Raw genomic sequence first — 130025 nt, 5'->3', positions numbered from 1 at the left:
GCAAAAATGAAAATTGGTCTCAGCTGTTCCACTCCCCATGGTAAACGTATATTTATGTAATGCATTCCTTCTCATATCTTGATAACGCTATGGGCCCACAGTGCATGAAGTCATTCCACTGAGAACTGCAGTGAGGTTATCTCTGAGCCTGTGTAAGCGCGAGGAATCAACCTTTACTCTCAGCTCCCGTATGGACTCATTTATACTTTTATGATTTTAAAGCTGCATAAGGGAGAGGAGGAACATCCCTGACTGGATGCCTTGCACCAATGTCTAGTCCAATTCAGGGTCCAGAAAACTGTCGCGCGGCTATTGCCAGTGCTTGCTTCCACCGTCAGTGCCACGGGCTGGGAAGTGGAGGTTTGTGACAGCCCTAAATTAGGCAGTGAGAGAGAGCAATTCCTCTTCAAGAGAGCAATTTTTAGGAAGCAACTTCGGGTGGCTTTCCAGCTGCTCTGCACTGGGGCAAAACTTCTCTTGGGAGGGAAATTTTGGTCTAAGATCTGCTTGTGCAGGCAGTTTGGAGAGGAAAAACAAACCTGGCGTTGAGACTGGAAATAATTCACTGATGACTACGAGACCGGCTCATCCTGGAGGCCTGGGAAGGTGACAAAGGAGCCCCAAATCTCGAGCAGGGACAAGCCCCTATAGTCATATTCTGTCCTGGTCCCACTGACCGGCTCTAATCGCTGTGCAGGACTGGATGAAAACCAGTGCAATGAAAGGGCTGGGTTTGCAGGTATAGCATGAAATGTCTTGTCGGAGAATAGTTTATATGGATCTGTGTGATGTATAGACCGCTTCAATCCATGCTTCTCCTATCACCAACAGTTAATTATAATTGTTAACTGCAGGTTGGGTAACAGTGTCCTGCACAACTGCACTAATTGTAAATGATGGCATTTCACTGGAGGCAATGTCACTGTTTGCAGGAACACCGTGAAGCTCCAGTCGTCGATGTAAGTGAATATCCCGTGGTGCTCTGTAATGAGAGCGCAGTGGGTGGAAGCGGGAGGGCTGCAACAGCTCGTGTGCCCTTAATTCAGAGTCCTCTGCCTCCCCGGGGCACTAGTGCTGCGTCTTGGAAGCTGTAAGAGGGTGAAGGAATAGAATCTAAAACTGCCATAAACTTTGTCTCTGAGTTAAGCAAGACTAAGGTTGCTTTGGTGAGAATGAAATAAAAGCATCAGCTCCCCTTCTCCTCTCCCTCCAGCTGCTGGGAACGAGGTATGCTCTGCACGCCGCTGTGTTTAGCTGCACACACGCATTTCTCACCTACTCTGACAAACGTTAACTTGCTGCCCTCCGAGGGATTTTGGATCGGTGTTTGGGAATGCCATGGAAACTCATGTTTGGGAGAAGGAAAGTCCCCTGTTGTTTTCTCTTCAAGTTGTAGGCAGCAAAGCTCATCCAGTCTGTTCTCTTGGATATGGCTGGTAAAAAGGAGCACACGGGGAAAAAATATATCTTCTGTCACCAACGTATGTGGGGCCAGGGAGGTGAAGATGTGCTAATTGTTTGTGGGAGCAAAGAAATTTTCCCCATTAGTCGATTGCTCAGAAAGGTGTTAAGACACTGGTGAAACTTGTATGACTTTCGCCTTCAGAAAATTAGATGACGAGTGGTAGACAAGTGATGATTTTATTAAAGCTGTCCTTTTTGGAGGTTTAAACTAAATGCAGTTAGTGCTCTATACAACAGTTTCTCTGACTGTAATTTTTGTGGCTTGGCTTTACTGGAAGCGTGTTGTGTGAGCGCTGAGCAGCCGGCGCTCCCCTCCCCAGCCCTACAGTCAGCTGCAAGCTCTCGGTACCTCGAGGGACTAGCAGGTACGGAAAGAAGCACAGCAAACATAGGATGTCTGATGCCACCATGCTTATTGTTAGCTCCCTTCAGGGTATATCATCTGTCTCTAAGCTATTCCAATTCCTATTTCAGCCCATGAGTTGCTGGCAGCTGCTCTGCTCTGTCATTAGAGCATCTAACTCGAGCACGGGAGCGACGGTGCTAAATGCTGCTGGAGATGGTGAATGGCTTGTGCGAAGCTGAGTGGCACTTTGTCCAGCAAGGGATGTTTTGTGGTGAAAGAATCATATGTGCAAAGGTACAGCAACAGCTTTTGCTTCTAATTAGAGCTGCATATGGAACTAATGGAGCTCTTGGGACTATGGAAACAAAGCTGCAATATAGGTTTTTAAATCTGTGTGCTGTGGTAATAAAGCCATTAGTATTTGAGGCTAGTATTGACTGGTAACTGTCCCTCTCTGATCCCTTCTTGGTTAATGAAAATAGCTGTTGGATAAAAATGCAAAGATACTGAGTTGTGAAAATATGTGTTTGCACCGCTAATCACTTGAAAAATCAATCTCCAGGACTTCATTTGTTAGGAGCAGCTGATTAGCTGCTCTCTATGCTTTTTCCCTTTTAATAAAACCCCTGAGTCGAACAACAGAAGGACTATAATTAAGGAGCACGTTTTTTCCTTTCCCTGTGACATTCTGGCAAATGTTAGCCAGTGGGTAGCCTGGCGTAAACAGGACAGAAATGCCTTTGCACTGTTTGTGTAAGGCCAGGCTTCACCTGTGCAGGAGGAGACGGGGGCTTTGCTCCTCTCTGCACTAGCATTGACAAACACGGAGTCTGATTGCGGTTGTGCTGGATTCGGCAGCGCTCTGTCCCTTGCTCAGCTGTCCTGGGGGATGCTCTTCCTTTGGCAGTTAGCAAAACATACCTTGAAGGAGACAACGGAAGCCACAGCAGACCCAGACTCTGGGTTTCCCTGTGCATCTTTCCCAATGGCCCCAAGTTAGATGGTGATGAAGATGACCCAAAGATCTTTTGACCCAGCAAAAGATAACTCAAAGGTTAATATTCTGTGCTCCTGTATTTTGCCCTGGAGAGTCTTGGCTTGGATGGGAAAGAATAATTCTGAAGGCTAGGGAAATGGATGCATTAAAATGATAAACATTCATGCTTCTCTTAAATGACTTCCCCGTTCAAAGGTATGTAACACAATTTGACTAGCAAGGCCATAGGTAAAAAGGGGGCTCTGTGAACAAAGTTGAGGGCTTTGGTTTTTTTCTGACTGATGCCTTCTGCTTTCTAAATGGCCACGTACCAGGCATCTGGCATTGGTAAGGTTTTGAGTATGAAAAATTAATTATAGAATCATAGAATCATAGAATCATACAGGTTGGAAAAGACCTCTAAGATCATCGTGTCCAACCGTCAACCCAACACCACCATGCCCACTACACCATGTCCCTAAGCGCCTCATCTACGTCTTTTAAATACTTCCAGGGATGGGGACTCCACCACTTCCCTGGGCAGCCTGTTCCAAGGCCTGACCACTCTTTCAGTAAAGAAATTTTTCCTGATGTCCAATCTAAACCTCCCTTGGCGCAACTTGAGGCCATTTCCTCTTGTCCTATCGCTGTTACTTGGCAGAAGAGACCAACCCCCACCTCGCTACAACCTCCTTTCAGGTAGTTGTAGAGCGCGATGAGGTCTCCCCTCAGCCTCCTCTTCTCCAGGCTGAACACCCCCAGTTCCCTCAGCCGCTCCTCATAAGGCTTGTGCTTAGATACAATCTAAGCATAATACTGCCTTGATTTTCTCCAATGCAAAAAATAGTTTGTACCCATAAAACTCTGGCAGGAAATATGCCAACAAAATAACCACTCCTCTTAAACTTTGTGTTGATTTGGTTCTTTTTCAAAAGAGTGAACAGTTCTCCCAGCTAAAGGTTTGTGCAGGTAGTTGCTGTGTTATCTAACTTGCCCAGCCCAGCCTGCACTTCAGGTGCGACCAATACAACCTGCTGCCTTGGCCAAACAGCAATGGCTAATAATGACAGATTGCGCGATAATAGTTTTATGATGTGGACAAATAATTATTAGGGACTGAAGCAATTCCATCAAGCCCTGTGACTTACGACTGAGTTGAAACTTTAACCCTGGTCTCCAGAGATAAAAAGACAAAATGTCAATACAATAAAAGAGTGAGATGGGGAAAGAATTTTGGTTATTTTTCTTCCTTCTTTTCAAAACTGACAAAGAAAAAAATCTGATTGTTTCATAAATTCAGGCTCTGCATATTTACATGGAGGCCACCAGGAGAAAAATATGTGGAAACTGCAGATTTACTAGCAGAATGGCAAGCATGACAGTGGAACTCGACAGACAGCTCAGGCAGTTCATGCACGAAGCTCAGCAGGTTTGGATTCTCTTAGGGTTTTGTCTAAATGCAGCTGTATAGATTAATTGACAATACAGTGTCTGAATGCTTTCACTGTATTTTATAGTAGTGTCAGTGTAAGGTGTGGTAAATTGGCAAGCTGAGAGGTCTGGGTTGCTTGGGAAGCGGAGTCGAGACAGTGCTCGTGCAGGCAGCGTTGCAGGTGCTCCCAGTAACGTGCGGGAAGGGATTGCTGGTCCTCCAGGCTGCCCGAACAAGCACGTGCTGCTGCTCCCTGGGAATCAACGCAGAGTAAGTAGACCTGGGCAGGGATTCAGAGCTGCATTTGTCCTGACCTTTCATTACACTTAAAATGAGGCAGTTGTCCTGCAAATGTTTTTTCTTTGCGGCAGCCAACAACTTCACATTTTGGAGGTATTTGAAGATAGTTTCCTGGGAAAAGTTGTCTATCGCATTGGAAGTACACTGATTTCCCTAAGAAGGTTCAAGACTTAGTTTTCAACAAGGGTATTGCTGTACCCGTATCTTCTGACAGTTTTGGGAGTAACGTATTTTGGGTTTTTTTACTTTTTTTCTCCAGAGGATCTGAAGACGTTCAACCAGACACGGAAGTAGACCGTGTAATGAAGCATGACAAACCGCTTTCGTCTGGCCATGCGCTCTATAATATCAGATCAGTCGGCCATCTGGCTTGGGAAACGGGCTTCATCTCAATCACCGAAGTGTACGTATCCCTTCGGGAACTGCAGTGAGCTGCTGAGCGCTCCGACCCTTCCCCTTCTGGTGCAGAACATCTCTGAGGAGTGCCCCGCTTCATTCGTGTGTCCTTCACAGCAGCTTGCTGACAAGTCCCGACACAAGACAGACAGCAATCAATAGCATATTTTTAAATGTTACTGAGATGGAATTTCAGGGAGCCTTCATGTTAATGTCATTTGGCACTTGCGTGGAGTAAACAGCAGACAAGGAAAAGCGGCCTTGAACTTGGCTCCAGGAGAACGCGAGGAACGCAAGCCCCGCATGTGTTTGAGTGTCCCCGTCCCCTGCGGGAGGACGCGTCAGGGTCAGTGCATCAGCTGGGGTGTTGCTGTGCCTGGGACTGCTTCCTTTTGTACGTTTGAGAAGTCCTTGTTTCTGGAGTGTCTCAGGTGTGCTGTGGAAATCATAATACTGCCAAAATCTCCAGGGAGGAAAAGGATGAGTCTGGTATTTGGTAGCCCAGTACTCAGGGATTGTGCTGGTAAAAAGCCCATGGCTTGCTTAATGGTGCTCAAGGAGTTGCAAAGCAGTTGCATCGTGTAGGTGTTCTTGCTAAACACTGTGGGAAACGTCATCTTTGCTCTTTCCCAGGAAGTAAAGGAGTGGTAGAGAGAAGGGAGAGGGAAACCGAAAATCCAGGTAGAGCAAGCTGAGCACTGGAGGCTCTTTGTCCTGGTCTAGTTAGAAATGGGTGATGAGCTTTGAGACAGGAGTAATCCATTTCCTCTAGGTATTTTGGAAACTCAGCCTGGGTAAAACCTTCCTCTCCCTGTAACGGTCCCAGGTAACGACACATTTCCTACCTTTGATCCTACACGCCAGCGTGGTTCATGCATGGCGTACTCAGTGCGCTGAAGTGAGTGCTACGCAAGCCAGGTTCCTGTCTTTGCTGCGGCTGTGGGGATTAAGATGTTGGCCGCTGTGCGAAGGGGATATCCTTTGTACCTCTGTCACCCCCTCTGAACACTGAGGCCTTTCAAGGCTTTTTGACTAGGACTGCTAAGTGTTCTTTTTGCAGGAGGATGGCTGCTGAGATGTTAAAACGAGTTAGTAGATTAATCTAAGTGCTGAAGAGTAGAGTAAAAAGGTTGGGTTTTATATCAGCCCTAATACTTTGCTGTGAAAGGAGTCCTTAGAGGTCTATTAATTAGAAATCCAGCAATTTATGTAGAAATTAATGTTTTTAGGTAAACTGTTATTTTATTTTTAGAGTTACCTAAAGCTGGCACTGGGATGTGGGCAACTTTGGATGTGAAAGAGTCGTCAGTACCTGGTTTTCCACCAGCCTTTGACTGGAGCTGTGCCCGGAGGGTGGTGGGCGCAGGAGCGGCCAGTCCTCGGGAGGTCTGTTCCTGCTGCAGAAGTGGCACCTTACGCTGATGGTGGATGTCAGGTAAATGGTGGAATGAGGCTTTCAAGAAGTGAAAGACTCATTTAATTGCCTAGAGTACAGGTTTGCTTTCTTTCCAGCTGGATAAGTAATGTCAGAGTCAAAGTACATTCAAATCCAGGCACGTGGGTTTGCGAGAAGAGCAGGAGAGAAAGCAACGTGGGTAAAAGTAGGTCTAAGGAATCGGTAAGGAAGGGCAAAGTGTGTGAACCTGTGTTGTGAAGGGACTAACAGGCATCATCTGAAGGCTGCATGGCACAGTGCTGGTTCGACTACCAGCAGAAAAGGTCTATGGTGTGGTCAGCAGACGTCTTGGCAGGATCAAAGCCTTATTTTTAAACCTGTCCATTCCAATTCCAGCGTTTGAAGCTAGAAATAGCACAGGCGTAGCAGGAGCACCATATGGTGAGCACGGTCCTCTCCAAGACGGGCTGGAAATGGGGGCCAGGCTGTGTGCTCTGTTCAGGCGATCTCATTTCAATGCTGAGCGTTCGGTTTGCCACCGCACCAAGGCTGCAGCTTTTAGAGTAAACACGGTGCTAATCTGATCGTGCTAAAGGTGGCATGCGAGTAATACCTGCCTCGGGGACCGGTTCGACTGCTCTAAAGGTAAAACAAATAAAGTCAGTATAAAAGGTTGACACATATTCCTGAGGATCAAATTTGACAAGCAAATTTGACATATTTAATATAAGATGTAGATGGCAGTAATTTGCAGGATCTCTGGATTCTGGCCATCCAAGGCAGTTCTGCTGGTCTCTTTTTCTGTATCTGTACCACGTACTGAAACATGAGCTTCCAAACCCATCACAATTCCACAGATGAAGTGGGCAGGAAACTCATTTCTATTGATTTCAGCCCTGGTTGGGTCTGTTGGGTGAAAAAAAGGAAAAAAAAATTACTTTTTGCCTTGCACATCTGCCCAGACGTACCAGGCTCCTGCCTGCTTCATCAGCGGCTCCACATCACGTCTGCTCACCATTGCCTCCCCGACAGCCGCCTTCGCTCTGGCGGCCGAGTGGCCTCCAGATTTTGATTTTTTTTCCTCAGAAAATTCAGCTTCTGGTTTGCCAGCAACATGAACCGGGACAGAGAAAAAAAGAAATCCTCCTGGGTGGGGATATACTGACCCGGAGCCGGCACCGAGCTTCCCATCGAGATCACGGTGGCTGAGCGACGTGCCATGGCAGGGACGCAGGCACCCGCTCACGGCTCCTCCCTGCGCAGCTCTCCCAGGAGCAGTTTTCTGTTGAAGTTTTAATTAGGTAGATTTATGATTATGCTTCAGAAAAAGCATTATATCTTACTGAGCATGGGGGGTTAGACTAGACGATCTCGAGAGGTCTCTTCCCATCCTCAACGATTCTGTCATTCTGTATGTTCTTAAAGCCGCCTTAATTATTGAACAAGCTGCTGATTTTTTTTTGAGCTTTTCCAAGAATACAAGAAGCAGCTATTATTTCTTAGCAGCAGATGTACTGTAACTCTAGATTATATTCATTTGACTGTTCATAATTTTTCTTTGTTCATAATTTGTTTTTGTTCATAACTTGCTGTTGCTGTTCTCAAATGCTTTTTGTACAGCTGCTGCAGATCTCCTCCATGCAAAAACATATTGAAAGTATTTCTTTTAACACTAACCCCATACAGCCTTTTAACTCAAGTTGAGTACTCCTAGAATCTTGGTGCACGGAATATTTTCTTTTTGGAAAGAGGCAAGGACTCAAAGCTGCATAAGCAAAACCTAATAAACTCTGTAAATTGATTAGTCAGCAAAGTAAATGATTCTAACAAAAAAAAAAGTTACTTTTCCTTTGAAATATTTGATTTGTCCTATATTTCAATGCATAAGGACTGCAGGTTTAACGGGATGCTCGGGCTCATGCAATTGTTGGGGTTTTCTTGCATAATGCCCTCAGGATCTCTGTGCCTGGTCTGTTTGCATGATGGGGGTGGGAAAGAAACAACCTTTTTGTTATCGTTCGTCAAAGGCTTCCAGTGCACTTTTTTTTTTCTTTTTTCTTTTTTTTTTTTTTTTTAATGTAGTGTCCAGGGTTTCCTGGAACATCAAGCAGTAATTATCTCCCTCTGTTTGATGACCTTTCAGTCAACTCAGATTTTGCTTTTGGACTCAATACTAATTCTGTGGCCAATTTTTAAGGGAGTCTCAACTTCATCTTTCATTAGAAGCCAGCAATCTTGCATTCCCTGTCAGTCACAGGACTTCAGTTACTTTAACTGACGATTAAATGCAGTATGTCCATGGTTTTGTATGCACGCCTAAACACAGGCAAACGTTTTGGCTGGTTTTAGTTAATAAAAAGCACTTCAAGATATGGTTATACCCTCATGTGCCTTCGGTTTTGGGTTTTCTGCCCGACAAGTGTGGGATCTGACGCTGGCTGGCAGGAGTTTGGCAGTGCTCAACGGCCGTGGATGCTCCTGGAGAACGTGCTCTTGGGATCACGTTCACGGTCACTAACCCGGCTGGTGGCATTCAAAACCGCTGGAGTGTGACATTTTCCACAGATCCGCCCTGCTCCGGCCCGAGCGCCGCGACCCGGCGCTTCCCTCCGACCAAGAGCTGGAGACAGACGGCGCCTGCGGGAGCCGGTGTCAGGAGGAAGCGCAGGCTGTGTTTTAGACAGGCATTTGGTGTTGGTTGAAATGAGTGATACAAGTCCCAGGGAGGAGACCTTTAAGTCTGATTTCTAACCAGGAGTGCACGGTGCGTTTGGTGTAAGTGAGAACTTAACCTGCGCACGCGGTCGGTCGGGTCTGTGAATAAAAAGCTGGAAGCAATAAGACACTTAAAGCCATCTGAAAATGTGTGCTGGATGGGATATCATGCCGTGCTGAGAGCCTTGCTAGGCTGACTGACAAAGCTATTCTTTCAAACAGTGGAGTACTAGACCTGGATACCTTAAAGGAGACTATTTACTGACTGATTATTCTCCCGAAGGTTTATCCTGTGGGTGCGGTGAGGTCCCTCTGACCTTTACTTTGGAGCTCCTCAAAAGAGAATAAACTTGCAGCCGCCCAGAGAGGACGCCAAGCGCCCGTCCTGCGCGAAGCCACGGGCTGGCCGCATTCCCAGAGCAGCCCACGGTCTTGGGCTCTTTCGTGCTCTTTGCTGTAAGACTTAGGTCTGGCACGAGGAGGCTTGGGTCCCTTGCTAACACCGCAGCACCTGACGGCCGTGCATCGCTGCCAGAGAGCCCGTATTTCTTGCCTCTCCAGGCACGGCTGCAGTGTGTGTGTGGATTTCCCTCCTGTGTGAGTTAGATATGAAATGGTCCCTGTGCATTTTTATCTTTATAAAAATGTCCTACGAAGATACGATGCTCAAATAGAGTTTTTTCTCTGAAAGCCCAGATAGTTGCCACAGTGTACTGAGTTAAACACATATATGTATGTTCATGCTGTTACAGTCTACTCTGAGGCTTGTAAACTGTATCTCCATTTTCTTGCAGAATCTTCCCGAGTCTCTTCCAGGGTCTGAGCTCCTGTGAGCGTTCAGCTTGGCTCTGTTCTACTCCATTAAGCTCAGCTCCTTCCCTGCCCCTTCAGAGTCAAGCCCCTTCCCCAAAATCCGGGCTGTTTGGCATTCATTTCTGCAGCCGAAGAGAGCTCCTTTAGCAGTGGAATCCATGCACGAGGCAATGGGAACGGGTAAGGACTGCGAGGCAATAGTTGCTGTTAAGTTCCTGCAAAGTTACTTAAAAGGGGAGAGGATGGCAGCTAGAAAATTTTGTTGAGAAAAATTCCAGAAGAATGGGACAGTTGGCTCTGGAGAGACGAAAGAGGGTACGAGGACTGTTCTGGGGTCTCCTTTCTTGTTTCAACCTGCACAAAACTTCTTGAATTTTATTCTTGCCTAGATTTACTTCTCATGTGTAAGAAAACAGTGGTTGCATTCAGTTGACAAACAAACAAAACACCCCCCCGCCCAAACCCCAGCAACCTAATGTGGATTAAACGGCTTCCATCGGCCAGCTGCTTGAGGAGCTGTGGGGATATGGTCAGACTACAGCCCTGGGCTGGTTTTCAGAAGTGGCACTGATGGCAAATCCTGAGATGGCTCCCAGGTAGAAATTAAAGCATGGAATCATCTGACACAGCTATACCATCCAAATGATTTTAGTCCCCAAAGTAGTCATTTTGTTGCTGTTAATAGACAAATGCGTTGGCCTGTATAGAGGACGAGAGAGAGAGATTTGAATGTGCTGGGGAAATGCTGGGGTCTGTGGAGGTGGAGGCTGTGCAGCAGTCGCTGCAGAGGTGTGTGCCTGGGAAACCCGTGCCTCTCCGAGCCACCTCCGGCACTGCGGTTCTGGCTTCGTGGAAGTAAGCACTGCAGAAGTCCCCATCCTAAAAAGGGAGCTGGCGAGGGGGTATAAGTGGTTCTCTTTAGAGGGACCCCAAACTTCGAGAGCTTATTCTAACTCTAGTAGCCGTTCTTGGTTGGAAGAACTAATTCATGTAGTTGTTACAGCCCTATCATCTACATGAATTAACAAGTTTTCCTCACTGGGTATGAGGGTGAAATGAATTCTGCACAGAGAATAGCTCCACACAGGTGCCAGTTCCATCACATTATGTAAATAGCCTGTGACTAATAGAGAAGCCTATGAAATGAAATAAAAGACATCAGTCAGTGCATTTGCATGGAAACCAAGCTATATGCCAAAGGAACCTTGTTTAAAAATGAGTGATAGCAGACAAGATAATTCTAAGGTTGCCATTGTGGAAGATTTTAAAGTGTCTTATTAGCATAGCATGGAAAGGACAGTGTTGTTTTGTATTTATGGAGTCTATGAGGTTTCACTAAGTATATCTGCAGTCCATCTGAGCCTTTCTTGTGGTTACTCAAAGCTTTGCTATAGATTTGCTCTCCTCTCAGAGTACTAGTCAAAACCATGAAGAAGAAAAACAAATATTTATATGATGAAGCAAACTTCATGTATACCTAATAGCTTGGTTTATCACCCGCCTACTGTGATGGGCCTGGGGAAAGTGGGGAGCTGAGATAAAAAAAAGAAAACGTGAGTCTGTGAATCTGAAGAATGATTTTTCTCCTGAAAGCCAAATCCTGTTTTATTTCCATTAAATAACACCCAGAACTGCAAGTAAGAAGATGGCTATATTGTGTTGGCCACTCTGCGCCCCTGCCCACACAATCTGTGCGTGGGGAACAGGAGGAGGAAGGTGGGAAAGGAGGTGCAGCTTAGAGGACTTGCCATAGCTAGACCATGGCAGCTTGTGACTCCCAAGATCATGTTTTGGCTAAAAGACCTCTCTGATCGGGGCGATGTTTTGTCGTCGTCTTTTTACTTTGTTTTTACTCTGCCCCATAGGCCATTTCAACCTGCAAAAAGTGTCATAAATGTTTTAAAATGCCATTCATGCCTACGTGAATGCAAATGTTTTGATGCATTTACAACATTATGGGGACGTAGTGTGGCAACTTGTGTGCGGGGTTTTTTTTGTTTGTTTGTTTAACTTCAAAGGATCCCCAATGCTGGGGCAAAACTTCTGTGTCCTCCCTCTGAAACTCTGATGCCCTTCCTGGGCGATGGGCAGCCGGTGCTCCTGCTGGTCTGAGGCTGTGCATCTTCCGAGCAGGCGGTGCAGCACGGAGCACACGCTGCTGCCTGCCTAACCTTGCAGTGGGGTGGCAATTTGCATTTCTGTCTTCTAGCCAGCCACCGTTCTTCCAAAGACAGGAGTGTAATAACCTGTGAGACATTTATTCTTCCAAATTTGGTTAAGATTGGCCAATGACTCAAATGTTATCGGGGTGAAAAGGACAGAAGCATAATGGTATAAACTTTGTTTCTATAGGCTAAAATCAAGATGTGCTTCAAGACGCATGGAGCAGACTTTGCTAATAAGAACCATGGCATGAAATAGCATATTGTAATTGCCTTATATAGCCCCATTTCTATAAGTATGTAGTTACCTGCCTTGCCATAATTTCTATTTCTTTCTAGAATCTGGGTAAGATTCAGACACTTCTTAGATGCAAAATTTATCTCCCTGAAAGTCAGCTCTAGTGATTTTCAGAACCTTACCTCTTGCAGTACAGTTTAGTGCAATGTTAATTTACAGTTATGTCAGGGTGAAATATTCTTGCCTTGCAGCTGATGCAGCTGTGATGTAACTTTAAAAACTATAATGCAAGAAATAGAAGCTGGGTATCATTTGCCACTTGTTGGCAGGGCTGATCAGGGTTGGGTAAAATAAAGGCATCTCGTCTTCATGGCTGGAATCTGTCCCAGTAATATGTGTCATTGTTAAATCCCAGGAGTTTTTATCATGTGTGATAAAATATTGATAATGCAGGCAAACGTGGTATAAACATTTTGGCTTAAGCAAGAAAAATCAAAAGTATCTTTCTCCTACTTAGATATTGATGAATTAAAACACAGTGGTAGAAGCTATTCTGGAAACGAATACGTACCAACTGGGCTGCAATGCAGCACTCAGAAGAGCTCTTTCAGTATTTCTGCTACAGACAAAATTTCCTGAGCTGCTGAAGGGAAACTTCCACTCTGACGAATTGCACAGATTATTCAATGTATCTGCAAAATGTCTAAGAAAACAGTATTCCAAACACATTGATTATATTTGAGTACAAATCATAAATTACAATAGCAAAAAGTTGCTCTGAGGCATAAATTCACTTGAAACCTCCCTGCTTTATGATTCTGTCCTTCTCCACCAAAAAGTATGTCAGCACCATGAGCCCTGAGAAGGTCCTCTAGCTGGTTTTAAGTCCTTCTCTCTTCTGGAAACAGTAAATACCTAATTTTTCACTGATCTCTGTTTATCTAATAAGTGAACATGTGAAATGCTAAACCAGTTTCCAGAACTGTTTGTATGAGAACTGTCCTACCAAGATTATAGGCAGTAAAATTTACCAGCTGGGCAACGTAGCAGTTTTATACAGGGTAATATTTATTTGTCAGTAGACAGGAGGAATCAAAGTATTTAAATAACACACAGCAATGGCACTGCTTTTGTCCACATACACAATTACAGTCAATAATCAATTGAGCTCTCTGTTCAACGGAATCATTTTCACAATGAATGCCATTTTCCAAGTATCTAACTCTAGTTATATGTGCTTACAGTTAAACAATCAACCATAAAATACAAATGCATGTAAGGATATATTAATTTACAAGGATGTTTATAAATATATTGGTCTGGTCTACATGACCGAACCACTTGAACAAAGATCTGACGCAGGTTTTTTAAAAAACATCACTGTTAAGACTTTGTTTGTACATTTGGATAGCATTCTGGAGTTCAGGTTCCCCCTCTAGCTTTCCGTAATTAATTCCATGCTTCTGCTCCCCCGAGGAAGCTCACAATCCTCCATCTGGTTGCATCAAGTAACAACAGTCTGGTGAGCAACGCTGTTATAATTTTGTCTACTTGCCATACCAGTAAAATAAGGGAAAATAAAGTTATCAGCATTACCTAACGCAGGGCAACATTTGTCAGTTTAATATTATGACTTGAGCAATCTTTAAATATTGCATATTGCACAGTTACATACATCTCCATCACACACCACGCTGGAGTCCATAATGCTTACATGTTAAACATAACTAACTTCTCTTTGTCTCTTCCTATTCCTATCAAAGTCAATCCACTCCTGTTGACCTGTCTGAAATGAGACATCGGGGGGCATATAAGGCAGTGGATGCCATGAGAGAACATGCAGCGTGAAGGGCGACGTCTTCAAGACAGCGATGATGCTCTGTTCGGTTAGCAATGATTTTTAAAAGTGCAGCACTAAGAAAAGAGATACTTGATAACTGAATGCTCAGAACAGAAATGGAGCATCAGCACTTGACTCAAGTGAAAGTGTAAGGCAGAAATGACAAGAAGGCATCAAGGCAGAAGTATTATTATTCACGTTTGATTCTGACGCAGTCTCACTGCTCAGGGAGCTTCCACCTGGTAATGAAGAACCCTCTTATGCCAAGATTCAGACTGGAAAAATTGATTGCTGAGCTCTGATCAGCATGTCAGGAGTAGACAATCGACGGTACAAAAAAGCAACAGCAACCTTTTTTTTTTTTTTGGCTGTTTAATGCACAGAAACGAACTGCCCAAGCACTTGTGGGGAGAGACAGTAAAGGGAGACCATCCATCAGCATCCCTGGCCTTCTCGTAAGGTCACCAGGGTTTCTGCTGCCCACTGACCACATCATTTAGACTAGCGTTCATTTCCTGGCTGTATTTAAACCGCTTGGGGCCTGATACTAAAACCACCTCTGCTGTAAAACTAAGCACATGGGCATGCCTATGGGATGGGAATACTGGTATGGGAGCCACTTAGGCCAAGTTCACACATGGGAAGCTCAGCTGGGCCTGATTCAAACACTAAATACTGTCTGAGACGTTTGCCATGACGAGAACTGAGCGTAAGCTGAACTATTGTGTCTAATGTTAATAAATTAGAGTACATTGTGAATGCCATGTGCTTGTAAATTGCTTTAAGCGTGGGCTCTGAAGCTGTAAACAGTGTGCTTAAATATGAGGAAGGCGGTGATAGAGATTTGTGTCCCAAACTCGGAGAAATCCAGCCTCTAGCAGGTATGCCACCATAATTTGTAAAAATGCTCTGTTCAGTGGATGATCTTCAGGATTAGATGGCTTTCTGTATGGGTGCTGGAATCTCCAAGAAAAGCGAAATTCCTGGATCAGATTTGCTCTCAGTTAAGCAAGTGAAATGGAGATAATTAATCTCTTTATTAACCTGCAGTCTCACCGGTGGAACAGAGAACCAACTCCATCGCCTCCCCTTGACCAGAGCATCTCTCTGACGACGCACGGAACGTCAGCAGTATCGTTGACTGTAAGTTACGGCTGTCTGCTTGGTTAAACGCCTGTTGCGCTGGACAAGCAGGTGATGCGTGTCAGCAATAAAGGGAGCCCAGTAACTGAGGGTGGGAATTAATGGAAATAATGAATACTAAGATACTGTCAGCTGTCCAGTCATTAACCTTTACTAGGATTTAGCTGTCTCCTGTTTTTCCTTCTGGATGCACAAGGCAGGTGTTTAAGTTGTGGTTATTTATGCACTCCACTTTACACGCATTATATTTGATCTAATTAGAAAAAAAATACTACGTTATACCAAACTAATCCATACCTGTCATTCAAATGCTTGATTTCCAAGTCCCTAATGTCACTAATTCTGCCACCCTTGCTCTTGTGAGCAGTGCTGCCCTTATCGCTTCAATGGGGTCGGGCCCCAGCAGATGTCAGTGGGTCTTCGTGCTCAGTGTGAATGGGGAAGCACTAAGCAATGCAGCAAGAGCTTGTGAGGCTCTTCTCGCAGAGCTCTGATGAGCAGAGTAATGCAGGCAGTTTGCACTAATGCTGTGGCAAGAGAAGAGAGCTATGACCTGACGGAATCCTTCAAGAACCGTATGATTACAGAAGACGATGGTCCCTATCCAAGAGAATTTTATAGCCTTCATGTGAGTTTCATCATAGCTGAATCAAGGAGCTGATTGTGAGCTGAATGTTAATTCTTTGTGCGTAAGTGGGGCACCAGTAAATTGCTAAAATTAGAGAGTAAATTACAAGGAATTTTATGTACAAGTGTTAAAACAAGGCTAGTTTTTGGAACTCAAAAAAAAGGGGGGGCTTTAACAATACAGGTAGTTAATGATATTTAACTTGAACAGAAGAAGTCAAGTTTACTTCTAAGGTGGTGAGTTGTTGGACTAAAGTGTTCTAAGCATCATATTTAAACAGCCCGATTTTAACTGATTATTTATGTTGACATTGTAGTATGGATGAAGAATGTGTTTGGTTATTTTTTATGACCAAATCGGATAATGCTTTTTAATGTGTTTTAGTTTGAGGGAAGTTGTGTTCAGTATTACGCCTTTGGGCTTCTATGCACTGCATTACAGAAGAAACTATTTTCAAACATAGTCCAACAGAAATTACTGCGTTTGCCTCAAGTGTGGCCTCTTGCTGGTGCAGAAATGTGGAAAAAGGTATTTCTGAAATTAAAACACAAAAGTCATTTTCTACTCAAAGAGAAACCTATAATCTGGATAAGTAGCTAAAACAAAATTTACTTTGAATTCATAGTGTGTTTGTTTGATAACGGAGATTCTAAAAGATCTGTTTTAAGGACCAGTGATGGTGGTAACAGAGAAAGCAATGATCTATACTGGTGGTTTGGAGTAGAATACAAGGCTTTTAGGAGAAATGTTAAATACATATTCCATCTTGAACAGCATCAATCTGATGGAATTTGCAGTATATCAAATGGGGCCTGTATTAGTGCTCGTAAAAAAAAAAAAAATTCAACTCTAGGCTTTTCCCTTGTTAAAATACAATTTCTAGGCTGAACTGGTACTAAACCAAAGCAAACTGCATGCAGGGGCTGAAAGGAGGGTGGTGGAGGCTTAGGATAACCCAAGGGGCCTTCCTTACGGTGTGAGCTGCCTATAAACTGTGTGCAGATTAACCAGATGTAGGGCTGGGAAATTAAAAGGCCAGAAAACAGCCTGTGAAAAGGCTGGTGAAGTTAGGAATGTTATAGTATTCATGGTTTACTTGGGTGAAGCCGGGTGTTTACTAAGGACAGCCGCATCCGTGGTTGAAATGGAAATATTTTTATTGGTGCTAAGGTAGTATGCCAGCGGCTTGGAAATTGTGGATTAAAAAGGTAAGATGTTAATACTTTATAATTCATTATTATTGCTCTTTAGGACTCTTGGAAGTGGTTTATTAGCATTAATACCATCATAAAGTACCTGTTAAGAGTATGCCTATAGGACCATAAGCCTGTTTTGCTGAACTAAATGGCAAAGACTTCCTCTAAACTCAGCAGTAACATGATCAAGACCTACAGAAAGAGGTCATCTGCAACAAAATACAAAATTTTGGAAACTGCTGTTGGTTATTTTAGATAGCCCCAGGGGGATTATTTAACTTCAGAGATCCCTTAGATGCATCAGTTTGCAGATTTGAAAGGGCAATATTTTCATAGTCCTCTTGTGATGCTGAGCATCTGCAGTGGTGAACTAATACTATCAAATCCTTCTGAAAATTCTTGTTGAGAAATCCATAAAAGATGGGATTGATACATGTTGAGATCATAGCCACAAGGTGGCATATTGTAAATGCTAGATTATGATTACAGCTCATTAGTGCCTCATAGTTCCAGTCAAAAACAACATTGAATATGTTGAGAGGCAACCAGCAAGCTGCAAAAGTCACAACAATTGATATCAGCATCATATTAATCCTTTTGTTTTCACTCAGTCTGCTCTCATTCTCCCTCATCCTGTCTATTTTACCATGTCTCCTTCGAAGACATACAAATATCCGGAGATAGCAGATAAAAATAAAGCCCAGTGGGAAGCAGTACTGGAAAACCAGCAGACTAGTGGTAAAAATCAGTCGTTCTGTAACAGATGGCCATGCTTCGATGCAAGCAACCTTGTTCTTGTAGAAATCACTATGGAAAGATAGGTGTTTGAAGGGTTCATCAGTTAACTGGTGAAATATTAAAAAAGGAATGGATATTGTGAGGGAAAACCCCCAGATGAAAAGAATTCCCCAGTAAGCATGTGAAATATTAGGCTTCCAGCCACGTGGGTTCACAATTAACTGGTATCTCTCAATAGCAATGAGTACAAGTGAGAAGATGGAGACTGTGACAGATACGCTTTGTATGAAAGAACTTACTTTACACATAGCTTCCCCAAATATCCAGTAGTCCATTAAGGTATATGCAACTGTGACAGGAATACACATGATACAGATCAAGATATCTGATAAAGAGAGGTTGGCAATCAAAATGTTGGTAACATTTTGAGCTTCTTTCCGTCTCTTTATTATAATAATCAGGCAAAGATTTCCAAAAAGCCCCACTATTGTAACTAATGTGTAGGCTGTAATAAGCAAGAATTCTGCAAGGAAGGAAAGTTGGCATGTATCAAAGTTCAAAAACTGAGAATAGCTAATGTTTGAGATAGTTTGATTAGACAGAATCTCACTGGGATGCTGAATGGCTTTATCCATCGTGAAGCATTTGCCAACCTATGGACAAAACCTAGTATTATTTAGAATATACTTTGTATGGAGCTTTCCAAGGCAATGATTACTCTGAATCTATCTTTATAGCTGGTGTCCTTGAAGTTTGGAGCAAATCTAATATAATTAATTATAGCACTGGGAAATCCTGAAAGGAATATATATATATATGTCTATATATATATATGGATGGAGCTTGATGCTACTTTTCTGAGGTTCTGCACTGACAGTGTTACAGAACTGTAACCGATTGCGATGTATAAGAAATAGCAGTGATAGCTCTGTTTAAACTTGTATGAACATTTTCATGCAAATCCTCCTTTATCAACTGTGGATAAAATTCTTTTTCAAAATAAAATATTTTAAGATCTGTCTCAACCGAAGATTTAGAAGGTTTAAAGAATTCCAGTGAGGATAATCTGTTGCTTTTTTATTATCAGAAAAATGAAGAATTGGGTCCTGCCATCACATTGCTAGCTTAGACATCACACCTATATCTCCTCTAGAACTACAAAGCAATGTGAGCTAATACACCAAATCCTTCTGGCTTAGTCAAAATGGTGTGTCCTCGAGCTTACGTGATATTCAACACTTCTATGAATGACATCTTAAGGGAGTTTCCTGTTCTGCTTATGTATTAAAGGTAGCATGTCCTTTTTCCTCAGTCTAATCTGAGAAAAATCTCAACCAAGCAAAGATCACACCTTAGTTATACGTACAGTTATTTCCATATCGGTAGTTGCCAAAGGTTGTCTCATTTCTGTATCCACCGTTTGCTGTTGTACAAGTCTGACAAATGATACCCCCAAAATTTTCTGTGGTTAAATACAACGTGTACTCAAGAGACACAGAGCTGATTCTTCTTTCAGTTCTAACTTAAACAGCTGTCAAGCAAAAATCTGGTATTAGTACGATTCTGTTGTTATAAAACTAATATTAATGGGAAGAATTAGGTTCAGCAGAATATCCTGATGGGTTTGAATTTATCATTGAGTTAAAGTTAATCTTAAATCAAAGGCTCAGCAGCTTTCTGGCGAGAAAAAGGCTATGTTTCCAACCTGGGAAAGGAAAAAAAGAAGGATGTAAGAGTTACTTTGAAAGATGGATAAATACGTTCTTTGCATATACCTTTCAAAACTCAACTCTAACTCAACTCACCTTAATTCCTTTTTGAAGTAGAGATTATTGGAAAACTAGCTGGTAGGAGGTCATTCTTCACCCCTAGTAATAAATACCATAGTGTTGAGAGCCCTGTGGAGAAAGGAGGATGAAGAAGCAGTGGAAAGTTAAAGAGGATGCACAAAAAGAAGGGATAAGTGGATGTTTTGTTATTACTAGAAATAATTTGTTTGTGTGTAGAAGATTTGTCAACCTTTGTACAGAAATTATTGCATTATTTAGTCACGAAGGAGTAAAAAATGTTTGGTTGATTGCATGAGATGAAACACCAAATCCAGGGTTAAACTGGGAACTATGATTCTGTAACTGTTTGCCCCCAGGCGTCCAAAGAATATTCCAGCTAGAGTTATATCCTCGACTGCTTTATCCTGATACTTCCGCATGACATTAGTTTGGGTGCTTCAAATTAAGATTCTGAAAAAAACCAAAACCCAACCACCTTTGGAGGATCTGTTACAACTCTCATTCTGATTAAAATATACTTTTCAACTAGTGTAGTCATGTTGGAGTGAGAAGTGGCTGTAGATTTATGTGACTATATGTGGCCCTGATGTTCCAAATATGACTTAATTTGTGGTCAGGGGCTAACATTAAGCCTTGTAGTCTCCCTAAATAACCCAGCTGGCTCGGTTACAGCTACATTGAGGGTATGGCATAGAAACTTGCACAACTATGCTGCAAAAGCTATTGAAGTCTCGTGGCTCAGATAGACTCGGGTAGTCCCTCGCAGGTGTCCCTACTCCACTAGGTCAGGAACAAGAGCCATGTACCCTACTGTGTGTGCACCAGCTTGCAAAAACTTCTAATATGTCCAGGAAAATGGAAGGGATTCTGAAGCTAGCACACTCGGACCCTGCAGAAACCGATGACGTGGCTGGGCAGCAGCACCTTCAGGCAACGTATTTCCTGGAATGCAATGTAAACTCCTTTTCCCTGAAGGAGCACGAATTGCCTGGCTGGATTTATCACACAGAAGGGTGCATGTGCAGGAAGGACAAGAGGCCAACCAGTGGTAAACGTTGCCCTGATGAGCTTTACTGCCAGTTTAGATGTGCAAGGGTCTAAAGCCTGGCTGCTTTATCCCAAGGGTGATCCTCCTCTTTGCGCTGCCTGGGGTATTCACCTGACGCACAGATCTGAGCCCTGCCCTTTGGGAAAAGATCAGGTGCTAGCAGGGGATCTGGCTTGGAAGCAAGATACCTTCAAAGACCAGCTCTGCTCTCCCCTGCTTTTTATGTTAGCAGGAGGAGCTGTGGGAACTCAAAGGACATGAGGCTGAGCCAGGTTTGTAATATTTTATGCACTATTTGCTATGCTCGCTTATTTATCCATGGTTGCACAACACGGTTTGATAGCGAGTGCTGAATGTCCTCTCCCAAGAATTCAGCGTGGGTGAGAGGGCTTCTTTGGCACGTCCTACCATTACGGAAAAGTCCCTGTACTGACCTTCGGATCAGTTCACTCACTACATTAGCTTTAGGCACACTGATCATCTACATTGTCCTTTTTTTCAGGAAAAAGATTAATTTCTTTTCACTCTTTGGTTTGTACTGTGAGTTAAAAAGCGTAGTCTTTAGTACATGTCATTCTGCAAGGCAATTTAAACATTTCCTTGGCAATAAAGCAATTACACCTGTCTTGCTTAAATATCTGGAGTATTCATAGCATTAGAAAAATAAGTTACACTAGTACTTACTGCAGCACATTGAACGATATTGTAATACATAGTGGCATTTTTTTAAGCTAATAAATATTAGCAGAATCAGCATCCTTGAACCGCAACTACAGCTTATGTCAGAATTGGATTGAAGTGTTTAATAAGGGAACTAATTACTCCAATCCCTAATCCATGCATTTTGAAAAAGATTCTCTACCATAGTGAGAGTTTAACACTCTAAGAAATGATAATCCACTTAGCCTAGTGTTTCATTCCTCTAGATGCAGAAACATTACTGAAACATGCATAGGCAAAAGAAAGTTAAAAGCATAGTCTAAAATAAAATGACTTTTAAAAAGGCTTTCTTTCCTGAGTATTTTCTTACTTATGCTAAAGATGCATAGTCCCATCCCTTCAAAGTGACCAGTAAATGTTTTGGTTGCAAACATTGTCTGTTTATTAAGTTCCAAAGTATTGCACAGATAAGATCTGGAGGAAACTTTCCATGCAATTTTAAATATAGGATGCACAGAATACAATAATCCTTTAAAAGATATATTTTAGTAACTTTTGCCACAGTTTTATGGATTTTCTGACTTCTTACCTGATGAAAAATTCAAGTCATATCCGCACTGCCTTTAACAATTTTTCTTTTCCCTTTTTGAGTTAATTACAAAGCCAGCAAACGCATCTCCTTTGTGTATAGAAGAATCCAAAGCAAAGCCATCTGCTGCTAAAGCAATACTTAAACTCTCTTTTCTTCTCTTTCTGAAACAAACCACAGTTCCACAATTTCCAACTGTGACTGAATCCACCAGTCTGTAGAAAGGCTGCTGAGGAATGAAACAAGCTCTGGAATCCAAGAAGAGGCGAACGGCAATGAGCAGGGAGGAGAAAGGACCAGTAGTCATGGGGATGGTTTTTCCTCCACTGTGCAGCTTCCCTCCGCCTGTCAAACACCTTATCTTGCAATTTCATTTTCAATTATCTTATCTGTTCTGTAGTGCAAATGTTTTCACTGTGTTGGATTTCATACACACACATCTGCAGATGGCTTATTGCTTTTTTAACTGAGGGCGATATGAAAATACAGTAAGCTGCTTAGAAGGAGCATGCATATCCTATTAAGTGTATCATTTGCTCTATTGCAATTAAGATCATCATATTTTCATTATAAATTGCTATTTTAGCTTATACTCCAGCGATATAAAAATATTCCTGAAAAGCAAAGCATGGCACATTACACTAGCACATGTTGAAAAGGGGCTTTATTATTATTACGTTTTTTCCAGTAAAAGCCCATACCTTTTATACTCGCTCGTTTATAAAAAATAGCATTCAAATTTCCCTATTAAATATTTAAGGTGGACTTTCATGGGACAGGAAAGGAACTGGTCTTTCTTAGGACGTGCTATTTGGTACGTTGCTTTTTCAACTCTTGGATTCATACCTGGGTCCACTTAACCCCGGTATCCCAATTTCTTATGCTGAACCATTCTGTGGCTCTCCAGTACTAGAAAAAGCAGAAGCAATAGAAAATGGGCCAGAGTTAGGATGTGTTTGTGTGGGAACAGGCTCAGGAAAACTAGATGAGAATTCCTTGTTAAATTAGAGAAGTAGAAACTTGCAGACAAAACATTTGAGCGTACTGGAGTCTGTCTTACTGTGTCTGGTTTTTTGGAGAGAATGATTTTGAAAAGCAGTAGGATTTTTGGGTTGAGCAAGACTGATGGTGTACCTAGAGTGTAGATTAGAACTAATTATCTGAAAATATTGTTAGTTGTCATGCTATCGTATTTGTAGAAAATAGGGGTGGAGGGAGCCTCTGAGATCAGCCGGACAAACCTCCTCCTTCTCGCATGTTTGTATCTATTCATCATGTGTTTGTCTAACCTGTTTTTTAAACATCTGTGGTAATCCTAGATTAGGTAGTCAAGTGCCTAATTTACTGTTAAGAAGACTTACTTAACACCTCCCCCTAAAATTTCCTTCACTTTAGTTTAGCCCATTGCTTTTTATTCTAGGTGTGGCCTGTGAATTCTGAAATGTTAACCAAAATGCTACAATCGAGAAATGTGAATATACTTTTCTAAAACATTTCTAGCACTTGCTGGTTTTGATTATGTCAAAAATACCATAAAAACAAAGCTTTTCCAAAGTACTTCAGAATTTCTGCTTCTGGATGTAGTGTAACCCAGGAGGTGAATCAAGAGCTAAAAATGAAATGTGCTAGATATGCATCAGGACAAGCCATAAAAATGCATTATCTGTTTATAACGGAAATAACTCAGTAAAATTAAAAGATGATCTAATTCTATTTATAAATTTAAAACAAAGGTCAGGTTGCTTATTTACATAGGCCTCTGTTTCTAATATAACACGGTATGCAGTCCTCCATCTGTGGAAAGACTGAAGTGTTTAATGTGTGATCCCCTTGGTTTTACTGTGCTATCAATCTGCTGCCTTCCGTGGATTTAATTTTGTTGTAACCTATTGTGAATTAGACCACATCCGACATCAGAGGCTTGTGGGCGTAACTGCTCTTGGTCTGTTTATGCCTGATGTCAAAGGTATGTATACTGAGTGGAATCTATGGCTGTGTACGAAGGGATCAAGGTATATTGTTTTCAGCCAAATGCTGTAGCGTCTGTTTGCAAAACAGGTTAATGGATAGCAGAATTGTATTTACTTTATATAAATGATCATGTTATTTCTAAATTGTTCAATATTAAGTGATGGAAAAATAGCCTTTATCAGTAGACATTGATAACTACTGGAAGGCAGGACTGCAACTGTAGGGAGATGCAAACTTTATAAGTAACCTGATACCAAAAAGTTAAAATATATTGCAGATAAGACTGCAATAGGCTTGCCAATGATGTCAAGTGTAAATTTAGTAACTCTGCCTTTGTGGGATTTCAGCAGTTCAAAGATGACTCTATATTGTAGGAAATGGTAGGAGTTTTGATTTGATTTTTAAAGAGTTTTATTAGGGATTTCTGTCTCAGTTTGCAAAACAAACAAATGAACAAGAAATCGCATAACAATCAGTGTACTGATTCTGGCTATACTGAATGCCAATCATTATACTGATTATCACCTCATCACAATCCTTCCAATAAAAGCTGATCCTAAAAACTTTCCAGGTGTGATTTCAATTCATATTGAAATCAATTGGAACATCTTTTCCAAGCATCTGGTTATACAGCAGCTAGAGGCATGACCTCAGCTTGCGTAGATGTTCCCAAGCTAGTTTTAAACCAGGTAGCAATTAACCATTGCAAGCACAGAGCTCAGGGCACCCTCATCTGAACCAGCCAGCTCATAGCTGAACAGGGTCCGTGTCTGTGAAGGGAGTCTCGTCTTGATTACATGAAGGCATGCTATGGCTATGGCATACATTTCCACACCTGGTGTGGAAAACCAGGGTAAGTGATTAGGTGCCATAATAAATAGTTTTTCAAACTTTAATTTGTAATAACGTCTGTTGCGTTGGCAACACCCTGTTGGTGAAAAATTCTCTAGCATATAAGTCCTTCGAGCTCACTTTTTGCTTTGGCATTTACATGATTCCTTGCCCAGCAGGAATCTTTGCTGACGGCTGACCACTCTAAACTTTTGCTTTTGCTTAGTTTGCTTAGTTGCTGCTCCCATGTAGCTGTGCAGCGGTCCTTGTTCCTACCTGGTGCAGCCCCCTTCTTCAGAAAGAGAGATCAACACCCTAATAAGGTATCTTCAGCAAATAGGTTATAATTTGACCAAACTAGCAACATCTGAAAATCAACTAAGTATGCACTGTAAATATTTCTCCAGAGATCATGCAGATAAAGAAGGATTGATGTGTAAGTTGAAACACTGCTCCATGATTCAGAATTTTTTTCTTAATTGGAAAAAATTATCACAAAAATCACTCAGGTTCACTACCTGGAGTTTAGGTTTCTCTCCTTTGTATTGCATAGCTCTGGAGAATAGCTTTGCAATATCCTTCATGCTTCATTCTCGTCCGTACCTCTCAATTAGGTCATGCCTAGAATGAAAAGTCAATTGTTTTAAAATCTGCTTTCACTTTAAATGAGTTACTTATAATAGCATATTCATTTAAAATTATATCATGCCATGAACTTTCGGCTAGTTTCTGGACTTTATTCACTTGGCATACAACTGAGATGGAGATTGATATACTCTCTGGCTAGAAGGTTAGCATCTTTATTTTTTGGGTCAGCCAAGTTACTTTTCTTACTGAAAAAGAGATAAGATATGTGAGTAATTGTAATAGGAGTGTGACTGCATTAATTCATATTTTATAATAGCTTCCACTTTCTAACCCCTGATTCAATCCTTTGTAGCTTTCTAGAACTTCTCCAGCTGATGTTTTCCAAGAGTGATCACTGCCAAAGAATGAATTATTTCAATAGCTCACAGATTTTGGGGGAATACGATCATTTATATCTCTGGGTTTTTTCCATTCTACAGTCCTTTTATGACAACACTGTGAGCACTAAACCCTGCTGGTCTCATGCCATGACATTTTTCACCGTCCTAATTGTTAATTAAGAAATGCTTAAATAATCAAAAGGTTTTTCCTATTAATCTCAATCTGTTTCAATTTTCCTGTATGTTTCAAAGTGTAATAACAGTTTTGATATTCTGAATTAAAAACATGAATTCTAGACTGCTATTTTGTGTCTAGAAAGCCTCGCTTTTATACACCACCTCATTTTAAAATTTCTTGAATAGCATGGATGCCTTACAGCTAATTTCAGGCAGGTACATACTGAACTTCATAGCATAACTCCTCCTGCTGTTTTCAAAGAAAGCTGTCAGTCATGCAAAAGCACCACGAAAAACACCCTACAGAGGTTCTGTGGAACAAGAAATAGATGGGTCCTCGGAAGAGCTAAGGGGAAGAAAGCAAGTAGATTTTAATTTTAACTGGAAAATACATAAAGAAAGATCTGCAGATGAAAAAGATCAGAGCATGGCTGAGATTGCTGCTGGCTCCAGGTCTTCCTTTGGCAAAACTTATGATCTTGGTCTGTCTTGGACTAAGATAAAGTGAAAGATCTGCCATCTCACATCTGTCGCAGCATTGCTAGATTCTTTGATCCTTGACAAGAACTTTGACTTTTCAGACTGTATTTTGCTGTCTTTCTTTCATCCCGTCATTCCAAATTATGACCAGCTCTTATATAAACTTTTAGGAAAGAGCAGAAAGGAAATCATCAATTACGACAGAAGAGTGAAAAGATGAAAGTGGCAAAGAGAAATTGAGCTTCAGAGGGAAGAGGAGGGAGGGCAGGATTTAAGGAAAAATGGTGATGTAAGTCCAAAGAAAAGAATGCAAATTCAATTCTCTGCTGGCTTTCTGCCTCACCCTTCACAAAGGTGTGTTCCTCTCTTTAGCACACTCCCCTTACAAGGGGCTCAGGGAAGATTTTGTTCAGTAAGATGAACTTTTGATACTACTTACTGAAGAAATGGTTCCTGTGGGTTATTCTGCAGTTACTTTTTTATCTGTAGAATATCTTATTTTGCATTGAGCAAATAAAAGAGAGGGGTAGTGTTTTATTCCCCATCTGAATTTGCACAGGGTAGAAATTTTTATCCTGAAGAGTGTCATGTTCAAACTTTAGGTAGGCAAAAGACTATCTAGTTTCCTCTCAGTGCATTTTAATCAATCTTTTTCAATGAAAACCCTGTCCCAGCCAGTGTTAATTCATGATAGTCTCAAAAGTAAGATCACAGGTTTGATGTTTGTGCAGATTAAAGTAGAAACAGCAGAAGAGGGTGAAAGATAAATCTTTTGCCAAAAAAGCAAGACCTCTCTCAAGGACAGTTATAGCTTGTTTTAGAAGTTCTTCACACTTGTAGCTAAAGCAAGGGGCCAGGGTGGGGAAGTTTGAGGTGTCTTCCTATGAACTGCAAAATCAGCCCTCTGCCTGGGGTGTTGATTTGGGTAGCAGTGAGGCTTCTAAAAGTCTAATAATATCTCTTTGAAATTATTAGATCAAAAATCCTTGCCTGAATGAGTGTGGATCTCAGGGTGATCTGGGAAATTATGGCTGAATCCCCTCTATTCCCAACTGTTTCCACCTATGCGCATTTAGAAAATCAGGATGAAATCTGTCTGTAGCCAGGATGATGGCTACAGTCAGTCTTCAAGGAGCGTGATGTCAGTGCAGAACCAATTCAGCAAACAGTCTGCACGAAGGAATCCTGTAGGTTTCAAGATGCTTTCCGTCTGCTGAAAGGTAAAACCAGACCTAAATCTAAAGGATTGCACTATACTAACAAAACATACTTAAATTCATAAAAAATCCAGCTGATACGCTTAAATTGTTTTAAAAAACAAAAAAGAACCAATACCTGTTGTCTATGGAAGCCAACCACACTAATATAAACTAGATTAAAGACACTGAAACAAATTAAAAGGATATGACTTTGTGCTTATACGGGGGTTTAGATAATCAAAATATTTATAACTTATAAGAGCTACTTTTGACTTCTTAATGTCCTTCTATTGCCCCTGGTGCTCTTTTCCAAAACTTCAGTATTCCTTTTCTGTCTTAGAAGTTTGGACCCACTAAACACGTCAGTAGTATGTTTCTTTAGTGACAAAAATTGCCATAAAGACGTCCTTAATAATTTATTTGTATCAGATTTTACTAAGAATATATGGTAACACAGGAAGCCTAGTGCTGGAAAGGGACTGTTTGAATTCCTCTGGTTTTATGATCTCTTAAGCAGTGATGCCCTCCTGTGGACTCTAGGTAGTATGCTTTCTACTGGAATAACTGGAATGTTTTATGCATGAAGATCATGTGTTTTTCCTTCCTTTTAATATTCTAACACTAACTAAAATAATCCCATGAAGACATTTAACACAGTGCATTATTTGGCCGGTGCCCCTGATTTGAGAAACGCATTTTCTTTTGGTGATGATACAGGTTAGAAACTTAAACTGCTTATACAATGAATTTTTATTCTATAGGTTGTTATCAGAATTGAGACAATTTAATGCTGCGACTGCCCTGTCAGGAGGGGGAAAGTATGTATTTCTTTTTAATGGTGTTTGCCTTTTAAATACATAGGACGATGTTATGCATTTACTCATATATAGTTAAAAGCAGTTTAAAAATATGGTGGGGAAACTGCTGTAGCTGTTGGAGTGTTGTCTGTTTTAGCAGGTTCGTCCCGTCTCACACGCACAGTGTGAGACTCAGTCCTTGGTTCTGCGCTCACGCTGCTGCGGTACCTGTGTATCTCACGTCTGCAGTGGCTCGCGAGCTAGAGGGAAAGGGCGGAGTTCAGGAGCACGTACAGGCACATCGTTCATAGGAATGTGTATAACAAGCGACCTGGTGCACCGATCGGGTGACTGGATGCCTCACCAGGCATGAATCCGACAGGAACTGGAGAGGACTGATTGGAGTCTCTGTGGTGGCTCAGATGACCTGGGCGGTATGAAGGTCTGTGGGATATGCAGGAGAAACGGGTGTTTAGCTGTCTAGGAACCCCTGCGTCACCAGAGCCTGGTGCTACGTGTCAGGGCACATGTACACGTGCAGCGCGCTTGGCCCTTTCAACGTGGGGACTGAACTCCGACAACGTGATTTTGAGCGAATACGTGAACTACATGAGGTCACTTACACGGCAGTTGGGAAAGGACGGTGGACAGGACACCAGGTCAAGTGGAGTTTGGCCTTTCTGTAGTATCAGAGGAGACATTTCTATCTGCAAGAGATGGGTATATATTTTTTAAAGGTATTTTCCTTTCACTAATCAACCAGTCAGAAGGGCAAATGAAGAGGAAGCAGTTGGGCTATACTTGAGGTGTGTCAGCGACTGATTTTGCCTTCTGATTTGCTCACATCTTAAAGACCCTCATCTCCTCCTCCTGCTGAAAGAAATAGCGACTTTGTTCTTTGATCTCTTCCGTGGCCTACTTGTCTGTCTTGCTTTCAGGGAGAGAAAGTGAGCTGTAAACAAGCGTTCTGTTTTCTTTGTTATGCGTTGAGGCCATAATTAGCTCCTCTTAATTTCTCTTCCTTTTTGCTGTAAATTATTAAGGGTCTATAAAACTCTCCTGGGATATTTTCTACATGAAATAGATACTAATTTATCTTGGGAAGGGCCACACAGTTTTTACAGTAAGTGGTAGGCAAAATATATTTTTGTATTTCCTGTAATTGTGTGGAGCTTGCAAACGGCCTCTGGGAAGAAGTTTTTTTTTTTGATAGAGTAGGATATGTTTGTTTATTTTAAAACCACAAATATTTCAGTGACATTATGGGCATATTCTCTTTCCTAAAACTAGATAAAATGATTGTGTCTGTTCATGCATTGAGATAAATGAATCTAAACACGTGACATCTTTCCCTGCAAGTGGTTGTCAAACACGGACATTTAATATTCCTGTCGTATTAGTAAGTTACTCTTAACAGACTTGGCTATAACAGAAAAAAATCCAATTTAAGAAAAATCAGATTACTATATTGCAAGTATTAATCCTACTGGTTAATGATAATTAGAGCCTTTGAGAGTAAAGCATGAAATCTTGTCCTGCTGATAGAAACGAGCCCAGAATTTTACTAGCAGTGTTAATCTCTGGAGTTTACACCGTCTGAAGAGGAATCAGGATCTTTGTGCTGAAATGTTCAGCCTCTCTGGACTTCGACTGGGGCTATAGTTAACAAACCTTCCAGCGCAGTCAATGTCACGCTTGTATCTGCAAATATCCAAGGGTGCATTTCCATAGCAGTTGATCTAAATCAGGGGGATGTTGCAGTTCTGCTTCCTCCCTCCTGCCAGCACCAGCATGGGATCATGCAAAAAACTGTTTCAGAAAGCTGAGGCAGCTGAAAACTAAGCCCTTTTCCATGATAAAATTATTTTTGGCTGTCTCAGTTCTCTGAAGTGGATCACTGTGTGTTTGCACAAGCATCAGGGCTGGCACATGGAGAAGGCAGGATCACCGGGCTGGAGGGCTGGAGTGCAGCAGTCCCAGCGCAGATCACTTCAGACAACCGTGGAACTACATCCTGATACGGTGCCTAATACACAACTGTAACCACCAGGTCAGGAGGATCGGAATATTCAGCATACACCTTTACAAAAGGCTCCCAGGATTGGTATTGGAGGGAAGACTTAAACTCTTCTCCCCGAGCAAGGGACCAGTAATGTGTCTGACAGGGGATCCAGGATATGATCTTGCTGGAAACCGGGTGGTCTGATAGTCATTTTTTATTAAACCAGTCCCCAAAACCGCTGATTTCCAGTACACTAATCTGGATTTCCCGTCTGTGGCTCAGGAGGGTAAGGTGACTCGTGACTGTGAGGTTTGGTGCCAATGTTCTTGGATGGTGTGGAGAATAAAATGAAAGCCAGGAACCGGGATAAGAAACAGGTATTACATAGGGGACTTCAAGGCTTGAAGATTTTTGCAGGTCAAACACTTTCTTTGGAGGTGCAGCTCTTAAGTGTCTGACAAATACTGCCGTGCGCAGAAATAATACTCTCAGCCTGTGCTAACTGGTAGAGTTAATATGACTCTTTCATAAGGAATAGTGTCCTGAAAAATTTTGGAAAACATCTATGGAATTATCATCAGATGAGACAAGACAGACCTGTTTTTCGGCATCTAGTGCCTGAAAAAGCGAAGCAACAGAACAAGGAACAGAGCAAACAGGGAGAGGTGCCCAAACAGAAGAGGAAGTGTTATCATCTGAGCAGAGCGTACAGTATATTAGAATATACATTTACCTAACAAAGAGGAAGAGTGGGTTGAGTACTCTATATACGGATGCTTTAACACTTCATGAGTTCTTGAGGCTTGCGCTCGCTTTAATATATTCGATTATATGGTTATTTTTTCAAAGATTGTCTCAATGTCTAAACTGAAACTTTTATCTCATTGTGGAAATAATGAACAAGGGAAGATGCTACCTGAAGAGGTTGTGAAATTGCCCTCACTGAAGGTTTTAGAAACAGATTAGGCAAGCATCTGTGAGGACGACTAAGTAAGTTAACATGAGTTTCAGAAACCGTGTGGTGCAGGTGCTAACGTGCCTAGTGAAACGTGAACGGACCTTTTCACCTTCAAGGATAGAAAATTCTACCGCAAAAATCATTCTTAGCTCCTAGATAATTTCCAACATAAACCCCAGTGGGTGTAAGACAAAAAAAAAAATCCTCTTTCTGAAGAAAATAGTGCTGCAGTCTTCAAGCTGACAATGTTTAAGGTACTATTAAAGTAAAAAAAGAAAAGGAAATACATCTCACTATTAGTCATTTCACAGGGCTTGCACACCCCTGAACAGCTCTAATTATTTCTTTAAGAGAACACCTTCTTTTTAGAGCTGAAGAGAGATTTAAGGGTGAGAAGAGGAGGCAGTGACAGGGTTGGAAAGAGGACTGGAAATGGGGGAGGAACTGTAGCAGGAAAAGCCAGAAAGAAGCTGCCCGAGAGAACAGATCGGTTAGCTGGGAGCACATTGGAAAGGGGAAAAGGGACACGAATGAGGGAGGAAGAGCCGACTAACGCTAGGAGGGAGCAGGCAGGATCCGGACAAAGCGGCATGGGGAAATCCCCCGCAGAGGGGAGTCGCTGCCCGTCAGGAACATACTGTCCGCGAAGCCGGGGAAGGCGAGCGAGCCGAAGGCGGTGAGGGTGCAAGGCTGGGCCGGCGGAGGCGGAGAACGGCATACAACCAGAAGGTAAAGCAAGCCCTGCGGGCCGGGCCGGTGCCAGCGTTCTGTCAGCGGGTCAGCCCTGCTCCCGGCCCCCGCCCCGCCGGGCCGAGCCCTGAGGGGGCAGCGGCCCCGATCACACCCGCGCCCCTCGGACGGCGAACAATAGCGAGGCCCTGTGCGGAGGAAGGGGACGTGCGGGGCCGCCCGGGGCATCGCCCGGGTGGCGGTGCGGGGAGATGCCCCTCCGTGACGGGGCGGGGGGCGCGCGGCGGCCGCCTAACGGTCAGCGTTTCAAACGCTCCCGCGCGAGCTGCCCGCGGACCCTCCGCCCGCTGCCCCCGCCCGCGGGGCGGGGCCGCCGGGGAGAAAGCGCGCGGCTGGGCCGGCGCAGGCCCATTGGCTCACGTCCGCTGGCTTGACGCATTGGCGCAGGCCGGTCCGGTCCCCGTCCCGCCCCTTCTCTCGGCGCGCGCAGAAGATGCGCCGCATCACCGGCCGTTACAGCGCAACTCTATTGGCTGCCCGCCGCGTCTGTCACCGGCGGACCCCGGGCCTTTTGCCGACGCGCGGCGGAGGTCGCGCCCTCCGATTAGTCGCCGCGCTCGTCGATCGCGGCCGGAGCCCCGCCCCTAAAGGTGAGTCGCGGACGGCCGCGGCGGCGCGCTCTCATTGGCTGCGCCGGCGTGGGGGGCGTGCGCGGCGGCGGCCGGGCGGGCGGGGCTCCCAGCGTCCCCTTTGTGTGGGCACCAGTCGCCGGCCGAGCTCTGGAGAAGTAGCAGCCGCCATTTTGTGCGTGCCTGTGTTTTCCCCCACCCCCACCCCCCTTTCTGCGGGAGCGGCGGCAGCCGGGACGCCCCGTCTCTTCTGCTGGTCAGGTGAGGCGACGCGAAGGCGTTGGGCCAGGCCGAGGGAGCCATCGCCGGCGGCTGCCGCAGCCGTGAGGTCGCGCTGCTCGCAGCAAGTGAGGGGGAAGAAGCGGCAAGACGGAGCAGGGGGGGAAAAAACCTTCAGAGCTGCCCCCCAACAGGAGGAGGAGTCTCGGCGCCAGGCCCAGGCGCAGCCCCGGCACCGGCGGCAGCATGGAGAACTCGCAGCTATGCAAGCTGTTCATCGGCGGCCTGAACGTGCAGACCACGGAGGCCGGGCTGCGGGAGCACTTCGCGGCCTACGGTACCCTCACCGACTGCGTGGTCGTGCTCAACCCGCAGACCAAGCGCTCCCGCTGCTTCGGCTTCGTCACCTACTCGGCGGTGGAGGAGGCCGACGCCGCCATGGCCGCCTCCCCCCACGCCGTGGACGGGAACGCGGTGGAGCTGAAGCGGGCCGTGTCCCGGGAGGACTCGGCCAAACCGGGGGCCCACGCTAAGGTGAAGAAGCTCTTTGTGGGCGGCCTCAAAGGGGACGTAGGCGAAGGGGACCTGGTGCAGCATTTCAGCCAGTTCGGCCCGGTGGAGAAGGCCGAGATCATCGCCGACAAACAGAGCGGGAAGAAGCGCGGCTTCGGCTTCGTCTATTTCCAGAACCACGACGCCGCCGACAAGGCGGCCGTGGTCAAGTTCCACCCGATCCAGGGCCACCGCGTGGAGGTCAAGAAGGCCGTGCCCAAGGAGGACATCCAGTCGGGCGGGGGCGGCGGCGGCTCTTCCAGGCCCTCCCGGGGAGGCAGAGGAGGAGGAAGGGGTCGGGGCGGCGGCGGATCCGGCAACCGGGATCACAACGGCCTTTCCAAAGGAGGCGGCGGTTACAATAGCTACGGCGGCTACGGTGGAGGAGGCGGCGGCGGCGGCGGTTACGGCTCCTACGGCAGCGGCTCTTACGGAGGCGGCGGCGGAGGGGGAGGCGGCGACTACGGCAACGGGTACGGCGGGTTCGGCAGCTACAGCCAGCACCAGTCCTCCTACGGCCCCATGAAGAGCGGCGGAGGAGGTGGAGGAGGGGGCGGCAACTGGGGGGGCCGCAGTAACAGTGGACCGTACAGAGGAGGCTATGGTGGGGGAGGCTACGGGGGCGGCTCTTTCTGAGCGGGAGCGCCCATACCCACTGGGGGCGGCGCGGAGAGCCCTCCCTGTGATACGGGGCAGCTTCTAAATGGTTTCTCCCCTCATTCGCCGAAGGGCAGCTCCTTTTAAATGCCTCCCTGCTGTGGGAGCAGCTCCGAAATGCCCCCGGGGGATCGCCTCTGCTGCCTGTGCCACTTCTTTCTCTCTGAAGATGGACTGGGCCCCACATACACATACTTTGTGTTACAGTCATTGATGGACTCTATTTTTTTATTATTACTTGGACCTTGGTCGTTTTTATACTAGCAACGAAAAATGTCTTGGTTTAATTTGTTTTTTGGGGGTATGGGGTGGGAAGTGTCTTGCTGATCTGGAGTAAAAACTGGGGAGGGTTACGGGGGAATTTCCTTTGTTGTAAGGACTTGATACCTGGCTACTACATTTTTTTCTACAAAATCTACTCGGATCCCATGACTGAAATTAACATTTCTGTAAAGGAGGAAAAAATCGTTTTTACGTTTTTTATTTTTTAAATAAATCATTGTGTTCATTGACCTTTACATGTCTAATTTTTTTTCCTAGGATCCGTTCCGTACGGTTTTAACGCTTTTCTAGGTTTGAAGCAAGTGTTCTTCTGCTTTAAAATCTCTATGTACTTAGAGTAAATACTTTATTGCCAGTAAAGGTCCTAATTGACTTTTTTGCTACCCCCGTAGTGGATTCATTGGTTTTCAAACACTCGAAGAGAAATTTTTGAAGTAGCAATCCGTGGATGTGGTCTGTTTTTTAAGTATTCGTTCTCACGCAGTTTGTGTGCATCCACCATCTTGTACTAGGCAGTTTGACGTGCTGACATGGTTGGTCAATTTTTTCTATAGGACTTTTCCATCAACGTATGTACTGTGTAGTTTTGAAGAAATAGTTTGTGTTAAGCATGTGCTTCATTCATATAAAATGTTCAGAATTTCCGATTGCTTAGTTTCAAGTCCTCTTGGTTTGTCTGTGTATGATTCCTTCCAGGAAAGGGTCGACATTTATCCCTTCTATTAAATGCATACTTGTTTTCATAGTACCGGGTTAACAGACTTTTCACTCTGCACTATTGTCCTTCATTAAAGTTCCCCAAGAATCTCTCGCAGCACCATCTACCGACAGGATGCTGCAGGCTTCCTTACAGCAGGAGTAAAATTGGTTCGCTAACAATTGTACTAGACTTCTCAAAGTTATTTTATGCCACTAGATGACTGGTGTAGAATGCAATGACATCTGCATGTGAATAAAGATGGGCTCCGTGAGTATTGACTGGAAAAAAGGAATGGATTTGCAATACCTGCCTCAGCACGTATTCTTTTTTTTTTTTAATAATTGCAATTGCCCATATTTCAAAAAGCGATAATCTAAACTACATGGGCAAAGTGCTATGATAAATGAGCCAGCTAAGTGTACCAGTAACATAGGTGCCAGTTGTAAAGCAAAAATATCTGTGTAGTCTGCTTGATTAACAAATGTATATTTGTAGCCCTTTCACGCAATAGAATTAAAAGTTTGTTGTTTATTAAAAAGCATAATGTTTTAGGGGAAAACTGCCTTCCTGCATAGAAATATAGAATAGCAACGTTTATGGGTTTATGGATATCAAATAAAGATTTGAATTCCTTATATGCTTGAGTGAGAGTATGTATGATACGGGGCATGGATTTAAAAAGTACAAAGTTATTTTGACTTCAGGTTTCTAAGCACTTAGTCTTTCATGCTGATGCTTTATGGGACTGCATCTTAAAAGCTGATTTTTGCTTTGCTCCAGATATGCAAGATATTAGGCATATAACTGCCACTGATTCCAGTGGAACGTTAAACGTCTAGGGCTTTGTGCTTCTGGGCTGAAGGATTTCGCATGAAATTTCAAGGTATTGTCGGTCTTTGATGTCAATCTAACCTGGCGCTGATTTTAGTTGAAATAAGTCTTTTTGTTGCTATTGGAAGTAAAACTAGCATCAATGTAATTACCTATGTGAGCTTAAATAAATGGGACAACCTTTTGGTATCATCAGGGTTTAAACCAAGAGCTGAGTTTCCTTCTGGACTGTGAGAATTTATGGCTCTTACAGTGAAACTGGTTCTCTTTGGCTTAGCTTTTATAAATAGGTTCCAAGTAACTTGCTATTTGCAATTATATTGTTATTTTTTTAATCTGAAAAGCTCATTAGCCTCTGTTGTGAACCAGTGTCACTGATACGTTGTTGAAAGTGCAAGTCACTTCAGAGAAGTATTTGTAAAACACTCCAAGTACCAGCTCTTGTTGGCAGACAGCTTCAGGCGGTTGGTTTTATTTCAGTTCACTGGGCTTGAAGTTTTTTACTTTACCTTTGCACTTTAGAACCGTGTTGGACAGTCATCCTCGAACTTCACTTGAAGCACAGCTTTCCTCTTTGTAGCTCAAAAGAACTACTGAGTTCTAAGTCTTGTGTGAGTTTGGGCATACGATTTAGTCCCTCGCAATTGCCTTAACCTTATCAGGGGACAGCCTGGTTTTGAAAGAAATAGTTAAATTCACTTCTGTGATGTGGCTTGTCGTTTGACTTGGGAAGGTAAAGATTTGTGCACCAACTATAGCTTTATGGTAGTTTCACATGTTATGTGCCATGAAAGAATATGTTGATACTATAAATGGTTTTTAAAAAGGTGGCTTCATGTGTGAAATCCGACTGTTTTGCCAAGCTATAGGTTGATTTTGAGAATTGTTGTACTGAAACATGCTGTTTGATTATCTGTACGTAATAGTCCTCTTGTAGGACTAATGTCTTCTAGAATGAAAAGTAGATCCCAGAAATTGCACCTGTATTAGGGAGTATGCTACTTAATTTCTCTCTCAAAAGATTGTCATCTGTTTAACTATGTTCTGTAGTGAGTGTCTTGAGTAGGTGGGATTTGCTGTACTCTGACCTCTTGTCTCTTGGGAGCAAGAACTTCCTTGTGACAATGCAGGTAACGTATGAGAGGCTCATCTAAGTGCTTGTTTAATAAGGGGCAGTAATGCTAGGATGTACCATGGAATAGAGAAAGAGATGCAAATCTCTATTGGATAGCATGAAAGACACAGTGACTTAAAGACTCTCTTTGAATATAAACCTGTTTCTAGTACAGTTCCTAATAAACAGAAGAGATTTGTTGCTAAAGATTTGCTTATGTATTTAATGGTATTTAGTAATTTTCTGACCCCTGGGTGGATTTGGCTGCATAGAGGTGCATAGGAAGAACTAAGGTGAAATGAAGTATATAGCTGGCATGTAAATAAAGAAGTTTGTGACTGCACAGTCGCTCTAGGATGGTCATGGAGATAGAAATAAAGTAACTTTGGTTTGCTGTTCCTTAGTTTGTGGTTTAGTTCTGAAGTATATGTGTCTGAAATGATCTCAATAATTTAATGGCCTTCTGTTCAGAAATGAATGCTGGATTGTGTTGGTTTCATCTGTGAGAAATAGGAAGCAAGAGCAATTAGTCTACTTTCAGCATTTAATAATGAAAGTAAAAATAGATGAAAAAAAAGTTTTCTTAAAACACAGATGTTCTTTTTATTTTTGTAATTGCATGACCAAAAAGAAATTCCCCAAAACAAAGCTTTTCAGAGACTACAGGATCACAGTATTGCTCAGTGTGTTGTGATGTGCGCACAGTTTTTTAATAGTAATGAGTATTCATGTCTACTCTGAAGTATAATTTGGTCTTGATCCTGCTTCTTGTGTGACTTGTAAATTTTATTTGGCTAATAAAATTAGCCTGACATACACTTTTATAATACTGATGGCTACTGCATTAAAAAGAAACATGCTAAACACCTGTATACGTAATGAATTGATACTTGCACAAATCAGTGGAAGTACCTCTGACTTGTTTGTTTTAACGTTAGGTGATGAAAAGGTAGTTTAGAACAGCAGTAACAGCCAAAACAGCTTTGATCCCAGTAAATCTCTGTGGGTCACTGACTGTATTACAGCTGTGACAGACTTTGCAAAATAAAAGCTGCGCCTTGCCCTGCAGGCTTGTGTAGTGTACTTAGGTGGACAGTCTTTACCCTCCAGAATTGAGCGAGCTTTCGGGTTTGTGTTGTGCGTTGAAATAGTCGCAAGTGGTGCAGCTGCAGCACTAGCTCTTGGACTCCCGGTTCCGCTTACAGGAGCGCAGACCTGCTGGGAGGCCAACGGAGTGCGCAGCGGCGGCACTGGCAGGAGGCGTGCTGGAACTCTGTCAGATGCTTTGTGCATACATAACAATCAGTGAAGCCAAAATATTTAAGATGGTTAAAAATGTCATTGAAAGTTCGCAAATGCTTTATGGTCTTCTCCCCCCCCCAACTTAGATCCCTTCTGTAAAGCAAATTTTGCTTTCATTTAGCATTGAAAGACCTAAGTGGATAGTGTAGGTCAGAACACTGGTTTATTATCCTGCCCTGTCAGCTGATACTATTGTGGCAATATAATGGCATTCCTATTGCTGCTGAAAAGGGTCTGAGCCTGAGTGCTGCTGAGGACCCCAGCCTCCCATTCAAGTCTGAAAATAGAGCAGCTTCTTTTTTCTACGTACCTCACAACGTTCTTTCTAAAATGCAAAAGTTTGGTTTATATTGTTAATTAATCTCTAAAAAATAAAACTGAAGGGCATCCTTCTGATATGCACTCAGTAAACAAAAACATGGCGCACTGTGTGAGAACGGGATTTTGCTCCTACAGTCTGTGGGATTGGTTTTCTAATAGGAGGTAGCTTATCCAAGCCTTTTAAAAAGGATTGCTTGTCCTGTAGTAGTGTTACAGGTTAGTGTTTATCACATAATCAACGGTACCACATTTACGTGGTATATGTTGTTACGGACCTCTGCTTTCTAAGCTATTTAATAGGAAGAAGGCATTTCCAATACGTTTTTCAAACTATGCATCTATATATAATACCTTGGATTAATATTAGGTGATTGAAAGTGTAACCCCCAAAATTTCAGTCTTTTACCTTAGCCAGAGGTGTAGTTTACAAAACAATGGGTTATTTTTTGCGTAACTGATTCTGTGATCTGGTGTATGCATCCCTTCAAGATGAGTTTTCTGCTTGTTATTTTTGTATTTCTTAACTGAATAAAAGTTACATCCCGGCTTCACTTTAAAATGTATTTCACAATGCAAGCACACCATAAGGAGTTTTGAGCCAGCCTGAACAAGCACTGTTTGGTTTTGTTGATGGGCTTTTTTTAGGTCTCCTACTGAAGTATTACTACTCTATTATTTCTGGTATGTGTGTGTATACGCACTCACATACATTACCTCTACTTCCACTTACCTTTAATGAGTATTTGTTTTTACTGTAATGTAAGTACTACTGTTGACAGGTGTCAGATGTGTATTTCTTATAACAAGATGAAATTCTTTCTGCTATATATCTACCTAGGAATTTTCTATCATTTACCTGTATACTAGGACTTATAAAGGGGCTGATGGAGTTGGGTGCTTTCCTCCTTGATGCTCCTTTGACAAATCCTAGTCTTTCTGCCTTCTCTGCTCCCAGAACTCTCCTCAATTTCTGATATATACAAAGGGGAGGAAATATATAGTCACTTTTGAACAGATACCTCTTGTTCGTATGGTTCTAAGAGTGTTTTACTCATATCTATATTCCTCTTAAAAACATCTAACCCATCTGGTGGGGAAAACAGGTAGTGAGAACACTGAAAGAGCAAGTAAAGCTGTAGTTTGGTGCAGAAGAGAGACATTCTTCAGATTCTTGAATTTCCTGTAGTTCTCCTATCTACTGAATAGACCGAACAGTTAAAAAGATGGAGCACTTCAGGTCTAGGCTGTAGCAAAAAAAAAAAAAAAAAAAGGCATAAAAAATAAAATTCAAGTACTGTTCCTTGTCCTTGGTTCAGCCTTTGCCAGTAGGAGTCCTAAACTAAAAGTTACGACAGCATTTTCTTAGGTACTTTCTCAATGCAGTTGATCTTGGTGTAACTTTTTTTTGCTAAAGGCAAAGCTGTGGTATTGCGTCTTGCTATTATAGAAAGCATCAAGCTTAGAGCACTGGCTATTCTCAGATTGTCAGCCATCCAAGTAACCAAAGCTCCTTAACTTTGAAAACTAGATGTCAAGCCCAGTCAGACTAATAATGCCATCTGTCTGAGGCATCTGGATATTAACCCTCTTAGTCTGTGCATACAGTTTCATTCCTGAATGCTTTCACAAATGGAAAATATACAGATTTGGAAAGAACAGCTCTTCCTCAAAAAAAAAAAAATTGAACTACACTATGTAGAGCTATGTATAGTTCTGATACTTATTACATTCATTAAACGACTATAAATATCTCTTTTCATGTGTAATGCAGTAAGGAGTCGATGCCAATTTAGAAAGGGATTAAGTTTCTGGCTGGAAATGTGTCAAGATGCACATTTGCTCACTACCATCAAAGTACAAATCACTGATGAACATTGCAGAAAAATTCCTTAGAAGCAGAATGAGCTGACGAATCTGAAAATACTTCAGTCGTTCAAATGCTGCTTTATACCATGCAAATACCAACTAGTTTGTCTCACAGAAGCCCTGTTCTCATTGGGAATACTGTTTTGAATTGAAAGGCATGCAAAGCTACACATCCGAAAATATGCTGTTGGTCTGTAATCTGGTCAATATAAAAGATGAATATCATCTCAGTCTCTTCTGTCATTTCTGTAACTTTTGTTGCTTTTTATGGTTTTGCAATGGACTTTTTCTATTTTGTAAGAAATTTTGCTTTCCCCAAAATCCTGGAGGGAAGGAGGCATGAGTCTAGTCAGTGCAGGCACTGATTGGGAAGAAGAAAGATCAGGAGTCCAGTCCCTATTTCCAACTTGGATTAAAGCAACGCTGGATAAAATGCAGGAGAAGTGTTTGGGACTGGAGGTTCATGCTCTTTTTACTTGTTCTCTTTCTCTGTGCATCAATAGTCTTGTTTTCTTTACTGCGTACTAACACAGCTTCAGCGGAAAGCCTCCCGCTCCCAACCACACACCCTGATGAACAAATTGCCACAACACGGGCAGGGCATGGCCCTGGGGGGAGGCTGTGCTTACCTAGTTACTGTATAAAAGAACAGCACTATCAGCTGTGTTTTGAAATAGTTTACTCCTATTTCATCCTCCAGGTCCCCTCCCTCCTCGGAAGGGATGTCCTCTGGTTTCGGGCTCACTGACTGCTCCCTGGCGGGGTTGCAGAGTCCTGAAAGATTTCTGATGCTAAATTCCCAATTCTCTCTGTGTGCTTATCTAGTACCTTTTCAGGTTTTAGTAATCTTTTAAGTTTACTGGGAAACAAATTTGGCCAAAGTCCTTCACTGTGTGATTTCATTTGGGCTTGTTTAATTGTTTTCTTCCCACCACTGCTGGAATAATGATGTTCTATTTACTTGGAGCTCCTTTGAGTCCTGTCTGATTGAAAGCTCAGGACTTCTCCCCCTGAGATCACTACTGAACTGCAGGATGGTTGTAGTTGTAATTGCTAATGCCTCTTGCGTAGGATATTTAGCAAAGTGCATTCTGCAAGAGAAGTAATGCTAGCTTTCTACTGTTACTGTCATGGAGACGTATCCTCCTGAAAAAGAGAGGTCCCCGGGAGCAGAAGGCGGGTTTCAAGCCTCTGCAGTAAGTAACCTGGTGCGAATTGCCATGCCTTTTTCCCTTTAGGCCTACACATCCATTATTTTCTGCAATTTTAAATGTAGGCAAATTATTTTTTCTGTAATTATATCATTTAGATATAGAAGAAGTTGTTACTGGAGTTTTCTTTTACTCACCTGACACTGGCTAGAACCTGGGCTTCCGCTCTGTGGTATCAATGTTTCTCTTAAAGCCTCTTTGAGGATGAGCTTGGTGATGAATCAGCACCACGTGTGTTTTGGAAATGTTATGTTGGGTTTGTGTGTAGCTGGTGGCAACGGGGAGCTCTTGTTTTTTGTGCACTGAGGAGTCGGCTGAGAGGGAGTTGAGAAACATCGCCTTTGGAAGGGAGGCTGGGAAGGAAGAGCTGGGCTTGTTTTATTGCTGGTGCTGCTCTAGGCAAAAGTGTTGCAACGAGCTGGTGCCACATGCTCTCTAATGCCTTCTCAAAGCGTGTTTTCTTTTTCCCTCACAGGGTGCACTTCTGCGTGGAGAGAGAGGATGGGAAAGCTGAGCCCTGAAAAGCACACCACAAAAGTCCAGTAAGTGAACAGAAACCCGAGCTGGGCCCCTGACATACAGTTCCCACTCTGAATATGCTATGGAGATTGAGCAGAAAAAGGTGTTTGCCCAGAAAATACCAAGCAGGATAATGAAGGACAATCCGTTATCTGCCAGGAAGACATGCTGCACGAGAGCTTTTTCTGTTCAGGTAAAGTAACGTGCCTGCAGGAACAATCTTGCCGAAGTTTTCGTGCGTGGCAGCTGCGTGATTTACTCATTCGTGTTAATGTTGCAGCATGTTATGTTACGATACTAGGGTGGTGGACTGTGTTTCTTGGCTCTTGCAAAGAACAAAAAATGAAATGTTTTAAAAAACTTAAAGAAGAGAACGAGGCAATGAGTGTACAAGGAGTAATAGTAAAGAGACTTGGGTTGGGGTGGCGAGATCCTGAATGAGAATAGCTTTGTTTATGCTGGACTCTCAAGAGTTACAGTATACAAATATTAATTAAGCCATACAACATCTTTATGAAGCATATGCGTGGTTTCCCCTTATTACAGAAGGTGGTAGTGGAAGCATTAAGGGATATATTATAAAGACAAAGAATTGCATTAAAGTGATATCTTAACACTTAAGCAAAAATTTTGGGGGGAAAAAAAAATCCCACATTTTGGACCGTAGCCTAAACTTTTTCTCAAGTCCACATGTTCAGCCTGTAGCGAGAACTGTACACTTCAGTAGGTGCAGAAATGGGAGTCAAAACCAAGGACTCATGAGGCAGAGGGACTTGCTAGTGTTTAGGCATCTGAATACTGGCCTTTGCCTTTGTTCCAGTGCCCACAACAGTTGTTTTTACAGCTTTCTTCCTGAATGTTAATTTTTCCTTTTGAGCGCGCAATTCTAAACCATAAAATCTATGGGAAGATCTTCCAGCAAGTTTCTGATAAATACGTAATATGACTACAGGGCAGGAAGTCTGTGCTTCTGACATCGCTGACTGCGGGTGACATCAATTGCTTATGCTACAGGAAAGAGTAAGAGGAGGAGCAGGAAGAACATTTTCAGCTGATCTGTTACTGTGGTGTAGGGTGAGCAATAGAACAGCTTATGGCCCAGAAATCACAGCCTGGGGATGAAGATGGCCAGGGGTTATTATTCTGAAGCTGGTAACGTTATGATGAAACTATTGGAGTAAAAACACTATTTTTACAGGAATGGTGGTTTATGTTAAAGACTAAAGGAAAACATATTTCACAAACCCCAGTTTTGCTGGCCTGCGGTGGACAGGCGTGTGAAAGTGGGACATTACCAGCAGAGGGCAACGGTCCCGGAGGCTGGAGATGCTGACAGCTTCTGCAGCACCTCTGCCCAGGGAGGGGGTCCTGGTGCGGAGAGGGTGCTGGGGTGCATGCTCCAGCCCTCTCTGCTCTACAAATCACATGCTTCAGAAAACAGTGCTTCAGCGGGAGTCTCTTACCTCTTAAGCTTCAGCTGCCAAATCATCACTGATTCCAGCTCTGGGAAGGTCCTACCTAGAATGTCTCCTAGAGCTTCCTTTTGAGCCATGTGTTAACTTGGATGCCTGTGAGTTGCTGTAATAGCTAAATTTTAGCTGCTGTTTTGGTTTTGTTATGCTCTAAATTCTAGCAGCCGTTAGGCAGCAGATACCTTCAGGACTTCCCTGCCAAGGTGCCTCGCCTCGTGCTCTGGGTCCATTGGGAATCAGGGCGGTACCCGAGTGTCACCTCCAAGTGACTTCAGTTAGCCACTGAGGTACCAAGACTTCTATTTCAGTAGATACCTTTCACTGTTTTTCTTATATTAGTTTTTTTAGTGGACCTTTTCCCAGAAAATTTATGGTATAAATACACATCTATCTAAATGAATATTTACTTTATTAGAATCACAGAATCATTTTAATTGGAAGGGACTTGTGGAGGTGATCCGGTTCAAACATCCCTCAAAGCAGGACCAGCTTCAGGGTTAGATCAGGTTATTCACTCATATATATATCTATAGATATAGATATGGGTATATAAAAAAATAAGTTTGATTATAAGAGTGAGACATATATCTTTTAAAAAAACAGAATGAAAAATAACTTAGGTTGAGAAGATGCAGCCTTGGAAGCTTCTGTGAATGCAATTTTATGTATACCTTTCACAGCTCTTCAATGCAGAAGCCATAGTTTTTTAAGAAAGATGATTAATAATTTGGTGGAGGGGATTATACCACTAAAAAGGAGAGCTGCTAAAGATGGCAAATTGTTTATGATACGGATCTCTGGAACCTGTATGTTGGTATATACCTGAAAATGGGTATATACAGGGGAGTGAAGGGTTCCTGACTTGCTGCTTGCACTGTATTTCAAGTGTATGATCCTGTGATTTGTGGCTTTTGCAGTTTGCTTTGTAGAGCCAGGAAGGTTTTTTTTTTTTTACACCTTGATGCAGAGTTTGCTTTCTGCTGGGTTTTGGGGAGGGGGTTCTTTCTTGCTTCTGCTGAAGCTGTGGAGGTTGACAGGGTGTTGTCCAAGCATATTGGGGCTCTTCATAGAATTAAATTCTCGAAAGCACTCTATGTGCTTTACTTATAACCTCAGGGTTAAACCAGCTGCCAGACTTTGGGCTGGGAGAGAGTTTTAAATCAGATTGGCAGGGGTTGTTTTTATTCCCTCCCTTCCTGGCATTTTTATTGAAGAAATTCCTTGCTGTCATAGGGACACTGGCAATGCTTTGATCTCTCTTCATCTCTCCCTATGGCTTGTTAGAGTTGGGGAGTTTGGTCTTTCACTGTAGATCTGAAGATTGTTGCAGGAATCTGGAAAGGTTTTGGTGTGCCGAGGGATGGTGGTACTGGCTGGAACAGGCGTTCTGTGGACCTTTCTGCTCTGAGCTTCGGTTATATGGTTGCTAGTGATTGAAGGTAGATTAAATGTAGGACGAATTTAGGACTACTCGGGACTAGGAATTTTTGAAAGAGGCTAGAAAAATTCCACCCACAAAGTGTTATTAATTCCTTTTAACCACCTGCTCTTTCAAGATGTCAATCTTTGCACTTAAAAACAGGCAAGACATTTTTGTATTGGGGTTGTTACCCACTCACGATTATTTTGCAAGGCTGCTATAAAGATAATCTCTGACTACTGGAACATGCCTTTGTCCCATCCCAGCAATGACTATTCACGGGTTTGCTCTTGTGTGTCACTGGGATTTACCTTTCCGTGGTTGCTGTAGGCACTTGTGGAGTCCAGCGGTACACATGCCGGTGGGGCAAAGCATGTAAGAAGGTATTGCTGGTTTGGTTCAACTTAGGTGCCTAGTTCCCAGGTTGACTGAAGTGAGATACAGAATTTTTTTTTATGGTGAAAGCCAAATATTTTGTTAATTAAAAACTATGTGTTAATAAAAATACACAGGTACTTGGCAGCAATTTCAGGACCTGCTCTTGTATCTGGACTTTTTATGATTACTGAGGGACTTACTCAATGGAAACAAGTTCCAGCCCTCATTTTCTAGATAAAGTCTAGTATTTTTAGTATAGTTACCATTTCTTCGGTTTGAACTCTTGTGTCTTGCAGTTTTGCATGTTATGCATCAAGAGTGTAAGACTGAATGGACACTGGGGAGGTACTTGAGGATCTGGATGTGTTAAACCAACAGTTTAACAGGATTCTCAAAGGGAAATGCAGGAATCATTTCCTGTTGCTGGAATCCTGTGTGAGGTTTGACTTCATGGCTTTATCTGTATTTCTTCTGCGTATGGGGAGGCTGCCAAATGGTGTTTAAACAGCAGGACTCTCAACTCTCCATCCCCGTGCGACTTTGATAAAGTCCTTTAACTTCCAGGTCTGTTAAGTTTTCTTATCTGAAGAATGGGGGTGATGACTAGTTAAGATTCTCCACAAGCTTTTGAAGCCCTCATGTGGAAGGTGCAATAGCATCTGTTCAATCGTCACTGCTGATACATTTAAAAAGATGTATGAAACTTAGGTTGGTAGGGAGGAGGACATGGTTTGAGGAGAAACATGGAAGAGTGAGGTAATTTTATTTACAAAAGAGATGGAATGGCATCTTGCAAGAGAAATCTCTCGATACTTCTACTTCTCTCTTTCCTTTGTACAAGAACATTTTGTGAATGGAAGAGTAATGAAGAAAGCAAATGTTTCTGTTTTTATTATAATAAACCTCTGGGGCCTCATTGTTGCAGAATAAGATTGAGAAAATCTTTTAATAAAATGAGGAAAAAATACAGATTTAAGTAAAAGTCCCTGCATTTTATATCAATTGGAATAAAATGGCAAATGTGATTTAGTCCAGTGCTTCAGGCTAAATAGCACCTGCTGTTTAGAAGGACCGTATTGCCTACGCAGCGTGTGTTTAGCCTGCACAGAAGGACAGCAAGATTTTTATAAATTGGGGACCTGGAAGCTAGATCCTGCTTTCTGTGAAGGGCGTGGGGTGACCTAGGGGAGCTGGGACCCTCTCCCTCCTCAGCAGGTCTGAGCATCACCAGGCGTCTCCTGCCGCTGTCCTGTGCGCGGGCCTGACCTTGTGGTGGCACTGGGGATTTTCCGTCCGCTAAAACTTTTCTTTAGTCTGTAGATCGCAAGCATTAAAGCAGTTACGGGCCACTCGGCTCGTCCGCCATCTCCCCAGAGGCCAACTCTCGAGCTGTGGAGGGACGGCCCCGATACAAGGGCTGAGGCCAACAGCCGGCGGATGGATGGATGGATGTCGGGAGGCAGGAGCTGCTCCCGTCCCGCCGCCCGGCGGGCTCCCGCCGATGGTTCGGGGCGGTCCGGGGCCTGTGTCGCTCCTCGCTGCCGGCACGGGGGGGTGTACCAGCGGCGCCCGGGCCCGGAGGGCGCCCGCGGGGCCGGGCCGAGCGGCGGGGCCGCCCTCCGCAGCTGCCGTTGCCCGGAGACGATCGCAAGCCCGCCGGGGGAGGAGGCTGCGAGGAGGCGGAGGCGGCGGCGGGGGGCGGTGCGGGCTGCGGCGGCGGCAGTCGCTGCGGCGGGGCGCGCCGGGGACGCAGCGCTCCGCTCCCGCAGGAAGCGGCCCGGGGCGGGGGCGGCCGCTCGCAGCCATGCCGGGCCCGGGGCGCTGAGCCGGCCCCGCCGCCCGCCCCGGCCCCCGCCGCGCCGCACGATGGAGGAGGAGAGGTGGGTACCGCCGCCGAGCCTTTGTGTCCGCCCCGGCACCGGAGGGATGCGGGACGGGGACGGGGATGCCGCTCCCCGGGGAGCGCTCCGTGGCTGTGCGCAGGCATGCGGGACGCGGCTTGCAGAAATACCTTCTGCGATGAGCGCCTGCCGCGTTATTACTAGATGTTGCAATGTCATGGTGACAAGCTGCTTCGCCCCGTATGCCCAAACCGAGGGAAGAGAGTGGTTTTTCAGTAGGATGTTCTTATAGATGAAAACGGAGGTAAGGGAGGCTGCGCGAGTGGGTGTTTTCTGAAATGGCTCGTGGGGCGCGGGAGGTGTGGGGCAGGGAGGGTGGGCTGGTGCGCTGCAGGGTCGTTCCGTCCACAAGATGTGTCTGGCAAAACACGGGGCTTGTGTCTGCCTTGCTTGTATCTTGAACCTCCAACCGTTGACTTGGTCATTCAGTTGGAGACATACCCACTGACATTGGGTGCTTTTTTGAGTAATGAATGAAAATCTGTAATGTCTGTGGAGCCTTCAGGGTCAGTTTACCTGTCTGTGTGTGTAGAAGCTGTGCACCGCACGGGTGTTACGGCAGGCAGGAGGGGATCCTGCGCCTCCCTTGCACGGTAGCTGGGCCATATATACTTTATTTTTTTCAAGACAGTTATTTTGTGCTAAAACCTGTGTGCAGAAGTGCTTGCAGAGTCGACCTAATGTCCACTGAACACATAAAAGAGATTATTGCTGCGCAGGGACTTCAGAGATGCCAGGGAGATGGTCTGTGTTTCTGCTCTGCCTTCGTTCTTCCTCCCCTCTGTCGGGATGCCTTTCGCACACCAGAAGCTCACTTGTACTGCTTCAAACCAAACATTAAGCTGGTTTGGTGTTTTTTTTTCTTTTCTTTTTCTTTTTTTTTTTTTAAGAAAAACAGGATATGCTGAGTGCTTCCTTTTGTGCTGGTGACCTTGCAGGGGGTGGGGGAACAAAGAGGGGGCTTGACCTGCTAATCATCAGGGCTTGACAGAAGTTTTGTCTAAATATGATACATTGGAAAATTAAGCTGGGGTCAACCCCCAAATTCTGGAAATTTTCCCTATGTTGAGGGAAAACACTCGCAGCAGCCTGTGGGAGTTGCTTTCCAAGCTCCGAAGGGCAGCTTTCTGCCCTTATGTGACTCAATGGTTGCAACTGTTTGTGTATTTAATGTGCAAACCAAAACTTTCAGCCTGCCAGATCTCTCTTTAGATTACATTGTAGGGCTTCTGCTTCCCATAAGGGTGTGAATGGCCACCTCTGGATATTAATCCAGATTATTAATTAATTTCAAGTGCCTTGAAATCTTAGATTGTTATGCCCATGGAATGGGTTTTCCTTCTTTTCTTCTTTATATATTAAATGAGTCTAGTGTTTGAGGAAGTGGAAAGGAGCTGTTTTGATACCCCAGGCTGGGATCATCCTTGGCACTTATTACCTTTTTTTATGGTTACCAGCAATGGTCTCATTTTGACTGGAGGCCTTTTGTTGGGGATACAGCGGTGAAAAAGTCACCAGGAAAGTACCTGGACTGTTTTGCCTCATCCTTTTTTTCCAGACCATCTGTTTTTAGGGCATGAAGGACTGTTGTCCCCATCAGCATGTTCTCTGCCTTTGGAAGTGAGGAATGATTACCCAAATTGCTGCTTGTATTTCTTGTTTTCGGGAAGAGGAGGGCGGTCCTGAACTGGTCGCGGGCAGTAACGATGTGGGGTTTGACTCTTGGCAAGGAAAGCTGGAAATATTCACCTGCTTTCTGGTTCGAAAGGGCACGTCGTGTGGGACTGCGCCGAGGCTGCTTTGCCTGCTCTGAGCAAGTCCTGGGAGGAGGCGTTAAAAAATGACCTTGGTGGGCGAGCACCCTGGGCTGGTTCTGTTCCCGTTTTGGTACGCATTTGTACGTTTTTGCCCCACATTTCAACTCAGATCTGTGTCATGCAGATTAGGCCTCAAATTTTACACTCTCTGACTTTCATGACAGCAGAATTCCTCCTGGTTTTTAGAGGTACTGCTTTTTGCATTTTTGTAGTCGGTGAGGAACACGTTATTGGTGCTTGCATCACCTCTGACTCTGGTCCCGAGCCTGCCCGGACTCAAATGTCCTGATAACTTGCACATCCGAGTTGTTCAGTGGTATCATGTGCCCATGTCATTGCACGCGGGCAGAAGCAGCCAGGGGCAAGGGGCATTTAACCTGAAATATTCACATTTGGCAATAAAGTATTTCAGAATCCTGATTTTCTTTTACGGTGCTGATAGGGACTTTTATTTCATGGAGAAATTACATAAGGCTGTTTGATCAGGCACGGTACTCTGGTTCTGAATTTGCAAGATGTGTTTGACTTTGAATAGGGAAAAAACCCTGGAATGCTAATATTTTTTTGGTTATAGAATTAAAACTCCTGTAATCTTAACTTTATCTTTGAGGGGGGGTAGTCTCTTTGTAGTATTTGTTTGAGAAATACAATATGTGCTTTTGAAAGCAAATAGTATTGTCATATTTGAGTTATTTTGTGTTGTTTCCATTACTGTCAGCAAAGACTTTTTTTCTCAGAAATTCCTGAAGCCTGCTTTTCCCCTGAGGTCTCCTTTGATATGAATATCCTTTTGGGGATCTGTTGTATACCAATTGTGTGTTTTTTCTAAGCTAATGTCTCCATGTTGATGTAGGCACTGAAAAAATTCAACAAAATAGGAAAATAATATTGCTATTAAAAAAAAGAAATCCTTTCCATTATGCTACCTCCCATATGTTTTAATGATAATATGTTTCTCTGAAATCCTCTCAAAATCCATCTTAGTATTTGGATTCCTTCAGTCATGTTTTTCTACTATTTTTGTATATATCTAAAGACAAATTCAGAAATTGAGATTTTTTTTTTTTATAAATGTGCCATTACACTGACATCTTTTTCTTACTGTGTCTGCCTGACTCGAGGAATAAACTATTCGGCATAGTGTATTTGCGCCATGATTTTGGCCACTGATTCTAAACAGAGAATTACACCAATTAAGGTAAAATGATTTTTCATTTTGCTAAGACTAAATTAATATTTTGGTCTCCATTTATCTTAGTAGAGGCATTTAAGTTTTGAACACTAATCTGCTATGGGGCATCTGTCAAGTTTTCAGATCAGAGCTATGTCAAACCTCTCAGAAACTGAAGATTCACATTTTACGCTGGTGATTGTAACGTATCCCACAAAGAGGCTCCATAGGCTTTGAAAATTTACAGTAAGCATGTCACTTTTAAGTTAATGTAAGGATATGAAGTGCCCATGGAGGTGTTGGATTGCCCATGCTGCGGGAGGGCAGGTCGCCGAGTCCCGTTGACTCTTTGGCCAACCTTGGGGGACCGAAGCTCTGCGGGGTTATAGGACAACCCAGGAGAGCAGACCTCAGCCTGTGGTGTGCAGGGAGGAGGTGAGAGCAGCTCCCAGAGACCGCCCCCAGTGCTGCACAGCGGGATGAGGCTGGGCTGGACTGGACATGTCTGGAGTCCCATCATCTCTCCAATGTGAGAGCCTGGTGGAGAGAGATCTTCGTGGTGTCCACGTGTGGGCAAGGAGCTGAGCCTGGCGGCTCTTCTCCCAGAAACATGAGCAGAAGGTCACCCTTCTCTGCTCCGAAGGAGAGCGCATTTGAGATCTGCCCCTCCTTTAGGGTGAACTCCTGGCTCCAGTAAAGCCAGTGGTAGAATTGGTTTTGGCAGAGACGGGATTTTTGTTCCCGGGGTTTACCAGCTCTCTGCATGGCAATAATCTTGCCAGGGGACAGTTTAGCTCTAAGGAAGGCTTTTATTCTTTCACGTAATCTACAAAGACATCTGTAATTACTGCTGGTAACTAAGGCAACCCAACTTTATAGTTGATGCATGCGTGCAGCAGAGCTACGGGTTATGGGTTTTTAAAATACCTTTCTGTTGGTTGGTATGCGGCCGTGCTCAGGCAGGAGCTGTGCTGCGAGCCCGTGGGTAGCTTGAGAGCTAGGGGGTCTTGGAGAGGAGGAACACGGCGTAAACGGGGTCGTGATTAGCTTCGCTGGCTAAACTGGGGACTCTCAAATCAGGGTTCGTTTGTTCTACTTGGGGACAGCGTTGAAAGGCCACGCAGGAGGTGGCAGTGGGGTTGGCACTCTCTGAAACTAAGAGCCTCTTTGCTTATTTTAGGAGAATCCTGCTGTGTCCCTAACGAGGATGTTCATCTGGCCCAGGGAAATTAAATCATTTGTCTGTTCACTCGGTGCACGGCCTCGGATAGCCCAGGAATAGAACAAATTGCTCCTGGCAGCCGGCTTGCGAGTCCCGCTGGTGCGGTAGGACATCAGCTGCACAAATGCGAAGGTGCTGGGGGGAAAGTCTCTGTGGTCACAGGGTGCAGGGGCTCCTGCACGTCCGGGTGGCCTCAGCCAGCACCTTTGATCGGAGGACCCTGTTCCTCCTTTGCTTTGCTCCATTAATATAACAACAGTGTAATACGTGTGATAATTCTTAGTTTTGTAGGGAAAAAAACCTCAGAAAAGGGCTATGCAATGCACTGGTTTGGTCTTCTCAGGGGTAGCTTTTGCTGTGTGGCAGGTTGCTTTTGCTTGGAGCATTCTTGCATTTTTATGTTGGAAATGTGTCGGTGATCTCCGAGAGTGCGTGCATGGGGGTGTGAAATCTTTCTTCCAGATAAAATCATCCTCCGTGCATTACTGGAACACAGTTCTGTGGAAGCTGAGTCAATCTCAAAGACGAGCTAAAGGCTCTTGGCCATTAATTTTTTAAATGTGTTTTTTGTATGAGTCATTTGGAAAAACTTTAAATAGCATATCTTGATTTTTTTGAAACAAGTTTTTAAGCAGACAATCTGGAGTATTTTCTTATGGTGAGCCTTTGGCAAAATGTGAAATCCACCCCTGCTAATAAAGCTGAGGATGTCTTTTAGGATGCTTTTTAAAAAGTTACTTTTCATGCTTTTTAGGAGGAACTGATTGATCTTTTTCAAAAATTCTGAAGCAAGGTTTTTGCTTTTAAAATACACAGACAAATGGTGGAGTTGAGGCTTTATGAAGGCTTGTTGATCTGACATTTACTTTGGTGTTCAGTGAAACTTGCCGTGTCCTTTGAACTGTGTCCCTTGCCAGTGGAAAAGTTTGAAAATAATGAATCTTTGGTCTCCGGCACTGGAGTGCTGATAAATAAATCTCAGCGGTGTGCTTTTTCTCATTAAAGCCGCCTCATGATTTTTGTGTGCATCACTTGATTTTGGACCCCGTGAGGTCTGTCTTTGACGATGACCGAAGCCGCATCCCGCCCCAGGAGCGATGGGTACAGCTGTCCCTGCCGCCGCCTTTTGGTTTCACTTTCTTTTTTTTTGGATTTCTTTTTTGGTTGTTTGTTTTGTTTGCTTCCTGTATGTGTTTCAGCTTTGGAGACTGAAAGCTCAGTGGAGTCACTTGCACTTCCAGAGCCTCATTTTTCACTCCTGGGCTCTGGCGTGCCGCAAGGGCAGGTTTAGCTCTGTAAAAAGCAAGGGTTTACGCTGGGGCGTTTAAAGCTGTGGTCAAACTTCACTTGGCCTAAGGTTCCACCCAGGCTTTTGATAGGTACAACACTGAGGCTTAGCTGAATCTGGCTGTGTCCCTGGAGCAAGGAGACTCCCTCGCTGGGCGTGCAACCTGGGGAAGAGCCGAGTGCTGCCGCTGCTCCGTGCCCATGAACGCCGCTGGTGCTACGTGCGGCGCAGAATGAGTTCAGCTTTCTTTGGGGACAGAAAAGCTGGTTGTGTCGTTGCCTGGTACCCGTCCCTTGAATATCCAACATTTAACAAGAGGTACTCTTCTTCCTGATTTTTTTTTCTTTTAATCCAGCCATACTAAGCTAATTGGATGACAACTGTGACGCAGTCTGGGAAGTTGTCTCCCTCAACTGGGACGTGTGCTGAGTGATGTTGCGCTCAGCCTCGCGGCTCCACTTATGACTGAAAATATTTCGCTTGCTCAGCAAAGTGAAGGAATTGGACTTGGCTGGTTTTTGGCATTAACCTTTGTCTCGGGCACAGAGCTGGAGGCCGCTCAGTATGCAGGCGTGCATTCGTGCTGCGTGCAGCTTGGCTGCTATTCAGCGTCTTGTTTCTAGATGAAGGACAATGCAGCCCACTGAGGGCAGCTCGGGGGGCAAAGAGCTTCGTGTGGTCTTGGGAGACGTGGTGCTGGTAACAGCCACCGGTCAGGAGCAGACAACAGGGAGGGTGTGATGTTCAGCAAGGGCTTCATGCTGTCAAGGGGTTGTAAATTGTGAATATTGTGTTTTTCAACGGAAAAGTCACTGTGTGTGGGTATAGGTGTACAGAGGTATATATGTGCATGCATACACACTTAGCAGAGGCTGGCAGACAGTTCTGGGGAAGGATCCCTCCACCCTTGCCTGGCTTTGTACCCTACTTCAGACATCATCTTCTGGTCACCGGTAGAGTCAGGATGGTGGGCTGCCCAGACCATTGGTTTAACTAGATTCAGCCTTTTTTATCGTGATACAAGTCCAACTAAGAAAGGTGGCAGGGAGGAGAGGACAAACGTGAAGCTGAGGGACACCGTCCTTTGGAAGGAAAACTCTGAGAAGGTCTCCAGTCTGGTGCGTGGTGGTGATGGGGTTACCTCCGGAGATCTGCCATTCGCTGGGGGTTGGCTTTCGACTTGGACAACCTTGCTCGATTTGTCCCGTTTGCCTTTGCCTGCTGGCAGGTTTGAGGGGTGAGCTGTGGATGTAAGCAGAACAGGGACCTGGCCCTAAGCGCTGTGGTTTTCATAGGTGGAAGCCTTCAGCTCCGAGTGACTTCACACACTTTCAGATCAGGGAGGTAGAGATATTGACCCGATGTCAATTCTGTATAAAGAGCCAATGATCCCAACCAAGTAATGAGGACGCGTATGTGCCTTAGGCACCTGTTGGCCTGGTTAAACACAGCACATAACTGGGTGCCTCTGGTGTGACATTACCTATATAGCTGGTGGTTCTGGTAGGAAGGTCTGGTTTAATAATTCTTTCTGTATGTTTCAGTGGCACTAAATAGACCTATTTCTAAAATGGAAATGGGATGTGGCCTTTGTAAAGCTAATGCTTTGGAAGCTGTGCAGGGAGTTTTAATAGTCCTCTTCTACTTGCCTCTATAGAAGAAGATGCAAGTCATGTATTGTATGCTTGCTTTTTTCAGATGGGACATTGAAAACTAAACTTCTCTTTCTCTGTATGGATGTTAAAGTATCCATGGTACTCTTGTAGTTCCCAGTGCTGAAGTCTATTTCTATTCAGTGAAGCAATTATGTTCTGGCTTGAATTTCAACTTATACTGCTTTCCTGGCCTGAAGCCTGTAAAGCTGGGCTTTGTCCTCGAGTGTTTGGCACTTTTTCCTTTTCTTCCTCGCTAACGGAAATGTGGGCTGGGTTGACTTTCAACATCCATGCAGAAGTAGCTGCGTTTTGTGATGCTCTTCATATGGTGAACCTGAGCCGACTAACAAACGTGCAAGTAACTCCATGCATAATACCCTGTGCTGCAGTTTTACGATACTTTTTTTTAAAGTGTCATTGAATCAAACTTTCTACTCCTTTTTTCTCCCTGTTTTTAGCCTTAAGCAGAGTTCCCGATCCTCTGAGGCAGCTGAAGATGAAAAGGACCAGCGCACAGTGACAGTCAACCCTTCTCACATGAGAAAGGCATTCAAGGTCATGAATGAATTACGGAGGTACACTTTTGACTTAATGGGCACCCTCTCTGGTTTAGCAGAAGTGTGCTGATTGGAACAGAAAGGCTTCTGGGAGGCTTAGAAGGAAAAAAAAAAAGGTGCCATCTTTGTCACAGTTAATGGTTGTGCGTAGGGTATTAGTAAACAAGTAGGAAGAGACAGCTAAAATATAGCCCTTTTGTGGTGGGTTGCTCTTCCTGATCTCAGACCTCTCTCTCTTCCCAGCAGAAGGAAGCCAGCTATGGCTCAAAAACATTAGCTGAGCAATAGCCTTCATTTATGGATGATAATTCATTTAGTCTTTTCCATTACTTACAGCAAATTCAGCTGTAAACTATGTTCTTAACTGAGCTAATGGTCTGAAAACCAATAATAGAACATTACAGACATTAAGACACCTACGCATAATTACAGACCAAAGATTATTAATGTACTGTTCTTATTCCCTTTAACTAGGAGCATTGCTCAATCTGGGCTTAGCACTCCAAAATAAGGGGTGAAAAAAAAGCAACAACTCAGGAAGAATGTCAGCTCTCTACTTGCAAAGTTAAAAAATCCTGATATTGGTTAAAAGAGGACACCTTGGTCTCTACACAGCTGCGTGGGTACAGGGAGAATGGAGGCTGAAAAAAATATCAGTGAACACAGTCTTCAAGAACGGCTGTCATCACATCAGCAATGTGGTGGCAGTGGTTAAACCCGAGTTGTTTCTTGGTTTTTGTTATCCCATGAACCAGATAGAAGTTCAGCGAGCGCTTCTCTGACTAGTTCCTTTGAGTCCTTTACCATTCAAACAGAGACTTAGGAACCTAATTTTAAAAATAATTCCTATGGAAAGTACATGTATCGTACACATGAACGCATGTGCTCCCTTGCTGTCCTGATTGTATGATGAAAGCAGATAACACCCTTTACTCTTCCTGCACACTCAAAGCACTCAAAAGATGCTGTAATAGCCATCTCTCTTCTGTGGATTAAGTAGTTTCCAATATACATGTTCTCTGGTGTGGAGGAGGATTAGAAATGTCTCCTTCCACAGATGTCTGACAGCGATTCTCAGTTGCATAGGTACAGAAAATGATATCCTTCCCTTGAAACAATTACATGAAGTGGAGTATGGGGTGGGTTTTTTTTAATTGGCATCCCTCTAGTCCCTTTGTACTGAAAGTAAAGGATCTGAAAATAGAGGTTTGTGCAGCTGTATTCAGAAATCTATTGTGCTACTATGATTCCTTTGTTAATTCAAGCATAGTGGGAATAGCTGGAGACTGACAATGTTTCTTAGTGCCTGTAGTTAGCTAGATTTTGTGCAATACTGAAGTGATAAAACATAGAAGACTGAAAGCTGCCCTAAAGCACCTGTTTGATGTTTTCTTCTTCTGGGCACTCCTTTTTGTCAGCTCCTGCTGCTGTTCTGGAATATACAATTCTTGTGCCTATTGTATGTGCATTGAGCTTGCAATCCGTTAAGCTGTCAACACTCAGTGTTAATAGCTACCTTGAATAATAGTGCCTCCATTCAAATGCATCCAGAAATCTCATACAGGGGGTCTAGAAAAATCTTGCTAAGCCTTTAACCTATTTGCTATATGTTGCTCACGTGAAATTTTTAGCTTTCAAATGTAGATGAAATTAATTTCATGAGTGGTACTTTAGATAAGTATAGTCTAAAGAGGAATTGAACAGAGCACCTTTTACATAAGCTGAAGGAAATGAGGAAGCCTCCGTTAAGAGGCTGTTGAAGAGCTTCCCTTATTGCCATCACCCCTTAAAAAACTGGGGTGAATGTAGAGCACAGGCTACCAGTTCCTGCTTTCTTCCTCTTTTCCAACTATAACCCTCCATTTCAGAGATGTTTTGTTCATGTATTCCAATATACGGAGAAGAGGAGACATACCTAGCCCATTAGAAGCTGTGTGTGTGTTTATTTGATATGCAGTTTCCTAAAGACAAAGTGCAGCGTGGTGATAAGCATTTCTGAAGAGAAGGCAACATCTAGATTTACAGACCCTGATCCTTTTTCAGGCTTGACATTTGAAAAGAACACCCTTGTTTTGCATTGGTATGCTCAAACATCTTAAACCAACTGATTGGGAGGCTGAGCACTTCTAGCTGTCTGCATCTCCGAAGCCCTGTGCAAACATTAACTAATGAATCCTCAAAGGACATACGTGGGGCTGATAGAAAAGGTCACTAGTTAATGAAGTGACTTTTCCAAAGCTGTACAATGAGTCAGTGGGGAGCTCAGAAATTTTTTGGTTTCTGTTTGGAACCCCGTGCTTTATCCCAGTGACTCCTAATCCCAGACTAATTCACGTGGTAAACGAAGTCCTCAGGCCCATGGGTAAACTCCAGTGATTGACATCTCCTCACTGGGAGGTGGCTGGGGCAGCCTCTGTGCTGGTCAATGCCAGGAGATGTTTTGGTGGTCACGTTCTGTAGGGCCAAACATGGAAGGAAGTACAGAAATAATGTCATTTTTCCACTCTACCTTTCCCCTGTGGAAAGATGAAAGCACTGCTGGTGCTTCCTTGCATGGCGATTTCTTGTCTTACAGATCTACTAGAGCTTAGCTCCAGGTAGTGCCCAAACTCTTAAGCTCTTCTGTGCCTTCTCCAAGCACTACTTCTTTGAGAGGTGGAAGGAGCCCCTTACTCATCCGTTCTTCAGGCAGCATGTATGCCTAGTCTGGCTTCCAGATTTTTTTTTCTGGGGAAAGCAGAACCACAGGCAGAGCTGCAGCATCGGGAGGATTCAGGCTTTGCTTTGTAGGCAAACACTGATGGAGCTGGTAGCTGAAGGATTAGAGGACATTCCACTGGGATTTGGCAGAAGCTCAAGTGCCTTGTCTGTAATCGTGGGTCTTCTGCTCACTTTTTCAGGCTATACCGATGTAGCTTTTTGCTTGACCAGGAGTTCTGAAATAATCTTTGTCTTTTCTGGTGTTTTTCCAGCAAGCGGCTCCTCTGTGATGTGGTGATTGTGGCCGAAACTGTGGAGATGGAAGCCCACCGCGTGGTCCTTGCAGCCTGCAGCCCTTATTTTTGTGCGATGTTTACAGGTACTCTTCTTGACACCAGACACTCGGGTTGAACGGGCCGTTGCAAACCCAGAGGCTTCTGGTTGTGTCTCTGGCAGGAGCTGCAGCAGAGGCAGTAGGCATGGCCTGCAGGGAAGGGTTTTCCTTGAGAGAAGTACGGTTAGGTCTGCAGTTTGCTACACTTGACGGATGATGCTGGTCATCCTTGACTAATTCCTTGAGGCACGGTACGTGGGTATGGGGTGGTTGTATGGGTGTGGGGTGAGTGGGTAGCATAGGACTCACAGGAAGGTTACTATGAGGTTTGGCTCACTGCTTTTTGGGTTGTTTTTTTTTTCCCCCTTAACAAGACCTTGGGTCATGAAAACACATTGTTAACATCAAGCACGTGTGCAGTGCCCTAAATGTTCATGGTGCACATCAAAGAAGTTGCTGGCACAGGAGTTGTAGTTTCAAGGCTCAGCCCTGCCGATGCTGATTTGCAGTCAGGGATGTTTAATCTCTCATGGCACTTTTTGCTGCTGCCTGAAATAACACCGTTGTTCTCTCGATCCCAGTGTGTTTTAGCAGCGCTGCCTCTTTGCAGGATGCGTTGCTGCAGTCCGGTATATTTTGATAATGGCAGATGCAACCTCAGCGTGAAGCAAAGAGGAGGACAAAATTCTTGCTCTGATCTCCCGATCCGTGTTGGAGGCTGTGTCCAGGTGGGGCAGCAAAAAAACCCGTGCCAATCCCCAGGCAAGGGAGTGACCAACTTATTTAAGTCATCTAGTAAAATTAGTCTGGTGAGGAGCTGCTGAGCTTCCCCTCCTTTTCCTTGCTGTCCTTTCCAGGATAGAAACTGGCTTAACCAAACGCAAAGAAAATGATTGTATGCTCCAGGGAATGGTTGTTACTGTCCCTCAGCTTCAGCATAAATGAGGTTTGGGGGTTTTGCCCCTGTTTCATGTTCCTTTGCCGGTGGTCTAGGGGTTGCTTCTTCCTTTTAAAGCCTTGGGGTTAGACTGGGTTTTATGTGCTTTACTGGAAGCAGAACACAGCATTTCTCAGGAAAAGGCTTGTCATTTGGGAAGTTTTTTTCCCTTCTGTAATGGAGGGGACAAAGAAACCTCAGGTGTAAACAGATGTCTGAATGTGAGCCGAGATGTGAGGTTCGCCGTGATGGCTTTGTCAGTGTGGTGAGCTAAGGCAGAGAGCATTTGTGCTTTCTAGGGCACTGGCCCTGCGTGGTGGAAGTGGGTATTGGCCGTGGTAGCGAGGCAGAGGAGCAAACCCTGCTCAGAGGCAACCGTTTGCGCAGGGCACTTGCGAGTGCTTGTGATGCTCGTTACTGATGAGAAGTTTAACAAAGAAAAATTATCGCAAAAACCCTCTGATCCTTAGAGGTGACCTGAGCGGGAAGGCGGTGGCGCAGGGTTGCTCATGTTTCCATGCAGGAATTCTCCGGGCCGTGTAATCCCTCACGCCGTGAGTTAAACAGTAATCAGCTAACCGCCGTCATGTGGCCGGCTCGGCAGCTCCCCTGGGCTGGGTGACAGCCTCGGCGGCCGCCGGTCCCCTCCCCCTGACACATCCCCGGGGGCAGCGGGTCAGGCAAAGACCAGAATCCCTTCGCTTTCGGTCCAGCTAGTCCCAAATTTCTAAGGTCTGGATCTCCGCCTTGCAAAGACTGAGTGCGTGGTGGTCTTCCAGCTGTGTGGTGGTTCACTCTCTGGAGGGGGAGATTTTAAAATCACAGCTTGAACATTAGTTGGTTTTTGTGGCTTGTTTGTTGGTTTAGGTTTTTTTGGTGGTGTTTTTTTTGTTTGGGTTTTTTGGTTTTTTGTTTGTTTGTTTGTTTATTTTTGCATGGCACATCAGCAATGCAAGCCGATGCCTCGGGGGCAGCCGCAGCGCGCGGGTGTTTGCAGGACTGGGCAGGACTGCTTGTGCACGCTGAGTCCCCACCGGAGGAGCTGCTTTGGGGGTGTGCGGGGAGCTGGAGGGGCCCCTGGCAGCACTGGCAGCCACGCGGCAGTGAATGATCCGTGAGACCCACAGCTCATCCACCTTCACCTGATGCTTGCTCTGCAAGCCCTGTCCCTGTAGGTTGGGCCTCACCTTGGACTCATGAATGGCCTTGTGATGACCTTGGGGTCCTTCCTAAACCATCTAGTGTCCTCTGGTTAGGCCTTCCTCTTCGAAATAGCCTTGGGAAGTTTGAAAGTAAGCAGGCACATCTTCCATTTGTATCTTCCACTGCTGAAGGAGAGATGGGACCCAGCACTTCCTAACTGAGTGTCCCTTCCCGTACTGGCTTTCTAGAGCATTTTGGATGGTGGCTGGTCCCCGTTGGCACCATTCTGTGGGCATGACTGGGGATAGTAATTTCCATCTGTCTAGAAGAAAACACAATAGTTTCAGAAAGGATAACAGATACTTCAGTGATGCTGCTAGGACTGCTCCTGTGAGATACCTGGGGGAACTTCAGAAGTGCTGAAGGAGGAAGCAGCAACGTAGAAACCTCCCTTGCAGGTCTCGTGTGCCGCTTCAAAGCGCTCGCTCCATGCGCGAGAGGCTGTGGTTTTGTTATCCAACGCACTCGTATTCTCCTTCAGCACATCTCTGACTCGGGAAACAACAAAAGCTGTAGCTGTGCACCGGGAAGCCTCTCTGGAGTGCAGTACGTAGGAGGCAGGGAAGCGGCTGTGCTGGCTAAACAAGGCACCGCGAGCTGCTGCAGTTTTGACTGTAGTTTATCTTGTGGCAAAGCAGGAGAGCTCTGCTCTGCTCTCTCCCTGCCCTCATGAGCAGAGGGGAATGGAGAAAGCACTGCTGGGTGTTGAGCGGGATGCATGAAGGGCTTGCCTTCACGAGGGGCCGTTGTCTGCAAAGTTCATCCCCTAAAGAGGGTCTGCTTGGAGCCACTCTGCCTGTTCTACCTGCCTTTGCTCCCTCCTACCCAGTCCCTTGCGTCTGCCCAACCACGGCGGTGCGGGGCCGGGGTCTGTGCGGCGCCTCGTGCAGGGCAGCCCTTTCTCAGCACAGCCCTCACGTATGAGAGGTGATGCTAGTGCTTTGAATTATTCTGTAATTAAGGTATCAGGTAAGGCTCGAGTCTGACTTATAAAAGACATCCTAGGGGGTGGGTTTTGTGGGCTTTAAGGTGTGGGGTGTTTTTTCTGAAGGGATGTGGGGTGAGGTGCCTTATTTGACCCACCGTTTGGCTGCCCGCAGCCGTGCTTTAGAGGCTGCGTTTGCCTTGGGTCTGTGCATGGAGGGGCTGGCAGCTTGTTGCCTGCTCCTGGTCTGCACCAACCCCTGCCTTGGTTCGCTTGTGGTGTCTTCAGGTTCTTCCTCGCTCCGCAGCGTTAGAGACACGTCCAGAGCAGCAGGCACTCCATCACGCCAGCGTGGCTGGAGGGGTCGGATCCCATCCGACCAAGGGGCACAGCGCACGAGACTCCTCTGTCTCGTCGTGCGCCGGGCTGTTACCAGAGCAGAGGCAGCGGAGGCCGTTCCTGTGCAGGGCTGGCAGCTTGCTGGTGGGTGTGGAAGCCCACACAGCCTTTATTTTTGTTGCCTGTGTCACATGAACGCCACAAAGACAGATGATGTTATCGGGTCGGTCCCTCCGAGCTATTTCTGCATCGATCTCCGGGTGCGTGCGTCTGAGCCTCCCCTCTGCCCGGCGGGTCCCAGCGAGCGCCGCAGGGCTCCGGCTGCTCCGCCTGCCCCGCGCGGTGCAGGTGGGCTTTGGCTGGGTGCTCCTTACAGGCACCTCCAGCTCCACGTAGGCTGATGGGGACTGGCCTGTTCTCAGAAGCCCCCTCTCATCTCTGGAGATGGTTTTTTCTGGGGGGGAGGAAGTGCGTGAAGGAGATGACATTTATTTTGTCAATTAAAAAGTCCTACCTGCTTTGAAGGCCTCCTAAATGTAGGTCACTTATCCCTTTGTACTTGTACATGTGTATTCATGGGCTTCTCTGAGTAACATTTTATTATTTAATTTTAAAAATTGAATTTGGGGCAAATATTATTTCAGTCTGCGTTTCCCTTGGGACGTTGTTGGCTCTTCTAATGCTTACGGTCTGACCCCACTCCTGTTATTTACCTCCTTATTGGCATAAGTGAAGCCTGCAAAGTTCAACTTCCAGCATCCAGATTTTGCTCAAGCTTGGACCCCCTTTAGCATCTGACTCTGTGCTGTGCACTTAATGTGCCCGGCCACGTCTTGTCGCACGCTGTACAGAGATGTGGGCTGTAATTACTTCTCCCATAGGCTGCAGGAACTATTCTTCCTCTTAATCCCACAGCAGTACTGAGTCACCAGATTTCTTAGAGTAGTGATTATTCACGCCCAGGTTTAAGAATTGACATTTCTTCACGCTCTCCTTTGTTTAGCTTTTGTTTTTTCACTTACCGTTTTCTTTCCGCTTGGGAGTTTGTTCTTTCTTTTCTGTCATTCCTCAAGATCTTGGTGATTAAAACCTGGGTGAGGTCACCGTGTGCGTGGACGCTGGAAGGGCCCCAAGGCGTCCTTCCTCCTCCTCCCCACAGCATGCTTTTGTTCCTGTGACGTGCTCCTGTTACGCACGGGGTATGTGCGTATGGTGCCTGCACAGCGTTGGCCACAGCAGCGATGGGGAAGGTGCACATAAAACACTGGTTCATGTATAGGCTCTTGCATAGATATGGGTTTTCCTTGTATATCCATAGGGGAAATTATTGCTTTAGTTCTGCATGTTTGGTGGTGTTTTTTTTTTTTTTTAAAAGTTACATATTTGGGGAAAGGGTACAGTTTGGATCCAAAGGCTGCCTTGCCTCTGAGGTGCGAGGTTGGGAAGACGAGACATCAGAAGTACAGCTTTCTGCCCAGATGCTTTGCGTAAGGTGTAACTGTGTGGACAGGTTGCAGGAGGATAATTTAGGAGAGAAGCTTGCAGCGCACTGGATGTAACTGCTGGCATGTGTGCTTGTTTTCCACAGCAGGTTTCAGGTTCTTTTTAAAGAAAGAGGCTAATGCTGCCTTGATTTTATTGTAGGGTATACCACAAAGCACCCTTAACTTAGCTGTTGCAACTTACTCATCTACCTATATATATATATTAAAAAAAAACCCCACTTTAAAAATATTTTTGGTAAATATATAAACTACATATTTTTTTAAAAAGCCCTCCTAAGATTTGTCCACAGTCTCTTTGAGTCTGTCCCTGTACTGAGACATGGTTGAGGGTCATACAGTTTGTTGTTGTTTTTTTTTTTTTTTGTTAAGCTCCTATATGTGTTTGAATGCAGGTGAACCATGACAGGTTCTTTTCTGGCAAGAAATTGAGCTTGGTGCATTTATTGACTTATTTTATTTTACACTAGTGTCTTCAAATGTTGAGATGTTTTTTAGGTGGCATTAGGAGGCTTCTGGGAATCTCGCTGTTTGTCCGTCGATGGTCAGGGCAGTGCCAGGGCAGTCTTTTAGTCAGGTACCAGGAGAATGTGCTGGATGCATAGAATCATAGAATCATTAAGGTTGGAAAAGACCTAAGATCATCGTGTCCAACCGTCAACCCAATGTCCACTAAACCATGTCCCTAAGGGCCTCATCTACACGTCTTTTAAATACCTCCAGGGATGGTGACTCCACCACTTCCCTGGGCAGCCTGTTCCAAGGCCTGACCACTCTTTCAGTAAAGAAATTTTTCCTGATGTCCAATCTAAACCTCCCCTGGCGCAACTTGAGGCCATTTCCTCTCGTCCTATCGCTAGTTACTTGGCAGAAGAGACCAACCCCCACCTCGCTACAACCTCCTTTCAGGCAGTTGTAGAGCGCGATGAGGTCTCCCCTCAGCCTCCTCTTCTCCAGGCTGAACACCCCCAGTTCCCTCAGCCGCTCCCCATCAGACTTGTGCTCCAGGCCCTTCACCAGCTTCGTTGCCCTCCTCTGGACACGCTCCAGCACCCCCATGTCCTTCTTGTGGTGAGGGGCCCAAAACTGAACACAGGATTCGAGGTGCGGCCTCACCAGTGCCGAGTACAGGGGCACGATCACCTCCCTGCTCCTGCTGGCCACACCAGTTCTGATACAGGCCAGGATGCCGTTGGCCTTCTTGGCCACCTGGGCACACTGCCGGCTCATGTTCAGCCGGCTGTCGACCAGCACCCCCAGGTCCTTTTCCTCTGGGCAGCTTTCCAGCCACTCTTCCCCAAGCCTGCAGCGTTGCCTGGGGTTGTTGTGGCCCAACTGCAGGACCCGGCACTTGGCCTTGTTGAACCTCATACATTGGCCTCGGCCCATGGATCCAGCCTGTCCAGGTCCCTCTGCAGAGCCTTCCTGCCCTCCAGCAGATCAACACTCCCGCCCAGCTTGGTGTCATCTGCCAAGATGGGGATGGGGAGCAAGGGCCTGCAATGAGGTCCTGCAAAGCAAACTCTAACTGTCCTTTTGAAATTAATTTCAGGAGACATGTCTGAAAGTAAAGCCAAGAAGATTGAGATAAAAGACGTTGATGGGCAGACCCTGAGGAAGCTGATTGATTACATCTACACCGCTGAGATCGAGGTCACAGAAGAGAATGTGCAGGTAGGTCTGGTTCGGTGGCTTCTGTGGAGACCCAAGTAAAAAGCTTGATACTCAAAGGCACAGGTCCTTCGGGGGTGAGTGATCTCTTCAGGCTGCAGAAAGTAAAAGGTTGGGCTTGAAAAGAGCTACTTCCAGCCTCTGTTTAGTCTTGAGGCACTTTGCTGCTTTCCCCGCACTTAAGTCATGTTGCATTTAGCTTTTGTGGCGAGCTCTTATAACGAGAGTAGGCATTTGCCTTCCAAGAAGCTGTGCTGACTTGTGGGTCAGTCTGTCGAAGGTTAAAACAGACTCAAACAAGCAGTGAGTCAAATGCTGTTTTAAGGTCATGGTCGAGGAATCTGGCTGTTAGTTTTTAAATTCTTCTGGATAGTTTGAGTTGTTTGGCAGAGCTTTGAGTGGAACATATTGTTCAAATGAGGGCATTCTTCCTTTTTATTGTGTGTGTGCACTCCATCTTGAAGTTCTTTGAGGTAAATATTTGTTTAGAAGTGAAAAGAGTAATTGAAAGGCAGCCTACAGATAAAGTGGGATGCTCAGGAAGAGAGCGTTTCACCGTGTCACATGCTGTGGCTGCTGGTAAAGCTTTTTCTTTGTCTCTACTTGTATTTGTGGTAAGAAAACGGCTGTGCACTTAGCCACTGATTTCTGGAAGGGATGCTGGGAGCTCCTGTGTGGATGTGCTTTTTGGCTGGTCTCCGTTTTTGTTTGCAAGTGGCAGTTTGAGTTTGTTGTCTCCTCTCTGTGTCTTGGGTGCTGGGCAGGGTAACCAGTCCGGGTCCGTGATGCTAGAGAGAGAGACACAATGCTGCTGCGTGCTTTATGTTGACCTAATTAAGATGGCAAAATTAGACTGGTTCTGGTTGAAATGAGGTTCTTGCTGTGGATGGGACATGCTCTTCTGCTCCAGTCCCTCAGGGAGGGCGCAGGTTCTTGCTGTCCTGTAGCATATTGCTCTCCCTGCAGGAACTTGGACAAAACCCTGAGCTATGTCCACTTTGCAGTTTAAGTCCCTGTGCCGTCCTTCGTGACCTAAGTCTGTGCATGCTTTTCTTGCCCCTTCTGCCTTCCAGTTTTACAAACTTAACTTTCTGGCATGCTGTCAACCTGGCAGTTGTCACATCGGTAGGAGTGTGGACCATGGTTGCCCTATGGTGAGGCTGAGGACCAGCAGTGAGGAGACCTGCAAGGTGCCGTTACAGCAAAGAAGCTGAGGCTCAAACCCAACTGTGGTTCCTAGACTTGGGCTAGCTGTCTGCTGCGTAGCCCATGCTTAATTACAGTGTATAGTCAGGGTCATAAGGAGCTGAGGTACAACATTACTTCGGGGGGAACTGGGCTGGAGTTCCTCTGGGATCTTCCATTGCTGGAGGAAGAATGACACTTGCACAGTCTCAAGCTGGTCCCTCCTGCTGTGGGAAACGTGAAGACTATGTCCACGTGCTTTCTCAAACGTATGCTTTCCTTCCATGCTGCTGGTTGTTAGGTGGCCCAGAAGCACCCACTCGGCGCGTGGGACGTGTTGAGCTCGAGATACCATCTGGTGTGCTGGCCCAGTCGGGCTGCGCTGAGTGAGGCTTGCTTGAAGTGACTACGCCTGCTCTGGCTGTTTTCCCGTGGGAGCGTTTCAGTGCTCGAGTACAGCTGCACCTGGGAACGAGCAGCGCAGCGGGAGCTGGAGCGGGCTGGAGAGCCGGCTCGGTCCTGCGCTGCGTTGGCAGCACAGACCTGCCCGGAAGGTCTGTGGGGAAGTCCAGATGTTACTTTTTCTGAGCAAACGGAATGCTGTCTTTTTTAGTAAAACCTAACCAGAGCCTGCCTTCTAATGGCCTAGGGTTACAAAGAGTTAGAGCCCTGTCTGTATTTTGGCTCCCATCTCTCAGACAGTAGGATCAAAAAATGTAAGTTTGGTGAATACTAAGGTTTGGGCGTTAAGTTTTTTCCCCGATCTAATAAAGCAGGTTTGGTCCCTTGTGTTGTCACATCCTCCTGCTGCACAGCTTTGTGTCGGCCATCCAGCGGGAAGGATGCCTCGGTAGTGCCTGTCTGCGTTGTTTCAGCAATGTTCCTTCACTGTCTTGCATGAGCGTGACGAGACTTTCTCTTTTCCCAGCAGGTATCGGCTGAGGTCTCCTATTGCCACGTCATGAGCTCTAATTTTCTAGCAGAGTGAGGGTGCATTTTAAAGGGGTTTTGTGCAGTTTGACACACAGTTTTTCAGACTTCCTCAACAGCTGGAAGAAGCAATTTCTGGGTATAGGTGCCAGGTAATTTCATTGTAGAAACTACAGGAAAAAAGATAGCTAAATGGGATTAACTGAACAGATGCAGCCAAGCTACCCAAACGTGTGAATAAATGAAAAGACAAGTTCTTGTCAGTGAGTAAAATCAAATGAGAGCAGAATTGAAATGAGAAAAAGATGAGCAGCAAAAGTAACATGGGAATGCAGGAATAAGTGTTCCCAAGTGTGCTCAAATGCTGAGTGCTGCCCAGCGCTTCACAACAACAAGCTTTTTACAGTATTTTTGTTGTCTCTTTTCTAATAGAAACCTGTCTCTTTTGCTTTTATAGGCCTGGTATGGTGTTCCGGAAGTGAGACTCTGTTTTTATAAGCATGTATTTTTGTAGCTGATGGTCATTTCATTGCACAAAGTGTTGTTTGGGGTTTTTTTGAGTAAGGAAGGATGTGTGTACAAGGGGCCCAGCCTGGACAGTCAGCTCCAGTCATCGTCTTTGTAGTGAATTACTGGGGGGTAAAGGGGATTTTCAGCCCACCCTAGCTCCATGAGGGAGAGCACCAAGCCCGTGTGGGAGCGAATACTCTCCTCTAATTCCGTTGGGGGTACGTGGGTGAGAATTGCCCTGACAAATGCAATCCTGCTTTATGCATTGGAAACTCATTTTTAGAGTGAGATTTGAAGGCAATATAGATGCAGTAGTAGGAAGGCTCAGGGATGATGGATGATAGAGAGGCTTCTGTGCCGAGCAGTGTTTTGCCTCTGAACACACATTTGGGATTTTAACCTCCCACTTGTTTGGAAGGCATGGAGCAAGGAAGAATTTCCGTCTTCCTTGCAGTCATGTTGTAGTCTCAGGAAAATCCATCCTGGGATTTCTATCCCCACTGCCTTCTGTTGTTCCTTTTCTGTTGCAACCCCATCAAGGTTAGTTGTAAAGACATCTGATTCATATGCACGACAAAAAGATCTCATTCATTTGAAGGTGGAGCTTGATAAATTTATTTGGAAGAAAGTTGTGCTCTACAGTTTCTGTAAAAGTGAGAAAAACTAAAGTGAGCGACTTTGCAGCCCTGGTTGGCTTCAATGGAAACCACGTGCACATGTCAAACAGAGCACAGGGCCTCTGCTCCATACCTGGTCAGAATAGCTGGCTGTTTTAACATATCAGTTCCTTGAATTTTTCAGTTAGGTCTTGATTTTGCATCTGAACTGGTTGCATTGCTGCTTGCTTTCCAACACTCATATCAAACCTGCCAGCTCAGTGAAGAGTGATGGGAGCAAAGTCCAGCAATGGGGAAGAGGCTCAGCATGGTGTCCTTGAGCAGAGCTGAATGAAGAGGAGATTTGGGAGGAGGCTTTTCGTTCTCCTAGGCGGTCCTGTGAAGACACCTTGACCTCTGGCTGTAGGCAGTGAATGCAGTCCCCCTTCAGCGTGTCCGCCCATCCTTACAGATGGCACTTAATTACTTGCAGACAGCATGAGAATTACCCTCCCAATTAAGAAAGTCATTACCATTAGGGTTGTAATGATTTCCTGGCAAAAGTCCTGATTAACCTGATTTCACACACAAATTCTTACGAATGAGGTGCAGCATACCACATGTGTGGTGTGTCCTTGTATACTACCACAGTTCGAGGTATGGCCCATATAGAAAGAAGAGGGAAGAGGTGTCTGGGAATCAGCTGTCTGGAGGAAATAGATGTTGAAACTGTCAGCTTTGCAGACATAATAATTGTAATAAAAAATGGCTTGAGAAAGGAGGAAAAAAGCTTTGCTAGAAGCTGTAGCATTTCCTTTTCAGAAGTGTGCTTCTGCACCTCAGCTTTCCCTAGGGACTTAGGACTTCACAACAAAGGAAGGAGAGTATCTGTGGCAGATGCAGTTTTGATGATAAAGGGATGATAAGTGGGTCAGTTCATCTCCCTTCCTCCTGTTTGTTCCAAAAGCTGCAACTATAGTAGGTGCAAGCCCAGAGTGAGGCAGAGTGTCTTTCAACTTGGCTTTAGGAGATGCAATAAATCAGGGCTATCTTCTTCCCTGGAACAAAAGCTCCATGCCTTGCATTGCCCTCCTGGCGTGCTGGAGAGCCCTGGTCAACAGCAGGGCTGACTTCTCTGGGCTGTGGCAGCAGCTGGGTTGGGACCCTTCCTAGGCCTAGGGAAAGTCTTTTAGATTGGATTGGCCTAATAGAAAGGTGAGGAGAAACTTGCGGATGTGGCACCAGAGGACTATGCTGTTTCTGATGGATGTGTCTCCACATTTTTATCCCACTGCTTAACCAAGGGACGGTGTAGCGTTCTGTGTGGTGAAGTTGGAGAAGGTAGATCAGGAGGGAAGTTGCCAGCTGCTCCCCCGTTTTCTCTCTCACCTCTATATCCCTTCTTCTTCTTATGCCTGCTCCTGGAGAGGTTTTGTGGCTCTCTGATCCTGCTACATGTGCCTCTGCCTTGGCTATTTCACCCCAGGTGGAGCATTTAAGTAGAAGCACCATTGTTCACCTTCAGCACTGCCTGGTAGCAGTTGGGGAGTGATAAAGCCTAATTGCCTTCCTGACGCTGAAAAGCCACATTACAGTAATGTAGTTTTATCTCTGTTACTTGTGCAGTTTTAGAGCTGTTCAGTTAAACCCAAGTACATAACCTGCCTTGCAAATGCAAGATCTGATTGTTTCTCTGGTCACAGATTCCCCTGGGAGGGTGCCTGGGAGCTGTGTCCCTGTTTGGGCAGATGTGCAGTCCCAGCTGTGGCCCCAGATGTGCTGCTGAGGATTACAGCCAGTACCCTTATTTGGCTTCCAATTTGACTAAACTGTCAAAGCAGCTTATAAGCTTTAATATATCCCCTGCCCTGGGGAAATGCTCCTCTCCCAGTTTTGCAGAGGAGGAATGGTGTAGATTAACTCTTGGCCAAGGTTACCTGGAAGGCTGTGGCAGAGCAGGGAACTAACCGCAGTCTCCGAAGTCCAGCGTTAATGCCCTGCCTATTGAATGAACCTTACAGCAACAGAGAGCACTTTTGGCTGAAGGGTGTTTCTAGTTCAGAGACATCAAAGCTTTACGGAAGTATTTAATTGCACAGGCACTGTTCTGTTAAACCTGGGGTTGGTACAGAGTCTGCAGAGTGGGAGAGCGCAGCTGGGGAACTAGATGGTTGTGGATGTGGTTCTGGACATAATTGATTTGGCGAAGAAGTCAGTCTCAGTAGTAGTAATAGCAGATAATTTTGACATAGTTTCAAAAGGCGATTGGATTTCGGTATGGAGGCTGATCTGGTGGAGAAGCCAGCTCTCTGTAAATCGTTCACAGTGGTTGGAGTTCAAAAATTAAGAGCCAAATCCAGACCCAAGTGAGTAACTTGCCTGGATGTTAATGGGGTTGCAGTTTGGTCCTGCTGCATGTTTAGGCAGGGCATTTCCTCTTGTTATTTCTAAAGGAAATGGACTTTGTGCTAGCGGATATCCTTTGCTTGCTTTTCGCCTTCCCTGGTAAAAACAAGATGAGTGGTGAGACATTCAACTGGAAATAAGAAAGAGAAAATCCACTCATCTCTTGGAAGGCTGTTTATATCCTACTTCTAAAAAGTATTATATGATACTGCTCCTTTCCCAATGACTGCAGTGGTGTAAGGCTCCTTCTACGCTGCCCTGTGAAGCCAGCACGAGGCTGTAACAGCAGTAGTAGGGTGTCCAGGGGGCTGTAGCATGTGGGCATCAGCAGTGGTAGTGAGTAGCCTCTGTTTTAGAGGCAATATCCCAAAACACTCCAGGTAAGCAGCCCACCTGGATGTGCAGGCATGTCCGCTGGATGGATGGGGGGTGCATGGAGGAAGCTCTGGCTGGTACCTGGCCGGAGGTGGTTTGCAGAGAGTCTGGCTTTTTTACCCACAGCCCTTATGCAAGTCCAGTGCTCGCCTTTCTGCTGATAAAAGGAGATGGTTCAGCTGGATAGAAAGTGGCTCACAGCTACGTTTCAAAAATGTGAGAGCATTGCTATCTTGATTTAATCAAAACCACAAACTAATCTCCTCCTGGCATCAAGAGGCTTGGGCCAAAACGAGCTCCCGGGTTAATTGATTTCTTGTTTTTATTGTTGCCTGTTGGGGCGGCTCTTGGCAGCAGTCAGACACTGTACAGCTGGGCTGGAGCTGGAATGCATCAGTGGCTTAGAAAAGACCTGGGGCAGGTTGTGAGTGTCCTGCCCCGATGTGGAACGGGACTGTGGGGGCAGGCAGGCAGGGACAGGGAAGGGAAGGGACGTTTATTTCCCTTCCCTGCCATCGAGATCCAGGGAGGTGACTGCAGTTAACCTGTTTGTTTTGTTTAACAGCCGCTTGTTTTTTTTTGAGTCGGAAATAATTTTCCAGAAATCTGTGCTCAGATGGTGAGCACAGATGCCCGCTTGGAAGGACATGTGTGAAGCAGCCAGAGCTATGGAAGAGCTGGGATACGACACGTCTGCAGTTGCTGGACAACATAAGAAAGGAAGTAGCTGATCTCACGGGCTGTAACATCCCGACTGACTTTATTTTCTACTTCCTGTCCCGCTCACTGGCCTCAAAGGTGGTTTTTCCAGCAGATGTCACGTTCCTGATCCAATTCTGTCTCCCTTTTCTGTGCTTAGTTTTGTAGATACAAGGCAGTATCTCATTTTCAGATGCAGTAATGAAACACGGGTGTCCACAGCATTTTGGGTGGGTGAAAACGAGGGCCATTGACTTGAATAGTTGGCCCCATCTTTCCTGAGAGTCTTGCTGTCACCAAAACCTGCTTGAGCTTCTGTGAACTCCCTCTCTACCCTGGCAATTTGGGCAGCGTGCTCACAAGCCAATATGGTTTTGCTGGAAATAAGAAGGTTCAAGGCTTTGAGGGTGATGGAGTGCTGGGCTGCGATGGGCTTTGAATGTGATGGTAATGCATGTAGATAACATAAAGCTCTTCAGGGGGAAAGAAAAAAGATCTGTGTGCAGGACCTACCTGCAAAGCCAGAAATTGGGGTGCATCCGTGGTTGCTTGTGTTTTGTCCTCCTTTTACCTGCCTTGAGGTCTTTTTGGGGAGAAGAGCTCTGCTCTTAGCCCAGCATGGGATAGCTGTTTCCATCTCTTAGAGCATGGACAGGGATCTTCTGCATACAGATAGTGCTAAAATTTTTACCTTCCTTCTTGTACCCCACAGGAATGTGTCCCTGTCTGAAGGGGAATTACATCTAATTTGTGCAAGCCATGAATCAAACTTACTTTCTTGCTAACTCTAATTCCCCTTTCTTGCCTTTGCAGGTTTTGTTGCCAGCTGCTAGTTTATTGCAATTGATGGATGTCAGAAAAAACTGCTGTGACTTTCTTCAGTCCCAGCTGCATCCCACGAACTGCCTTGGAATCCGAGCTTTTGCCGATGTGCACGCGTGTACCGAACTGCTGCAGCAGGCAAATGCCTATGCAGGTGAGGGAAGGGTCGTCCGTTTGTCGAATTAAACCTGCTTCCAGGTACAGCGACTCATAGGTCGAGCAAGATCAGCACACCCTGGTTGGTCTCTTCATGCCTCTAGTATTAGAACAGGGAAGGGAGTGCTTTATTGGGTTGTAGACTTGTCGCTTTCTGTGATACTGCAAATTGTCAAATGTGGTTTGGTCGCAGGGGAACACCTAAGGAGGTAAAACAACCTGATCCTCTGGATCCCAGCCCACAAAATAGTTCCTTAGCGTGTTCCTGGTAAGCTCTTTGGCTGCCTGTTCAACACAGTGTTGGCGTGCTGTGTCCTCCACGTGTACGCTGCCCCATGAGAGCAGTAGGCAATGCTGGGGATTTGTGCCTTCTAGGAATAAATGGCACCGGGCAAAACTAAATCTTGTGGGTGGGAGTGGGAACACTCAGCTAAAATTCTCATGCAGTTGGAGCCTCTGATCTGTGGAGCAGTGGCCACTTACTCCACGGGTGGATAGACTCTTGTTTACTTGAGAGTGGATGCAATGGTTGCAATAAGTAGGTGCAGGCAATGGCTTTCAGCATCTCCTACAATGTAAATGTAAAGCTGTTCCAAGCGGCCCCATGCTCCCCAGCACTTTGCAGCCTCCTCCGGCAGAGTTGCCCTTGACCTCTGCTTGAGAGAAGCTGACAGTTCTCTCTACTTGGTTTGTTTTTCTGATTTTCTGTCTATTTATAGGGAAAAATACACCTGCTGTCTCCCAGAGCACCTGCTCTGTCCTGCAGCATTTTCCTTGGTACGGTTTTGTCCTTAATTGGACCATAAGTAGGCTCAGTGGAATAAAAATGTGCCCACCGAGTCCTCCCGTATTCTCCCGCAAATAAAAGTAAAACCTTTTCAGCTGCTCTGGCTGTATTATCCCCTGGAGGAAAAGCTACCCTGGAAGGAATGGTTAATTGTGTAAAGGCTTGCTTGTAATATCTCATTATCCTTGCTTCTAGGCCCTGTTTAATCTTTAACCCAACAAGCAGTGCATTCACTGTATATTTATTTGGTTGTTTGGCAGTTAGAAAGTCTGCTTTGTTGTTTTATTGGCCTTCATAAGTCCCAGTTAGTACAACAGCCCATGTAATGTTAATGGAACTCCATTAATAAAAACGCCATTAAAATTCTTTTCACCATGTTGTTTATGTAACAGCGTTAAACCAAGACAGAAGTCCCCAAGCTCAAGAGTCCCTGCGTGCATGAGCTCAGTTACTTGAGAAATGCTTAGTTCTGGCCAATGGATAACTTTAGGAGGTGGAGGAGCCTGCCTGATGCAGGCACGAGTTACTTTATTAAAATCAGTAAATATTTTTACTTGCTTCCAACTAATAACAAGAGATCAAATATCTTTCTACTGCAGCTGCCAGTCCAGAATGAATAGGAGATTGTGTCCAGAAGTCAGAGTGCATCCAGCTTACTGTGTGGAGAGCATTTCCTGCTTCTCAAGTATTTAAGGCCAGAAGAGTTCATTAGATTTTATGTATGATTTCCAGCATAACAGAGTATTTAACTTTATCCAGATACTGCTATTTTTAGTCAGAGCCTTTGGCTTAGCTGTGGTGTTTGGTCCCCATTAGACCAAGCAGGGTCCGTGGCCGGGGCAGCCCGAGTGCCCTCTGCAGCACCAGCTTGGTGAGGGGTTGTTCAGGTGCGATCTCCGAGGAGTTCCCCTCTGGATCCTATGCCAGCTTGTGTCCCCGTGGTGCTGCTTTTTGGCAGGCAAAATACTTTGCAGAGGTGAAAACTAGAGGCAGATCTTGCTGCGGAGGGAGCTCTTTGGATACATGAGTCTGAGCTTCTCAAAGCTAAAGGGATTAGGGCTTGAAAAAAGCTGCTTTAGATAAAGTGTCCGAGATTCATATTTCTGTATTTCTGCCAAAGATAAATGGGACTTAGCAAATAGCAGGTGAGATAAAAGTGGCATGATTTGTAACAAATGCTTGCAAAACTAAAATTGTCTGCAACTGGCTAACGATGGTTTTGACCTAAAAGTTCTTTTCTAGAAAGTAATTCTTTCCTAGTGCCCTTTGGCTAAATGTAAAGCTCAACAGATCTGATGATCCCTTTTGGATCTGTATTGCAATTGGTCACAAGTCTCCCAGTTTGGGATTATAAGCAGTGATGTGAATTGCTGTATTTTGTTTTTCAAGTGGCTCCCAAAGTTACAGCACAGAGGGATTTGGAGGCAAAAAGGGAAAAAAAGAATTTTGTACAGTTACAGACTAAGTGGGAAGAGGCAAGGCTGCTGGGGAAGATGGGTGCTGAGGGTTTGAAGCAGGGGAAAAGTTAAAGTTATACATTTTGGGGAAGGAATTTAAAAGTGGGATCAGCTCTCCTTCTCTCCTTCCATTTGTATGCATGGGAGGAGGATCCCCCCTCGCCCCTCTCTCGTGCCCCCTTGCACATACATATTCAGCTGGATGCCCTGGGAGCCCTCACTGTTTGCTGCTGAGCGTATGCACCAAACTGGCTGTTTGGCTGATTCATGTTAAAGATGGGCTTTCCTTTGAATACCTACAAATATCGGGAACCCTTGCTGCAGTCTCTCATACAGGTGTTGAGCAGATCTGATTCTGTCTAGCTTGTTGAAGTAGGCAAGAACCGAATCTCGAGGTAGCCAGGTTATTTGCTACTTTAGAACAGCATTGGCACTTTTCTCAATTGCCAGTTCTAATCATATTTGCCACTGGAAGGTACTTAGTGGCTTTGCAGAAAGTTAAGTTCCCATTTAGTGTCATTTATGAAAGTGTCTCATGGGGCTTGTGTTACTTGAAATAATATCAAATTTCTTTAGCCTGCTCTGAGACTATTTTCTTTTTCTGTTCCGCCATGCAGTTGTGGTGCATTGTTTGTCTCGGGTGCTTCGAGCTGTGATAATAGCAGTTCTCTGAATGCTGTAGTCCTTCCATTGACTTAAAGCGTGGATTTCATTATAATTTTCTGTTCCCCCTTTTCGTTTGTTGAACAGAGCAGCACTTTCCTGAGGTGATGCTAGGAGAAGAATTTCTTAGCCTTAGTCTGGACCAGGTTTGCAGTTTAATATCAAGTGACAAGCTCACAGTCTCCTCTGAAGAAAAGGTACGGTAAATTGTATAGCAACAGTGAATGTAAGACTGCTGGAATGTTTCTAGATCTCACATCAGGAACTGTTCTCATGTTATGCTCTTTAGGGGCTGTTTTCCAACAGAGCTCATGTGGAAAGGAAAATTAAAAATAATGTGAATCCTAAAAACACATAAAAGTGACCTTCACTTGGTTGTTCTTTGTAGGAAGGAATGATTCTCAGATCCATATCTCTTCCAAAAGCCCCGGGGGACAGAATGGAATACTTTCCCTCTCTGGAAAACTAGGACCCTCCCATCTGCTGTTGGTGTAAAGCTCGTATTACCTGCCATAAAACCTCAAAAAAAGGTGAATTTCATTAGGCCAGGGAGGAGTATTGGCTTCTGTTGCACGTTGGACAGAACAACTGAAGGAGGCCCACAACCAAAAAGAAGGAAGGAAACGTTTTTCTAGCAAATCAGTGTTTTTAGTGGAAGAGGGGACAAAAGGCACTGGTTGATGTTGTTTTGTGGTTGAAATGTTCAGCACATCTTGTGTAGTCTGTAGTCCTGGGAAGGAGGGTGGCCAGTGGTTGCGGTACTTGGTGAACACCAAGTCCAGCCCCTTTCTCTGGTGCGGGCTTCTTGCATGACCTGCAGCAGGTTTCTGGGGAGAGGTGTGCGCCTCGAGTCCTTCAGCTCACCTCCAAATTGTTGCTTCGGGGAGATGGACACTTGTGGGAGGCTATGGGAGAGCTTGAGGATTTTGTGGCTCAGGACCTCTGTGCATGCCTGCGTTTTGGTGGGACGAGCCTGGACCTGGGTGTGCTTGGTGCTGCTGGTCAGGCTGCGCGTCCAGGCGTGTGCACCATCCTGCTCAGCCCCGCAGGCAGGCGGGTGCTTGGGCCCCGACGGACCGTGAAGCTTGCCGGGAAACCCGCACCACGTGAGGCGCGAGGGCAGCCGTGCTTCATTCAGATCCCGAGCCAGCAAACTCGGAGGCTTCGGGAGCGCGTTTCCGCAGGCGTGGGGCTAGCGTGGGCGTCTCGGCGGGGTGTTGCGAGGTGCCACACAGGCAGGGCCAAAAAGGGAAAAAACAAACGGCGTGAACTCGCAGCGGAATCGCTTTGCATGAGCCAAGCAGCTCGCAAAGGGAAGTGCAAGTTTAGTAACCAATTTTTCCAGTCCTGTGCAGCATTGTTAAAAAGCTTTTATTGGCCTTGTGCCCAGGGAAATCAAAGTACGCCCTCCCTCATCTGAGCTTTATACAATCAAAACCAGTATTTCTTTAGCTGATTGTAAAAGTTGAGAATGCAAGGCAGTGGAAGGAAATGTAAGCATAAGCTGCACGTTCAAAACAACAGATACGAATAATAGGAGAGAGGCAGAGAATGGGATTGGAACATAAACGTGAAATATGTGCTGGAGTCCAAAGTGCTGAAAATTGAGGACAGACTCGTAGGCTGCTGTTTTATGCTAGCTTCATGACAGACAAGCAGTTTTCCTGACCTTTATTCTTCCTATCTGCTAATGTATGAGATGTATATATTAAAAAAAAGTGTATATATGTAAAAGTATGTGTGTGTGTGTATATCTATACATACAGACACACACACACATATCGATGTGTGTGCATGTGCACATGTGATGGATAGATAACTATTTTTAAGCAACAAGATGTTGTAAGTAGGCAAATACTTCAGACACCTGAGAGCTAAACTGCCACAGCCAGATTTCAGGAGAGGCTTTCTTGTTCCTGTTCCTGCCGTGTCTCACCCTGCACGCAGCCTGTGAGCCGGAGCGTTGCCGTCTGGGGAGGGGTTGTAGCTGAGTCCTGCCAGGGCCAGGGGGGAGGTACTGCCCTTGCAATGCTTGGAGGCACGTGTGCCCAAGAGCTGGGGTGTTCTCCCCTTCCTCTGCCACCCCCAACTAGTACCGATTGGCCTAATAAAATACATTCTTTATCTCCACAAATTTTGGCATACTTATATCCCTAGACCATCAGGACTACAAAAATTGTCTGCTGCCACAGAAGTCTGTTTTAATTGTAAAATGGTGACAACGTTTCCCCGCCATTCGAAGATTATCCTCCTTTCCTCCCTCTCCCCCTTGCTGTTGCCAGCCTCTGCAGCTGCACAGGCCCTTTTGGCCTAGGGCAGAGGTTTATTTTGGTCCCTGCCTGCTCTTTTTGCTATAGCCGAGTACTTTGAAGACGGTTTTATCAATGCTTTCTGTACCTGACCTAATTGGCTCTTTAATTATAACAGTGTATGCAAGCAAGGAAAAACTATAAAAAATCATGTTTATTCATACTTACTAATGATGTGTGAAATGGAGGGGCTTCCAGCCCTTGAGAAAGGGCTCCTGCTGACTCAGAACAGTGAAGAAAGAAATTTTTTAAAGGGTTGGGATTTTTGGGTTGGGGATTTTACACAGTCCAGTAACCGACTCATCGCCTCATGCTGCTAACATGCAGTCGAAGCTGGTGCACAGTCTGGTCCTCACTCCTGCGAGTATCTAACAACTGGGTTTTTGGCTGAAGAGACTGGGAAAACATCTGGGCTTGCTCTTTGCTTAGGTAGTGTGCGGAAAGGGGATATTCCAGGCTTTTACCCTTCTACTCCATAGAGTGGGAAGTCTGCTTCTCCCAAGCTCAGGACTGCTCCTGCAGCCAGGCAGGTGCCAGCTGCTAACTCAGCCCCTGCCTCTGCTCCAAATAAAGCTGTGTGGGTAACTGCGTCGTTTCATCGCACCCCGGCAGCGGGTCTTGCATGGCTGGAAAAACCCGGGAGCAGCAGCAGCTGCTGGGGGTCTGCAGCGGGCACGGCGTGCGGAGGGAGGGCATGGCAGTGGTGGAAACAGATGTGGCCTTTAAATAGAGATATTGCTGTCTTGGATTAAGATTTTTTCCCCCTTCTCATGAAATTAGGAATCAGAGCCAGCGGAAAGTGCCAGAATCTGATTTTTTAAAAAAATTTCTGTTATTTTTAGAGTAGACGCAGCAGGGTAGCATCGGTGTATGCCTAACTCGGGAGTGGTCTCCAGCACCGAGGAAGCAGTTTATTCCTTGTGCACATTTGCTTTACCTTCCTTTAAGACCCGTTCACTGTCATCTTGGTCTGTAGCTGGGTATGTCCCAGTCCTGTGACCTGTTCTGTATTTGTGCAAAAGAGATTAATGAAAAGCATGTTTGTTGGCTAAACATTTGCTTTATGCTCCTTCCACACTCATTTGCAATTAAAAATCTCACAACAACCTAGTTTCTACTTTAAATGCCTTGTAGCCAAAGTGAAATTGTTTGTTTGTTTGTTTATTTTCATTTTAAAATACTTAAAGGTTCTGCAATAGTTATTTTCCTCTGCATTTGCTGGGGTTTGATTACACGGCTCCCTGTTGCGTTGCTTAAATCCTCATGGCAGTGTCCTGAATTCCAAACAGTTCAGCAGGAGCATTTGTTGGCATAGGAAATGAGGCTGGTGCTGTACTGCTTTTTTAAAGTATATAGTTTAGCCTAAGAGGAAGAAACCCCTTTCCACTCTGCTTTGCCTTTGTGGGAGGATGCCTCTGCCGGCGCCTGCTGCAATTTTGCCAGCAACAATTGGGGACCGAGAGATGGTGCCCTCAGTTCTGGTTAATTTTGTCAAATTAGTGACCTTGCAGCGAACAAAATGGTTTCGTGGGGAGTGATGGGAGGGGGTGGGAAGAAGGAAAAAATGTCTGTGCAAATTGGCCTGACCATTTGGTGACCCCGGAGGGAAGCTGAAACCGAGGGCACGTGCCGAGTCGCGGGGCGGAGGGCCAGCGATGCCTTCTGGGGGAAGCACGGGACAGCCGGGGTCCGCGGGAGACGGCTGTGCTCAGCGCCCCGTGAGTAACCGGGTAGCGAGAGCACTTGGGGAATTTTGCCTCTAGGTGTGAGTTAAGGGTCAGAATTTAAACCTGACTCCGCGGGGAAACTCCACTGCAAGGGTCCAGATCCTGCTGTGCAGCATCCGAGACTGCACCAGCTCCTCTCCTTGCCTTGCTGGGTGTTTCAGGAAGCCTTTCCCACTCCCGGTGACATTTTTAGGCCTTTCTGCTGGGAGGAGCGAGGCTCGCGGTTATCTAAGCACGTGCATATTCATGCCAGGAGCCCACGCAGGACGCTTCTGCCCGCGTCTCTTCATCGCGCAGGGCTCTGCGCGGCTCCCGCTGCACGGGGTTGTTTGTGCCCGGCTCACGGAGTCAAAGTCTGGATGCTTATCTGAACCGGTTGGGTCTGGAAGTAAAACTAGATTTTGGTTCAGCCTTGTTTCCCTGCAGAAGTATCTGGGCGTTTTTAGGGTGGAATGCGTGCGTGGCTGCAGACGGGGTTTTCCTGTGCATGTGGTGAACTTGTCCTGAAGACTTCTTGGTTTTTGGGGCAGGGGGTGGACCTGTCAGTGATTAAATACGATGGTGAACACAGTGACTTACTGTGTGGCCAGACTCCTTTGGGAGGGGAGATCTGTTATCAGGAGTAATCGTTGTGGCTGATTTCATGAATAATGTCCAGTGCAAATGTCAGCAGGCTAATTAAGTTTCCTGGCTGCCTTCCAGTACTAATGTCCAAGAGGTATATGATTGTCCTGGACACACGCTTAGCTTTGAGAGTGATACAGCACATCTAGATGTGAAGTTGCTTATTAATATGCATGGTCCGCTCACCTCTTCGCTACCGTGGTGCTTGTGCTCTGTGCATAGTCACGACTTTTTCATGTGTTTGATAGAGATCTTGCTCTTCCTTCCTTCGATACTGTAAAATCACAATGCTTCTGATTTTGGGTAGGTGACTGTGCAAGCCAGTTCTCTCTTCTCCGTTTAATTGTACTTTATTTGTGTAGGTCTTTGAAGCGGTTATTTCTTGGATAAATTATGAGAAGGAATCTCGCTTAGAGCACATGGCTAAACTGATGGAGCATGTTCGCCTACCCCTTTTGCCCAGAGATTATCTTGTACAGGTTAGTCTGCAAATAAGTAATTAATACTTGCACTTAAGCTGCTGGTAGCTCCTTAATCAATGGCTTGGCTGTTCGTGCCTGAGCTGGGTAATTTGGCATGTCGCTGAGTCTGTAAACAGAGGAATAAAAGGAAAAACTGGGTGGACTCTGAAATCAATGTGTGCGCAGAAACCTTCTTGTAAATGTGACCTGTGCTCTGCCAGGCAGTGCCGAGAGCGAAGCTCCTGCCCCTCTTGGTGGAAGCATTTAGAAGTTAATATCTTGGGATTTTTCACCCTGAAAATAGCCAGAGTGGTGTTACAAGCTTGTGCAGTTTTTCTCCCTAATGCACAGGTAAATTCAGCTTGGTGAAAACATGTCACGTGGTGATTTTGGCTTAAGATGTGTTCTGCACATAGAGATGGGTCTGTGTGACTGGTGGGTGAGATGCTCTCTGACTTAGAGATTGTTCTTGACGAGTTAATTCCTGGGATCTGGGCCTTGATAATGATCTGAGAATCCTCAAAGAAGGGGTTGGCATACGGGCTCTTTGACTACTATGCTTTTATCATGTGTCTAAAATAATCAATACAATCGAAATAAAATTGTTACTCACAAGATGAACCCATCGTGTATTTTTTTCTCTCAACTGTATCTTCTGATCAAGTAAAAGGTATTGCCTTTCCTTAAAAATTCTGACTCAAATAAAAGAAATTATTTATTTTGTACCCAGACTCCTGGTGAATTCTCCTCTGCTGAGTTAAGTGTCTGGCAGAGGGGGGTAAAATAGAGGGAGCACTGCTACTCGTGGGTGATACTGGAAAAAAGTGAGAAGCTTGGATGTTACTGCATGTGTTTCTTTGGGAAGAGCTGGAAGTCTGTGTTTGTCTTCTGCATCTTTTTTTACGTTGGTACTTTGGAAGAGAAATTCCAGGTTTCATGTTCTTTCTACAAAGCTCCTGGTGACCTGTGCCACCAAGTACTTCCGTTTAAATGATCTTTCATGTGTGTGCGTGTTCTCAGACAGTTGAAGAAGAAGCTTTAATCAAGAATAACAACACCTGTAAAGACTTCCTTATCGAGGCCATGAAATATCATTTGCTTCCTCTGGATCAAAGGCAACTGATAAAGAATCCCAGAACAAAGCCGAGGACTCCCGTTAGCCTGCCAAAGGTAAGCCGAGTTGGTCGCTCTGTGTCAGCTCACACCATGTTCTTTCTGTCTTTGAAAGGAGCTGGTGTACTTGCCACCTTACTTCTCACTACCTCCATGATCGTCCTTCGAAGCGTTTTACTGCCTCTTCTGGTATTGCCTATGTCCACCGAGGATACTTAATTAAGTTGGATAAACTTAGATAAACCCTTAGGAGAAGCAATATCTCTGCTCCCGGGGGCAAGGGTCTGCTCTTGAAATATTTTGTGAGCCACAAGTGGTTTTGTGAACGGCTGTTGCTCCTGGAGCTGCGGCCTGAGGGTGGCCGACCCGTGGAGCAGCAGCGGCTGCAGGCAGCTGCCTGTGGTGCTCGGAGGCTGCCCGAGGTTTCTGCTGGCTCTCAGCGCTGTCATGGGCCCTGCTGAGGAGCGTCACAGTAGGTGTCTTTCCTTTTCCCGTATCCGTAATCGGAAGCCAGGAAAGCAGGAAGCAACGGCACCCGGACCCGTGGGCAGGAAATCTGAAGCAAATTTCAATAGACTCAAAGCAGCTACTGAATAAATAATCCTTGTTACTCCCCGCATTTGTCCTGCAGGCGTGTGGTGCTCTGGCTCTCACCACTTTATTAGTGAAGAAAAAAATGACAACAGAAACTATTTTCCCTGTGCCCTGGAGATAAACGCAGTTTGGCATGATGTCTTTCAACAGACTGTCGCTGAAGTTATTAATAAGCATTTTGGAGATTGTAAGACATTAAAAGCACAGTGTATTATTTTTCTAAGCACAAATCATAGGGAGCACAAATCATGTGGGATAGTGTATGGGATCTGTGCTATGAGGGACTAATCAGATGTTTAGGTATTGGACTGTCCATCAAGAAATTGTGGTTCTGCAGAGTGTGTCAGCACGTTGTGTCCTTTCTGCCTGCTGGCACTGACATGAAGTTGGTAGAACATAGCTTTGGGGGTTTCATGGAGGGCTGACGTGACCCTTGTTCAAGGACTAAGGTAGTTAAGGATAAAATGAACAGTGAACCAGCGAATTCAGAGGTTCTCAACATCTTCTGTAGTGTGACCTATGAGTACAAACCCAAATCTTCTGCAGGTCTCTCCTCCCTTCTTTTTAACTGTAAAGAAGGGGGAGAAGGTGATGATCTTCCAGCAATCCTATTACTGAGAAACTTTCATCTGGTCTGTTTGTCCCGCTGATGAAGGATTACTGTCTGCTGCGAAATCTCTTAATTCTGTAATTGTGTGAAGCTCTGCAGCTTTCCATAGAAGACTGTTACACAACTCGTAGTCGGGCTCATTTAGACTCAGTTTGCTTTCTACTGTCACGTTCTCGTCTTTGTAGATCAAACAGTCCACTATTTGCATACTCTTCAAATTCTTTAAATTGCTGTCTAGCTCTGTACTTTTAAAGCAACCGAGATTGGAGTTGAGCTCATTACCCGAGTGACCTCGAGTGACGATCTTATCCCCTCAGCTACTCACAGCCGCCTTTCAGAGGTTAAAGCCAGTTTCCCATCTACTCTTTGACTATATTTGAAGCCCCGTTATCTTGCTTCTAGCTCCTTGGCCTTGTAAAAATCAGATTGTCTTGGGTAGTGTTTGCTCCTGCCGATTTGCTGTGATAAGGGGAGCAAATCCTGCCTCTTGATAGCCATGGAGGGTCGAAGGAAATGTGTTCAGAACAAAGTGCAGGTCGAGCTGTTTGTAGGTGCGGGTGGTTTGGATGCTGCCTGTGCACGCGTTGGTTTGCAGCGCCCAGCTGGGGCTCAGCAGCGGTGGGCAGCCCTGGAGTGCTGAGCTGCAGGCTCCGGGGACCGCTGCCCTGGGCAAGTCAGCGAGTCCATGGGGAGTTTCTCTTCTGGTGGCAGGCAGGGCAGATTTGGGAAGGACCGCACTGCATGCTCTCCAGATCTTCTCAGTTTGCCACCAGTGTCCACCGCTTGCCGTTGCTGGGAATGGAGTCTGGGGCTGGACGGACCTTTAGCCTGATCCAGCAGAGTGGTTCTTGTGCTCCCGAGATTGCCCTTGATCATAGATTGCCCTTCACATAGATCTTCCCTATCTGTAAGGAATTTAGGGTTTGATTACTGGATTTGCATCAATACATGTTGCAGCCAAAAGCCTTAATGAAGCTGATAAATCACTTCCTTCGGCAGCCCAGCACCCCGGGTCTTAATAGTCCTGGTGATTTTCCTGAGTGTCATCTTCCCTGCAGGTGGCAATGCAGCTGTCAGGTTTTATTTGCTAAGTGGCATCGATTATTTTTAGCACCACCATGGAGATAATGACTAAACAGTGGAAGTTACGCTGGGATCGTCTTCGCTTAAAAATACTTCTGCAGCAAGTCTTGCGTGTGCCGTGGTGCAAAGTGGTTTTGTGTTTCATGGGGAAATAGGGCAGGTTGCCCACCTCGGAAAGGGTGAGGAAGGGTTAACGGTGCTGCCATATTTAGCATGCATTAAACAGGAGATAACTTTTCCCCCCCCTGCAGAGGCTTTTAGTGGGCCTGCAGCATGTTTTTGGCAGCTGCTCTTGACCAGGTTGTGCCAATAGTTTCTTTGCAGAGAGCAGCTGCCCGGGCTGGTCTCTGAGGTTTTCTAGCTCTCATCTTCCCTCTCCAGGTGATGATTGTGGTGGGCGGGCAAGCGCCCAAAGCCATTCGCAGTGTGGAGTGCTATGATTTTGAGGAGGAGCGGTGGGATCAGGTTGCTGAGCTTCCCTCCCGGAGATGCAGAGCAGGTAACGGGAACTTTTCCTGCAACCTTCTTCGGTTTCCCAGTGCAGATCTTCAGGGCTGCATGGATGTCCTCAGTTGTCCCTTCAGCCTTTCTCTGTGCCCCCGGCCTCAAGCAGCTCTTTCTTTTTGCCATTCCTTCCTCCTCTTTCCCTACACGTGTATCCTTCTCATTCAGGTGGATGCCCTGCTCTCCAGAGGGGTTGCTCCTGCCTGTCTGCCCTCCGTAGCCACTGTCTCCCCTTCATCACCTCTCTCTCCTGGGTGCTCCTCCATCAGTGTTTCCCCTCCTCCTCCCGTCCCGCTGGCCTGGCAACCCACGGGCATCCAGTTTTACTTGCTGGTTTCCTAGTGAAAATCAAAGATGCTGAATCAATCCCTCTCAGTGCTGAGGAGTGGGTGATGGAGAGCAGATCTGGGAGTGTTCCTCTGGAGACATCTGAGAGGGTTGTGAATGTGGATCGCCATTTGGTGTCCTCTCTGGCTCAGAGAATCATTCCTTCGGGTGTGAAATCCATCTGTGCCTTACGTTGCTGTGTGTTTATGTGCATTTCACCTTCCATACGACACGTGTGTTTTATCATAGTTGGCTCCAATGCTCTTAACCTGCAGAAAATGCCAAAGACTTGCCCACGTTCTGCCTTCCCTGCTGCCTTACACATCCCAACAGACGTCTGGTGATAGTTGCTTCCCGAACTATTTGTAAAACCTCCGTAAAATCTCTCTCCTCTTTTATCAGGTGTGGTATTTATGGCTGGCAACGTTTATGCTGTCGGGGGCTTTAACGGATCTTTAAGGGTACGGACGGTCGATGTGTACGATGGCGTGAAGGACCAGTGGACGTCCATAGCCAGCATGCAGGAACGACGAAGCACTTTAGGCGCAGCTGTGCTCAATGATCTCCTGTATGCAGTGGGCGGCTTCGATGGCAGCACTGGTAGGTGACTGAGCAAAAAACAGGCAGTGCCTGACCTGAAAAAATGTTTTCAGAGACCCCTGCAAAGACTGCAGAGCTTTAGCGAGGTTCCTGCACCCTTCCTCTATGATTTTGTAGAGAAAGAGCCAGAGATGGGGTTTACTGCGTGTTGTAACTAACCACATGCACATTCTGACCCATCAGTAATTGCAGAGTATCTCACTATTTTTTTTTCTTTGGAGATATAGTCTTGTTCTCTGTGTGAATATGCTTATTCTGGACTGAAAAGGGGTTTTTTCCTGGTTTTAGTTAAATTTTGCATAGCAACATGAATAAAATGCCAGCAAGGCATCTTACAGGCTATGCGTGTCTGGGATTTATCTTGGCATAACTGCATGTTTAGATTCACACCTCTGCCTCTGCTGTAGAGCTTTGTCACTTGGTTAAGCCCTAAACTCACTATTTCAGCTGGTGATGAGTACAACGCAATGGGGTCTGGGTGAATTTTTAAACCTTTCCGTGGACGTTTTGTAATGCTTGAAGGGACGTGGGACTTTTGGGCTTAGAATCTGGACTCTGCTCCTCCTTGGTGTCCTCAGCGCATCAGAGGGGCAGCAGTCCCAGCACAGAGGCCATGGGGTAACAGTTTTTCCAGCTGCTGAAGAAGTGGCGTTGACATGCTGGCCCCAGCCTGAAGGGCAAGGGACTTGAAAATTGGGTTGCAGGAACGTGGGGGGAATTATGGGCTTGGGAGGAGGTGGAAGGCAGATGAAAGTGCAACACCAATCTTTTTTTCTTCTCTTTTTTTTTAATTAGAAAACCTGTGTATCCCCTTTTTAACTAGGTCTGGCATCAGTTGAGGCCTATAGCTATAAAACCAATGAGTGGTTTTTTGTGGCTCCCATGAACACAAGAAGAAGCAGTGTTGGAGTTGGAGTTGTGGAGGGTAAGAAAATCAGCAGCCATTTCCATCAAGTAAATGTTACCGCGTCAAACAGAAGCCAGAATGGTTAAGTGCAATAGGAGGGAACTGCAGGAACTGTTTTCTAGACTATCTTTAGTTGGTAAAGATTTATTTTATATGATGTAATCACTGCAGCTTTTTCCATTCTCTTCTTTATCTTAGTGAAAAATCATGTGTAGCTTTCCAAGAGCCTCAGACCCATACAGACCAGCCCATGCCTCCTGTGAATGCCATTAGGTGTGTGCAGGTTTCTTTGAACCCTCATTCTTCCTGGACTGCTTCTGGCTGGTGAAAGCAAATGGTATTGTGCAGCGTATGCTGTTGCCATCAGCAGACATTGCGTGGATGGAGTACCCATAACAGAAAATCTGCTCAGCGAGAGAAACAGGAGCATAGTTCGTCCCACAGCCCCGAGCTGGCGGTTTGGCAGGAATACTGACACCTGTGTTTATTGACATCAGGCTTGCCGGCGCGCACGGCACGATTTGCTCTGGTTCGTAAGTGAGCAGGGACTGACGACAGCAAGCGCTGGTGCTGCGGCAGCTGGGGAGCGAGGCGGTGCAGAGGGTGCTTGGAGGGATCGCGGCGGCTGTTGGCACCTATGTGTCAGCACCGAACTCGAGTGACCTGGAAGTGAGCAGCAGAGGAGAAAGAACAGTTTAAGTAGGAACCTTTTCTTCCTTTAGCAAAATCAATTCTGAAGCAAGTGAACGGTTTTATTTGACCTTGTCTTTAGCGTGGTGTAGCAGTTTCCAATTAGTACGGTGTGGAGCAGCTGCTGGCACAAGCCTTGTTATAAACTGCGCTTTGAAGTGGCTTGGTTTGACTTGTGTGCGTGGGAAATACATGAAATGTCTTTATGTACATGAAATGTGTTTATGTGAGAAGAGGGAGGGAGATAAAGTCAGAATAAATAGCGGAGGTTGTGCTAAATTTGCATATTTAAGAAGCATCTCCTTCAAAACTGGTCCGTGCTTGTGAACTGCTGGGCTGCTGGTAGTCAGTGGGATTGCTAAAGTGGGTCAGTCATTTGAGTGTGGCACAAATAGTAAGTACCTACCCGAGAGATGCATTTCTATGGACAGGTTTTCTACTGGAGACATATGAAATCCTTTTCCTTTGCTTTGTTTGAAAGTGCAAATAAGTGTTGCACATGTTGGAGTCCATGACAGAAAAATGAGGGCATGTGATGGGGAAGAAGAGCTCATCATATTGGTGTAGGGAACAAGCTGCAGCCTGCAGTCAATCCACAGTGTTCATCTGAACGTGGTGAAGATTGATCTGATGTCTGTGGGTGCTGAAAATATCTAATAAGTGATGCCAGCCAGGGAACTTTATCTTGTCTTGTTCTCTCTGGCACTCTTGCCTTGATTCATTGACTAACACCAGGCAGGTTGAAACAACAGCACAAATAAGAGTTTGAAACGTTTATAGAGACAGGAAGATGCAGAAGAGCGCAGTCATAAACCTGATCCTTGCAAACCTCTCCTAATGATCACAGCCCGAGGAAGGCGTGGGTGGAGGTGAGGGAGAACAGGGGTCAGAGGCAGGACCACGAGAAAGAAAAGAGCTGGCCTGTTTTTTGAGCTTTGCAAACATCAAGGAAACAGGAGGATGGAAAAGCATGAGAGTGTAGACGGTAACTGCTGGTGGGAGTCTCATGTGATAAAGAATTGCATAGCCCATTTGTGGCCAGACTCTGCTGTTACGGACTGACAATTGGTCTTATTCATGGGTTTTGTACAAAAATTTGGGTTAGAATTTTCCTACATATTTGTTGAACTTTATTAATGGTTGGTTGTTGCAGTGTCTGGAGACCTGGTCTAGAGATGGTCAGTCAGGTCTGTGAACATGGGACATGGTGGAGAATCAGCCTTGTGCCATGTATGGTGTAGTCCCGTGACATCTGACTGTTTTCCCAGACTCACTACGTGTATGTTGTCCAGCCTGCATTGAGTTGAGGGAGGGAGGGACAGATACACCATGCTGTGAGGGTCTCCTGTGGTATCTTCCGTGTTGTGATCACTTGGCACGAGCGAGCAGGCTGGCCTCAGCTGTGCTAGCAGCATTGCTTGGTTTTGATTTGGCCCGGGTTCTTCAAAATCACGTCTAGGTTTCCATGCAGGTATTAGATTAACCTAAGAGGCTATTGCATGTTTATTGCTCATGTGATATTGTAATTAATGTACAGTATCGACCTTTGACAGCACACTTTGCCTTGTGGCACCTGAACAGGAGGAAACACTCGATCAGCAGAATGTGCTTTGATGTTAGCTCTTCTCCTGGGCCATCAAGTCATTTGGAAAACCCTCTGGGCTTTTGGCTTCTAATTAAACTGTTGTGTCCTGTATTTCCTCGTCTTAGTTGACAGCTTTAACAGCTTTAAAAACAATCCCGCCTGCAAGCTTACTTCACATCCTTTCGGTAGGATTTTCCCCGGACACCCCAGCAGGTTTAGGCACGTCTCCCAGGGCCTCCCTCCGCCGGGATCTGTCCTCACCTGGGGCCATCAGGCGTGATGGTAATGTAAATCAGTCGTAGCCGTAAGGCCGATGCCAACCTGCGTCTCTTCCAGGTAAGCTCTATGCCGTGGGAGGTTACGATGGAGCGTCCCGTCAGTGCCTTAGTACCGTCGAGCAGTATAACCCAGCCACGAACGAATGGACCTACGTCGCCGACATGAGCACTCGACGCAGCGGTGCAGGTACTGGCTCCGAGATGTGTTCTTAAGAGTGGGTGATCGCTGGGTTCTCCTCTGCTCACGGGAAGGAAGGAGAAGGGTGTTTTGGCATTGCTGGGCTGGCAAGTGCAACCTGTTCTTTCCCCAGCCTTCCCATGAGGGGAAAAGCCGTAATTGCTTGGAAGCTCTCAGCAACTCTCCTGACTTTGTTTAAAATCTGCCAAATGGAAATTAATTTCTGGATTAATGAAATAATGTTCAGTTTTTCTAAGTAGCCTCGCTAACAGATGCGCCTCACTTGTAAGCAGGGAGTTGTCTTTCCAAATCACCAGCTGCAGGCTCAGCCGGCGACTGGAAAGCCAAGCTGGCGCCTCCTTCTCTCCCATCACTTGGGGGTTGTCAGATGGATTTTCCTTTTGGATCTTCTCTGCAAGCATCCAGTGGGTGCTTTGCAGCACAAAGCACATCTGCACTGGGTGATGTGCAGACCAAGTCAAGGTAACAACATTCATCTTGGATTGCCCCAAGCTAGTTTTTAGCGTGCCTTTTGCTGGCAAGAGTTGCCGATCTGGAGGATTAGAGGAAAGGACATGTTAAAAAGGATTATATTCTAGTCTTGATGGTTTCTAACTTACTATGTGATGTTAGGCCAGGTAGACACTTGTCCTCTCTGAAAAGGAGGAACATTGCATTTAAAATCATCTTCAGGTGAAAGGGAATGTGTCAGTGTTGGTCCTATTGCTCAGTGCCTGCGCTGGGTCCTCCCTGGTGTCAGGTTGTGCAGTTCTGGTTCTGCAGCAGCCAAAGCGGCAGTTGCCCAGGGGTAGCCAAGCCCAGAGGCCGCCCTTTGCGTGTGGACTGAAATAACCCTGCAGGTTAAGCTGGGGTGGGAATTTCCTTCTGAGCTGGGTGGTTGGGAGACTGCTCCCTACACACCGTCTTTCTTCCCTCACTCTAATACCTTTTCCATAACTCCAGGTGAGGCAATCATGGTCACATACTGTTGGTTTGAATTCAGTTGAAGCGGTTTTTAGTATCTGCTTGATGCTTAAACCTAGCCCAATGCAACCTTGTAGAACAGAATGAGTATCTCGTGTTGTTGACAGCATGTTGAAACACAGCAAAACAGTTTGTGCCTGTAGTGAGATGGATTTTAGTGAATTTTCTTTGTTTGAAACACTCTGCTCTGAGCACTGCTTTGCAAGTACATCTCCGCACGGCAAGTCCAGCATTAGGAATGCTCTTGCTTGCCTGCCAAATAGCCTTGCAATTTCCTGTTCCCAACCTGAAAGCTGAGCTCCTCAAGCCCTGGTTGTCACCCCGAAGCCCCTCCAGCAGGCACCGGGGCGTCACAAGTGGTGCTGCAGCAGTGTCTGTATCGTACGGCTCCATAAATGAAACGGTGCTCAGAGCTGCGGCGTTGCGTCCCGGTGCTGACATCTAGCGGAGGTGGGGACGGGTGTCCCCAAGTCCCCGGGGTGACCCCAGTCCAGGCAGTGGGGCTGTGTGGATGTGCGGGCGCTGGCAGTGCTGGGTTTGCTGGGCTTTCCCCTCCTGGCAGGGACGTCCCATCCGCGTGTGCCCTGTCGTGCCGCACAGGGAGGCAGGTTTAGGTGGAGAAGCCTTAGAGTGTTTCCAGCTCTTTTACTCTCCTACTTGCTTAAATTAGTTTACTAATTAAATTATCTCTTAAAAGTGTAAAATTTTTGGTGACAGCTGAGTATAGTCAAATGCTAAGGTGCTGCAAACCCAGGCTGCTGGGCTCAGACACGGTAGGCTTTCCTCACCAGTTAAATGAGTTCCTGTTCCCCAGTCAACTGGGAGGCACCAGCTCTGGGGCCAGGACGTATACTGGGACGTGTTCTGCTCTTCTTAGATGGTGCACGTTGGAGTACCTCAACTAGACTGAGAATTTCACCCAGTAAGGTGGATATTTATGGCAGTTAGAGATTAATTACCAGTGTTTTCCAGAGATAAACTGCGAATCCCAATATCATGTTGGGGTTTCAACACCTCTTGGTGCAGCGAGAGATGGCTGGTCAACGCCAAACCCAGCAGTAGCAAGTTAAGAATATCTGGAGAAGAGAGAGGTGGCAGTGGTAGCATTCCTGTCCCCCAAACGGCGATGTGCCTGATGGAGTTTTAATTGATCAGTCGGTCTCATTTAGGTGCTGGCCCATTTTCGGGTGAGGGAGGAGCAATAATGCTCAGATGGTTTCCCTCCCTGCCTCATGTTGCCGCAGGTGCAGCACGGCGGCTGCTGTGGTCCGTGCTCCTGCTGACCGTGGCAAGACTCGGAGCGATGTGACACACCACGTTTTTGGGATGTGGCACACCGCCAGGAGATGCTCCCGTGGCACGGGAGCTGCCGAGCCCGGATGGTGCCTGCTGTCCAGCTCACCATCGCTGCTCCTGTGCTCTCCTTTCCCTGTGCTGCACGTGGCAAACAGGAGAGAGACTTGCACAGGGGCAACTTGAAAACCCGTTGGTTTTTTTGGGCCCCTCTCCTCCCCGCGCACGCCTTTCCGGCTCTCTGCCTTTCCCTGAATCGTCAGCACGAGTCCATCTTCAGGGCTCGGGGGCCGTCCTGCTGCTTAATGCCCGTGGTTGAAATGATGCAGTTCAGATCTATGTTTCTGTTTTACTAATGTCCCAACTTGTTAATTTTAATAGAGGCCTTTGAACCTATTAACGAAGATACGTTGCTGGAAGTTTTAACTCTCACGGATTGGTGAACATTTTAATTAATTAATTTACTTAATATTAGACAGAAGCACCCTTCAGATCCCTGTCATTCCCAGCAATTAAGCCAGGGGCTAGCTGGGAAGGTGGCCTTGGAGGCACCTTGTCCGTGCCAAGTGTGCTGCCATGTTTGGGGGCAGGAGTGGGAGGAGAGGAACCCAGTGGCAGCCTCATCAACTGGAGGCAGTAGGTTGTTGAGAAGAGGAAGAATGTCCAAGGGATGAAGCCATATGGCACAAAGGCAGCAGGAAAAGCGAAAATAAAGCTCCTGGAAGTGGGAATCGAGCTAAAAGCAAAGGGTCCTGTGGCAGAAAAGATCAGGCAGATAGGGACAAGGTGGGGTGGGATGCAGCGGTCAGGAAGGTAAAGGGAAGAGAGAACAAGTCAGTCCAAAGAGATTGAATAAAGGCAGACGGATGTCGTGGGACTAGGCTATTGATTTCAGATGCATCTCAAGATCTACCTGAGAAGGTGCACTGAAAGATAGGACATCTGCCAGGCGTTGCTGTACCGGTCTGCTGTAGAGCCACGTGGTGGTTGGGTGGAGAGTTGACCGTGTCCCAGGTGACCCTGAGGCACATGTGGCCCATGTTTTGGAGATGCCTTGGAGAGGCCCAGACAATAGCAGTAGCAGACCCAGGGACATGCAACCCTTTCCCCTCTACGTTTGGCTAACGCTGGGCTCTGTTCGGCAGGTGTCGGTGTTCTCAGTGGGCTGCTGTACGCTACTGGGGGGCACGATGGTCCCTTAGTAAGGAAGAGTGTGGAAGTCTACGATCCAGGAACAAACACCTGGAAGCAAGTAGCAGACATGAATATGTGTAGAAGAAATGCAGGTAACCACAATAAACCTTTCTGTGGTGTTTGGCTGCAGTGGTCTGTGTCGTTTTTAGTGGGACTAATGTGCTAGATGAAGTGTCTGCTTGGGAATGAATCAGAACGTGGCAGGCAACGTGTCGTGGGGGATGAGTTAGCCCATGTCTAACCATCTGCGCTCTGCTTTGAGGTGTGTGTGCGGTGAATGGTCTCCTCTACGTGGTGGGAGGAGATGATGGTTCCTGTAATTTGGCCTCGGTGGAATACTACAACCCCATCACGGACAAGTGGACGTTACTACCAACCAGCATGAGCACGGGGAGAAGTTATGCAGGTAAATAATCAGTGGGAGAGCTGGCAACAGCTGGGGTACTTCATAAACTCGAGGGCTGTGCCTTGTGAAGCTTTAATCTTGTATTTTTGTATGGTTTATGTGGCTTTCGGTAGAAGAACCTTTCATAGAAATGTAGACACCTCTCTCTCTGCTAGCCCATTTGCAGGGTGATCTTGGCCACATCGCAAGCCAGGAGTTGCTCCTATGATAACTGTGTGTGTCTGTCTGTTCTTACAACAGGCGTGGCTGTGATTCACAAGCCGTTGTGACACACGATCAAGCCAATGCGAGGAGCAGAAGTGAAGTGGATCCAGCTAGGTGGTGTTGGGAAGACGAGTGACCTCTGACTTGACCCATCTCATTGCTGTTAACGTCTTAGCATGACAAGTGATACGTTACAAACATCATCTGCTCTGCAGTGGATTGCGTAGCAAAGCGAAAATCTCTCTGGGGACATGTTCCGTGCTAGACGTGAGGTGTTGCTTGTTATCTGTGGTGCAATCAACTGTTCTCAGTGGCTAGTGCCCTGAGATAAACACTGTGCTTGAACTGCAGGCACTGAATTTCTTGTGTGAAACAAAACTGCTACATTTGGGCATGTGAGTAAAAACAAACACTTCTGGATTTGTTCACTACTGATGCTCCGTGCACATTATCGGTTGAACTATTTACTCACTGTGCCTGGAGGGTGGACTTTACTACTGGCAGTGGAAACTTCTGAGTACCAACCGAGAAAAGCAGTCAGCAGAAATGGACTGGAACAGGGTGCTCTGGCTTGAGTGTGACGCTGTCTCAGTCATACCTTTGTATATGCCACTGGACTACTGTATGTATCCCTGAAATGCTTGTCATATGGTGGAAATAAATACCATCTGATTTTTCTACTTGCCATGAATGCTGTTTGCTGTACGTGAAGGGACCTGCTGGGCAGTGCCTTCCCTGGGGCTGAAGTCTCAGCACCTGAACCACGCAAAACTTCGCAACCCCGCAAAACGTGTGCTGCTGCGATGGGGTTTATTGCTCCTGTGACACAAGTGATGCTTGAATAGAAAGTATTCCCAACCCATGCATTTCAGCTGTGCTGAAAGCCCCAGTTCTAGCTCTGTCCAGCATCTCAATGCCATTTCATAATAGAGCGTTTAGATGTTAAAAGAAATACCTTATGGTGCCATTAATGTAGAGACATTACATACAGCGAGAATCCTCTGTCACCCAAGCAGTGAATAATGAGCAAGGTAAAATACCTGCAGTGCTTTAATGCTTCCAGAGTATGGAGATTAACTAATCACTGTCAGTGTAATTGCTATTTTAATTTTGCCCGTACTGAAGGCGTTCCTCTATTAGTATGAAGAATTCATAAGATTATTCAAAACAGACAAATCTAGATCCAGCTGTAGTGTAGGTGTCTTGCTTACATCCCAAATTCTTAAAGCTTTCTGTTTAAGAAGATGTTTGACTTTAAAATACCTTTTTATGTCTCCTTGTGAGCTCTGGAATGCTTCTGCATGCAGGGGCAGACTTCCAAAAGACTCCCCAGCTAAGAGAACTAATGAAGAAAAATATTTTCTTTCTCTTTTTTTTGGTTTTTTTTTTTTCCCCCTCTGTAGATGGGCTGAGGCTTTTTGTAGTGGGCAGCTGGCCTGCGGGACAGGATCTGCCCACGTTACTGTCGAGCTTCAGCACTCACCACTGTTGTTCTGCTGGCTTCTAGCTCCATAAATCTCCTGTCAAAAAGACTGTGTGACCTTCTACAGTAGGAAAGAAAAATACTTTAAAAATTTATTTCAGAGGGATCTAAGGCTACGTCACCTTGTGCAGCTTTTGTAGAGGAGTGGATTACTTCTGTAAATAAGTAGATTTTTAGTGTTGGAGTTGACACGGCCCTTGTAAAATGGGTGCCTGTTCACGGTGGGGGAAACAGCACCCACCTTTGCTGCGTAGGGGGCTGACCTTCACGGGGAACGTTAGGTAGCACCCACTCCTCTTTGGATGTTCTTGTTTTTACAAACAAAAGCAAACTGTCCAAAGAAATGGCAGTGTTATTCTTGATGTCTACCCTTCCATTGTATGTCAGCTCAGAGGTCTTGACAATGCTATTAAAAAAAAAAAATTATTCTTTTCTGTAATACCCTTTAAACCTGTTGCTTTGGGTTCTGCAATCTGCAGTGAAACGTGCCAAAATAGTAGTACGACATGCTGCTCTTTTACGAGGTGTTGCTTACTGTAAAAGCTGTTGAGGCTGGTGGGGATGTGGGAATGTGTCCCTGGCTGCAGCTGCCCGCAGCTGCATCTCTGCAGTGCCATAGGCAGGATGACGCCTTGGTTTGGACTGGCTCAAATTCGCTGCCCCCTTTCATGCAGCCTGTGGGAATAGAGGATGAAATGGGACGAGCAAAGCGTTTTGGTCAGAGTTAGCATCTCCTGTGAGACTGAGATGACTGGACGAGGGTGGACAAGCATTTGGGCACACGCGGCCCTCGTTAGCTCTGGTATAGACATAGGGAACGTAAAGCTAAATAGCTACTGTATAGCCCAACTACAGCTCAATAGTTGGAAACAGTTACCAGCTGACCTTCTCACACTCGTAGCATCACTGGAGCAAAGGCAAATATTACCCGGAGACTGCGAGTTTATGTGGGCTGGAGGTACAGACTAGCAGTTAGTGCTAGAGAGATGCAAGTTTGAAATTCGCCCTGTTTGTCAGCTGTCGTGAGCGGTGAATATGCCTGAAAGTTGGATAATTTTTCCCCTGCTATACATATCTTTATAAACCTTCCTTGCTTTTAAGGAAAACAGTTTTTGGTGTTTTTCTGCTATTGTAAAATGGCATTTCTCCCCACTGCTGGCCCAGACCTGCGGCTTGCTGGACAGGGCTAGGACTCGCAGCCCTTGCCGGGGAGGAGTGGTGGTGTTCCTGGCTGCAGCCGGTTCTTCTCGGTGGCAAACGACACGTTTCTTTCTTTCCTTCTCAAGCGTTGCAGTGTTATGCAAGTCAAGTGACCTCGTTTTCCAGCTATGCAATACGAACAGCCGTAACACGTGACGAACCAGCCGTATCCCCCCCTTGAAATGCTTTTTGAATTTGTCTGTCTTTGGTGTGTGGTTTCATGTTTGTATTGTCAATTCCGAGCACCTGAGCCAGATCCTTTAAAGATTGCCTTTTTCTAGGACTGAAAACGTAGCATTAGCGCTAACAAATTTTACTGTAAATATTTTTATAAGACGATTTTAAATAATTTTTTGGATTGCTTTTTATGGTTGTCAATGACACTTCTGTTAAATTCTGGATCTAATTCTTACACTCCAGTGCAGTTTTTGCTGGCCATGGTGTAGGTGTGAATCTGTACGTTTTCTGCACAAGAAATTAAATGTTGTAGCTAAGATCTGGGATAGCTCTCATGTTGATTCTAACATATTAGAAGGACAGCGTTGGGCTCAACATTATGAGATAAATTAAAATCCATTACCTCAGTCACCCGTACGCTCTTAGATTATTAGTTATTTTACAACAATTTCAATACTCTGATTTAATTTTCTTGTGCCATGTGTTTGCTTCCCGGTCGGCTTGGTGGACAAGCTGTCTCTCAGAGGTTTCGTTTCTCGGCTCCTGCGTGAGCGCGGCGCTGCTTGAAGATGGAGGATGCCATGCACGACAGCGTGCAAACCCCCCAGGCTGCCAAAACCAGTGAAATTATTGCAGGAGGTTTTGTAAAAGCTTTACAAACCGAACTCAGGCTACTTCCTCGCAATGGTCCTTTGTGAATATGAAGGCTTTCCTCGGCTCTCTTCTGCTGTCGGCTCTTTTTGGGGGTCACCGTGTGCTGACCCCCTGCGGGATTCTGGCCGTGGGTTTCCCCAAGGTGACTTTGCTCCTGCGGAGAAAGCATCCCCGGGGACGCGCACCCAGCAAACCGACAGCATCGCTGTGGGTACCGACGCTGCTGCGCTGGCAGAGCAGGCAGCCTGTGTAAAGCAGGAGAGGTTTGCTTCAAGCAATCTGTTGTTTCAACAAGTTTGAATCAAGTCCATCTTTTCCATTTGTGCCTAATAGATAAACTGGGGGTGATTAAAACCAATTTGCAGTTCATTCAGTTTATCCAAATACTTTTTTGTACAGATGTGTACAGCACTGTAATTACCATAAATATGCTTGGCAGCATTTGCATGACACCATCATGAAAGCTTAATACTGTTCTCTCGATTGCAGTGTTTGGAGACCAAAATCCTTAATATCCAGCGATGTGCGATGCCTATTCATCAAGCTAACATGATGGTTCAACAGATAAATGCGGCTCGTTTTTAACCTTTGGGATTCGTTAGTAATAAAATGTAGTATCCAAGCAGTTGCCCCCTTGGCTTAACATCGTGCCCACTAATCACATTCACATGAGCATAATTTGTTACTCAAGGCTACGGCGTTTGGGAGTGTGTTAGACATTATAATCTAGAAATGAGGGAATTTGCTTTTTTTCCTCTGCTCTTATCTTTGTTTATGGATTTATAAATTATTTTCCTCTACAGTGACAATAAATAAATATTGAGAATTTTAATTTGTATATTTTATGTATAAAAAACCCTTTAAGAAAAATGGACGATTGTGAAATAATTTTCCTGGGTGTGAAATTCTTTGTTTTTGTAAAACAGACTTTGTTGGTTCAATAGCTGACAGTGTAACGTAATGAGTTGGTTGACTGTTTAAGCTAATTTTTTTAATTAAAGATTTTTTGCATGAGTGTGAAGGACCAAGGACTTTGCAAAGTAATTCTCTTGACAGCTGTCTTGTCCAGTGCGATGAAGGACTCAAGAAACATTCTTCACTGGCATATTTATGTTATAAAAGAAAATCACGTTGTAGTTCCCTATCCTTTAATTTGAATAAAAACTGGACTAATGAAACTCTTCTGGGTCTGTTTTGATTTTGTCGGCTTCTGACAGCCAGGAACCATCTTGTCACTCCACATGGCTTTTTTTTCCCTCTTTAATTACAGCAAATAGAACCCCCGGGTTTGCTTTGTGTCCTTTGAAGTGGGGCAGCGGTGCTCGGGCGTGCCGATGCCGAGAGGTCCCGGGGCTGGAGGAGCTGCTGCCCTGACGCCGGGCTCCGACGCTCTCCTGGGGTCTGCGCGGCTCCTTTTCCAAGGGAAGTTTAAGGCCGTTTGGCTGCTGGGGTGCAGGAGAAAGCCTTTCTCCTGGGGCTGGGAAAGCCTTGGTTAGGGGCACTGATGGAGACAGGAGCTTTTAGTGAATGCGATTGCGAAGAGAGAAAACATGAAAAAGGAGAGTTTATCCCCATGGGCTCAATATTTCTTAATAACACCATAAAGTAACACATTTCCTACACCACTGGAAAGATCAACACCTTTAACAGGTAGCACAACTCATTTTGTCTTATGCTTGTCCCAGTGAGCTCTCCAGTTTTCTAGCAATGCTCCTCACGCCTCATCTGTTAATAACAATCTGTGACGTCAAATTTACCATGCGGATCCTGAAATTTAATTGCCTGATGAACACGTATTGTGGGTTGCTCTGCGCAGCTGGGGGACTTTGCAACTATTCCTTATTTTATTTCAAAATTACTTCTCTCCCCCACAGTTGGCCCCTTTTTATTAATGTTTAAACTGATAAATCTACCAACCTATGAAGTTGGGCTGAAGAAAATCCTTTGCAATACAGGAAGAAATCTCTACCTTGATTTTGCTGCCTGAATTCTTTCTATTGTTACTGTTTTTTCTTTTTGCATCCTAATTTTAACCTTTTGGCATGTGTTGCGCCCCAGATTTCCCCCTTGGCAGGGCAAGGACCATACAGCAGCATCCCCCACCTTGTCTCATCCACTTCAGAAGGGCAAGTGCTTTTGCAGCGAGGAAAGGGATAGCAAAGGAAATACGGGGAAAACTCACCCAGCGGGGTTGTACGGCGGAGCAGCTCGGGTCCCTGACCGAATTGAGCATTTCCCCACGCCGCTGCACTGGGCAGCACGAGAGCCCAGCGAGTCGGGTCCCACCTTGTCTCTGCCCGTCCACTGCGCAGCTCTTGCGCTCCTGCTTGCAGGAGGGCTGTTTCCAGGGAGCATCACTGATGGTGTGAGATGTGGTGGTGGTGAGACTTTTACCTGCTGAAAGACACTTGCTATGTTTCCCCAAATGCTCTCTCTAACGAGCAAGCTGTCCCCTGAACTTCTCGGAGGTGGTGCTCGCTCCTGTTGTTCTCCTGCAGACTCCCTTGCACCCACGCGTTTCTCAGGCTGGGTGCCCCAGCCTGGGTTGCTTTTGCCAAGCTCAGAAGAACAGCTCCCCTTTTTGTTGCTGGGTAGCAGGCATTCTGAAATAACCCAGGATGAGATATGTCTCTTCTGCAACAGCGATACTGTATAATTTGGTACATGAGTCATCCGGAAACGGAATCAAGGTAGGGCAGAAAACAACCTCAGCTATGGAAATCGCAAGCATCTGATAAAAGCTGTACCTATTTAATTGTAGACCCAAATGAATAAATATGGCCAAAGAGGGATTCCCTGCATCCCCGTGCCCTGAACTGTAGTGGGAAATTTGCGCAGAACCTCCTCTTTCCAAGCAATGATGATGTGGCCTGGAGATGGGACATGGATGTGGTGGCTTCTCCCCTGGCTGGCGGCTTGTTCTCTGGCCGTGCTGAGGGTGCTGTGTGACGGCAAAGAATAATTGCAATTAAAAAAAAATAAAACCTGTTGGATGCTTCTCTAAAAAAATAGCCTGTAGGAGGCACAGGACCGCTACAGAAACGTTGCCATGAACCACAGAGGAGCTCCTAGAGCATCCCGCAGTTGCTCAGTGACAAATGATAGTGCTTCATATAATGTTACTCTGCACTGTAAACAAGCACAATATCACTTAACTCCTTAGTGACACAAAATATTCTAAGAAATTTGCCAAACTGATTAATGTTAACGTTCTTGTTCAGCAAATTGAGTGAGATTTAATTGGCACAGCTGCTGAAGCTCAAAGCATTTGGTTTGGCCCCGATTTACAAACTACATTAGCATGAGCCTTCTCCTTCCCTTTTCTTTCCTTGCGAACCACCACAGCCTCTGCTAAGCATATTGCTCAGTAAATTACAGGTCTTAAAATGTTAGAGTCTCTTTTTTCAAAGAGTAAAACTTCTAAAGGGACCCTTTAAAGGGGGTCCCAAAGGATCTGTTCTTCTTCTCTGAAGCATAAGAGGTTTAAATGTTATTTTTGAATGTCCTTCTCACACTTCTTTACATTATACATTTTCTACAACGTTATCTCTCCCAGTGGTGAATTTGTCCCACTGGACGGATGCTGAAGTATAATTTAAATCATGTGCTTGAAGTCAGAGTTGTGTTGGGACAGAAATGAACCCTCAGACTTTATCTGACATTTATTAAGGATTTCTAAGCACAAGCAATTTCTGCTGGTGAGTCCCAGCTGCCAGACCTGTGCAGGCAACATCAGACAAACCATACTCGTTCATAGGACATTTTTAATTGCATTACAACCCGGTACATACATCGGTTTCTTCTTTCCTTTTTTCCCTGGGAAGGAGCACCTCTTTCTGCCCTGCATTTTGTCCCACGCAGCTCGGCTTTCCTGAATGGACCTAAAGAAACGACTGGGCTCTGTTTTCCTGCCGGGGGAGCAGGGAAAGTCACGTGGAGCTGCGACACCCAGACTGAAAGCTTTGTTTTACTTTATGCTTTGCTCCCAAGCCAATCTCCTCCCGGTGCCCCCTTCTGCCTCCCTGCAGCTTCCCTGGAACGTTTTGCCCACTGTACGTGCTGTGGAATTCCGCACAGCTCTGGTGCGACTGGCACGGAGCTTCCAGCTCTGCGGGGCTCCGGTGCCTGCAAAGTCACCTTGGTGCTGTGCCGGGGGAGCTGAGGCAGCCCCCCTCCCAGCTGAGCCAAATTAGAGTTCAGGTCTTAATGACTGGGAAACATCGCACGCGGCCCCCACTCCTCCCAGGCTGGAACTTGCCAAGTTACTCTGGGTTTGGGGTTTTTTTTTCACAACAGAATTTTCTCTGATGGAAACGACAGTATTTATAAGGCTACAATCTTCCAGAGAGCTCTCATTTAATTCAGAATTGGATAATACTTCTTACCTGTGTAAGGAAAGTTTAATGAACTATGAATTTGCATGTTATCGGTTTAGTTTTAAGTGCAATAAAATATATGAAGTATATAATCACATGTGCTTTAGTGCACTGCTGTAGCCGTTGCATCCCAGGGCACACGTCGTGTGCCAGTGCCCAGAAGTCCCCGAGCTGCACAGACCTGAGGTGATAACAGACCTCAGTTAGTGGAAAAAATGCTGCGGGTAAGTTGCAGCTCATTTGCGGACTAATGGAAAACAGCCTGGGACACTTAATTTGTGGTTACCTAGAAAAGTGACCATGACAAAATCATTCCAGGAGTGTTAGATTTTGTCTAAATTGACTTTCCCCGTTCAGGCTAGGTTTAAATGGCTGAGGGCTCTCACACTAAATGAGTTTCTAAGATTTTAGGACCTGTCTCTACCGCCCAGCCTGACGTTAGGAAACCACTCGCTGGCTGCCACTCAGCGCTGCTTCCCCCTTCATCCGCGGGTCTGACTACACCCCGCCAAACACCCGTCAGCTAACAGGGTCCCGTGAGATCGCTGGTTCGTGACTCACTTTGTCTTCTCCTCCGCGGTTCTTAAAACGCCCCTTAGACCAGGCTCTGCAAAGGACGAAGGCTGCAGGCACCGTTCCTGCTGCCCCGTGCTCCAGGCTGAACCCGATGGACGGAGCAAAAGCAGGAGGAGGTTGAAAAGGCCCGTGGCTTACGAGAGCCCGGAGTGTGAATGGACTTGTGGACTGCATGTCTTAAAGAACTGGTATGTCTCAAAAATCAGCCCAGTTACTAGGTATACATGTTGTTTTTAACAGCTATATCTTGAATGTAAAGTGTGCTTCTTTTTTAAAGGATATGAGATACTGGGAATAGTTTGGCTTATCCAACAAGAAATTAAACTGTTATTTTTATATTCTTAGTTAAACCCAATGTTTCTTAATATACCGATTGACACAAATTGCAAGAGCAAATGATCACATCATCACTGTGAAATGAGTCATTCAGCATGATGTGAAGACTGAGGCTTGGAGCATTGGTAATTTAATTGTTAAAATGGCTATAGCTATAATTGATCCTGGTGGTTATTGGGAATAAGCAGGGACTGCAGTTGCTTTGTTAGGGAGCTACCTTAAAAAAAAAAAAAAAAAGTGGGAAGCAAATTACTTAAAAGAGGAACACCTGCTTGATTCTTAAACCTTAATTGTGGTCAGTTGGTTCAGCTGCAGGGGCTGGCTGCTTCTCTTGCATACATCCCTCCACCCTTTCCCTGGCCACTCTGTGCGGGGGAAGTTTAATCACCTTTCCGGATTTCCTTCTGCTTTTTCTGTGCAAGAAATGCCTTATACTCCTTGTCGGTCCCAAACAGCTTGTCCCACCTGCTGAAGACAGGAGAGACGTTTCTGTGACTGTTGCTGTGGTGGAAGGCATGGAAAGCGGTGTCGACCGTGAAGGGGAGGTACCGGAGCAGGTTCCAAGGGACGTCGTACCCCCGGCAGCCAGAGGAGAGGGCCTGTTAAGCAAGGACAAGGCTGCAGGAGAACTGGTATGTACAAAAGGGGTGGAAGAGCTGGGTTATTCACGCTGAACAGGTGCCTTGTTGCTTGGATAGAGATGGATGCAAGCCCTTCTTGCTGCGAATGAGCCTAGCGTCAGGCATTTTGCAGAGGGTGGTGGTGCTATTTGTGCAAGGTCACAGTGAAGTCTTATGTTTTTCTCCTTTGTGCCTTCTCTCTGCATCTCTAATAACTTACGCTGGAAGAAGAAAAAGTGCTGGGATCCCTCCCTTAAGTGTAGAGGGTATTTTCTTACCAGGAGGTGGTGCATTGAGTACCCAGCATCAGACTGTCCCTTTGCTCAACCCGTCCTTGGAGCTGGATATTTTCCTGAACAGCTGTTGTACGTTTAACTAGTTCCAGTGTCTAACACACTTGTTTATGGCAAAATATTGCAGCCTCTGGTGCTGAATGAAGGAACGTGGGGCTCTGTGCTGTGATCTTGCGGGCGGTGGGACGCGCCGAGGCACTGGCTGCAACCAAGGCGCTGCTGCTGAGGGGCTCCAGCTCGTTTGCGGGGAGGGGGGTCTTGGTTCTGCCTCCCATGGGCTGTCCCAGCGTGGGGGATGTGTCGGTGCTATAGCAGCCTGTTTGCTGGCGCGGGGTTTCTGGGTAGTGCATGGTCCCGAATGATACCTCAAGCGATACCGCTCTTCTGGTTCACTTCCAAGACGCTGTTTATTATTTCTTTTTTTCCTTTCTTTTTTTCCTGCTTCAGCACTTTCCCTCTGTCCCCCATGTGCACACGGTGTCAATGACCGCCAGCCCCGCAGCTGGGGAGCGCGTTGCGGCTCCAACCGGTGTCCAGCACGCTGGCGGCAGAGGGGGATTCGGGGGCGACGTCCCTGTTCACAGACCCCCGAGCTACAGCAGCGGCTGAAGAGACAAGAGCCAGTGTAAAAGGTGGTGCAGAAAAAGGTGGAGGTTGGGAAGCACAGCCAAGAATAAAGATCCTATCTTCACAGGAGGGTAGATAGAGATTATAAGAGATTTATCAGGTTGCCATTTGTGCAGGGAGGAGAGGCAAGATAATTCCCATCTGGGTTGTGAAAAATGCCTCTTACCTACAGACAAACTTCAATACTTCTTTTTTCCTGGGCTGAAGGTGGCATTGAGCTTTAAAAGTTAAAGTAGTATGTAGGTATATTCAACTTGCACAGAAAATAAGCCTTAAATCCTCATCCATGAGGAGACCTAGATTTGGGTAAGGGAAGCCGTATGGTCTTTTTAGTGCTTGTGCGAGAAGAAGATGCTTCAGTTAGTTCCTAGATCAAAGGAGAAGGCACAAGGCAAGAATCTGATCCTAACAAATGACAAAATATTTTTTTCCCCCTAACATGTACAGAGTCAAACCAGTACTTTAAAGTTTCCGGTCTGACAGATTTTTCTGTGGTTATTCACCTGTGTGTATCCATAGTTTTCAGTAGAAGTGCTGCGAACCAAACCCACGCCCTGAATAAGTGTTTGAAGAAAATATGTATTGCAGTGAAGATGCGTGTTCCCGTGATGATGCACTCTCCCAGGTTGCTGTATAGGGACTGCATAGCAAATAGTGCCTGCAAGACATGCATCTGGTGAGTGGACGTGGGGAGCGCTGGGTAGGAAACCGTTCTGGCACCCAGTAGTCTGTTTTCTCGCTTTCCTGATTTTAATGCTTAGCCCTTTGCAAATTTTGAATAAAAATTCAATGGATGTGCATGTAAAATGAACAATGTATGAAGAATATGCCAAGAGAAATTATTTCTTTCGTACTATTTTAATACTTTTGAAAGGGGGAAGTTGAGGTATTAATGCTTTTGCACTACTCTGCTTGCTTGGACGATGCTTTGGAAAGAACCTCGTTAAAGAAGGGTGACCCAGAGGAGTCACTCAGCTTCCACTGCCCTCCTGTGCTGGAGTAGTTTTGGTCTCCATCACAGTGATTTTAACATTGCAACTGTGTTCTAAACAATAATTATCTTATGCAGCAATCACCTAAGAATAATTAACCAAACTATCCATCTGTTTTCTGTATGTTTAATAGTGACTGATTAGTATGTTTGGTAGTTATTAATATGGCAACAATTATTTCAGAAAAATGGAAATAGAAACTCCTAAAAATGTACAATAGAAAATAGAAAATAGTATCAGCTTCCTCCTGACTCAAGAAGCAGAAATAAAGGATTCCCTTCTGCCACAGCTGGTGCTTATCTAGTGACAATTTGGGTTTTGCCAGGTGTGTGGCTGGAGATACTATTTATAATCAGACAGCTTCCCCATGAGTTCTGTTGTAATGCCTACAGATTTTCTTTTTTTTTTCCTTGTCTAGTTAATTCTGCAGTTCCTCGTGCATGCAGCGGTTTGAGTTGACGCGGGGTAGATGTCTGTTTTCTCTCAGGCTCCCAGGGTGCAATCATCCCCAGCCTGCAGGAGCAATCACCTCAGCAAAACCCCTTTCAATTAGCGGCAGCGGGTGCGAGGCGTGGTAGCGACCCGGTGGGTTTTGCCTTAGGATGTGCCGTGCAGGGCGCCGGACTCTGGGGGTCAGCACAGCCAAATAAATGGGCGCAAGCCTGGCTAGCGAGAGCCGTTTGCAACGCAGGGTGTCGTCCTGAAAATAGTGTTTGGGGGGAAAAAAAAGTTATTTTCTTCTCAAGCAGTACAACTTCATAATACAGGCTCCTGGGCTATATTTTGCATAAATTGGGATCAAAAGTACTGTAATACAAATCTTTCCTGCTGTTTTCCAGCTTCATCGTATCTGAGCCCCTCATTTGATGACACGTATTTAAAATAACTTGTGGACGAGAAGCAGGAGTTTTCAAGGGTATTTTTTAAGCCACATGGTTTGTCATCTCTTTTCTAGTGTGAGGCACTTGGAGGGGCTGAGCCACAGCTGATGGGAGGGGGGAGCCTTTAAATTGATCTTAGGGGCAAAACCTGTGCACTGTGGGGTTGTAGCCTTGATTAAGCTAATATTGGCTACCTGTGAACTCTTAGGGGTGTCATTTACCCCACTTCACAGTTTGATTCTCTGCTCATTGTTATCCCCCCAAAAAACCTCCAAAGCAGAAGTCATCCCTCACTGATGGAATATAAAAGAGGGAGGTTGAGGCTGTCTCTCCAGCTGGGGCATGCCAAGGATGCCTGGGAGAAATTTGGCCTCCTGCCTTGTGTATACAGGACTGAATCCTGCCAAACATCCTTGTGCTGTTCCTTGGGTGCGAGTGATGAGGACCTGGACACCCAACGGTGGTGGGTGATCCATGACACAGGGCGCTGGAACAACATGTCTTTGCCCAAGCAGCAAAATAGGAATGAGCCCATCTGGAAATGAGCTTAGGAAAAAAGCACTGTGAGATAAAAGTGATCAGATCTCACCCCTGCCACACCGCTGTGTGAAAGCTGGGGCAAGGAAGGGCTACCTGGGTGGTAAATGAGAAGCTGGGAGTGGGGACCGGACCGCTTCTTTTGGGAGCAATGCAGGTTGGCTTCGATACTGTGAGGTCCAAGATCTTGGATCCATACTTTGTGGCAACCTAAGCCAGACTAACAGCTGGTCTCAGCCTCTTCTTCCTCAACTCCTCCCATCTATCCAGAAAAGAGGTTAACTTTTGGCTGTTTTGTCTTGCCGAAAGGCCTCGGAGGTGCGCACAGGGAGGGAAGGGGAACCAGAGGAGCCGGATCAGCGTGGGATGCTGCGCAGCCTGTTTTATGAGTGGTCTTTCACCCTCTTGCTTTTTGAGTCTTCAAATAGTTAAAAGTTGGGTCTCCTGCACAGCTGCTGTGATCCACTGCTTGTGAATGTGGATGAATAAATGAAGGAATTGTTTCAATTACATTCATTTTCTTAAGTCCGAGAGGCATGCGGTAGGTGCCCGGCAGTCACACGGGACCCCTGCTCATGGGGGAAAGGTGCAGGCACTGGGAAACCTCGGTCACAGGGACCTGCAAGGAATTTGGACAGATTTTAGAGGGCAACCTCCTCCTGTCATGTATTTTATCCACACAAAGTTGTACCATGCATATAGCTAGTGTGTATATATAAAATATATATATATAAAATTTATACATATATAGAATACTGTTTGCTTTTTTAAATAGAACTTTTTGTCAAAATGCCAAAATGCACTGGGAAACCTGAGGAAAGGGGTCATGGAGCACAGTAATTGGTGCAACTGGGATTTGCACCAGGGCACGATGGCTACCTACCTGCTGGGCCATGGTGACTTTCCAAACTCTTTTTTCTGGCTGTTTGCTGCCCCACAGAGCTGTATTAGTTCAGTGTTTGGTGGATTAGGTCTTCATTCATGTGGGGTTTCTTGGTTGTCTGGCTACTGTACTGCTACAAGAGCTTCTTGAAGTCCCCTTTCATTCCAGCAGAAACTGAAGTTTGCCCCATCAGCGCTGCCCAAAAGTCTTGTTAGCAATAAGACACGCTGCGCTTGAAGTGCTTGGTTCAAAATTTGAACTGAAGGGACCTGCCTTTTGGACAAAGTGAGCGATTTGGACATCCTGTTAGAGAATAGTGAGATGGATGCTCTCCAGCTGCTAAGTTCTGGGATTCAAATCTAATAGAAACATAATTTAAGATTTAAGTCTCAATGATATTACCCAAAAGCCGCTCAGCTCTGTACATAACATTTAGAAACTTCTGGAGGTCAAAGAGTATGATTTTGTTGAGCAGGTACAGGTGGTTGCAGGGCAAATACTCTTGGCTGAAATTAGAGCCCCTGATTTGCTTCAATCTGCCTTGCCTGATTCTTTTAAAATTTTTTTTAAATATAAACTCAAGAAATAAGGCCCAAGAGGTTCTTAGCATCTCACTTTTCTATCATAACACAGAAGCAGGCATTGCCTAGGAAGGGACTGATTGCCTGTGCTGTCACTGGCTTGTTGATGAACCAGAAAAGCTTCTATTACTTTATGGAGATGAGATTTAGACTTACACAAAAGCTTGACACCATGCCATATTTTTAATTAGTTTTCTTGAAAAGATGCGTGAGAAGAGACATGCATACACCACCGGTTCTTAATGTGGCTGTTAAGGAGAAGGTCTTTGGTTCTGAAAGCTGTATCTTTTTGCAGTTAACTCATTTTATAATTGCCATTTAAACAAATTGGGGCCAGATTGCTCTGATTTTGCTCTCCCTAGAAAATGCCTTTCTTCTTCAGTTGGCCTGTTGCTTTAATGAGAGATTGGCCTGATTTGATCCCAAGTAAATGTAAAAGCAACAGGTTAAATCAAGAAGTGATAAGTTTTACCATTACATAGTTTTAGAACTAATTGAGTCCTTTCAATTAAAATATTTTTCCTTGACATTATTAACCTGATGAAGCTACAGTTGATTCCCGAAATCTCATGATCGATGGGTGGGATTATTAGTGGAACCTGGTCTTGTTGTGGCCTCTTGAGGGAGTTACCAACTTTCTCAAGCTCTTTTTTCGTTTGTGGAAGGCAAGCAGCTTTACATAGGCAAGTCAATGTGGGAAAAAAGGTAACTCGCTCTGTTGTCTGATCACATTAAAATATCCCCTAAACTGTTCAGGGCATTTCAGTTGCAGATTCTGATGGATTAACAAATGACAAGTTGTCTCATAACCTTTGGTAAATCCAGCTTTAATTAACTGACATTTTAATGGTCCCAAAGTGGTCACTGGCTTCAATATAACTTAATTTAATTTAATTTGGTGGGCATGACTTTGCACACATGAAGTCTGTAGCCAAACTCGCGTTCACATCCCTGCTGTAGCAGTGCCAGTCTGCCATCAGTCACCCCCAAGAGCTGGTCCAAAGCCCAGGTAAAGGCAGTGCAAGGATAGCAGGAGGCTTCACGAGCTCTCCATGTGACTGCAAATTTGAAAACAACTGAGGAGTTAGGGTTTTTAATTTTTTTTTTTTTAATTATTTTTTAAAGAAAAGACGCGTTCCCTGGAGGGGTCACGGCTGGTATGGAATGGGGCCTGGAGGGGTGCCTTGCTGTGGAGCTGAGGACTCTCAGGCGCATCAGCACAGCTTGCTCCTCCCTAACTCAGGTTAATATCATCCCCGAAAGCTGTGAGAAACCTCCAAAATACACCAAGAAAGTACTGGTTTGTAACCTTGCAAATGTCTGAGGTTGGCTTTCTAAAGGGATATAGAAGAAAAACACCATAGCTCCAGTGCTGAGGCACCTCTGAGCTGCTAAATCCTTGCTGTGTTGAGGGGATCTGTTTTCTGCAGAAATAAATGTTATTTGAATAATCTCCTCTAAAATACGTATTGGAAACCTAAAATAGTAACTTTAAATCTCTCGTTCATTAAATATATTCTGGGTTCCACTTTCCATCCTGTATCCGGGCTCCAGCCCTGGAAGACGGGCCAGAGGAATACTTCACCTCTTCTCGTGCAAGTCATGTTTGTTCTGTTGGATGAAGCTGTCTGTAGCTTAAAAGTACACAAGAGGTGTGCGGAGCACAAGCTGTACAAATGTTAGCACTTGAGTTCGAAGGCCTCTATTAAATTGGCCTACATATATCTGCATGTGTATTTACTTAATTCCTTCCTTTTACCAAATATATTCAGTATGTCAGGGGAATGTTTCTGTGGTTTACTTGCTGGCAGGTCAGCTGTCTCTCTTCTCACCTACAAGTGGTGTTGCAGCAATCTCTACGTGTTGCCAAAGATCTTGATGTACTAAGAAGCTAAAATACTGTGTTTGTAACAGAAAACTTAATTTAGTGATCTAGGAAAAAAGTCTCTGTGCTTGATACCTTAGCTGTCCTGGTCACTGTGCCTCTAGCTGGCACATGTACAGCTGTTTTTGTAGGTTGTATACTCGTTCTCCTTAATGGTCAAAGAGCACAGAAATGTTCTATAATGCTGTGAACTGGTTTGGGAATGTTATGTTTATTTCGTTCCTTTTTTGTTCTGATGGTGTATGGAAGCCTTTATAAGCTGATACAGAAGTAGGTTTAAACTATTCATTTTTACATATCTCCCCCTTAAAATTCTTGAAGGGCACATTTAGCATCTGGAAAGGGTTTACCCTTGTTATGGGAGGGTGGGGAATCTTGTCAAAACCACAAGCAGGTACTACTCAGCATGTTTTAAAGACACCGCATTTTACTCTGTCATAGCTATAATGAACAGTAATTTGATAAGCTTACCCCGGGAGGCTTGGAAAGACTGTGCCGACCTTGTGTGATGGCTTTGCTGTGTCTGGATTCATCAGCTGTGTCACTTGGAGACAGTTTCTCTTGAGCTTGTAACCTCGACGGCTGGTTCCCGTCCTTCGCTTCCCTGCTGCGTTGACTGAGGGATCTCTCGGCCCCCTTCCCATGGGGTTTATTTAAAACAGTAATAATGGAATTGGAACAGAGAGGAATTGTGTCCAACCTGGTGGTGTAAGGCACGGCCGAGAAAAACTGTGGAATAACAAAAGACGAGTCTGCTTACAAAGCCCTAGCTAACAGGAGGATTAGCAAACAGCTGCTGACAGGTACGATTCAGCAAGCGGAACTCTTACCCCAGCGGCCAAGTGCCCCTCCGGCGTCAGATCCCGGCCCCTCCGGCGTCAGATCCCGGCCCCTCCGGCCGTGCCCCTCTGCATTCAGCAGGAGGATGCTCACCCAGCCATGCCCTGGCAAAGCCCCCGGGGTTCATCTCAAGGCCATTTGCTATGCTTAGCTGCAATTACAACTAAATACTTAAGTAATAATATTTTTTAATTTAACTATTACCTCAATGCATCAAGGATTGAAAGGAAAAATTAACTTCTTGATTCTCTTGGTGTAATATTACTTTTACAAACTCTTCAGCAGAGAATGGGAAAGCTTGCCACTATTCTGAATATTGCTAAATGTTGCCTTTAACCATGCAATGTTTTAGCACACAGAGGATGAAATTAATGAATCTGATGATAATGAAGGTATAACTGAACGAGATGAGCATTATGCCTAGAGGCTAATCATCAAGTAATTCAAGTGAGGCTGCAATTATAAGATTAAGATTTGTGTGATAACATTGTTTACTTCTATATAAACCAAAATCCAATACTTAATAAAGCAACAGCAAATTGAGTTAGAGGAAAAGAAAACGTAAAGAGATTCCCCCCCACTCCTTATCTGTCACAAAACAGGTATTTGTTGTTCAGGAAAACCTGGCATTTCTGCAACCCGAAACACAGAAGAAAACTTGCTTGAGACCCTGGGGGAAGGTGGGGATCTCCCCAGGGCAGAGGAATGCACGGTCTTTTTTGGTTGTGTCATCCCTTGGGCAGGGCAGGGTGACAGTCGTGGTGGAGAGCCCGGCCGGGAGCCGCTGGCTCTCGCTCATTAGCTAGGTGTGAATTTTAGTAAAGCCAGAAAGGTTTCCGCTGGTGGTGACCCAACTCTAGTGCTCTGCGGTGGAGCGCTGCAAACGCTGTCCTGCTTTCTGTATTCTCTGCTTGTATCCAGGAGCTTCATTAAGAAGCAGGACTTGGAAATGAAGGAATTTTATCTCTGTTATTGTCATTCACCCAGTGTGCTCACTCACAGGCACGGGGAGGTTTTCATTCCCGGTGTTACTCAGCTTTTGCTGATTGATAGGCAAATGGCTCAGCTGGCCTATACTGGGACAGTAAAATACACCTCGTAGCAGACGAGAGGTAAATCCAGAGGCTTTCTGAAGACTGGAGGAGATTCCTGAGGGCGGCAGATCCCACGTTCTCAGGCTCTTCCTTGGCAACCCCCCTGTTAGAGAGGCAAAGTTTACAAAGCAAATCCCCAGCTCCTGCTCTCTCCCCTCGGAGCCAGCGCTGCTCCGAGCTGGGCTCGACGCTGTTCCCCTCTCCAGCCCCAGCAGCCGAGGTGCCGGCAGTGCCCTCACTGCCTGGAGAGGGTCGGGACAGCCTGGGGACCCCCTGCCATGCACCCCCGTGTGAGGGGTGGGTGCCCTTCTGCTTGTGGCTGTGCCATAAGCATCAAAGCCTGGCTTGCTGCGGTGACGCTCAGGGCGATGCTCCTGACTCGGGTACCTGCTGCTACGTGGGCTGGAGCCGTAGAGGAGGAGGGAATGGGCAGGAGGGATGCAAGTCAGCCCCTGCGGGGGTTGAGGAGGTGTAGGTCTGAGTTCAGAAGGTCCATGGAGGCTTTGGAGTGGAGGTGAGCATGGCCATCTCACTAGATAGAGGTCTGAGAGAGCTAAAGAACAAGTGTTTTGTGAGTTGGGGCATGTAACTAATGACTGATGGGGCAATAGGTAATTAAACGCGATAGAGGAGAGGTTTGACAAGGGAGCTGGATCTGTGCGTGCCTCTCCTGGTCGTTCTGTCCAGCAGCACACTTTTGCAGCAGATCGTCCGAAACGCGGTGGGTGCTGTCACACCTCACGCGCCCCGGCAACGGGGACAGAGAGGATGGGGTGAGAGCGCTGGAGGGACCAGCTCGCTTTGCCCGGAGGTGGGGAATGCTCACACATTGCAGGCGAGGAGGGAAGACCAGAGTTCTATGAAATGGAAGGGGTTGGTATGTCGGAAAAAAAATCGGGGAAAAAAAATGAGTGAAACATCGCCAGGTGATCGAAAGGAGGAAAGAGAGAGATGCTCAAGTGGTGCGAGCAACACACTGGCTTTCTCTGAAAGAAATCAAAAGTAGGGCAAGAGTGGAGACAGCTGAAAGTAATGAGTTTGGGAGCAAAAGACTCAGCAGGAGGGAATAAATTGAGTCGTTTCACATAAAAGATGGGAGTGCTGGTGGTAGCTGCCCCGGTGTGGGCTGTCCCTGGAAGCACTGCGGATGCAGGACTGGCACCTCAGCTATGAATGAGGAAGGAATCGGCACGCGGTTTTGATTTCTAACGGTCACGCTTCAGCTAATTTCACAGTGCTGGAAGAACCGTTTAGAGTTCAATGGGAATCCAGTTCTGAAGGCTGGGAGTCCGGTGGAGAGACGTAGGTTTGGAATATAGTAATCGTTTCTGTAACACTGAGTTAGTCCAGGATTATTTTGGCTATTAAAGGAGACGGAACCCATCAGGAGACTGAGTTTTTTTTCCACCACAAGATGGCACCAGTTACGCAGTGAAGGAAGGAAAGATTGCAAAAGGGCCTCAGACTGGAGAAGGGAGTGGGTTTAATATAAAAACAACATTTTAAAATTAATAGCAGGCTGGTAGAAAACAAGCATTTGTCACACAAGTGTCTCTTAGAAAACTGTATTATCTAAGAGCTTATTTCGGGTGCAAAAAATGAAATTACCACTCATCAGATTAGCCCGTGCGGCAGCTGATTGTGGTCCTGCTGGCGTGAACAAAATTTTGCTTGCAAATGCTTTTCCGCTGTTTGTGCATGCCAGATCTAAGTGGGTTTGTGTTCCCTCATCGGCCTAAAGCCTATCAGTTGTTCGCCGTAAGCTAACAACAATATTTACCCTTGTCTAATACTCATCTAATGTGTTGCTAAAGGTCTTTATTGCAGTTTGGTTTATGGAAGTCCTCATTTAGATGCTCAATGCTTCACAGATGTACTTTTTTCCAATCCTTTTTCAGGGCTCCTTTTTGACTCTGTTTGTTTTGACTCCCTTTTGACTCATAAAGTTTGTTTAAGGTAAAAATCCACCTAAATACTCATGCTGTCTCATAAATCTCTGTGAACAATCACCAGCTGGTCTGAAATTTATATCAATTCTGATCATTTTGTAGTTGCTATTACAAATCTAGTAGTAATCTACTAGCAATCTCAGAATACCTTGGTACTTCTTGGTCTTCTTGTTTCAGAGATGTCAGAGTTGTGGTTTTTTTGTTGATTTTTTTTTTTTTTTTTTTTGGTTAAGAAAGATTTTAAAACCCTGTTTTGTACCATATATCTGTGGTATTTTCTAAGAAGCAGAAGAGGCTCTTTATAGCATTCCAATATGGACACACTCCTGTGCAAAGAGCTAAAAAATCTCATTCCTCCTTGTCTTAATGATTTATATCTCCCTTTTTTTGCTGATTTGGTTTTAAAAGCAATGGCTATCAAAATGTCATGCTAGAGACTGTAACTTACGGTGTCACAAGATTATGGCAAAGCATTTTGAGATTTATCAAGTGCTAACCATAGGTTCTCCTTTGTTGTGTTTTACAACTTAGAGCTGCCGAGGGCTTATTTCTTTCAACTGTTGTGTGTGTTGCTTCGGCCTTCATAGGACTCACAGAATTCATGTTTTGTTTTCTTGTTTTTGGACAAAGTCGCGGGCTTTAATGTCTTTCCTGTGTGCTGCTAGTAGAATAAGAGCATAAGATAGTGAATTGTCTTAGTAGCCCTTACAGTCTAACCAGCCAACGTGTATGGCCCAAGTGATGTATAAAGCAATATCGAGCCTCCATTCAGTTGCACAATAACATGCACGTTCTTTTGTTCCTCTTGCAGCTATCAATCTACTTCTGAAGCATAAAGTGCTTTTGTAAGTGGTATTATAACAATGACGGTTGTGCTTGATCTTGCCTGTACTTCATACATGGAAACTCCACTGAAGTCAACGGGTATTTGAGCTAGAGGGCTTCCGAGCCTGGCCTGCGATTGCTATTTATGACAATATTCAGTCCCTTAAAAAGCAAACCCAAAAGATATTGCTTGACTTGATATATCTTTTCAGCTTGGCTGATACTGGAGAGTTAAACAAGATTAGACTGACATAGAGATGAAGAAGGGCTTTCTCAAAACATAGCCGCTCTCTGTAACAGTTGTATCCTGACTCCTCAATTAATTTTATCTAGATGGTCTCTGACAAAATTCCCAGATTAGCACTTCAGAATAACCAGGAGGTGGTTGCTTCCACAGAGCAGCCCCGATGGCCTGCTAGTGGAGGAGGTAATTACATTTGCACCACTCCAGTGTGAGGCACCGGGGGGATTTCATGCTATTCTCACAATATTTGAACTCTTCATCGCTTTGCACTGAAAGTGGAAGGAGCATCAAAGCAGTGACCGTGTCTGCGCCCTGAAAACTGCCTGCAGTAACCCTTGCCCTTTCCCTACTGGGATTTGCTTAGCTGTCCCACCACAGACGTCATGGAGCAAAGGTATCATCTGCATTTCCCTGCGGTGAGCTGTGTACATCGCTTATTCCTGGTCGTTCTAGGTCATTCCCAAATAGTATGGGCTTTGCCTCTTAAACTGGCAGGGCAGGACTGTGCCATGCTAAGGAAAACAGTTTTTTTCTAACACAGACTTGCCTTTCTCAGCACAATGTGGTTAGGGTGTTGTTATCCTTTTTTTCCTTTTTTCTGCAGAATTTGAGGGGGGTTACAGCTGTGGTGGCTTTTTGTTAATCTGCAGTTGTGAATCCCCCATGGTCTCTTCTGGGTTTAGGTGTGCTGGCCAGCAGGATTTTCTTGAGCGAAGAAAATGTTCATTTCTGGTGTCTGTTACCCTCCTTCTTGTAAGCAGAAATGTTTCTCTTAATATTTTTAAATGCCCCAGGAGGTAGGTTTTTGTCTTTTGATCTCAGAAATGTTTGACAACTCATGTTACCAGCCTTTTGTTTGAAATGTGCTGGAAATAGTCATCTTATTTTGCCTTTAATTTTACCTTCCTTTCATAGTCCATTTTAACTTCTTAATCATGTAGATGTAGCATATCATTATGCAATTTTCCCTCTACATGTCCACTTAATGGCTTTTTACCCTTCTTAGTTCAAGGTGCTTTATAACCAAGCCTTCACCAATTTATTTTAAACATTTATTTCCTCTATTTTTTTAGAAAAGGAGATAAGAAAACAAAAAGACAAATGATATAATTGCAAACTTGGTTCTTTTGGCATCAAAGCTCTGGCGCCTTTGACAGAAAACCCGCAGGACTCCAGAGCGTGGTGTATGACAGCAGCACCTCCAGCAGCTTTGCACATTTGCATTCGTGACAGTATAAGAACAGTTTTAGGCATAGTTTGGGGAAGATTTTGCTTTATTTTGGCAGGAGTGCTGCCCTGCCCCTTGGACAGCTATTGCACAACCTCGTGTTTCATGGCACAACAACTTTCTTTTCAGTGTAACTCCTCAGTGGCTCTGGTGAGGATGGAGTGCAAAGGCTCGTGCTCCTGATCCTGTGCGCGGCTGTACGCGTCCCTCCTGGTTAAGAAGCTGATAGAGAATGTCTTTCAAAATGTACCACTTGTTGTCTGACAGTATAGAGTGTATGTTGCTACCTGCCAATGCCCTATGCCATGAAATATATGTTTGTATTAGCTTCATAAAATTCCTGTATCGGGATTGAGCGTTGGCGTGAAGCAGGGCAGGTAATTTGGCTCTTCCCTCTTTCAACATTCAGCTTTTTTTTATTTAACTCCACTTGTATAGCTATACCCTCATACATAATGTATTCCTAAAAATGTATTCAGGTTCATGCTGGCTGAACACGGTCCCCTGAGTTAGAATCAATGCTACTTACAACCTAATAAGCTAATGGGTTAGTCCCTCTGCGCGGAAGATGCTGGGGGTATGGGAACGAATCTCCTCCAGTCTGGGGGAAGTGAATCAGCACTTTCAAAGTAGCAGGAGGAATTCCTTGAAGTGCTTCTGGGCTTCAGAGAAGGAAGTGGAGAGCATCGTCGAGCTTGGACGATGCGCTCGCAGCACTGTCATGTGTAGAGAAAGGAAAGAGGTGGCTGGATGCTGAGGGAGGTACAAGGTCCAAACAGGGTAGAAGTTCAGCTTTGAAACCAGAGGAACTGCTTGGAGCTGCTTATCTAGAAACGAAAGTGGTACTAAATTAGCTGGAGTTCTAAAGATTTGAACTGAAATGTAATTAGAAGTTCAGTTGGATTTGGATAGAAGTTTCTGCGCTAGCACGTTTCTACAGAGTGCTGTTCACATTACAATCTTGTCTTCAGTGACCACCATCTGCAGTCCTTATAGGATGTTCTCTTCTTAGATATTTGTTAATAAAAAGAGCCAAAGTCTTCCTTTAACACCTCCACAGCCAGAGGTTTTGCGTTCTGCAGTTTTCCCCTACTGCTGCTCTTGGGGAAGCAACACCGGGTGTGATGAGGGTAGCACGGACGGTGCTGGCACCGTGGCCAGCGAGAAGCTCACCCAGAGAAGCTCACCTCCAGAAACTGGAGGAGAAGGACTAATAAATCCCTCTCTGCTAACCCTTCACTAGCACCCTGTTTTGCGAAAGACTCTGTTGCTTGGATAGAATTGCTGTGATGTTTTTCTCTGTTGCCGGATGGGGAAGGAAAGCTTTTTCATCTAACAAGAGGATGTTTCTTTGCTAATCAGCAAGGGGCTTGGTCAACCTCTAAATTCTTGGAACTGACTTTAAAGTGAGAGATAGGCATATGCTTTATGCCAACATTATTTTGTAATGGGATTGTTGGCAGTAGCTGTTATTGGGAAGTTTCCCTGTGTTAATTTAAACGGAGACATATCAAATTAAATTCAACTAAAGGATGAGGCACTCTGAGTTCAATACCCTTCCTCTCCTTCCTCCACCTCTGCTCCCACAAACACTGTGAGTCTCTGAGGCCCTTGGCCAGCAACCGTGCTCCAGGCTTGGCAAAGTTTTCTCTTTTTGTGAGAACAAAAGCTGTAGTGAGCCCAGAGCAGTCCCCTCAGAGTGGCAGTGTGCACAGAACAGGCAACAGATGCTGCTATTTTTTGTAAACCCAAAACCTAATTATGCTTGGAACAGTCCCGCAAGTCTGGAAAAAAACCCAAACAGCCTGATTTATGGATTCCAGTCATCACTGCTGGGTGTTAAAGCAGCAGAATATGTATTTGAGCGATGCTCCCTCTCCTCGACCTCAGGAAAGCGGGCAGGAGTGTCACCCGAGCGGGAAGGGTGCTGCTGCTTTTGGTGCCTTCCCAGCGCAGGGCTGCGCGCTGGGGCTCTCCACACCACCAGTGGGAAGCTGAGTCCTCACTGGGGCATGAAACGGGGAACCTGGCGTTCAGCAGGCATGCAGGTGTGGTCCCAACAGCTTTATCTAGTAAGTGTTTAGGGCTGATAAAGCTGCTTCTGAAGCGCTTTTAAGGATATCTGTCATATTACAATGGCAAAATCCAGTGTGATTCTGCACGGTGTATTATTTTTGCTGTTTCTTAGCGGATATGTCTTGTTTTCATTTATATGGAACAGGCGCTTTATTCTTATCACAGTATCTGCCCCGCAAGCCTGGATAGCTGGAGAGCTGTGACCCTTTTCCGATCCAGGCTTCCAGAGATGCAGAAAGAGCCAAAAAAATGAAAACTGCCTTTCAAGAAAACATAAATTATAAAGTGAACAACAATTTTTCCCCATCAGGATACAGTTTGTGTATGCCCGAAGCAGGAGAAGAACGACATAGAGAAGAGGCAAGGCATTTCCCAGTGCCTTGAGAGGGCTCGCTGGCTCCGATGAGCTTCCAGTTCAACTGGACTAACAGCCCGTGGCAGCTTTTGGACACCTTTTGTGTCTCTGCAGATCTCATTTTAGGTGCAAAAGACTACTAATAGATTTTGTTTTGCACATGGCGGCTAAAAGATTTATATTCTGTGTGCTCTGCTTGTGGATGATGGAGAGATGTTACAACCTGTAGAAAAGTGCATTTGAATTGTACTTGCAAAACACATTAGCAATAAGTAGAAAGTAAAACAGTGCCCTCTGGGTGGAGATGAGGTAAAGGAGTGTGGAAATAGGGCTCTCTGGGGTAGCTGGGAGGTCCCTGTGTGCTGGGGAGGTCTGCAAGCCACCAGGATGGTGTGGGCAACTCCTCCAGCCCAGGGTGGACCCGCAGGCCTGACAACAGGTTTTGACATGAGGTCTTTTGCTGGAAGCATCTCCTCTTCCTTTGGAGGGGTTCAGGCCCTTGAGAGCCGAAGTGTCACTAGAAGATGTAACTGAGGCGGGGACTTGGACTTCAGAGGGTAACGGCAGTTTGTAGAGGGGTGAGCTCTGGCTGGAGTTAATAGACACTCCATGCTGATTGCGAATCCGCTCGTTAGGCTCTTATTTGCCCAGGAAAGCTTTGTGCCTGTGGCTATGTCTCTGGTAGTTCTGTGGTTTGGATGAGAGCGTGCTTTTGAAGCGAATCCCCTGATTGCCTCCACTTCTTGTGCCTTGGTTTGCATTGCAGGGACACCTCCCAGTGCACAGGGCAGATTCCCTTTGAACGAACCCAACTGGCGCGTGTAGCTGGAATATGCTGCAACGCTAACGCACATTCGGACAAGAGCTGCCCTGAAGCAATCCCCCGTAACGACTGCAGTTTGGCCATTGGCCCCCAGCACCACGCTGCACAGCCCGTCGCAGAGCACCGCATTAGGTATAGCTTTGGCACAGCTGTCGGAAAGCTGATGCTGAGACAACAGTCGGACAAAGCAGGATCAGTCTTTTTAGTACCCTGGCATGATTTATTACAGCTGAGTCCTTCCAGCAAATCCTTAAGATTTTCAGCAGCTATAAGCTTTTTATAACAAATCAGATTTTTGCACCCATCTGGCGGACTGGTTGTAAACATACATCTCAAGTTGGCTTGTTACGTTTTGTCGGTGTTAAAAAGAAAACCCACAATGTGCAGTGGAGTATTCATCTGTATCTGCTTTTGATGACTTACGCCTCTTGCAAATGAACACAAATAACCAAGAAAATTGGTTTGCATGTGAAATCCCAAAGACAAAAGACTCAAGCACAACAAAGCAACAGGTTGGCATGTTGAAAACATCAAAGCAGGCTGACCGTGACTGCTGCTCTGAGTCAAGCATTCTGGTACAATAAAGAGCTTATGGGAAATTGATAGTGAGCTGTCTGGTTTTTAGGGGTGCCAGGAATCCACCGGTCTTGGCAGGGCGATGTGCCTGACTTTTGGCATCTGTATTCACAAGTATTGATCTGGGCCTTCAGTGTAAGCCTTCAGTGAGGGATAAGCAAAGCTAATCAATTTTCCTCCTTTCCTCCGAATCTAGCTAATTTAAGAAATGTCTTATTGATTGTGATTTTTGGCAAGTTAAATTTGTGGTTTGTGCGCTGTGAACATAAGGAGAATGGTTTGCCATTAAGAGCTGCAGTCAGTGGTAACGTGTTGTTGCTCGCTCAGCGCGGGAGGAGTGCTCTACCTACTGCTCCCTCTTGCCCATTTTTATTGCTCTGGTGCCTTGTTGTAGGTATTTTGGGTGGATTCAATGATCACAACCACCAAGGGTCTGAAGCATTTTTGCCATTAAAATCTAGCAGCATAGCTGCAGTGCAGTCACAGCAGATTTAGGAGATCTCAGCACTGGTCCAAGTTATAGCCCAGCCATAGACATATGACATAGACATAGCCCAGAACAGATTTACAGCTAAGGCCCACTGTGTTCCATAAAACTACAAATTTCTCCAGGTTAAGGTACAGAAAGGATACATCTGCCTTTCTGACTGGTGCAGTGCAAATGGGGAAGAGCCTGGGTTTGCTGTGGCTTGGTTAGTCTCCATGCCTAATCTTCAGGTGATGGTTGATATTAACCTCTCCTCTGGTGTGTGTGTGACTTTGGAGCACTTGAAGTAAAGAATCACTGATGTTCCAATGCAATTTATTGAAAGAACATTATTTCCACGAGGCAATGAAATCAATTGAATGAATTAAATGTGAATTTAATTCACATTTAAACCTCTGTCCTCCCCATCCCCACTCCACCCACCTCTGTGTACGAGGGGAATCTGGAGGAATTCAGGCAAAATGTGGTCTGGAAGTGTACGGCTACTGGCTAGCTGCCAGCAGCCGTGCGTTAAGGGTCATCACCTGTAGGATCTAAAATGTCAAAGAGAGGGCTGCCACACACAATGTGAAATCTTTGAAGGGGGAATAAGCTTTGTAGTATAGACGACTCTTTCCATGGAGCCTTTTAGACTGCTTGGCAGTTATGAGCTTTTTATAGCAAGTCAAATTTCTTCACCCATCTGCTTGTCTGCTTATGAAAATGTATCCCTCTGGTGCACTTGTTACATTTCATTACTGTTAAATAAAATAAAAAGTCAACATACCTTGCCCACTGGTTTAGTCATCTGCATCCGCTTTTGATGAACTGCATCCCCTATAAAATGAACACAGATGCTCTGGACGTAAATATCACCCCCTGCTACAGCTTCCAGGCCTCTGATAACAAAATCAACTTCATCAATGATGAGTATAAAGGTAATGCACACCAAACAGAAGAGCAGCACTGGGAAACCTTCCAAGCGGAAATGTGATGGATACATGATGCAGATGCTGTCTTTCATGAACAATTAAATTTCCCTTGATTACACTCTCTTGAGAAGGAAAAATAGAAAAGGAAGCAGAATTATTAATAGTCAGCTTTATTTCTGATTGCTTTACTAAGATAAGATTCAGTAAAAGAAGTCAGTAAAAACATTTGAAGGGAAATGTTAGACAGAAATTTGCTTAAGCCTCGGACATTCTGTATATCGAATAAATCTGATGCCATAGCAATCACCTGCACTCCCTCTGCAACAGCATTGTGTTGGTCCCCTCCTCACCGCGGAAAGAGGAGCACAACGGTCCTGATCTCTAGGGACAGCCTCAATAGCTGGCTCTAATTTTGTCTCATTGTCTTTATGGTCTTAAAAAGTAAGAACGCGTTTTATTGTGCTGCGTATAAACAGTCAACCCCCAGTGGGAAAGTTAATTAAAATGGCCAATGCATCATATTACCAATCATCTGAGTAGCGCTCAGTGCGCTCTGATCTACCTGGCCTCCTGGTTCAGGTTGTACCGATGTGGGCGCATACAGACAGCGAGACTTGTAAGATGCTCTTACTTGTAGGTTCATCACGAGTTAAAATACAAATATTATTTGTTGTAAAGACAAAAATGTCTAGGGTCTAGTCCAGTACCATGCCAAAGAATAAGACACAGCTAATGAAACTGTGCCTTAGATGAAATACTAATCCCTTCCCCTTTCCTTTTTCTTTCCCTGTATTTAATTATTTTCAAGTTTCCAGGCCCACTTGCTTGAGGTTGAAAAGGCTCAATTTCATTCTGTTTTTCTGTCTGTACCTTTCCGTCATCTTAATGGTTTTTATTTTTCTTTTCTTTCCTTTGCTGGCATTTTCTCAGCTGGTTGGTGGCTAACGTGGATTGTTAAGAACAGATTTTACAGCTTATATGTAGGCACTAATATCCACTGACACTGGCTTCAAATCCTGCTTTAGGTGAGCGCATTCTGCCTCCCTGCATTTCTTCATCTTGCTTGGGAACAGTGTCTTCTCCATCCCGAGCTGGTTTGCAGCTGATCAGCTGCCACACTCTGGCTGGTGAAGTGATTCCTATGGGTGTTTAATTTGAGAAGCATAGTGGGTTCCTTCAGTAGGACTTGCAAGTAGAGAGGATACTGTGCAAGATGATACCCTATATTCCTCATTTTGTAAGAAAAAGTCTCTGCGCATGATCCAGTAATTTAGGTGCTGCTTGTGGGACGCCGAGTTTTATTTAGCTGGATTTATTAGAAAGTTCCTACCCGAGGCTGTGGGCAGCAGCAGACACCTTAAAACCAGACAGTACTAAAGTCAGTACTACAGTGCATAAACTTACCTATCCTCCCCAAGCAAAATCCCTGGTTTTCCTTTAAATAACCTTCCCATCATATAGTAATGGTAGAAGCCGTGGTCTCTTCGTAAGCAGCCGATGCCTCAGTCCTGCTCCGTGATGCATTCTGGCACAGTACCTTCCTTTCTGCAGGGGGTATCTTAGGAAGCGACGACTGTGCTCTCTGTTTATTTTTAGGATCAAGATTAATGTAGTGTGGATTAAAAACATGTTTATTTACAGGGTTGTGACTAATGCAGTGTGTGCATTCTACATCAGTAAACATTAATGACTATTCCTCTGCGTGAGGCTGAATAAGCGACCCGACTGCCGCATTGTTCCCCCGCGAGAAAGCTGGGCGCTGCAGCAGTGGCGCGAGGTGGTTCTGGCTCCGTCGCAGGACCGCGTGTACCGTACCCATTACGGAGGCCAGAAGCCAATGTTTCCATGGTGAATAATGACTTGGGGTATTGAAATGTTTGTGGAGATTAGCCAGGGGTGACATTAAACCTGTGGGATGGCACTGATAGTACAGAATCCATTTTTTCATGTAATACCCTTCAGACTTAAGATGTTTCTAAGTGCTTGACAAATAATTGAAATCCTGGGTGTTGGGGAACTATGACAACAATTATACCAGTCATTACGAAATGAGATGGAAAGCAGTGAGAGATCTGAAAGAAACCCCATAAACAATGATAACATAGCACCACCACCACGACGCAACCCGGGCACTCTACCCCAGTCCTTGCTGTATTTCCCTGTACGCGGCAGATGAGCGGGATCCTCAGTGCTGTGTGTGCAGACCCAAAGGGCCAGCTGAGGCCGAGAATTCACCGCGCTCTAGGCACAAAGATCTTACTGGTGGCTCCTCACCTCTGAGGACCTTGAAGCACTTGCCCAAGAGCGAGTGTGACCTTTGTGGCAGAGCGAGGAATCAAAGTATGACTTGCAAGAACCAAGTCAGGGTCACGGTATTCCTGTTTTAACTGTCTGTTGCTTTTATTGTAACCCACCTGCTTTGCCTTTTATGTCCTTCCTTTTCCTCTGCTCGTGGCTGCAGTGTGTCTAAAACTTGATGTGCTAGGATGGGTGGTCCAGCATGTGCAGAGGCTGTAGGCCAAGGGGAACTGCCCGGTACCTTGGTAAACACTTGGGAGGCGTGAAGAGACTAGTCACCTCCTTCTTCGGAGATTTGTAAAGTTTTCTCTCCAATCCTTATGGCAATTCCTCTCTAGGTACATCTTACTCCATAGGCATTCCCGAAGCTCTTGTTCTTTGGCACATTCAGGATGACCTACCTATGAAAGGCTCTCAAAACACAAAAATTTGTTCAAAAAATCAAAACAAGTACTCAATGCTATGTGAAAAATAACCACAATATAATAAGCAAAGAAAACACATCGTGATATATATTTAGGCAATAGGCTTTTCCTGCAGGTGCTTTTCAGTCTGTTGGAAGTAGAAGTGAGTTTCCTCTTTGGATCTGAATCCTGCCTGGAGAGGTTGTATTTGTTGGTGCAAGAACCCAAAACGAGGGAAAGCAGCAATGTTTGTCCTTTATGGTCTTGATGATACACTGAACTTTTCAGTCTTTCCTGAGGAGGGTGGCCGGAACCACCAGCTTTTGGGGGATTTTTATTTCAGTGCAGAGGAGCAGGGCATGACCTGCCACAGCCCTGTGTAATGCATCTGTCAGCTGAGCTAGATCATGCCTGCGGAGCTGGTTGTGCTAAGCTTTACAGCATCTTCATTTTACACAAAAGTCTTGGCAATGCAGGAAAAAGAAATTAGAAAATCCAGAGAACTGAATGGGAATTGGCATAAAATGCCATAGAGCACAGTTGCGTTCTCCTACTTGCATCAGAGCCGGACAGCCATGATGAGGCACGAAGGTCTCATCCGAAACGACGTCCCTCCCAGCTCAGCACCCCCTGTTATCGCTGCGCAATGCAAATGCCTGTGCAGGATTGGCACCTGAAGACTTCTAGCCCCCAGGCAAGAACTGCTGCCGGAGCTCTTCTGCAGCTTTCTTTTACCCTGACAACTCCCCTTACAGCTTTCCAGCCACCCTACATGTTTAAATTCCTCAAGCAGTTTTGTGCGCAGTTCCTGCAAATTCATCTAAATGCAGGAGCGCCTCTGCGCACCTTCCCTGTCTGCTCCAGGCTGTCAGCACAGGCTCCGCGCCGGTACAAAGTGCAGTAATAGCATAAAATATGCTGACAGTCCTGCCTCCAAACCACGACGCTGCAAGTGATTAACAAGCTTTCCCAGTAACGCTTTCCTGTGCTTGCTGGTCTGTCTGCACAGACAGAGGGGGGAAAAGAGAGGGCCATAGGGACTGATCTTGAAAATACAGGATGGGGGCATGTGCTACATCTGATATACTAAAGTGACATATTTGTGCATCAAATATTGGCTGAGGGAACCCGGTCAGGTCCCTTCTGGCTGAAAGGGAGAAGCCTCTTCAGCTGTAGCTTGTACGTGACCTTGGGGTACTGACTGCAAAGGTGTCTGGCCGGCAGATGCAGCCTGGGATGGTGAACACATCCTTTGTGCACCCTTTTGAGGAGGCTTTCAGCCGTACCTCGCTCTGGCCGGCTCCTGCCTCTTCTTTGCTCCCTGCCAACTTGTTGCATCGGTGCTAAACCCTCCCAAGTGTGAAATGGCGAAGGAGCCTGCTCTGCAGCTGGTTCTCCCGGCACAACCCTGCTTGGGAGCTTCGGGGCTGTAAAGGGAACAGACTGTTCTGGGAAAGTAGTTCTGGTCCCTGGCCACAATTTGGGAAATAAGACAGAGAGCTTCCCGCAGGCGGCTTTATTAGATAGCCTGGCAAGGACAAAAGCTACCAGCCGGGGAGCGTGCCGCTTTGGGGCCCCAAAAGAGCTCTTTCCTGGGGTTCTGTGTAACGTCACCACGCTTCGTTATTCCCCATTAATATTTTATCAAGCAGAAGAAGAAAGTTTCCCTTTGAAGTTATACACTAGTAAATAGGCTTCTTATTACAGCATTAAAATAGTGACAGTTTTGCTTGGGGGAAAGGGAGGCAGGCAGCCCAGCTACAAATCCTGTATTGGAGCCGTTAATAACTTTAGGAATAAGCAAGTGCTACAAACTAGAAATTTACTTTCTGTGGCCCCTGAAGCTGAACCTGCAACAGCTCTGATCTTGCTAGTTCCGTCTTTCATCCTTTCCGCACCTAATGCAAGCCCTTGAGGGAGCACTTCAGGGCGAGATGGTACCAAGTGCTAAGGTACCATTAAAAAGAATATTTTCAGGATGATGTGCTGGGCTAGCTGGGAACAGAGACAGAAACATACTGGGCTTAGACCTAACTTTTTCTATCAATTACTGTAATACGGGAAAATGTGTATATATCTTTATTGTGTAGTTACAGCTGGACAGGCTAAAAGCTTGTCTGGGAAAAAACCTCTTTCCTAGTGGACACTAAGGAAAGCACTTTGTCTGGTAAGTATAATAAAAACTGACCAGCACACAGTGTTGTAAAGATGAAAAGTGCTGTAAATGTGTCACTACCTGTTACGTGGTTTATAGGAGAGATTTGTAGCCATCGAGACAAGCTGCCCATAGGGAGTACATTGGGAATTTGGGAAAGTGGATCGTACTTACAAGGAGCTCGGACATACGGATCCCGGTGTAATCCTTCCCATGAAGTACTCTTTTGAAATTTCTGTTGTCAGTGGCAAGACAATACAATCTAAATACAGCCCCGTTTGATCTGCAGGGTTATCTCTACTTCCAGGATCAAAGTAGGTCTCAGCAGGACTGTTCAGTTGTAATCACGGAGAGGGAGTCGGGAAAGCCCTTCGCTCTCCGGATCAGTGCGAACACCGTTACCGAGACTGAGCAAAAGTTTGACTTATTTGCTTGAGTAGGCAGGAAAAAAATTTAGAAGCCTTTAATAAAAACTAGTTGTCCAAGCAGTGTTTTGCAATGAAATCTCTTTTGATGGGTTTTGCTGAAGAGAAAACTTCATGCTGATCAGCTGATGACAAGTTTAATTTAATCTCGTTTTCCCTCGGGAGGCCTTGTCTGCCCCATTTCATTATCTCTTTGCGATTTGTTCGTTTGGGAAGGACTTTTTTGTCATTGCTTTTTTAGCTACGTGTTTGCATAGCTACTGGCCTAACCTCCAGTGGGTCTGTCTAATGACTATCTCATAAGCTAACGAAGACGAGTCCTGTGCGGGCACGGGAAAGTGCTTGGGTGTCTCAGACCTGACGCTGTTCCCTGCCAAAGCTCCTGCCCCTTTCCTCAGCTCAGGCGAGACCCCCGTGCTTTCCTGGCTGTCCCCAGCGCCATTCTGGGGAGGAAAAACAATGTCATTGTACGGATTTCATGTGTATCTTCAAAGGCCTCTAATGTTTAGAGCGAAAAGCTTGGCCTGTCTTATCCCTTTTATAGCTAGCTAATGTTTTATCCTTAACAAAAATGAAGTGAACAAGATAATCCTTTAAGTTAATAACTTAAGGAATCAATAATAATTCTAGATGCCATGATTTGCTTTCTGCTTTGAAATATGGCTTAGCAAACGGTGTACCTTCAGCTCCTCTGCTAGAAAATGGCCAGGAGATCCCCTTTGAAGTGACGGGCTCTTTTATGGCTTTTTATCTGTTAATAGTATTTATAATCTAATAGAGAACAACTTTCCAAATCTGTTTGAAATATTTCCAAGCTGCTTATCATGATGTAGCATTATAATCCAGCACTAATTCACATTAGCCAAGGGTTGGATTTCAATTAATAGTCGCAATACTTAGGTTTATTTAGCTAAACCATTGGCGTTGGTGTGGTGTTCATAAGGTTCCATAGCTTTCTTCCACATTTCCCTTCTAACTTTGGACCACTTTTGTACATTAGGTACAAAAATGAGAATTTTTTTTTTTTTAGTTTTTCAAGAAGAAAAATGAGGCACATATTTCCTCGGTACCAAGTCTTTCCTCTATTGCCTTTTCAAACCTTGACAGAAAGAAATAGCATGAAATCCCAGTCCCAGTACTGCCTTGCGTGTTTATGGCCAGACTTGCCCTGGTGGTAACAAATCCAAGCCAGGGAAAAGTGACAATGTGCAGATCAGAAAGTGCGATTCACAATGTGCCACCGGGCTGAGTTCAAAGCAGTTCCTTTTACCATTTCATCTTCTAAATTACTTGAACAGGATTCACTCATTCTCCTGGCGTTTCTGTGCATATTGCACAAGTGCCCCGCAGTACAAAACACAAATAAGCATCAAAGCAGGGAAAATAATTTGACTTCCTCATCTTTTTGGATATATATAATTCCTGAAGTAGCCTGTGGCTTGTATTAAAGTGCAAGCATTTGAAATAAAGTGACAGGGGTTTTTCTTCCTGGGAAAAAAGGAAACTTCTAAAGTGATGTGATCAGATCCTATAGTCTGAAAAAAAGATAATAAAAGAGTGGAGGCCTTCCTTCAACAGAACAAGCCTGTGCTAAAAATGAAAATTTGCCTATTTTACTATTTTTCTTCAGCTCTCTGCTATGGGGCAGGACCTTACCGGTTTCCCTGGGGAGCAGATGGATGAGGGGCAGACCAGAAGCTACCAGAAGTAGCTCTTCTGTAGTTCTTGACCTCTCCATACCTCTGTCCTTTCCCTGTCTCACATAATCTAACTTTGGGTGGTATCTTCATGTCCTGCCAGTAGCTGCCACAGGACCTGGGCAATCTTCATTATTTCAGGGTGTTCATGGTTTGGCGACTGGCAGCAATGGAATAAGAGGAAACGTTTCATTTGAAGTGGGTATCGGCAAGCAGTATTTTTACAGAAACAGCTTCACATAGGCTCATATTTATACGGTGCTTTTAAAAGAAATCATAAAGGAAAATTGGAAAAAATGTGCCCTCCTGCGCGGAGCGGGTGTGAGGGTCTGGAGCAGGGCTGGGAGCAGGGGTGAGCACTGCGGGGGTTGTTCCAGCCTTCCCTCTCGCCGGGCTCACTGCCAATCAACCCGCCCGCTCTTGCTCCGGGCATTATTATAAGGAGGGGTCGAGATGCGCAGGGTGGTTATTGCGCATTTGCACGCTGCAGGAGAAATGGAGAGCGTTAGGTACCATGCTGCATGGTGCCCAAACCAGCTACTGGGGAATTGCTGAGAAAAAGGGACTTTTTGGAAACCTTCTCCTGGGTGGAGGAGCCGCGGGGCTGTGTGTTGTACCCACGTGAAGCTGGCAATCACTGCTGAGGTTGTTTCTCGCCTTCCGGCACATTTGGTCTCTGTTTGCATTTCCCTGTCACCATTCAGTGCCATGTATTTCACTGCATTTGCTTTGTCTTTTAGGGTTGTGAGTGTGTGAGAAAGTCCGAGTATCCCCCGGGAAACCCCCGTGTCCATTTACCTGGCGCCTGCCAAGCAGCGTGTACTCTTGTTCATGGGCAGCGGGCACATCTCCCCTCTCGCTACTTCTCGTGCGTCCCTGCAGCCCGTTTTGAAACCTTCCCATGCAGAGGGATGAGCCTGGGGCTGACCCCGAGGTACATTAGCACTTGAGCAGAGATGAGATGTCGCTCCCTCCCCTACCCTGGGCTGGTCGGGGCTGGCTGCGGCAGGGTGCACAGCTCCTGCTCGCCCGCAGACAGGCGGTGGTGTTGGCACGGACGCTGCTGCTTCAGCATCCGCTCAGATCCAGTCGCTTAACGGCTATTGCGTTTGTCTAATGCTGCTCAGGGGCGCGTGTTTGCTTGCCTATCACTTTTGATCATCAGCAAAATGACACCTCAGAAGCGTGCAGCTCTCCCACAAGGGCACCTTGAGAAGCCGAGCGCCTTGGGCGCTCAGTGAGCCCTCATGTTCCTCACAAACCTATTTTCACTTGCTGATCTGCTGCAGTGGTTTGGGCTACGTCCTTCTGTTGCAGGGTGCAGACCTGGCCCCAGGCTTTGTATCTCCGCTGGCTCACACCTATCGCCCCCTTCAATCCATGCACAGTCCCCGAGTAGCAACAGCTTTGATATTTTCTGGCTAGAGTAGCACAGAGTCATCTCTAGGTGTTTCATTACTCGAATTGCACTGGGAAATACAATGCTTAAAGGCTTTGTGTCTCTTGATCTAAGAGCCTCCTCCTGGGCCATGAAACATGACCTATAGAAATGGTGTTGAATTTGCAGCCTACCAAAATTTTTCCCTGCCCTGCTGGGACTTGCTCTCTCCCATTGCTCACCAGTTTGCAGGAGACAGCACGTTGCTGCTCTGGTGAGGAGGATGGAGCCGTTCTGGCAATACAAGTTACTGGCTCCGACCCCCTCCGACCATCCTACAAGACAGAGTAGAAAATTACGTGGCTGCTTTCCACAAGCAACTACAAGTCGGTAAAAAGTAACAACTCTGGTAAAAAACAGTTTGTGATACTCTGCTTTTCAGCTTGGCTTATTTGCTTGTTTACTCACTAATTTTTTTAGCTTCAGCAACTTGCAATGAAATCTCAGTTATTAGCAGGAGTTGGCAGGATTTGGCTGCTTGGCTTTCCAGAGTAAGCTCGTTTGCTTTTGTATAGGCCATGTGCAAATATATATGAAATCTGAATGTAAAGAACAAAAAGTTCGTAACAAATATAGGCAGCATAATGTATGCTATATTGTCAGTCTAAAATCAGCATATATTTTCATGCAAACTCAACCAGATCAGGCCCTGGTTGAGCAGGGGTTTGGGCTCCAAGGGTGACTTCCAACCTAAATCGTTAGATTATAAGGATGAGGGACCCCTTTCCATCAGCATTTCCTCTCCTTTCCACTCCAAGGAACAGAAGGATCATCCTTCTCCTCCAGTGATCCCATGAATCCCAATGTCTTTTTCTTTTTTTTTTTTTTTTTAATCTGCTGCCTCATCTCCAAATCCTGAAAGTTTTTTACTGTTTTCTACTGTGTTGCAGGTAAAGCTCCCCTCCATCCCTCGTGAGGACCATTTTACTTGTTCTTTCCCTACACCGTCAGGTGCTCTGGGACCACTCCTCACTTCAAACACGCTGATTTGATTTCCCGTTCTTGCTCTAGAGGCCCTTTGCTGCCTGTAGTTAGTAGATCCCTTCAGCCCCTAACGTTTGTGGGGGAAATTCTCAGAAGCATCATCTGTGGCTTGTGCTGATTGACATGTCCCTAATACCCAATTTATTCTCTCTGCCCTCAGAGTCCGTGACACCAGTAAAAGGCACTAATTACAACTCAAGACCAACTCCCGTTGGCACGA

At 45.4% G+C, this 130025-nt stretch overlaps 3 protein-coding genes across 6 annotated transcripts; 2 read left to right on the top strand and 1 right to left on the bottom strand.

Moving 5' to 3' along the window:
• Positions 1-17296: 17296 nt before the first annotated feature.
• LOC142088530 (neuropeptide Y receptor type 6-like) lies at positions 17297-18418 on the bottom strand. The gene has a single exon (XM_075163919.1). The coding sequence runs from the start codon at positions 18416-18418 to the stop codon at positions 17297-17299; it is 1122 nt and encodes a 373-aa protein (XP_075020020.1).
• Positions 18419-32398: 13980 nt separating this feature from the next.
• Positions 32399-93575, top strand: KLHL3 (kelch like family member 3). 3 transcript variants are annotated; one of them, XM_075164639.1, is made up of 16 exons: positions 32399-32593; positions 42103-42169; positions 54929-55045; positions 58000-58106; positions 64520-64641; positions 72153-72315; positions 75312-75421; positions 80247-80363; positions 81366-81515; positions 84127-84244; positions 84979-85176; positions 86000-86101; positions 88695-88823; positions 92237-92377; positions 92548-92691; positions 92932-93575. In XM_075164639.1, exons 1-16 carry the CDS (start codon positions 32437-32439, stop codon positions 92958-92960), a joined length of 1971 nt encoding a protein of 656 aa, XP_075020740.1. In that variant the 5' UTR covers positions 32399-32436; the 3' UTR covers positions 92961-93575. The 3 variants fall into 3 exon arrangements, with proteins under 3 accessions (XP_075020740.1, XP_075020742.1, XP_075020741.1); XM_075164641.1 differs by lacking the exons at positions 32399-32593; positions 42103-42169 and adding an exon at positions 47196-47296; XM_075164640.1 differs by lacking the exons at positions 32399-32593; positions 42103-42169 and adding an exon at positions 52368-53133.
• Positions 32674-42163, top strand: HNRNPA0 (heterogeneous nuclear ribonucleoprotein A0). 2 transcript variants are annotated; one of them, XM_075164643.1, is made up of 2 exons: positions 32701-33816; positions 42103-42163. In XM_075164643.1, the coding sequence occupies exons 1-2, from the start codon at positions 33038-33040 to the stop codon at positions 42146-42148; spliced, it is 825 nt and encodes a 274-aa protein (XP_075020744.1). In that variant the 5' UTR covers positions 32701-33037; the 3' UTR covers positions 42149-42163. The 2 variants fall into 2 exon arrangements, with proteins under 2 accessions (XP_075020743.1, XP_075020744.1); XM_075164642.1 differs by lacking the exon at positions 42103-42163 and having other exon boundaries at positions 32674-34513.
• Positions 93576-130025: the final 36450 nt, after the last annotated feature.

The sequence above is a fragment of the Calonectris borealis genome, chromosome 15 (assembly GCF_964195595.1).
Source record: "Calonectris borealis chromosome 15, bCalBor7.hap1.2, whole genome shotgun sequence".
NCBI classification, from domain to species: domain Eukaryota; kingdom Metazoa; phylum Chordata; class Aves; order Procellariiformes; family Procellariidae; genus Calonectris; species Calonectris borealis.
This window is presented reverse-complemented; position numbering and strand designations above follow the sequence as displayed.

Coding starts and splice junctions, on each gene's coding strand:
- LOC142088530 (XM_075163919.1), bottom strand. CDS start 18,418: ATGGATAAAGCCATTCAGCATCCCAGTGAGATTCTGTCTAATCAAACT.
- KLHL3 (XM_075164639.1), top strand. CDS start 32,437: ATGCGCCGCATCACCGGCCGTTACAGCGCAACTCTATTGGCTGCCCGC. Junction 58,107..64,519: donor TTTTTGTGCGATGTTTACAG/GTACTCTTCTTG, acceptor AATTAATTTCAG/GAGACATGTCTGAAAGTAAA. Junction 92,378..92,547: donor TATGTGTAGAAGAAATGCAG/GTAACCACAATA, acceptor CTCTGCTTTGAG/GTGTGTGTGCGGTGAATGGT.
- HNRNPA0 (XM_075164642.1), top strand. CDS start 33,038: ATGGAGAACTCGCAGCTATGCAAGCTGTTCATCGGCGGCCTGAACGTG.